Source organism: Ammodytes marinus (assembly GCF_949987685.1).
Source record: "Ammodytes marinus genome assembly, chromosome: 20".
Classification (NCBI taxonomy): domain Eukaryota; kingdom Metazoa; phylum Chordata; class Actinopteri; order Uranoscopiformes; family Ammodytidae; genus Ammodytes; species Ammodytes marinus.
In genome coordinates, this window is record NC_137224.1 from 18,649,779 (window position 1) to 18,793,957 (window position 144,179).

The window sequence follows — 144,179 nt, forward strand, 5'->3', positions numbered from 1 at the left end:
CCATTATTAACATACAGATATGTTTCTTTTCTTTTCTAAAGGCACTTATTGCAGAAAAATAACAACACTTTAAAAAAATAGCATATGTTAGCTGGTCCGGTCCTTGGGAGATCCTTTTCCCAAATTTCCCCTCTCTCCTCCATCTACCCCGGGCGGATGTAAACGCTATGAATAATGTAAGAGGGAGGGTTGGAGGCCACTGGGCGTGTGCGCTGGAAAAAAAAGAGAGTGGGTAGAGGGGTAGTTCCTCCTCCTCCTCCTCCTCCTCCTCCTTCTCTTTCCATTCTCCTCCCCTGTTCACCCAACCCCCTAGCTGCCGGTCGCACTGCAGAAGGTCAGGAGGAGGAGAGGAAAAGGAGAGAGGCAGAGAGACGCGCAGAGGCAAGAGGCTGAGAGACACAGGGGTGGGGTGCGTGGTGGATGTACACGAACATGCAAAGGAGAAGGAGATAGTGCGGACGAGCGATGACAGCCATGCTGAGCCCAAAGATCAGACAGACCAGGAGAGGTAGGACCATGGTTTATTATTATGTTTGTTTGCTCTGCCTTCCACATCTGCAGTAGCTAGTATATAGCCTATACCTGCTGCTGTAGCCGCTCATTCATCCATAACTCCATGGTGACACAGTGTGACACCTGACATCAACTGTGCTGGGAGTTCCTCAGGTTAGATGATGGATGTATGTGTGATGCAGTGGCTTTATCTGGACTTTGACCTGCACTTTTACAGATGAGGTGTTTTTTTTTCCACCTGTAATTCTGGTTTTCAATGACAATATATTTCCAGAATCACTTTTTGTATCCACTCCACCCATTTTCCTTCCACAGCCACAGTCACATAGGCTGCTGTATTTCTGAATGAAGCGGCTGGTCTGCCCACGCAAGAGAGTGTACTCCCGTACACATTAGCATTATTCTACTACAGCTGGCCGAGGCTGCCGGTGTGAATTCTATTAAGAGGGGAGCGCGCAGCATCTCTAGTTTCCTCACTGCAGCGCTCCGCACTATCAGGCTGCTGTCAGCTGCTGCCGCTGCTTGTTTGTGTGTGTGTGTGTGTGTGTGTGTGTGTGTCGTACATGTACAGTATGTGTGTGTGGCATGGAAGGATGGATTAATATGTCCGTGTGTGCCACTATGTGTGTCCTTCCTTCCTTCCTTCCCTCTTTCTTTGGCACTAATCTCCATGACGGCAATTATACAGCTGGATCTGATTAAGATGAAATGAATAGTTCCCAAGAATAGGAGAGTGATGTGCAAATCCTCATGCTGGAGCGGCATGAAATTGGTAGCAAAGTGGATTAAATGTGTGTTTGCATACATTAGGAAGGCAGAACAGATTCAACTGGCTTGATGAGTAAGCGTGTGCCACTGTGTACATTTTTGTAAATCAGCACATCATTGATTACAACATCACATTCAAGCTGCTTTCCAATGATGTTAATGACCATGCATGGTTTAGTGGCATTAAGGTCATATTGTCATTCATTAGGTGAGAAATCAGGTTCCTAGTGTATTTACACAAGGCCAAAACATACAAAACATTCATTTAAAAAAGGAAAAATGCAACAGAGATCAAAGCAACTCTGTGAATCTGCTTGAGAAGCTTTCCCTTCGTGCCTTCACTAAATTGGTGCTTCGCTGATGACGCCGTCACATTTGTTGCATGAAGCCCGTGAATAAACGGGCATGTGACAGATATAATAGTGCAGCGCAGACCCAGCTGAGGTTAACGGAGGTCAAGAGAGGGACACACAACGCTGACCAGTGATCCTTTCCTGACATTTTAGACGACTGAACCGTTTTTGGGGGATTAAGTAAAATGTCAAATAGGACACTCACAACATGAATCAATAATATAAATGTCATTGATTTAATTTGTATTGATCGTTTATGGCTGCTGCATTCATAATGCTAGAAGGTCAGTGGACAAACTAACTAGTTTACATATGCTAGATTAGGCTATACTTGGAATTTGGACAAATAGCTTGTTTTCTATCTAAGCTGCCTATTTAAAATGGCTACATTGCATTGTTTTTTTAGCTTGTAGACTGCTAAATTAGCCAAGTTTCACTAAGCTACACTTGAATATTTGGGGGAAACACTTATTCGTGTTCCTTAGCTAGAGTTAGCTGAGTAGAGGGACACTGTAATGTTTCTATGCTATAAACGTAGCAAAAGCAAACTGACGGACAGCTCAGCTTCGCATGAAGTCTGAAAGTCTGTACCACTTAAGTTATGAGTACATTGTATCTTGTTTGTTTATTCTTTACAAAAAAAATTTAATAAATATTTCTGCTAATCTTTTTCTGCCTCTAGCCTCATATTAAGCAAATACGTAGGTACGAAATCGGCATTCCTTTTTCTCATCCAACCAAGAAAGCAAATGAGCAAATACCTCAAAATGTTGTACTATGATAATTTTCCCAGTTTATTAGGCTATTTAAATCTGCCCCTGAGGTCCATTTATGCAAAGCTCTCTAGAGCAGCTCTTAATTTGCAATGCCCCTGTAGATGCAATTTGCTATCAATTCTAGGATGGCAGTAGTTATGTATATTCCTTCTTACTAGGAATCAGTATCAACATTTCATACAGAAAATCAACAACTGTGCTTCAGTAACGGCCAAAACCAGTTACATATAAGAAACTGCGAAAGGCCATTTTTCTTCTGCTGGCACCAGTAATCTGGAAGCAGCTTTAATTGCCCACATATCAGCTGCTTCATTCCCTTGCTGTCTCTTTTTGATCGTGGTTACCATGGTTTTGTGATCAAAGTCCTCCCAATGTAAGGCATATGAATACCCTCACCATGAGATACTGTGAGAGAGCATGCCGCATAGATAAAACATTCACACACTGACACTCTCAGGTAATGAGCATGTGGAGATGATAACATGCACACAAATGAACAGACATGCACACACACACACACACACACACACACACACACACACACACACACACACACACACAAACGCTGCTGCAGATCTGCTCCATTGCAGCTCTCACATATGGGCTGTATGTTACTGGCCACACCTCCGTTTTGTCAGGCAAGGCACACACCCTCACACACACACACACACACACACGCACACACACATACACATAATGGTTAACACATTAATCAACCCTGATAGGCTAACTGGAAGTTATGCTCTGATGCACCTGTAACTCTCTATGCCTTTTTTGCACAAGCCATAAATCACTGCACAACAACCAGATTAATGAAATTGAATTCCGTGTGTGTGTGTGTGTGTGTGTGTGTGTGTGTGTGTGTGTGTGTGTGTGTGTGTGTGTGTGTGTGTGTGTGTGTGTGTGTGTGTGTGTGTGTGTGTGTGTGTGTGTGTGTGTGTGTGTGTGTGTGTGTGTGTGTGTGTGTGTGTGTGTGTGTGTGTGTGTGTGTGTGTGTGTGTGTGTGTGTGTGTGTGTGTGTGTGTGTGTGTGTGTGTGTGTGTGTGTGTGTGTGTGTGTGTGTTTAAGGCATGTAGTATTTTCTTTCTATTGTGGAGTACCCGTCCGTCTTGCTAATGCTTATGGATGGGATCCTCACTGATGCGCATAAGAGCCATGCCTCCATTTCCTGCTGATGATAAATATACTGCATTGAGTGACATTACAGGCGCCGAGAGTGTCTGTGCTCAGGAATACGTGTGTGAGAATGTAATGCCCCCTCCTGTGCTACACACCACTTGGGTTTTGATTCCGGTCTGGACATATCCATTTGATCACGTTTGTAACATTACTTGCATAGACATGACACTGGACAGAGTGTAAACTTCAATACTGATTTGTCAATTCCAGTGACAGACTGAACCAGCATAAACATGGCTAACTATTGGGCCAGATTGTCGGGAAGCGAATTTCAGGTGCATTAGAACATTTTCCTTTATATAGCCATGGTGAGTGGTTTGTCTACTTAGGGGGTGGAGCAAAATTAAGCAAATTCAGCTGTTGTTGTGAATAAACATCATGATTGATCTTGACATAGGCCTAAGTGAAAACCAACTGCCTGTCTTTCCGATCTGGGCGCTCACGACTTGACTAGACAGAGACTACTTGCAGTGCTTGTTGCTGAACAACTGTAATTTGCGAGTCAACTGCTAACACTATAGCAAGCTGGAAATGTGCTAATGCCCGTCAGTCACAATCATTTCTAGAGATCCTTTCTATTTTTGTCTGTACAGTGCCATTCTGTTCACAGGATTGAAAAAAAAATGGCTCTCCCAAACTAGCTATTTTCTCTAATGGGGATATTTTATAGTTTATTAAAAAGACATATCCCTACCACACAATTCTCCCTCATAACTATCTAGAAAACGCTTTGGCAGAGGATATGAAATTAATCTGAATGGTGCAGAACAGTTTATAAGCTACGCTAGCATTCTCCATTTGGACCACAGGCTCAAGTTTTTTTTTAAATGGCATGCTTTTCATCCCCCCACCAACACACACACACACAAACGTCTGTGATGATATCATGTATGAGCTGATGACTGAATGATTTACCAGTCCATGGACGTCGATTTGGCTAAACAAGTGGGGGGGACAAACAGGCAAGCTGGAGTGCATTTTCAAAAGTGGGGGGGACAATGAGGAAACATCTTTTTTTCTCTTTAGTGCAGGTAATGAACGGTTCTGAAAGACGGCATACCCGCTCACTAATGAATAAAATGTATACAAAACACTGATGTCTGACAGGCATTTTGACCGTGCTCAAATCGAGCCGAAGCACGGCTGGACTGTCACACAACAATATTACTCCGCCTCGGTCTCCATGGCAACCTAGCTAGTAGCATACATCAGGTCGGTACTACTAGCTAGGTTGCCATGGAGACCGAGGCGGAGTAATATTGTTGTGACACATACTTTATCCCGCTTATTACATGGCTACTACAAAAAAGCAGCAATTAATTTTAGCAACATGTTGTTTTTATGGTTTTAACAGCCAAAAACAGTCCGCTACACGGTCGGAACTCACTCAGTAGCAACGGTTACTATGTCAAGCTGCGGCCAACCTAGAAGAGTTTAACAAAAAACAACTCGTTTCCCCAGCAACCCTGAGACCTTGTCTAACAACTGGAATAGTCATTGCAAACCCACTAGGTTCTTATGTAATGAAAACGTAGTTTAATACACCAGTAAATAGGAACGACCAAGGATACGACCTAGTAACGGGGGAATAGTCTGCTCGCCCCGCTAGACTGTCTGCTTCAGCTGACCGGAGGCTCCGGCTCAGCTGTTAGCTAGAGCTACTGTTTTGCTAACACAACTCAAGACTCGCACACTGTACAAATAATAATTGTAATCGGCCAATATGTTTAACAAGAGCTCCATCTAGCTAACAAGCATCATCCCCCAACATAAATAACACAATTCACGAAGAAAATGACTGCGGAACAGTTACATTGCAGGCTGCAGCCTGAAGTTACTGTCTAACTGTCAATATGCGGCCAAAGTAGCCTACTCACGTCGTGTTGACTGGAGTCCTGTCGGACATTAACCATGACTCCTGTGTTCCCTGCTCTCCTGATACATGCAAAGTCATGTTGAAAAAGTATTCCATTGTTTTCTGAACGAGTAGTAGCCCTGTTTGTGGACGTCTATCCATCAAAACTGTGACGTAGGTCCTTAGCAACGGCCCTTGACAGCGGTCTGTCTTGCTGGAAATAACAGACCTGTAGAATGCTGTGATTTACATAGGATTCTCAAAGTGCCATGTAATAATTCTTGATAAACAACATCGTCAGTATCCATGTGCCGCGACACAAGCTGCTGTTAGTGTCCGCTACATTTACAGTCATTAGTGGGCATAGAGGATGGTAATCCCTACAGTTTACACTTCACAACGGGACACTCGCCGTTGTCTCTCTGCTGCTGATTGAAATGCATCAGTCTTCTCTGGTGTGCAAACTAGCGGAGACTTCGGAGCATGTTCACTGTTTTGTCGTTGGTATCCACTGCTGTTGTGCTATTTAAAAAAAGTTTACGGTCTAAGCCTACTAGTGCCGAAACAAGGATAGGCGGCGGCCAATCACGGTCGCGCGCGCGCGCACAGAGAGAGAGAGGGAGAGAGAGAGAGAGAGAGAGACCTTGACGCTGTGTTTTAATACGGCTGGACGCACTCCATGTCCGGCTTAAAAAGTGGGGGGTACAAAATGAGTCTTGACGAAAAGTGGGGGGTACATGTACCCCCCATCCCCCCCGTAATCGACGTCTATGTACCAGTCCATCTGGTATTCCTGGATATTGAGGTCTATACCTAGAATTATTCATCCATAACCTTGAAATGGCAGGACACACAAACCAATTTACATACACTACCAGGGGGGTACGTCATGCTAAACAAATGTGGGCCTACTGTACATCTGTGCACAGATGCCAAGCCACCTATTTTTTGACTCAGCCCTGCCCTAAATACTATCTACTGTATATGAATGAGCCACAATTACGCTGTCTGTTTACTGGAATTGCAGTGATTATGCATAAAGTTCACTGTTACCGTAAAGAAGCCCCCTTTTTTAGCCATTGAAGTTAGCCATAGTTGTAGGAGTGACCACAGAGCAGCACCACCCAAGCCAAGGAAGGTCTGAATCACTCGGTGGCAGAAGGTCCAAATTGGCTCGGTGGGTAGTCGGCCTTGGCGCACTCACATTCACATTCACACACACACAATTGTTGTGAGTCAGGCGTGAATCATAGGCCAGTGTATGTTCCACTCCAGTCTGTGATCCAGACAGCTGATGTGTCAAACAGTGGTGCTCTTTTATGCTAACATTGGCAGGGTGAGGACGGATGGAAAGACAGGAGGCGACGTGATGTGGTGAGCAAAAAACAGAGGGAGGACATGGAAGGTGGAGGAGAGCCACTTTTTAGCCGGTGTTAGGATGGAAAGAAACACCCAGTTCAGGGTTTTAAGGCTCATTTCACGCAGCTGTTGATCACACGAGACACTTTGTCTCTCCATAATGTTTAAACTATACCAAATGAAATGTACCTGGGGAGAAGCAGAAAGGTTTTCAGTTTGAAGTACAATCTTTAAAGCTATAGTGCGTAACTTTTTCATGTAAATTAATGTTGGTTACATCGAAACCATAGTCAAACGAGTTGACACAAAGATGATTAAGTGTGTCAGCTTTAAAAAAAACTCTGTATTTCTCAGTATGGCAGCATTTACAGACTGTTCTCGCCCCCCTGACACTGGCACAAGAGCTTAAAAAAATCTGAAGAAGCGCCCAAGAAATGTTTCAGTTTCAGTTGATTTTACTGCTAAGAAAAAACCTGGACATCAGAAGGAATAAAATCCATGTGCGATCAAGTGTTGTTGTTGTAATGACCCTGAATTCTTCATGGGAGATACAGTATAGCTTGAAAGTAAATCGAATTTTAGGAAGGAGTATTTAAAGATGCAGGCGGTGGAAAGCCAGTAGAAACACCAACAATTGTATCATGACAGATAATTCAAACCTGACATTGAATATGCAGAGGTTTGAATTTTAGACATACTGTAGTGCAACCACTGTAATGCATTACCCAAATTTAAAATGCAATTAAGACTGCATTGCAATGTTTTAAAAAAAATATTACATTGTTCTCAAAAATGCTAGAAATAATTATATTTTAAAACTGGCTCAGGGAAATGTGCCTCTAACCCAATAACTCATTTACTAGACAAAAACTGCCTAAATGAGGGGCCAGGGATGAAAAGAAGGATCCGTGTGTGTGTGTGTGTGTGTGTGTGTGTGTGTGTGTGTGTGTGTGTGTGTGTGTGTGTGTGTGTGTGTGTGTGTGTGTGTGTGTGTGTGTGTGTGTGTGTGTGTGTGTGTGTGTGTGTGTGTGTGTGTGTGTGTGTGTGTGTGTGTGTGTGTGTGTGTGTGTGTGTGTGTGTGTGTGTGTGTGTGTGTGTGTGTGTGTGTGTGTGTGTGCTGTCAGTAATAACAGAGCATTTCATTCAGACATGCAGAGCGTGCGGAGGGACAGGAGAGGACAATCAGAGTGAGTCATAGTAAGAGAAATGGAGACTGGAATTAACAGTTTGGATTCGAGAGGAAAGCCAAGGTAGAAGAGGAGCGGGAGGAGAGAGAGAGAGAGAGAGAATGGAAAAAATGAAGATTGAACAATGTCTGGCTATAAAAACATGACCATTATCACACTCACATACACCACATGGAAGACTATTGGATATTTGAAGATTTAAGGTGACACTTAAGCTCTACTCATCAATAGCAGTTCCCCTCAGCTCTACGGATGTTTTTTAGCATCTTTAAGCTCATTGTTTGATTCAGTTTTACCGCTTCCATCAATGATAAACCCGTTTTATGCCACCCGCACAGCACACAAACAAACAGACCGCTGAATTAAGTGACTAACTGGTGATCATAGAAGAACTTTAAACAGCAAGAGAATTGGAGGAGACCAAAACCGAGATAAAAGGGAGAGATAATAATGTCCCCAAAGTGACCAAAATAAGCTTTGTTATCCTGGTCCCAAATTGTACACCTTTTTCAAAAATAATAATCAGTCCATTCTTTATCTTACACATCTCTGAGGCTCAACAGGCTCTGCAGAAAGCCTGTGTCCTTTAGGCTATAGTTTTTCGCTGTAGAGGGAGAGATGAGACAATCAAAAAGAATCAACATTGATTTTCCTCCCCCTGCCCATTCATCCATCCCCGTCTGCCCTACGCACTGTCTGAACATTGATCATGTGTGTGTGTGTGTGTGTGTGTGTGTGTGTGTGTGTGTGTGTGTGTGTGTGTGTATGTGTTTGTGTGTGGCCCAAGACGAACACCAGCAGGGAGGATGTCTGCACAATTGATTTCTATAAATTATACATGATCAAATCGCATTGCCTTGCCTATATATCTCCCTGGCTGTAGCCCTGTTGCCTTTTACCCATCTGTACGAAACCTTGAAATCTGTCTTGTAAGGGTGTAGCATAATTTATCCTCAACTGATGCTTACAAAAAAATAAACATGCTTTTTCTTTCTTGTAGCCATATCTCATATTAAAAAAACACAACACTGACAGCTAACAGTACACTTTGCGACAGTCTTCTGTATTAACACCAGTCATGTCAAAGTGACAGCTGATATATAGTATGATCAAATATGGTTGAAAATGACACGTCGCCAGTATTATCTTCCTTTTTTTCTCAAAGCAGATGTCGTACAAGGATAATAAGAAAAGCTCAGCTGGGGTCAGACCTGATGTCGCATTGAGACACGGCTGTAAAACAAGCCTTTTCAACGTGTCCTTGACTGAGCTCAGATTGCACACGTTTTGTTGAAAATGATCCAGCCAGCCAGCCAGTCACTCACTCAGTCCCATGTGGTCTTATTATCTCTGCTTAAAAGCCTCTGCTATTCTATTGGGGCCGTGGCAGCACACAATAAGTCTCTTGCAAGGACCTCGGAAAATGAAAAAGGGGGGGGCGGGGGGGTTGGTGATCCCTGTCACCTGAGGCTATGTGTAACTGTGTGTGTGTGTGTGTGTGTGTGTGTGTGTGTGTGTGTGTGTGTGTGTGATTGTGTGTGTGTATTCCCCCTTTGCGGTCTCTGTTTTATCTGCTTTCTGTTATTATTTGAGCCTGCTGCCTCTGTGCAGTGGCGCTCCCCCCTTCATCTAAAGACGATGCAGCCCGGGGCAGAAGGTTGTGTGTGTTTTTATGACTGAAGAGCCTGGATAGAGCATCAGTGTGTGTTTGTATGTGTGTGTGTGTGTGTGTGTATGCGCACACACAGCATACAGAGTGAGGGATAACACAAGCTTCTATTGGGGAGAAAATGAAAAGACACCAGCCAGAGAAATGGAGGGAATATAGTAAATCAAGCAGAAGCAACCAGAGTCTATGCCCTTTAGCCCACAAACCAATCGCCTTATACCCAGAATACAAATGCTTTATGTTTGTTTGTGTGTGTGTGTGTGTGTGTGTGTGTGTGTGTGTGTGTTTGCAGCCCGGTCCAAGAGCATGGTGATGGGTGAGGTGTCGCGGGGCCCAATCCGGCCTGCCTCCCCCAGCCTACAGGAGGGGGCGCTGAAGGCCGGCTGGCTGAAGAAGCAGCGCAGCATCATGAAGAACTGGCAGCTCCGATGGTTCGTGCTGCGCTCAGACCAGCTCTTCTTCTACAAAGACGAGGAGGAGACCAAACCACAGGTAAAAATCTGATCCCAGCGCCTCGGGTGATGTCAGTTGGTCAGTTGAGTCAGCGTTGGTTAGGTCTGAAGACTGGCCTACAAGTTTGAGAGTGAAAAAGATTTTGGGGGTCTTGAGTTAGACATAGAAGTGAGCTTACCAGACCTTTGTAGCCAGATCCTCATCCTCTGCTTGAGGCTAGCAGCCCCAAGCTAAAAGCATAACACACCCAAATGGCCAATCTACCTGGCTACAGTTGAGTTGCATTGTGGGTAATGTAGGCTTTGACAAGGAAGAAGAATGTGCAATGATATCTCTGGATATGCTGCATCGATTTTTAATTTTTCTTTAATTCACTCTCTATCATGAGTAGGGCTGTGTCAAAAAATCGAAATATCGATATATCGCGATACTTAGTTTCGCGATATCAGTATCTATTTTTATAACCAAAAATCGATTTTTTTATTATTATTTTTTTTTTTTTTTTTTTTTTGCTTTTGCTTTTGCTTTTCAAGGCTTTATTGACAGTGCAGAGATACAAATATGAAATGGGGCAGAGAGGGAATGAAATGAAGAGAACAACCACGGGTCAGATTCAAACCCATGTCTGCTGTCAGGCCTGAGCCTCTGGGACAGGGGTATTCAACTAAAATTCAAATAGGTCCAGTTAGAGAAAATGTCCTCAAGCAAAGGTCCGGAACATCATAATGTCTAACTTGCGTTATGATTCAGTGTGATATATAGTGAAGTAGCCTAATAGTTGTATCAACGTCTGCATGTAATTAACAACTGACTGTCAGATCAATATAGAAAGAACAATTCAAAAACATTTCAACAATATTTATTCTCACTTTTAAATAATTATAGATATATAATACTGAAGATATATGTATTATTTAAGTGACTCAACTGAAACTAATCTCTTCATAGAGAAGGGCTGCATTTAAAAATAAAATGGTGAAAATAAATATAATAATAATCTTAAAATAAAGATAAAATATATAATTCATTTTTGAAAAATTAAATAATTTTGAGAAATATTTTCAATGTATCATTTCTAAACTTCACTATACCTACTATGTTTGTTTAACATAGTAATCTCCCACTTTGTCTAATACTGGATTTTTATTTTGCAATTTTGAAAAGCTCTGAAAAAGTGACATGTCAGAAACTAAACCCCTGTAGGGGGGTCTGGGGGTTTCCCCCCAGTAATTTTTTTTTGTGTTTTTAGAATGTAATCGGAGCATTCTGGTGCATTCTGGGGAAAATAATAAAAGAAAAGGTCAACATTTAATATAGTTAAGATGAATAGAAAAATTAACAAAACAACATAACTTGCTAGCAGCCAGATAACTGGACTGAGGGACGGATGACCACTAGCTTTCGCTAATGTTAGTGGGGGCTACTGCCAAATATCTTGCTAAAAAATTAACCTGTATTTATAAATTCTGCCATTACTAAGAATATGTAAAACTTAAAATGTAGATAATTGAAACTACATACAAATTTTTTTTTTAAATAATGTTTTTCCTGTTGCTGTTGTGGGCAGTAGATGCAGTGCTGCTGGCGATTGGTGATTATGTCAATCTTATGTCTGTGTCATTCACACATAGGTCTACATCAGGGTAATAGAGTCCACATGATTGCACCTTGACCGGTTTTCACCAGTCTTACAAAAGGGGAAAAAACCATAGATAGTAAATAATAGGAAAAAACTCAGCTGTTGATCGCTCGTTAACTCGCTCGCGACACACGGAGCCGGTGAGCGAGCGGGCGAGCGAGAGAGAAAGCTGTCTCTCACTCTCCTCCCGCTGTCTTTCTCACTCTAATCTGATTTATTTCGCTGAAATTCTCGTAATTCTTGCACTTCTCTCTGTCATCTCTCGCATGATCGCTCACTGTCTCTGTCTGTGAGCCAGCCTGAGCCGGGAATGCACAGATTCGATTGGCTGCCTGAGTAGCAGGAGGCGGGATGGCTTAACTCGAAAGCATTTCCTGATTCGCTAAACCAGTACCGTAAAGTCTAGAAAAGCTGCGCCGGTCAAAATAGAAGCGCCCCGTCAAAATTTTAAATACTTAAATAATTGATTGACTACAGGTCCGGGTCCGTATAGGACGGCGTCTGGGTCCGGACCCGGACCGCGGTCCGCCTGTTAGTGACCCCCGCTCTAGGATACTGACTATTGAAGTTAAATCAGTTTTGTTTATAAGAACACTTAAGATTCACTGTGTCACAAAAGCACACTGATGTGTTTTCATTTTCATTGTGTCCTGTACAGTTAGTACAAGAGTGAATTGGATTTGTTATTTTGATGTTATGGCAGCTGCAGCAGTGTTTGATCATATGCCAAAACCAAAAAAAAGGAAGAAAATAGTAAAGGAAGTTGTGAATGAAATAGTTTTGACTTCATTTGTCTGTGCAATTATCAATATATTGTGCTGTTTGACAAGGCAACTTGTTTATGGACTATCGCAATATATCGTGATATATCAAGATACGCAATATATCGTGATATATCGTATCGTGACCAGTGATACGTATCGTATCGCGAAGTCCTTAACGATACCCAGCCCTAATCATGAGTCCCACAATATTATGTAATAATAGCACAATGCTTAACTGTTGGACTGCTCTTGTGAAAACGTATATAACAACCAGTATTTTAAGCCTGGCAGCAAAGTCTGTAACTTTATCTGCATTCAATTGGATAAATACAGCAGATGTGACTTTTATTTTCGTGTACTTTGTTTCTATATGTATGGCTTAATATTTGGACAATGTGATGTGTTATAAACACTGTGTAATGAATAACAGGTTAAAGTATCTTTACAAGGTAGCCCAGCTTTTGATATTTTACCCCAAAACAGTTTCATACTTTAAATGCCACAACATTGTCAGTGGCACTTTTGCTAAGACTTATTAGCCATACATTTGAGAAAGGTCAACAGGTTTCCAGCTATAGTCCATTCTGACAGCAGACACTTGGACAGCAGCAAATGCACAGGTGTTACTGAAAACATTAACGATGCCTCTGTTCTATTAAAGTATCCCAGTGAGTGGTGTGAGACAACATGCACAATACCAGGACATGCCGCCCAATGGGAGCTCAGCCATCGTTAACTTCACGATTTACACCTGTGCTTCTCCTACTGTGACAAAAATTCCCATGGCAACCACCAATAACATGAGCTTAAGTAGCCATGTTGCTAGTGCCACAGACAGCGCAATCCGGCAAAATGGCAGTTATTGTACAATTTCAATAGACTAGATATTATCCGATGTCACACTTAGCACTCGCACACACACACAAGTCAATGATGGAGCCCGTGTACAATTCTTCATTGATTCTTGTTGAGTATGAAACACATCAAGAGAGTCATTCCGAGAATCTAAATAAGCCTAAGCGTTGCATTGATGGGAATGGCCTGGAGCACATGAGGCTAACTGCAAATGGCACCAGGAAAGTTCTTTCAGGAAACTCGACCAACAATAATAATGTACGTGCTCCGTTTGTGAGAACAGATGAGCATACACAGTGGTTATGATGATGACTCACAGTGAGACGTTGCAGTGCATTAGCACAAACAGTAGAGCAAGCGGGCGATGCCTGGTTTCCTTCTGCATAAGTGCTCCATCATTAAAAAATAAAACCCGCTAATCGATCCCTTTGCTTCTTTGATGAGGAATGTCTTTTTGCAGCCAGGTGCTGAATCACTTTTTCCCATTCACGATTGTCAGTGAAGTTCTTAAGCAGTATAGCTGGCCTGGACTGACCTCTCTCACACACACACACACACGCACGCACGCACGCACACACGCACACACACACACACACACACACACACACATCATATGGTGCGGGGATGGACAGTCAATGTAGCTGACAGGCTTATTGTCGTAACATGAGGCGATGATGTAATCCAATAACAAAAGACAGCAGGGGCAGCCTGTGATACACACACACACACACACACACACACACACAACCTTTAGAACATTAGAATCATTTATTTACATTCCTTGCTGAAATCTCAACACTTTCATTGATTTTTTTATTTTTCACTCTGCGTGACTGCTGTTTAAAGTAGGCAGCAGCCAGCCGACTGCCATCACTGTCTTTAAGTCACACACAGATGCACACAGACTATATACAAACACACACACACACACACACACACACACACACACACACACACACACACAGGATGACATGTTCCCCTCCTCGCCGTCTGTCTCCGCTCTGTGAAGGAACAAATGACTGAAGGCTTTGACAGACTGTCTCTAATCACAGCCTGCCAATACTCATCCAGCCTGTATTGATTTGCAACTCCCTGTGCATTCAGGTCACACACTCGATTGAATACACACACACACACACACACACACACACACACACACACACACACACACACACACACACACACACACACACACACACAGACCAGAGCCCCCCTGCGGAGAGCAGGATGTGTGAGAAAGAGTCTCTCTTGCCTTCTTTCCTCCCTCTCATCTTCTAATCGATTGGAAATGTGAGGCCGGAAGTGCAGTGGGTTTAGTTGGGGGAGGGGATAATGTGTAGCATGTAGGCAAATTGCTGAAACCCACCAGCCCACTCTTCCTATACCAAGATGAAAAGATGTGATAATTGGTCAGAGGGAAAGCAATGCTGACGCTGGATCTATACAGGGTTTTATTTTTCCTTTTCATCATGCCGGGGATAATAAATCCACCGCAGACCAAATGAACTTCATTATCGGACAATAGATTTATCTGTTGCTCTCAGAGAAACACATGGCTGGTGGAGGTGGTGATGGAGGTGGTCATTAGTGCTCCGAATACAAAATGAGTCTCTTAAGCTGCATTTCATTACATACAATGCCTGTTTTTAAGTGGTGGGTTATGAGAAGCTTGTTTCTGCCTCCATCTGTATTGCTCGTTAATGTGACGTTTAGTAATAGAGACCACCTGTCAAGCAATCGATGTGGGCAGGACTGTGACTGTCCTTTAGCTTCAGTGTTTCTTCCTGTATACCAAGGGGAAATGTTTTTCCCATCAGCCAACATGTAGAACCATGCATGTACAGTATAAGAGATAGCTCATATTGTTAGGAATACCGCTACATTGGAAACCATAAGGTTGTAGATACTAAAATGATTGAGGCAATCAGTTGCTTTAACTTTTTTGAGTTGATAAACTAAACTAAACTAACTACTAAAAAGTCAAATGTTTTCAGAACTTAAATACTGTATTTGGATTACATGCTACATGTACTTTTTGATTAAAGTTGACTTAAATTTTCCCAATGGGATTATGTTATCATGACACAAAATAAGTAACTACACATGCAAACTCTTATGTTAGTTACACAATATTTATTAGTCTATTTTGTTAAAATGTTTACATGTATGGACCTGCAAGTTTAACACTGAAATGGGACTAAAAAACAAGAATCAAGGTAAAGGTCTAAAATAATCCTCTTTCTAATCATATTTTAATGTTTGTCCCCCAAAGGGCAGAATAACAAAACAAACTTAACATTACAGCAAACATGGTAACAATCTCAGGACATTGACAACATTTTAAAAATAAAGTTCTGTGGGATCGAACAGCTGGCGATGGGCAGCCTCGGGGAATAATGTTAGCTTTGCAGTTAGCTTTCACACAGGACGGTCCCTCCTTCCATTGACTCTGATGTGGTTGGGTTTTGTCAGTGGTTTTACTGCCGCTGCTGCTTTGACCAGGATCCAGTGTCAGAGCAGGTTTTTATACGAGGAGACAGCTGGCCAAAGGCTTCGGTCATAGTTTCTTGGCTCGTGTTAAACAAGAGGAGTCTGAGGTGTTTATTATGTGCCTCCATTTAAGGGCCTATACGCACATGGTACCAATCAATAGCGGTGTGTAATGTGCGGGCTCTGGCAGTGCCAACGCCAGATGAAAGTGAGAACGAGTCTTCGAAGGGCCCCCGGGCTGGTGTTCTGCCCTGGGATGGTGATTGGCATTTATGGGCAGAGCAGGTTAAAAGCGGGCGTGGCCACATCTGTTTGTAGCTCATGCGTGGAAGCCCAGTTTCATACGGATTGAAGCAAAACCATGAGCTCTCTCTTCAAAGTCACTGTGTCCCCAAGCTAAGACCTATACAAGGACAAACTATCTATCCTACATTCACCTCACACTGCTTGACCATGTGATTTGTTCTCCTGGCGTAAGGTGTTGGCTCTTCTTATTCATTCTACCCGTTTTATTCCGAGCACACACACACACACACACACACACACACACACACACACACACACACACACACACACACACACACACACACACACACACAGCACCCCTGGGAGCTCCCCCCTTCTCTGGGTTCCTGCCCTGCCCCTGCGCTCCCTTCCATCCGCAGCTCCCACCCTTTCCATTTGTTGCCATGGCGACTAATGTTGGCGACAGCCCGGCCCTCTCGATTTGGCAGACTCCTCTCTCTCTCTCTCTCTCCATCTCTCTCTCTCACCTCTGTCTCTCTGTGTCCCTGTCTCTCTCCCCTCTCTCTCTCTCTCTCTCTCTCCCCTCTCTGTCCCTCTCTTTCTCTCCCCCCTCTCTGTCCAAGGGAGGATATGCCAGCGTGAGGATTACCAGGGGGGCTGACCCACAGACCCTGCTGGCATCTCCTCACAGGCCACTTGGACTCAGGTCTAAATGGGTATTGATCTTGATAATGTATTCTGATAATCCATGTGGGTCCCCTGTTCAATCACCGGAGACGCTGCTTAAGAACTTTACAGGGGTTAAGTGGGGCGTTAAGGAAGGAGGGAGGGAGGGAGGGAGAGAGGGAGGGAGGGAGGGAGGACGAGATTGAGACATGCCGGATGGACATTAAGTCAGAAAATTATTATAGGGAATGATTGTCCACATTATTCTGACCGATAATAAGATTTTGATTCTGATCATGGTCCTGGACAGAGATTTTTTGACACACATTTCAGTCAAAGACCTGCTTGTAAAATGTGTTATGGATGTTTTTAACATACCGGATGGAAGGAAATCTTCTTAGTGACTGCTAGGGTTGGGGTAAAAAAAACAACATCACAATGCTGTAAGTGTAAATGAACAGAGAAAGGTCTCTCAACCTCACAATATGTAAGGTTGCAGTGATCTTTGACCTCTAAAATCTAATCAGTTTCAGCCCAATATTCCTTATTTGAATGTCTCTCTCTGTTCCAGGGCTGTATACCTCTGCAGGGATGCCAGGTCAACGAGCTCACAGCCAATCCGGACGAACCTGGACGACACCTTTTTGAGATAGTACCAGGTGAGATCTGTTCCCTTAACTCTTCCCAGTGGTTCACCTCACATCGCTCCCAAAACACTTACATGGCTACTGTGTACATCTCATTCATTTCAAGTAGTGTGACTTGATTCTACACTTCTAAAATGCAGTTGTATGGCATGTTTATGACTTTTACACTCCACTATTTGCCAGTGTATGCATTACTGCTTTTCCTCTTCATCTTGTGATTACAAATGTGGTTAAAATGTGAGTTCAATCAGAAACAGATTTGTCTAAAGGGAGGCGCCCTAGGAGATATTTTCCCAAAATTGATTTACTGCAAAAACTATAAACATTGTTATTTTACTCATATTAACTGTCAAAAACAAATCATTACATATCCTGTGCTTGTTGGGGTTCTGACTGATCTAAAATAAAGCAGCCGTTTCCATCTGCACCACCTTAAAAATCCATCAGATCCGTGTTGGAACAAGTGAGGGCATTCCCCAGTTGCTATTCTGTCTCCAGACAGCAGAGAGCACTATTAGTCAATGATTATCTAATGCAATGGTCACTCTCCTCACTTCACATAGTGTGACCTCAGAGCTGGTACAGTGGTCATGGTGCCAGTGTGACTTTACTAGCTCTGTGAAAAAGAAACCATAAAATGAAAGACAAAATGGCCTCGCCGTCATCTCAAGCTGTTCTGGGTCTGCAGATCTCAGGGCTGTGAGTGAGCCACCATGCTTGACATGTTGCCCTTATAAGTCTGCTTAGGTTGACCTTACATCGCCTGTTTCATGTTTCTCTCAATCAATACAACACTGACGTTTACGTGTCTTGAGGTAAAAATGAATTGATGGATGGTCCCATCAGTGGGAGATTTAAGGGGCCTTCACCATGACAGCACTATAAAACAACCACAAGAATACAGATTTGCCCTTAAAATCCCTGCACTGCTGAGCTCAGTGGTGACATAGGCCATCCCCCTGGCTCTCTATATATCACTGACTGTCATTCTGGGAGTGTTTGCTCAGAGGTTCCTCCCTGTGTTTAGACTGGCCCACAGCCTCTGTGTGTTTTGGTTTATGGCCGGTCAACATAGCAGAGGGGTGAGACCCCCAGGGAGCTACTACAGTACGGCTAGGCCCCTCTCCCGTGTCCCTGGATGTCCCTCAGAGGAGATCAACGGCGGGATTTGGATGTCAGCGCGCGATCCAAATCAATCCGTGGGAGTTACATTCTTCCCCTTTTGAAATGCCAGCGCCAGACTATATCGTCTGTTTACACCATATTAGATTTGTCGTGTCCCAGGGGAGTCGTTCTGCTCTTTCTCCCCTCCATTGTGTTTAAAAGTAACGCTCGGTCGAGGGCAGCGCTTCCTCCCATTTCTTTTTGAAAACAGTCATTAAGGTGTCCAGTCATGTCTGCAGCTTTTCCTCACAACGGCAGCCAATTTCTACTGAGAGAGACAGCAGCGGATTGTTTGAAATAAAAATCACCTGATGTAGTATCTACCCTATTTCTAAAGAAAAGAGTAGGGTGAGTCTTTGCTGGAATAAACAGGCCACTCATGAATCCTTAACTCCGATTGGTTTACTAAAGACATAATCTCACAAGGTTGGAAATTTGACCCCTTGTCCTTCCACTGTAATGACTGTTAAACACAGAATAATGAATTTGATGAATCATATGAAATTGTCTATGTGAATATGCATCAGAATGAGCAGTTTGGCTTTTGCTTTCACACAAATAGTAGAAAGTCATCACACATTCAAGAGGCAAGACTGATTTGAGGTCAGATCAGAGATGAGGCTGCTGGGTTTCTATCACTTTCAGCGCTCCTTTGTCCTCCGTAATAGTAGCCTCGTCCTTCACTGGAAGCTAAGGGACCTTGCCTGTTCATCTGGGTCATGTCATTGACTGATGGACTTTGTTTACGTCAGGCTGTGTGTGTGTGTGTGTGTGTGTGTGTGTGTGTGTGTGTGTGTGTGTGTGTGTGTGTGTGTGTGTGTGTGTGTGTGTGTGTGTGTGTGTGTGTGTGTGTGTGTGTGTGTGTGTGTGTGTGTGTGTGTGTGTGTGTGTGTGTGTGTGTGTGTGTGTGTGTGTGTGTGTGTGTGTGTGTGTGTGTGTGTGTGTGTGTGTGTGTGTGTGTGTGTGTGTGTGTGTGTGTGTGTGTGTGTGTGTGTGTGTGTGTGTGTGTGTGTGTGTGTGTGTGTGTGTGTGTGTGTGTGTCCAGCCGAAGGGTAAATTCATTGGTCATGTTTATCGTGTAGATAGGGAGCACCCGTTCCTGTTGCAAAAAAGGTATGTGTGCTAAATGTCTGTCTATCCATGTCTATGAATTTCCATGTAGGCCTTGTTGTTCCTAGTAGCAGTTTGAGGACACTTTCTCATAAACTAGCCCATTCTCAAAATAAACAGCAATTTAATGTTTTCAATGGCTTAAGGGCACAAAATCCGCAGGTCACATCCGGTATAATAATCTCCATGTGTACATTTATTCTCTGTCAACACGCTCAACTCAACATAGTTACCCTGGCAGTCGGTTCTGTCTTGAATACTCAGTGGAAGCTAAAGAAAAACAGAACTCAACCCGCCCCTCCTTGTAATTTCCTCTTGGCATTTGAGTGAAATAATGGCAGTAGTCTAGCATGCATGCAATTAAACATTGGACTCCCACCATGCTTTATTTATTTTTTATCTGTGTCTCTAGACAGAGAGGGCAACGCACCCAAACAAAGCCGACCCAACAGTCACAGGCTTTAGTCTGAATTGAACTTGTCTCTAAGCCTGTAGGCATGAAAGAAAATGGGCAAATAACTGGGTTTAAAAGAAAAAATATTAGTTGTGTTTAACGGCTGACTCAAGGCTATGAAGCCTCTGTTGTGGTAGTGTGAAGCAATTTAGCCATCTGGAAAACAGCAGACACACACACACACACACAAAACACACGTGCCTGTGCAAACGTGACGGCTTCTGCTAATTCCCTATTGTGGACTAGCCGTCCAGGCAGTGCACACAATTCCACCCGGTCTATGCAGGATTTTTCTAAGTCTTAGACAATTCAATTGTAGCCAAGAAGAAACATCAAAGCCACATCAGAGAGTTTAGAGTCCACATGTTACCTTTGCACTTTGACCTTTGTCAAGTTCACACAACATGCAAGTCCTCACTGGGTCTGATTTATAGCTAGGTTTGTATTCATGGTCTTTAAATGAGTATGTAATCACTTTTTTTTTATTACTTTAAAGCAGCGTTTTTTATCTACATAGGCGGCTGCCATGATGCACCGCCATGTTTCTACAGTAGCCCAGAACAGGCAAACCTTGCAGCCTTGTTTTTTAATTAACTATAGCTCCACTAACTGCGAAACAGTTTGAGCAAATGCGAAACTCAAACTATTTCTTAGACTAATTTCTGGGGACTAAATTTACCTGGTAGGAAGATCGACAGTGATGGGTTATTGTACTGGAAATGATTTAGGCTTGTATTGGTCATAATGCTTTTGCATTGGGACCAAGGCTGTATTCAGAGAAGAAGAAAAAAATATATATATATATATATTATATATATTTTGTTGCAGTCCATAGGCTACACAAACAATGACAGACATGATGTAACCACCCATAGGTACCAGCCTTTCACCCTAAATATGGGTTAGTGTGATAATAAACATACAGCACTGTAAATACAAAAGATTCACGACTGTGTAATGAGGATAGTGAAAACATCACACATGGGTATGTATGTCTAGGATTTAAAGGAGGGCTACAGTGCGCAGAAGAAAGCAAATAACTGAATAAGACATACAATACATCTAAAAATGTGAAATAAAGGCTGTAGTTGAGATTATTTTTCTGTGTTTAATTGTGTTGCTAAGAGATTGCTGCAGCTTCTTTGAGAATGGACCGGTCAATCAAAAAGGAAGGCTTGGCTTTTTTTAACCTTCCACTGAGGACAGTTTTTATGTTGGACATGGTGGCCAGAAAATAATACATGTTGTATAATAACATTTGCGAAGAAAGAATAGGACTAGTGTATATTTCCATTGTTAATGATTTACTGTAACAAGAACCAATTGCAACCTCAGACAGCTCCTGCTGGTGGTTAATATTTAGAAAGTTGTGTCTGTGCCTGTTAATCAGTTTAAATGAAGCTATGGAGCCTGCTTGTGTAAACTTGTGTTTAGTTATATTTAATGTGTAGTTATCGTGTCTCTTTTTTACTGCAGAGTTTTATTGAAGCATGCACCAACAGCATACTTTTACTCTTTTAGCTCAAGTGGCATTTTCAAGAGATAGATGGAGTCACACTCAGATTTAAATGGCTTAAGAACAGCAATTTCCCCCAAACAGTATGCAGGTTGAATCACGTTCGGGTTACAGTAGAGAGTGATACAAAGTGGCAAAACGGATTGTGCACAAAATATTGAATTGAAATGGTTCAGTGTGATCCTACAACAAATTTGAATTGAGGAAGAATCCATAGTCAGGAGGACTGCCTACGTCTCACAGAAATTGATTGGTATTATCTGCTTTCCGTGTGTGTGTGTGTGTGTGTGTGTGTGTACAAGTTTGTTTGGCAAAGATTGAGGGACCGCCCATCCCCTGCTACTGCACGCACACACACACACACACACTTACACACTTGTAGAGAGACAGACAGAGAGAGAGAGAGAGAGAGAGAGAGAGAGAGAGAGAGAGAGCCTTGTTACACTCCTCCTCTGGGATTTGCTTCTCCCCAGGGGGGCTGAGGGAACGGGGACCTGCTGCCCACACTTGCTGAATGAAGGGAACCGAGTATAGAAAAGAAAAGAGTGAATGGATGAATGGACAGCATAAATGAGAGAAGTGCAAGTAGTGGGACTCGTTTGACGGGTTTTGTTGTTTTTGGGGCTGGCATCGAGCATGCCTCACTGCTGGCAGGTTCTGGCCGCCAGTGCTATACCTGTGTTCTGATCTGCTGACGGAGAAGCCTCTCCATGCTGCAGTGTGAGGCCGGAGACAGTCCCCGCTCACTCAGACATGGGGCCGGTCTGCTGCAAGCCGGACACACTCAAGATACGACATCTCCAAGGTAACAGGGAGAAACAGATGATGGAGATTTTTTTATTTTTTTACTAAGTGTAGTGGTGCAGCTTTGAGACTTGTGGGAGTTCAGATGTACAGTAGGTTTACAACAACCTCAAAATGTAAGACTTCTTTCTATGCATAGTATGAAAAGGTACTGACTCCTGTTCCTGTCCTTTTAGTTTAAGGTGATTCGCAAGATATATTTTATGTTGAAGTTGTTACACATTTAAAGAAATCCTACTTTAGGTGAATTACCTATTTTCAGTTTTTCTTATGGATCAGCAAGAAGCTGATGGATACAATAATGGAGGATTTCGTATCTGGCAACTTTTAATTATTTTATTTTACTCGTAAATTGCAACTTAAAAACGTCCTTCACCTTGTTGCTTTGATGGTGGTATCTAATTGGCAAGGCAGGAAGCATCCTGATAGGCAAAGTCATACCATCTAGTGACTTGCACAGCTTATAACAGCTTTTTCTTGGTGTTTACTCGAGTTGCAAGATTGACTGTTCAGCTGCACACAGTTATTGCTACAGTATGGCTGTGGTGAACTGTCTACTGTACTGTGGGATCTTGTTGTGTCCACACACAGCAGTGGATGCAGGATGAAAATCATGAGGTCAGAGTTGAGAAATGGCTGTAGTATTCCTGCACTCACGGGGAGGTTACTCAAGAGTGCCTGGGCTGATAAGTATAAGTGTATTTTTCATTGTTTGTCATTGTTCATTTTTGCTTTTTATACCTTTTCTTATTGTTTTCAGCCTTTGATACTACAATCACAATTGTAGTATTGTCATATTACCTTGTCCAAATAACTGATACTTGTAAACAGACCATTGGACAAGATGGTGCATATTCAACAATCCCTGAAGGTTTAAAGGTGGAGTCAGTGATTCTAGGGAATGCTGGTTGACAAAATCACTTTGTCACAATCAGTGAATATCTCAATGATCCAGTGTGTGTGTGTGTGTGTGTGTGTGTGTGTGTGTGTGTGTGTGTGTGTGTGTGTGTGTGTGTGTGTGTGTGTGTGTGTGTGTGTGTGTGTGTGTGTGTGTGTGTGTGTGTGTGTGTGTGTGTGTGTGTGTGTGTGTGTGTGTGTGTGTGTGTGTGTGTGTGTGTGTGTGTGTGTGTGTGTGTGCGCTGAAAACATCCAGTGTTAATACACAGTCTAGACTCTATGCTCTGTAAACTGGTATGTAAACAAAGGGTATGAAAATAAATTGGCCCACAGTAGCTATAACATGCCCATTTACAGAGCCCCTAGGCTGTATATTAACACTGGATCGTGCTGAGAAATTCAATGATTTGGACAAAAAGTGTTTTTGACAACAGGCATCCTCCAGAATTGCTGACTACACCTTTAACATACTAAGCTGAAATACTCAAATGTCAATTGTCTTAACACATAGGCATATGTAGGCTATATCATGTAGTCATGAGGTCTGTCTCTCTCTTACTGTTGCCCTGTCTCACTCATTAACCTGCATGCTAACTCGCTCCGTCTTTCTGTCTGTCTGTCTGTCTCTCTATTTCTCTCTCATAAATTATACCAATAATAAGCAGCACAGAGGTCGTATAAAGTTAATCCCCAACCGATTCATAGCGTCCAATCATCAGCCACATTATTAATAGAGGACACGGCCTGCGGGACAACACGCGCCCACCACACCAAACCCTGTATAAACTGCACGACCGTTTGATAGGTCAGAGGAAAGGTTACAGACACTGTATGTTTGCTGAGCGGTCAAAGCTTTCTGCATTGGCTTTCATCAAGCTGCTACATGTAAAACATCTCTCTCTCATGTGACTTCAGCAAGTTCACTTTAAGACTCTAGATAAACTTTAAAGGAATTGTTCAGAATTGTTGGAAATATGCAGAGAGTTATATGAGATGATCAACCCGACTCGTAGCTCTGTGTGCTAAGTAGGAAACTATACACATGAGACAAATAAGCTGTTTGAGCTGTTCTCCATGTTTCCCATCTTATAATTAAGCTAAGCTAATAGCGTCCTCCTGGCTTTACATTAACATTAGAGACTGGCATTGATTTCACAACTTCCTCTCGACAAAAAAAGCAAATAAGCCTGTTCCATACTGTGTTACACTAAATCAAATTCATAAGCGTCACACGGAGAGGAAAACTCAGCCTAATGTGTGCTCTGTAAACCCTGCAGTCACTGTTATCTTAATTGGCTCCAAAAGGGATCTTTGTACTGCTCTTCCACCCTGCCTTGGATGTGTCAATGGTCTTGGTGTCTGTAGGCTAAAGTTGGATTGATTTTAAGTGGCTCTGCGTGTGTGTGTGTGTGTGTGTGTGTGTGTGTGTGTGTGTGTGTGTGTGTGTGTGTGTGTGTGTGTGTGTGTGTGTGTGTGTGTGTGTGTGTGTGTGTGTGTGTGTGTGTGTGTGTGTGTGTGTGTGTGTGTGTGTGTGTGTGTGTGTGTGTGTGTGTGTGTGTGTGTGTGTGTGTGTGTGTGTGTGTGTGTGTGTGTGTGTGTGTGTGTGTGTGTGTGTGTGTGTGTGTGTGTGTGTGAGTGATCAGGGGATGATTCCTTGAAGAGGAAGTATCCGATGTGTGGCAAGGCTCCTTAATGTCTGAGTCCCCTGTCTATATTTCCAATCACGCTTTTTAATTGGCTTCTTTTCCTGAGGGGAAACTGTAGTACTCACTTAACTGTTGTTAGTATGTTATCACTCATGAGCATTCTTACACGCACTGTACACATGCATTAATGAGGTCAAATGATCAATTGATAGTCAATTCTCGGTTCGTTTTTTTTCCCAAGACACTGGGACTGAAGACCATGCCGGTGTGTTGTTCATCGGGACAGTGTGAGTTTGCAGAGCTGGGTGACGATGGCATTAAGCTTTATGGCACCACTGTTTATATATGAATTCCCTTCTCACAGCTAAATGACTGTGACAACAATGACTGTGACTTGGGGAAAGCACACTGTCCAACACTGCAGTAAATGACATATTCTCCAGATGATATCAAAGTGAAGCAGAACAAAAAGCGAATCCTAACCAAAAGATTATAAGACACATGTGTTCGTGCCTGTGGTGTTGATGTGGTTTAAACATGTTTAACACTATTGTTGAATAAGAAGCAAAGTATGTCCAGGAACCTTACATGGCTCATCATGCATCATCATTCTAGCATCAGTTAAACACTGGGTTTCATGTGTCACTAATGTTTAAGAGGTCAACAAGAAATGCAGAAAATTAGTCTCATTCTTCTTCTTCATTCATTCAAACATGAAACGGCCATTATTACAGGTCAGGAGGAGGGTTGGAGTACAGTCACAGAGAATGCACAGCAGGACAGTGGTGCCATCTAGTGGTGCGACGCCTTCATAGAACATTGGTTTTTAAACAATGGACACAAAAACTACAGACCCCTGCGGACACAACTGATTGGTTGCAGCGGGCAATCTTGTATTTTGTGCTTGAAAGCATTTATACCCCATTCAGTAACAGCTATAGTTTCAAAAAGAAATTAGAAACGACTAAACGCAGGCATCAATTTGTGAATGAATTTAAATATCCTGATATTGGCTGCTACAGTTTGAGCTTTCAATGGCCTTTAATGTGTGTGTCTGTATTTAAAAATAGGGAACTGGGGAATTTGGGAAATAGTTGAGACTGTGGAAAAACTACAATATGCAGTATGTCAACAGATCAACTCGGGGTTAGTAAATAGTTTTGGTCTCTGGTGTACTCACCCCTTTTCTCCTATCTATTTCTACCCCCTCCTATGTGCCCCCCCAGGTGGAACAGGAGAGAAGGACCGGGCCCCTATCAGTCATGAGTCCTTCCTGCTCATGGCAAACTCCCAGACAGACATGGACGACTGGGTCAAAGCCATACGGCGGGTCATCTGGGCGCCGTTTGGAGGAGGTACGGCCTAACCTTTCAACCTTTTTGAAATATGAGAAAAAAACGTGATCACTTTTCAAAACACAGACGACACGTTTGACCCTCATAGGGATGGGAGCAATAAAAAAAAATCATGGCTATTTCTAACGCAACACTCGGGCTGCAAGAAGCTTAAATTAGCAAATATATTAAACCTAGACCTCCAGCCAAAAAGAGGACAGCATCTAGTAGTACTAATAACATAGTATTCCGATTTATTTTCTCCGTCTCCTCTCTACCGTATATAGGCTTCAGAAATCTAACAACTTCTTGACACAAGATATTGTCATCTCTGGTGTATCGACTGCATGTTATACAGTGTAGGTTACAAACTTGAGCCCACTCATAAAAAGTATCCCCTTCACCTACTGTGTCTCAAATCTCTAGCTAGAGTTAACTCTCACCCTGATGTCTCTATTCCTGGTGTCTAACTACTTTACTTGACATGGGAAATGTGATCAGAGTTTGCTGTCAATCAAGCCCAGTTGTTTTTTGTGATGTTTTTTCAAAATAGAGGTTTGGGTGTCACTGGGGTGAGCGATACACTACGGCAGAGCATACATGTACAGGATGCAATTTAAACGGTAGATTTTAATCCAGTCAAGCTGACACTCCATCTCTATATGCTTCACTCTTAACCATCTATATGCTGTGGTGAGCCTGTGGTTAGTTCTCACCCTGTCTACTCTCTGGTCTGACTATGTAACCAGTGTACTGTAGCCAGAAATATAGCCAGGCCTGTCTGGGTGAGAGCTGGGACATAGACAGCAGCTGAACAGCATGGTGTTGGGTTACAATGGAGTGGTATATTAATAGGGGGATAAATGTGGGATAACACTCCGACGATATACAAGTGTATGATGTCACAGTTCTCATTTTAAACCTAGTTATGAATCAATCAGGTGTAAGCTGTGCTGCCAGAGGTGGGAACAGGGTTACCTGCAAATAGAGCTACAACTAGTGATGATTAGCATCTCACTAGTTCATTTTGATTAATACACTTTTATTAGGCCAAAGGAATGTCTACTTGATTAATATACTGTAGATTAATAGAGAAACAGAACTCCCAAGGTGAGGGCCGATTTTAATAATTATATTTTTGGAATTAACGCTTGGCCTCCTTTAACTAAGTGGTTTGGTATTACAGCGCATTAACTGTACGTTAAGTCTTAGTTTGGGCCTCTCGATATTATCATTACATTCCCAGAGCATTACATTCTGATTTTTTAAAACCAAATAACTTGCAATCTCTTATAAATAACCTGTTAAGATCCTCCAGCAATGCTTACTGCCATTCTATAGGCATTTTCAGAATTTCTTGGCCAGGGATATTCATACATGATCTACTTAACTGCATGTCAACATAACTGTATAAGGCAACAACAATATGCCAGGAATATGTCTGTTAGCTTCTTTTCTGCCTCCGTTGGCCAAAAATTTGTAAATGCTGCTTTAATTTTTTAAATACTATAGAGTGTTCTTTCACACTATTCTGGTTTTAAAGCAGGGTTTGCTTTAATCTAAAACATTTAAAAAAGAAGTTGGCGACATAATCATAATTTCTGGTCCAGTTGAGGGGATATGGGACAAGGCCGAGTGGGGCCTTGTCCCATATATGTTCACAGGTCTTATCTGTGAAATTGGGAAGCATAGAAATCCGCTTCATTCATGGTGGTTATATGCGATCTCCTCGGTTATCTCATGGTGGCTGGTTCATATATCCCACCTCCCTCTTAGATTCACACTATAGGGGGGGTGTCTGCTTCTCAGCTCCTGGTCCAGAATAGAACTGTTGCCAACTTATAGACCCGTCGTTAACAGCAGCCCTGTGGTCACGACACACTGTCCAGACGTCAGCTGCCGCTTGTCTGAATTCCTCAGTCAGTTTCTTCAACTGCAGCTTGCATGTGCTGCTCAGAAGTTGGTTAATGCAGGATTAATCTACCATAGGAGTCAAATGCCTGAGTCGGAATGGATGAATTTGGTGAAATGTGGGTTTGGGATGTACGAGAAACGCTCTCTGCTGCTGTGTAGCTCCTGTTCTGTGATTTACTACGATTACTGCGAGCTGCCAGCCAACTGCGACTGCTGCAGCCAATCGGCAGGTAATAATAAGCAGGGCTATATTAGACAATAAGCCACTTTGTGGTGCCAGTTTGACTCTTTTCAATAGTTTTAAAAGAGTTGTGTTTTTTATATAGACCTGCTGCTTACATATTTCTGCTTCGCTCTTCTTTTTGTTTGTTGCCTCTACCAACAAGTACATTTTGGGCTGATTCAGTCACATGTTCTCATGCCCTAATAATCTCCTCGTCCACTGAGGGTTAAAGAGTCTGCACCAAGACATACATTGTACGTAATGGTGACGCTAGTGGTCTTTAATGTTAAAAACAGGCGTTAACATAGAGTACAGTATGGCCATGTTCCAGCTTTCAGACACACTTTCATCATTAAAGTTCAAGATTCCTGTTGATATAAGGTATTTAAATGATGGCATCATTGTGTGCTTGCTAAATTAGATTTGACAACTTCTATGTCTCAAAACGTGATTGTACCTGGCCAAACCCAATGCCTTCAGCAAATGCAGGAATTAATCATTTGATGGATTAAAGCACAAAGAAGTAATTGTGTTTCCTGTGTCTGTCCCCAGGGATATTTGGTCAGCGTTTAGAGGACACAGTGCAGTATGAGAAGAAGTTTGGCCCCCGGCTGGCCCCCCTGATGGTGGAGCAGTGTGTGGACTTCATCAGGGAGAGGGGTTTGGACGAGGAGGGTCTCTTCCGGATGCCAGGACAGGCCAACCTGGTCAAAGAGCTGCAGGAGGCCTTCGACTGCGGAGACAAGCCTCTGTTTGACAGGTAGACAGAGGGGAGCATCGGTGCTATTGTAAAATTAATTTGAAAGAAATTACATCCAGTAGACACCATTTTTTTCTTCACTCCCTTGCAGTAATACAGACATCCACACTGTGGCATCCTTACTAAAGCTGTATCTCCGAGAGCTGCCTGAACCTGTCATTCCCTTCTCCAAATATGAAGACTTTCTAACATGTGCACAGCTTTTGGCCAAAGATGAGGAGGAGGTATGTACTGTGTGTGTGTGTGTGTGTGTGTGTGTGTATATATGTATATATATATATATATATCTCAATAAAGCCCCAAAAAAAGGTTAAAAATAAATATTCAAATATTTGACATGACAATTATTGAGTTTAGTTGTACTGATTCTTAAATTTCTCAAAATGTATGTGGTCTTTTAGATTTTTAATTGAAATATGTATTTATTCACCAATTTGTTTGAGTCTGTGCTTAAAATTGTCATATGGTGTGACATGAAAGTTTTTGTATTTAAATTATAATGGGATATACTTGTCTTAAGTATACTGGCTTTATCACAATTCTTCATCTTATCTTCATTGAGATTCAGCATTTCTTTGTACAAAAACATTACATTTTGCATTATTTTTCTTAATCATCTCCAAATGTAAGACATTTTTCATACATTTTGGTATATTTCAGATTAATTCCAATATATCCTGTAATAAATCTAACAAAACTACTTGTCAGTATAGCTTATAGTATTTTCCATGTGTTCCAGTGAGATTTTATATTTAATCACTGAATAATTAAATTATAAAGACTTTTTATCTTCATAATTTCTCAAAGTCACACCAAATGATATAGTCACACCAAATTATATAGTCCCATCATTGGATGAACCACACCACATTTCAATAGATTTTTTATTAATAATTTGATATTTTGACACCACTCATGTTGGTAGGTATTCGGGTTGAGTGAGTATCCACTACTCAGAAGAACAACAGTAGTAATGTACAAGTAGTCGCCTTTTTTCATGTGATTATGGACCAAAAAAGTTGTAAGCTATAACATACAAGAATAAAGTGTTAACTCAGGTGAATAATCATTGAATGTGTAAGAAAATACACTTCATGTCATGTAGTGTGACAAATGGATCATATAGTGTGACAGGAAAGCCTGTCACACTATATGATTTAGTGTCACACCATATGAGGTTTCTTGCATTTTCAGACCATTTTTTGCTATGTCATTTTATGATAGCATGCTAACAGCATACCAACTGTATTCTGACAACATAGATATAAATGTAGTAATGAAAAAAAGGTATTTATCTTTGTCATTTATGTGTAAAAAGTGCCACACTAAAAGACACTGAGAATTGGTACGGAATTGGGATTCCATAAAAGATTTGATTTATGCAAGAAATTACAACATGCCTTGGTCCTTCTGAGATGTTTTCTGTACTTCCTGATCAAACAGAGAACTATCCACCCAAAGGTGTCCAAGAAATTACACATTTAAATATCACAATTTGGTGTCACACCAAATGACATTGATTTCTCAGACAAAATCTATTTAATCATAGCTAATTCAAAATATTGTACCTAGACTTTGAAAAGAACTAACTCCCAAATAGACATCTGTAAGATCATTCTGTACTTTTTTGAGAAGATTTGCATTTGTTTTTCTTAGTTTTATTCAAGTTTAAAATGTGTGAAATGTGGTTGGGACAGTCACAACATATGAGCTTCTTCTAGTTTGGTTGAAAACTGTGAAAATGTGAGTGATGTGTAACATTCATGTTCAGTGTGTCTACGTAAAGCAGCATGGTCTAAACCACATTAGACATTTTTTTGACAAATAATATTTTTTTAAATATGTGTTTGACGCTTGGACACAAAAAAAGCCATGTCACGTTATCCACCCATATATACAGTATTTGTATAGTGTGTCTATAAATGCTTCAATCTCTTTTTTTATCAGGGGGTCCAGGAGCTTGGAAAGCAAGTTGACACTCTACCTGTACCCAACTTCAATCTCCTCAAGTACATATGCAAGTAAGTCCACGGCCATTTGTTTCCTCATGATATCAGATGTCAAAATGTCATCAGTTTTTTCAAGAATGATGTCTGTTTCTACTAAAAGGTGCAGTCAGCTATTATGGGGAAAGCTTGTCTTAAGCAATTGTTTTGGTCAAAATCAGTCAATTACTCCTCACGATCCGCTTCCTAATAATCTGGTGTTAATACACAGCCTAGGCTCTGTAAACAGATATGTAAACAAAGGGTATGTAAACAAAGGGACCCATTGTAGCTAGCAACATGCCTGTTAAGCCCAGGCTGTGTTTTAACACTGGACCTTTTTTCAGCGCACACAGTACAAATAGGTAATGGATTGTGGGGAGATATTCACTGATTTTGACAACGTGATTTCAACAAGCATTCTACAGAATCGCTGATTCCCCCTCTATCGTTGCCATTTCTCCTTAGATTCCTTGATGAGGTCCAGTCCCACTGTTTGGAGAACAAAATGAGTGTCCAGAACCTCGCAACAGTATTTGGACCAAACATCCTTCGACCCAAGATGGAGGACCCCCTCACTATAATGGAAGGTACAAACAGTGTGTCTGAATTCATGGCAAAAGTTCCTGAAAAGTAACTGGAAAGTCTACACATTACACATTTTTAAGATACCCTTTCTGACTGTAATCCACAGGCACCTCTCTGGTCCAGCACCTGATGACAATCCTTATCAGGGAACACATGCGTTTGTATCCATGCAAGGACCAAGATGGACCAACCCTTCCCATTACAGAGCTGCCTGTCGACGGGCATCAACTCCAGCATCGCAGCCTGGGAGCCTGGATCTCAGAGGAAGACCTCCAAAGCTGCCCGGTCTCAAACCCAGACCAAGAAATGCACAGCAGCGCCTCATCGCTTGACGCCAAACTGTGTGGTGCGATCACTCCCACCCAGACCCCTAATCTGAACCCTGGACCAAAACTGGGCTCTTCATCAGGGAAAGGAGAGACTGTGGTCAGCCCGAGCAAACAAGCCAAGGCCATGCCTTCTTGGAAATACACGTTCAAAAGCTCCTCTGCGCCTCGTTCCCAGCCGCAAGCTAAGCAGAGCAGCAGTGGAGGCTCGGTGGCTGAAGTCACTAGTGTGTCTTCTGCTGGAGGTGGAAGTGGAGGTAACTGGCTCATGAATGGTTTGTCCTCCTTGAGGGGACACCGGCGTACCTCGTCAGGCGAGCGGTCTGCCCGTGATCGTGACTCCACTGGCTCCTCGCAGAGACTGTCTACCTATGACAATGTGACCTCGTCCTCCAGCATGGGGAGTGTTCCTAGTGTAGCCAGCACACCCTGGTCCAATTCCTCCTGTGAAATCTCCGTCCCAGACTCAGGGAGTGAGCCCTCGGCCAACCAGAACTGCGGGGTAGGGGGTGTCGTTGGGGAGAAAGGGGAGTGGATGGAGAGCCAGAGAGAGATGGAAAGGGGAGTGGACGGAGGCATGACGACAGAGCAGAGCTCGGAGCAGGACAGTTGCGAGGCCATGGAGTTGTGCAGTAGCAGCGCAGCCTGCAGCGAGAACGGAAACGTTGCCACGGCAGCCGGCGTGCCGTCCATCATCATGTCCGAGGATGGAGACGAGACAATGACGCTGAGCAGTCTGGTGGAAGGACTGAAAGATGAGTTGAGGAAACAGAAAACTTCATACGAGTCCAGGATCCAAAAGTAAGTATATGTCCAGGGGTTTTCAACCTTAATCATAGTATGTGTGAATATTTTATTATGGGGCTCGTTGTCCAGTGTACAATTAAACTTTTCACAAAGAAGGTTGCATTATTATGTGAAAAAAACTTGCCTAGTGCAGCTTTAATTTGTGTCCTAATACCACCAAAGCACTGTGTTGTGCAGCCAAAGAGCAAAGGGAAATTTAAATGGCCTGCTTTTCTGTCTCCCTTCAGACTGGAGGAGTCCAGCACTGCTCTGTGTACGCAGATGGAGCGATTGGAACAAGAGATGGAGCAGGAGAAGAAGAAGCAACGTATGCTGGAGATCAAACTAAGAAACTCAGAGCGTGCGCGGGAGGATGCAGAGAACCGCAACCGGCTACTGGAGAAGGAGATGGAGGATTTCTTTTCCACACTTGGAGATCTGGCACTGGGTGCAAGGACTAGTGACATTTGATACGCCAAGGGCACTTGTCTTTCTGTGGCCAAAACTGTCAGGGTTTATATTTCGGGGGAGGGGGGGCTTGGGTGTCTTTCAAGGGCTCACTTCCTCCTCGGCGCATCAGGGCGTTCCATCAAAAGATTAAAACCAGTAAATGAAGGAAGAGGCCATCTTTGTGTAAATTCAGGAAAAACTCCAAATTAACTGATTTATGAAATGTCTGAAGGATGCAAATATCCAATGGGGACTGGCTATGTGGTACCCGTCAGAATAATCTCCACTGAGCACCGTGTGATTTTGACTTTCTTACGCATGCTTGAAATGGAACGCTTCGATAAGACTGCTGCGTTCTTGCGATTACACTCCCTGATGAGTCCTCCTTGAGTGAGGTTTGTATTGTGAAGGAAGAATTTTAACAGTTCAGGTGTCTGTATGCGACTGGTAAAACACATTGTAAATTCTTTGACATTCTCTATACTGGAGAGCACTGACTTCTTTAACCACTACTTCACAACAACATTACATGAATGGATTTCTTGCTGCAATCTGCAAGACTTAGAGATGTAGAATGCAGACAGCTGACTGATATTTATCTTTTTCTGATATTTGTCTGAAAGGGACAGTGCAACATTTTTGGAAATACACTAATTTGTCTTTGGGTGTTTTTTTTGTTGCAATTTAAGAATTAGGCTGCAGGTTTGATATCCCTTTCATGTAGGACCGGCAACGGCCAGTTAGCCTAGCTTTATATAAATCATGGAGAAAAAAGCTAGCCTAGCACACTCTCACGTTAAAATGAAATTAGTTCAACAATATCTTTGTTTTTTGTTTAATTCTTACAAAAGATAAAGTGTAAACCTACAAGCTTTGGTTTTACATGAATTCAAGCTAATCAACTTGCCAACAGCTAGCTGTAGCTTCATGTTTATCCTACAGGCATGAGAGTGATATCAATCTTGTCATCTAACTCTTAACAAGAAAGGCAAATGAATGTGTTTCCCAAAATGTCTAATTTTACCTTATAGATGTAGGGTCAGTTCAGCCAAATAAAAAAAACATAATTTCTCACTTGCCCGTTGTTGTAGCTAGCTATCCACATTTTAATGCCACAAGCACCATAAATAAATAAAATCACCTCCATTTTGTTGCAGGTTTGAGGCCAATATCTCAAAATATACGCAAATAAAAACTAAATTATTCACAGCTAGACACCACAAGGGGTAATTTAAAAAATATATGTTTTATCCGAGTAAACTGACTATCAACCTGTATAGCGGTAGCTTTAGCAGAAGTTTCTTCACCTGTATTTTTCTTACGTCTTGTATTTCAACTGCAGATGGATGTTTTACTGTAGAATCACATTTGCATATCACAACACAAAAGGAGGTTTAGTAAAGATTTCCCAAGCGATTCCTTTATAGCAAACTTGAAGCAGTAATAGGTTGTACCTCTGCAATGGCTGCCTCTGTACTTACTTTGTATTCAGGCCCAGGCATGGTGCCTCTCTCGTCACCATCTACATGGTTTCCACATCTATTTGATGGAAAAGCCTCAGTCTTCGGTTCACTCCGATCCTCACACATATGTCAATATATCTTTAATGTACAGTTAATACAACAGGGATTATTCAAGCATTTACAACTTAGCACATGCTGGCTAGGAAACAGGACACATGGCTCAGTAGGTGAAGGCCATTTACAGTACACAGTAAATACCAAAGCTGGACCGCCTCAGCTGTTAGCTCACTAAAGATCAGAATGGCCTGCCTGGAAGCCATGTTGATTTTGGCACATGAAGCTTAACACTGCCCTCAATGAAACAATGGACTTTCCTGGTTGTGCCTTCAGGGAAGTGTTTTTGAATAGGAACAATTTAGTGTTGCTTGCTTGTCCAGAGATGTAGTGCAAATATTCGTGCAAAGTACACACAGTGGCTGCATTATTTTGTTTCATTTTTTTTTTAATATGGCAACAAACTGCAAATAACGTGATCTCCCTAGTAGGTGCCAATTTTTGTGAAAGTGAATTGTGAATTGAATGGAAGTTTTGAATTAAGAATGTATACTTGTAGTGAATGTAATGTGTTGTCGATGAAACCAGCCCAATGAAAAAAAAATATATATACGACTGCCAGAGAGGGAAAAAATGATAACCACTGATGGTGTTCAGTTCATCCAGTTCTGCAACCCATTATCCTTGCTTTGACTACAACTTGCAGTCATGCTTGACCTGTGCTGCACATCAGGTAGTTGTGATGGTTATAACTGATCTGGACTGTTGAATTGTAACAACTTAATTTAAAATTTCCAATATGAAAAGTCACAGATATGTCTTTTGTGCAATTTGCATGTGGTTGAATTGTTGAAAATTAAGGTTTTTTTTGGCATCGTATCACCAATCAGAAGAATGTCCAGAAGTGGTTTAAGTGACACATATTTCTTAAAGGGCCAGACAAACGGTGTAATTATAAGTGAAAGAATGATTTTGGTTAGACCATGTGACTGTATTTTTCCCTTTTTATATTTTATAATGAAACATGAAGCCTATGGCATTGCATTACTCTCTTTAACTGCACAGGTTTACAAGGTGATTGTCCTAAGAACTACCACCACAAGTCACAGTATAAATCTGAGGCAAGTTCTTTGATTCCAACAGAGAAACGTATATCCCTTCATGTGTGTATCATGACTAAGGCTAAATGTTCCTTATTGCTCTGCTCTGGTGCTTATTTATTATGGATGTCCACTATTGTAATGAATGGACATGTATGAATAAAGGTGATGAAGAATTTGTTTTTTGTTTTAAATAGATATCAATTAATAATGACATGACAATAAAAAGGACAAAGGGTTAGCTTATTTTCTCAAAGATGTGGATTAAAAGGGAGCCTAAACTCTAGAAAACATCAAATCGAAGCTCTGCATTTGTAAACTGCAATTGAAATTGACAAAGACTACTCTTTTGCCCATCTTGGAATTTTTTTTAAATATTTGGATATACCAGCTAACGGTATCCCTACCCTGTCTGTGGTTGTCAGCCTCAACCCCATCAGTTCTGAATAATTACATAAAGCATCAACACCTGTAATAATGATATATATAATATTATTACATTTTGAAAAACTATTTACTGTACTGGATTATGCTGTATGCTTGGAAACAAAAGGTTAGTGACTACGGGAATGAAGAACAACAAACCACAATAACTCAAAGTGTATTTCTTTTATTTGCAGTACATGTTTTTTAACTTTTTTTTTAGAGGTGGCATCATCAGATCCCAGTGCATGTATTCTAGTAGTGCACTTTTCGTTGGTTGCGGGTTTTTTGGGACGCGCATATCCAGGAATTCTTAAAACTACTCGCATGGCTGGATTCACTAGCAAACATTAAAAACCAGCACCATACATATATTGATTTATTTTAGGTATTTACTCATCTTTTTCGTGTTCATTAACATTATTGTCCTTACCACGATCCAAATCGGAATCTGTTGGCCATTTATGGACTCAACGGACAACCTGTCTCTGCACCAAACCCTGGCTGACAGATATGTTTGGTGGGTAAGACTGATTACGTAACATCATGACTATAAACAAGTCACAGAAATGAAAATGTTTCTTATTCATTAAAAAGAAAAGGAAAACATGGATTGACAGTACCAAACATTTTCTTTACCTTCAGGAGACAGCTAACAAAGGCTAGGCCCATCACATACTACTAGCACAGTTTGCTGAAGGTATTGCACATTTAGTTCAAAAACAAACGAACAAAATATAGGAACAAAAAATCCATATAACAATTTTCTCACTTCTAGGTGAAGTATACATAATGTACAAAACTAGAAGTCTGTTGAAACCAACAAATAGTACACTTTCAAATAAATAAATAATGGAATCTGTTATTCACACATCTTCGATAGCTAATTCTGCAGGCGACTAAGTATATGCAAGAACTGGCAGAAATTCAGCGTGAGGTAGTTCATCAAAGCGGACTTAGATCAGAATGACATTGTTTGAAAAGATGCAGTAATTATAATAATATTTTTTTTAAAAGCAACAACAACCTAAAAAGAAGAAAGAAAAAAAATAGGAATTCTCCAATTAAAGTTCCTAAAGTTGGGCTAAGAAACTTAAGAGCACTTCAGAGAACAAATAGCCTACTTTTATCTGATAGATTATTTTAGCTAATAAAACAAATGGGCTAATATGACGAATGGATACATATCACGGATTTTCTCCCTTCTTACTGATGTGACACTGCTCAAATCCAAGTTTGACTACTTGTTTACTGAAATACTCCTGGACATTTAAAATGTTTTGCTGTTGGAATTTAAAATAACTGATAGTAGATTGAATTTAGTTTTGTACTGAACTAATCTGGCTCTGCAGTTGCTGCCACCGCACTTTACTAGCAGACTCTGGCTAATAAATAAGCAAACCTTCCTCTTCTTAAAAGAAGCAGTAGGCAGTGGCACCAGCTTTTAGTAACATTAAACTTAACCCAGCTTTTACGAAAATGTTAAAAAAGGAGAACATTTACGCATCGCAAAATTAAAATGGGTTGCACCTCATAAAGTAGTTATCACAAAGAAAAGATTAGTTGTTACAAAATATTAACACCAGGTAACCGCCAGTTTAAATGTTGCCTAGCAAACTCACAATGCTAACACTAGAGTGATAATATATCAAATGTTAACCGTTGCCTAGCTCTGCAACAAAAAGCTAATGTTTGCTTTCTAATTTATTAAATGTTGTTTGGCTAACTGACAAAGCTAACACTAGTGTGATAGTATATATTAAATGTTAACAGTTTTTTGGCTCACCCATAAAGCTAACATAATCTTGATATTATATCAAATGTTAACTGTGGCGTTACTTGGTAACAAAGCTAATATTTGCTTTCTAATTTATTAAATGTTAACAGTTGAGTTGCTCACTGACAAAGCTAATGTTTGCTTGCAAACCTATTACCTGTTTAGATTGATTTAATATTTAAAATGGTTGACCATATACTCAGTGTAATAATGACGTAAACCATAATGTTCTAAATTAATTTCACAAAAAAAAAATGCAAAATACCTAAAATTACAAACATTATGCCATTACTGACTAAATAAAATTGAACGCAATACTGAAATGAGATATTTCTTACTTACTCTAAACAGTATGGATACTGACAATTCTGAAACACACATCTGTATCTTAACCTCCACACTATAGGAGTGGAGGTTAAGATACAGCTTGCAAAGCTACAGTATCCATCATTTTACAAAGTTGATAATAACAACCAATTTGTCCATTGCTAAGTTTTTTACTGGCTAAGTTATAATGGTGCAACCGATTTACAAAAATTATTAGTTTGAAACTGGATAGTTTTTACTAAAAACGGCATGTTTTATTTTACAGTCAAACCTTCTTCCAACTTTGCTTTGAGCCTCCTAGAATACATCGTCTTTATCAAAGACTGAGACAGGATCTAGACGGTCAGCGCCTTGTCAAACGTTCAGACAATCCTAGCATCGTAATGGTTATGCCTATGCAGTTAACATCCACAAACCAGCTCATTATCCATGGCAGTGCAATACAGCCTAACTCTGCTTCTTGCAGATAACAAGTTTAGTTATGCAAACATTTCAACCTAAAACGTTTTTTTTTTTAAAGTGGCATCGACACCTTTGTTTTATCGATTTATAATCTTCAAAAGTCAGCAAACCATTACACAATTTGCCTGAATATCTTAAAGCTAATATGGCTCATTTTAAATTGAGTAACTGGTTAGATCAGTTTTTCAATTAGACAGAAATCCTGGTTGTTTGGCCCTGCCTCAGATACATATTCACAAACTAGAGCATTAGTCTGCCTTCCGATACAATAATGCGGTCGCAGAGTTCACTCATTTAGTTAATTAAGTTCTAAGAACATGTTTGTCCTTTTCAGTCTTCTCTTTTACAGTCGTCACATTAAATTAGTACTTAAAGAAACGCCCAATAACTGACATAAGCCTATGTTTCGGTTGTTGTCACTGCAAAGAAAAACTTATTTTTACTTTGATGAAAGACCCTTGATAAAACTGCCTTTTCTTCTGAAATAACTCAAACGCACGCTCAAGCCTCTCGGGCGTATATACGTCATCAGGTTCTCACCCTGCAAGACACTGCAGTCTCCCGCTCAAGGGTAAAAATCAAAACAAGTAGAAAAATATACAATACATTTGTGAGAACTACAACCCCATCAGACGTTATCAGTTTGATACAGTGGCCACTGTTGTTATCCAGACGCCATGAAAACCTACACGTGAATGAATACACTTCAACCGGGGTACTCAGGAATGGATGACAAACAGGCACTTTTCCTTTCAAATTTAAAATCAAAAGAAACACTCAAAAAGGGCACTATTATTGCATACAGTAAGAATATTTAGTTTGTTTGTGCTGCTGTTTAACAATTAAATGTTTTCTTTTATTACTATTCACAATTGCAGGCAAGTCTGGTACACAAAGTTTTTGGCCAACTTCAAAAAATTTCCTTTCAAATTTCCATTATCACTATAAAGTACTTTAGGCGGACATATGTTCACGCTGTTCCATCAGGCTGCAGAATCACTATCCCTCACAATATCCCAAAACCCAATATCACCACGTTCACTTGCATTTCCAACATCACAATTCCCTACTTGACCGAAGCAAATTCTACTTTCACCGCCACCAATCTTACAACCTCACACACCTTTATCTACATCTCGCAAAACCTCACAAAGAACAAGCACAACGAACCCCAAGAAAAACATTCTCAAGTCCTGAACTAGCGAGCCGGTGGAGAACGCAACCCAAAGCAATGCCACCACTCCATTTCCAAAATGCCACAGAGCCTGTTGCAGACAAGACGAGGGGATTCTTTAAAGCACTTAAAAATACATGGGAGAGTCACCAAACAGCCCAGAGTTATCTAGCAAGACTTAACTGTGCCATTAGCCTAAATGTAAAAGGTCAAATGAATCATATGATGTGTGAATATCAATCTGAAATCCTATAATATCTGAACAGGAGTGAAGAACGAGAAAATAATAAAGCTTTCATTAAATTGAAATTTTACAATGAAGGAAGTAGTAGTGACTCACGAGAAAAAAAATCTAAGTATATTTACATGATCTCAGTTCAAATAAATGGACATGTCATATCCATATTATGTGAGATAAAAACACATAAGGGGAGTACTAAGACCGTACGTTTGTCAATTCAATTATGTTTCAATGGCTCACTGCAAACTTGCATCGAAGATAAAACTACAACTACCATAAAATCTGTACAAACTCAATCTACATTTATATGGCAAGTTGTAAAAGCAGTAGCTTACCAGTGAAATAAATGACTTTCAACAGAAAAATAGATCACATTAAAACCTTTTTACAGATATTTCTTTCTCACAGTCGGTTGATACAAACCGGAACATAGTGAAATAATAAAAATTCTCTTATCCTCTTAGGTTTCAGACACAAAAAAATAAGAAATGCCACAATAAATTACAGCTAGAACTCAAATGAAAAGAAATCCTTATTTAAAGAAAAATATTAAAACTGAAATTTAAAAAAAAGATCTGTCCTTTCAGTAATCAAAACATTTCTCAAACAGCTATAGCTGGCTAATCGCTACACTACTGAAGACGAGCACAGAGAGGGGGTGGGAGGAGGCAAACGCAGGTGGCGGGGGCCAGGAACCAGTGTCAGGCTAATGGTCTTGGATGCAGCCAGGCCCAGCCCAGGACCAGGAAGGAGGTGTAGATGATAGTCATCTGCAGCAGCCCACGGGGGCGGCCGCTGTAGCGTCAGGGCCGGCCGTGTCCAGGCTGCCGTCGGTCGGGTTGGGGTCTGTGGACATGGAGGAGACGTCGTTGGCGGGGGGGTGGTGCTGCTGGGGGCTGCTGCTCACTGTTGCACCTGTGCTATGAGGAACAGGAAAGGGTCTGTGGTCAGCCGTCGAGATCAGATAGATTAAAAAACATAAGTATAATAAGTATAAATCGCACTTTTAATACCTTTTTTTTTTTCACCTGAAAAGTGGGATGCATACGTATCAGTGAGACCAATATAGCAGTATAACATGTGGAGAGGAGAGTTATGATAGACCCATTGTACCAGCAGTATACAGTAACAATTATTAGCTGGAATTGAAATCTGCATAGTACTTTCTTATTCATTTATGTACCGGTAGTTTGCCTGTTATTAGATGATTACATAGATGACATGATACTCATGACATTGAAAAATAGAGCAGCACTGATTCTACATCACGTGCTGGATAAATGAATTGCAGTGGACCTCTATAACAGTCACTACTTTACCGTGGAACAATTCTTATCCTAATCCTTACAGTTTTATGCCAAACCTAATCTGGGTCATAACAGAAAATTAATCATGTATCCAACTAGACATATCAGTGTGCTAATTTTATCACTTCTCTGCCAACATGGGGTATGATTCCATTAAAAAGGAATTACCCAAATTAAGCAAGTACTTTGATGGGCTCAAGAGTGTAAAACAAAGTAAGTAATCCACTAACCTATGGACGCTGGCTGTCCCCTGATGACACCGTTCTTTGTCCTTTCTTCACAGTCAAACACTTCTTTGTATATCAACTCTGAAACAAACAAGATACATTTAATACCAAGAAGAAAAAAAAAAAGCGAGACAGAAGCAACAAACAGTAAACCAAAAGGCTTAGCGAGAAATGTTTACTTTCTACTCGTCACCAAATGGTTCTTCATTTGTTTTCATAGTGTGCGATCTAGTGTTCGTTAAATACTTATCCGTTTTTCTCTCACCTTTTGAGAAAAATAAAAATCAATTGCAATTTGTACATGATGATCTATTTCTAAGGATAGAAAGGTGATGTGTGTGTTGGAATCATTATCACATGGTGAGCATGGAGGAGTAAGATGTTTAAACAGATCTACGTCAAGTAGGCCCCTCTTCTTCTCTGCCATCTCAATTTTCTCTGGTGTTCCCCGGGGATCAATCATAGGGTCTGCTGTTATTTTCCATTTACGTGTTGCATTTAAATAAATCATTGTAATCACACAAATTGGATTTTAAAACAAGGACAAACATGTGTATGCAGATCATCTGTTATCTAATGTACACTTTCAGGGCAGTGAAAGTAGGAAGCCAAGTGGACATGTATGCAGCATGTGCGTCACTTATTTCTAGGGTAAAATTAGGATTGTGCATCAGACTTTATATGAATGTGGGGGGAAACGTGCACATTAACTGGAGTATAAAGATGAAATGCCCTACAGGCTGCAAAGAACTAACACAGCCCAACCTTATGCAATCCACTGCAAAAAGCTAAGTACTTCCGACAGCTTATCAAAGAGGAGAGAGGACAGGGCTGAAACAGAAACAAAATGTTCCTACCTTTCCACTCATCCACTGTGTGCTCTCTCTCATCCAGCTGCTTGTCTGTGATCGCGGGCGGCGGCTGGAGAACGACACATAGACAGATGCACATCGTTTTAGTTATTTCAGTCCTCTTCTTTTTAAAAAAAAAACATCACACTCAGGTAAACGGTTTTCAGGCTCAAACAAAGCACAGTAAAAATTCTCAAAACACTGCATTCTTTCAGGGAATATTACCTCGCTTTGACTTGCATGTTCCAAGCTGACCTTTAGTCTTAAGACAGTTGATGGACCCACACTGGCTTTTAATGGGGATCAAACTCATGTGATTCGAGTCAAAAGACAGTCGAAACCACTAGGCCACCTTACTGTCACAAATAGTTACTGATATTTACAGAACATGAAGCCTTTCGGTTAGATTTCTAAGTCGGTCCAACTACTAGACCTGATGTTTTTTAGTAATTCGCCATGTGAACGTAATGCATGTTTTAATTCCATCTAAACACTACAGCAGGGAAATGATGAGCAACAGTACAGAGAGGAAAACCTACATAGTCAGGTAAATTATGGCAACAGATAGAAAACCGTCTCCATCATCACATTAAACCCACTTAATGCTGAACTTTTCTGCTTTGGTGTGCACTATACCTTTCCAAGTTATTAGCACAAACTTGAATCAAATTTAATTTTGTAGCACACGCTGAGCAGTAATAAAACACCTCAAAGCCAGCCGTGGGATAGAGTTATCCATCCTCCTCCCCAGGGTCAAATGGAGATTTGAAGCAGTAATGCAGTGTCAGAGCAACTTTTCAAGGCTGTGCTGTCAGTTCTGAAGGGTCCTTTCATGCCAGAGAGTAGAGCGGAGGGAGGAGAGCAGCAAATCACCTCATCTCCCAATTTGCCCAATAGCAAGCTAAATCAATTTGCACTGGCTGAGTCACTGTGTTCCCAAGGAGAGTGTGGTGGATTGTCCACAAGCGCGTACAGACAACACGGTTTGCCTAGATGGGAGCTTTTATTTCTAAGATATGGATACTTTTAATACGTTCACGGGCTGGAACAAATTATTTTAGAAAGTAAAAGATGTGAGTTTTTTTTCCTTGATTTACCCAAAAACCAACCAAATGCTCTTTTCTATCGCACAGCCAAACCTAAAATAGTTTTTCTCAATTAGCTTTGCTTTGAAAGTGATGGGCCCCTGCATCAACACAAAATGTCCAGCTACAGTTTTGCTTTTGGTTATTACATCTGAGAGATTCCTGTATTTTTTATTTTGGATTTGAAGTTGGCAGCTGGAAAAGGGTCATCTAACATATGCTTGTGGACTCATCGGAATTCAACATTGGAATCAAACGCTTATGTCCGTTGTTCGCTTATGGTGAAGGTCACTGTCAATAAAATGTTATCCAACAACACCCACAAAGCCCTGCCAGAGAAAGTCAGTGCAGTTTTTGAGAGTTAAATAGGTACTTACTGCCTCCACTTCAGTCGGGTCGTACCACACGTTGATATAAGGGTGCTTCAGAGCCTCGTCCACAGAGATCCGCTTTGACGCGTCTATTACCAGCATTTTGGCAAGTAGGTCTCGGGCTTGGCTAGCTGCAAAGAAACAGAGTACGGTTATTATTTTGGGTTAACAAACAGACATTATGATTGGTTTTATTGTACCAGCTGGTACAGGATGATGTCCCTAAAACAGATGCCGTTTTCCAGAAGGTAAGAGGAGCTTATTTAAAAAAGGTACTCTTTGGAATTTTCTAGCAAACAAACAATGCAGTTTAACACAGGAACTTCAGGGGAATTAACTGCTGTCACACATTTCTGCCTCTGTAAATTAATGAGAAGAGAATAAGATGAGTGTCATCTTGCAACAGCTCCACGATGCGCACTGTGAATGTTCCTGTCATATTCACTCCATGTACACATGAACCCACTAGAGGTTCATTCCTTTTCACAGTAAACACCTTGCTTGTGAACTGTCAGCTTCTGTAATAAGTGGTTAATCTGAAGCAGACACTGAAAAATGATTTGTCACCTGAGCTTTGCTGTGAGCAGAGGTTTACAAGGCTGCAAACACAGAATGCGACACTAACTGGGGAGAGCCACCATGGACCCATTGTATTCAATCCTTCAATTAGTATAAAACAGCCATTTAAATATACATAGATAAATATACTATAATGCCAAATAGTTGAAGGCAATACATTTATAAATTCACACTTTTTTGTACTTCAATAAACCTTTACAAGATGATTTTCACAACCGGACAACAGGATATTCACCTTTCAGTTTGTTGTGTTCAGAGTCTGCGGGAAACAGGACATCGGGGAAGAGCTTCTCGAAGGTGTAGCCAGCATACCGTGGCCTGTTCTCCACGTAGGTCCTCACCGACTGGTTGAGCTTCATCAGGAACTCCTGAGTCGGAGTCCCCAGCTGCTCGATCACCTTGTTCCACTGGTCGATATCTTAAGGTTACAGTATTAAGAAAAGCACTGGGCAGGGTTTGGACAAAACTAGCGGCCATTGCAGATGAGAGCCATCTGGAGTTGCCCTGTCTTGTAAGCACATTGTTCTGGCTTGGACGTGCTACTACAAAGCATGTGTAACTGCAACTGTGTTGAAACAGAACATGGCAGTGTTGTTGATGATTTCAATAATCTGGAATCCGCAAACAGTGAATTTGAGGGGAGACAGGTGGTGCTCACCTCCAGTTGTCCAGCTGCTGGAAATACATAGGCTATGTTCTTCTTTTTTTTAGTACAAATAAACATGCATACATACAGATGTAACATGTACAGGTGTACCACAAAGACACATGTTTTTGTTCACATCTTGGCTCATCCTTGATTATTGATCTACAAATCAATAATACCAATAATAGTCAGCTCAACAAAATTGGAAATCTCAGATCATTTTACACTACAGTGATCCACCAGCCATGGCTGCCCGATGAGCTCCCTTTTTAATTCTGGACTTCTAAATGTTATCATACGGAATTATTTTTAAGAGTTAATATATTAATATGAATGCATTACCAAAGTTCTATGCTATTTTTTGTCAATACCTATAGAAACAGTAGATCAAGGTTTTCTGGAATAAGAAAAATCATTAGTCACATACATTTTTCTATCTGATACTCTATTTATAAAAGGCCACCCATTTAAAAGATTGGTTTACACCTAACTATAAAGCTGAATAGGAAGAAACATCAATGCTGCTATAACAGTGATGACTCACTCAATTCTGGCTCCGGTAAAATAATGTGTCTTCCTTAACAGAAAATGGCTACAATGGAAACAATGGAGAAATGTCCTTATAAAAATGACAGTCAAATAAATAAATAAGACTATGCTTAAGTCCATAAGCCAAGTCAGTGAGTCAATCTTAGCCTTTTTAGAGCTCTTAAGCCCTGCCACCATTTCAAGCTAGTCTGTGTTTCATGAGCTCCGGTCCGAATTAAGTGTTTTCCCACTGAGTTATGTGAATTAAGCTTTCTTAAAACCTTTAAAACGACTTGTTCTGTCATATCAGTCGGTCAAATTAGGTTACAGCACCTAATAGTTATAAACCAAGGAAGTACTGCCATGGCTTAATAGACTGATTAACCCTTTCCTTTCTTACGTCTGCTATGTTTGTCAATGTCCTCTAAATATAACTTTGCTTTGCCTGTTGTGAGTAGTCAAACGGCCATGATAAAACATTTATTCCTTTTCAATTCAGTCACTGAAGGAAATTAATGCCAACGCCTAACACAATGAAGTCGTCTTATTCAAACAGACACAGTAGATTGGCAGCTTCTCCCCCCCTCACTGTGTACAAAGATATGAACAAGATGTCAAGACAAGAGGATGGGACAACAGTTGGCATTTTTTTGAGGGGGGTGGGAAGGCTTCAGATGGAGGATCAACTTAAGGATACGATCAGTGCCTGGAAACAACACACTACCCCGGACCATTTCGGCCATGATGCAGCCAACAGACCAGACATCAACTGAAAATGAAATGACAACCACCAAATTAGCATGCAGGACGGAAAAAACAAACGAAACAAACAAAAAACAGAACATAAATAGAACCAAAAGGGAAAAAAAAATGAAAAACAACATGACGTGGTGCCAGGTGATGTGTGTGATACATGACAGAAATGATATGCATGCAGTTGAGTGCACTGAGACCTGGGTCAGCATCCCACAGGGCTAAGGAAATGGATTATTATTCTTTATAGAAACCTTAATAGGATATACTGCACGTCTCTTAAAGAACACCAGTGTTCAATTAGAGAAAACATTTTCAGGATAGTTTCTGCTTAAGGAAGACTGAATAGTGAGTCATAAGCACTACAATGTGAGACACTGACTTTCAAGGTCTTCTGAATTTGTTTTTTTGTTTGGGGCAGAAATGCACTTGAACACCCTCGACATCCTCACTGCAGTTCATGTTGTGTGTGTTGAACAGGAAGATTCTGATCTGCAAGCCTGAACAAATGATGATTTCTGAGTTTTTCCTGTCACACCCACATGCATAACATCATAGATTCAGATCCTTATGAATATTTCTGAAACATAGCACCAATTTATGCAGTATTATAATGTGAATCCAATTGATCTTTTTTTGTTTGGCTGCTGCATCTAGAAAGATGTAAGAAAAGCATTTGGAGGAAAGTCGAGGGTATTTTTTAACAGTTTAATTCCCCGCTATGGAGAGGCAAACTATTAAATTCTATTTTGGGTTTTCGTGTGATTGTCATTGTGCTGGAAGCAACAGTGCTGCTGCTTAGGTGAGTCGTGTGAGTTGGTGTATCTGGAGAAACAGCAGGTGGGGGGTGTGAGGTGTCGGGCAAATCAGAGAAATAGAATTTCCATAGTTGCTCACAGAATGTATGATCTGTTGGATGGTAAACAATTCAGTGTTCTTTTTTAAAGAGACGAAAGACGGGTTTTTTTGTGCTGCGTTTTTTTTTTTCACAATAAATGCCAGAAACTGCTGCAAGCAGCTCAAGGATACAATCCCTTCCTGGAAAAAGGATTTTGTGGCGAACCATTTCTGCCATAATGCAGCCAACAGCCCAAATATCCACTACATATGCGCAGCGTAAAAGGAGGGAGAAGAGAATAAGCAAATAAATGCAACAAGTCAGCAGGAACAAAATAGGGTCAGTGTTTTTGGTTGAAGAGCCTAAAAGATGAAGAGTTTTAGTATTAACAAGATTTTCCTGAGTGTGGCTGTAACTGGAGCATTATTGCAAAGGGGAAATTCAATTGTCTACTTAAAATCCAAAAATCGGAATTAGCCTAACTGGCTTTTATTTATCTGACTATGTAGCCTAGTGGAGCAAAAGTGTTTAACGTTTTGGAAAAATGTGCTTGTTAACTGTCAATAATGTGATGCAGGATTGATACCACTCTCCTTTCTGTACACTACAACCAGGAGACGGATAGTCAAGCTAACCATAAAGACTGAGAACACAGGGAAACTGCTAGCATCACTCCGTCATTAGTTATTGTGAAGCCTCAGAGGTGCTGCCAAGTGGATTCTGTTACCTTTTTGACTGGTCTGGGCTAGCCGTTTCCTTTTGCTAGCAGTCTTTATGCTTAAGTGAGCTAACGTACTCCACCGGCACTATTTGCATATATTGTGGACAGATATGAGAGTTGTATCAATCAAACTCATGGCAAATAAGCACATTTCCCAAAACATTGAACTATTCCTTTAGGACCGTATTGCAGAAACTGCGATATGTTCAGAACAGGAGCACTATAGGTGAAACTGCTGAAGCATGCACAAGAGCCTGTAATTCGTACTGGCCTTTTAAGCCAGGCTGTATGGAGCTCAGGACAGGCAACCTCTTAATAAAACATCAAACACATGCTAAAGCACTGCTGGGAACCAGAGGCCCCAGACAGGAAGTTTCCCACAAAGCATCGATGCCCAACATGCCAACTTGCCCCCCTGAGTGTGACCTTTACAGGAACAGAGAGTGTGAGAGTGGGAGTGTGCGTGTGTGTGTGAGTGATTGGGAGGTGTTGTCGAAAACATCCCAGGAGGGGGTGGGAGGGGCCATGCAGCAGCAGGCCAGGCAGCAGCGTAGGAGCTCCTCATTGGCCAGGAGCTGCAAAGAAGCTGCTTTTCCTCCACTCACCGTTGGCCTGGTAGCCCATGCCCAGGATGACTTCAGGGGCGCGGTAGTAGCGTGTGACCACGTAGGGCGTCATGAGGAGGCCGGTGGCGGCTGTTCTGGCCAGACCAAAGTCCAGGATCTTCAGTGTGCAGTCAGACTTCACCACAATGTTGCTGGGCTTCAGGTCCTGTGAGGAAAACACAACGCCTGGAGAGTTAGAAGCCTGATTTAGACTGGTGTGCTTCAACGCTGATTTTCTACGCTGAGGGGTGAAAGGAATAAATTACAAATACAACATACAAATAATAAGTGTGTATGCATGTCGAAAACCTGCTACTGGTTCCACAATGGTCGGTACCAAAATAGCTCCTGCTTCCACACCGCAGGCACCTCCGAAACTTGGGGGGGGGGGGAGGGAATCGCTGTTGGGGGGACACTTTCCAGTGAGACATACAGTAGGCCTACATATCAGTGAGTCAATCACCTACAGGAAGGAACTCCAGTAAGAAATAAGACATTCATTGAGCTTTTGAAATGGACTTGCCGATAATGTTTTTCCTCCGCGGTAATTACTCCTTACAAATTAAACTGACATTATATTTCCTTTCATATTTCCATCCAGTGAGGTGTCACGTCATAAACAAAACTCAGTGCCTGTGGGCTATAATCCACTGATGGCCACCTGCCAATTGATTTATTACAACCACTAATTTGCCAGCCCTGACAGATCTAGGTTGACTAATTGCTGTTAAGTATAATTAGATTAATTACACAGCAACAAATAGGATATTTCATCCCAGTCACATCTGTCACAAGATCTCACAACTGCCAAAAAATGTCTAAGGTGCCGCTCACAAGCAAACAATACAACGCTTTCAGGAACATTTAGATGCAATACAGACACAAGCCCCTCATGATCGTACTCGCCATCATCATTACTTCTTGACAATGAGACCATCAAAGTCAATTGTACTCTACTGCCTTAAATTAGTAGGAGAATGTATTGTGGAGGAAGTGCTTAGCAACTCTGAGCATATTTAAAAAGAGAGGATTAGAGGGCTCTTGTCGCACAGAAAACCCACCATAACGAGAGCGCGGAATCTTTGCCTATCCATGACTCACATTGCATCTGTTCACCTTGTGAGAGCTCTGCGTGCCGAGGCGAGTGGGGCCGGTTAGCTCCGCCTGTGGCTCAATTAGTTCTGGCTGGCAGAGCAGGAAGCAGCTAATCTACTGCTGCGTCTTCCACTGAGGGTGATCGAAACAGTGACGCCGATGTGTATGAGTGTGTGTGTGTGTGTGTGTACAAGAGGGATCCTTTGTATACTCCATCTAGTGCTTCAGGGAGTGTGTGTGTGTTTGTAATCCCATGTCTGTTGTTTCAAAGTGAACAATCACCTGAGTGTATAAACGTGTGTGCGTGCAACCTGTACATCCTCTCCGCTGGAATACGACCAATCAATGTTTGTCTGTGTTACCCTGGGACTCCAATTATTTCTTAAGTGTCATTTAATGGAAATAAAATTAGATTCTGCCAACTTCCAAACATGAGAGGAATGATTTGTATGCTGTGTATGGCTATGGATATAAAATGTTGCACCTGCTACCTGGAGCAGGTGCATGCAAACGGTTGCGTGTGTGTGTGTGTGTGTGCCTCTGTCAGCGCGCCTCACCCTGTGTATTATGCCGGCAGCGTGCAGGTGTTTGATTCCACACAGCATCTGGTAGAGCAGGTAGGACAGCCGCTCGTGGTCCAGCTCCATCTGAATCACCTGGCAGAGGTTGGCATCCATCAGCTCCATCACTATATACCTGGCAGGGGCACAGCACAGAGGGGAATGTTATCACACAAGGACACACACAGGCAGGCTGACATACGTGCCAAGATGAAAGTAAAAAGAGCTTCTGTATGCTGCTACTCCCCTTTAGTCTCTGGTCTTAAATGCCACTTTACTGTGGATATACTTAAATGACTCGCCGATTTCAATAAAGTAAACCATATTTATCAAGCCATAACTGATTTATGTAATGGCAACAAACAAAAAAATACATTTAAAAACTACATATTAATGTCTTATATCCTCGCAGCACTAGTTTATCATGGCATTTAGGAAGTTTAAGAATCCTCCTTCTCAACACCATGTTGATGTTATGCTATCAGGCAGCTGTTACATCATCAGCCCCTACAATCTTCCTACATGGAGGAAGGACATCCGGACAGATTTTTTCATATGAAAAGAAACATCTTGGTGACTAAGACGTAGGATTTCTGCATGGATGGATGATATTAGTATATAATTATTATATCATACATTGAGTTAATACACTGTCAAATATGGTTGTTGTGCACGACTGAGTCTAAGCACACATGTTTATATGCTGTAGTCCAATTGGCTAAATACCCCATCATGTACTCTGCAATACAAGTAGGCATTCAGGTACAAAAACACACAGGCAAATGGGAGTGTTCATCCTCCGTCCTCTAACTGTGCCTCGCAACCCTCTGGCTAGGATTTGTCCAGTTTCCTTTTTAGCTCCAATCAGGCAGACACAGCACTGCACACACAGACTCACTGGCACACGGACACACACACAGAGAGAGCTTCCAGAGGATGGCATTAATCATGTTTGTTCCTGTCATACTCTGTGAAACCATCACTTCCCCCCACATCTCAGTTTTAAGAAATCCCCTCTCTATCTGTGTTTCCATAGCCAGTTTCCCCTCACATGGACTTCTTGTCCACTTTCAAACACACACGTAGGACACTGCAACATTTTACCCGAGTGTTCATCTTATTAAAAGGCAGTGTATACAAAATAAATAATTAATGAGGACAGACTGCAGAAGCTGCAATCCGCCAGAACTCGCAGAGGGTAATATTGTAGTTTGTATGCTGAAGATGTGTCTCATCTCAGGATAACACACTTATCAGAGATCAAGTCCCTAAAAGTCAGAAAAGATGGCCCAAGCCCTCGGCAACCTACGTTCTGTATTGATTTTTTAAACAGGCAGCGAGCAGATGCTAGTCGGCCCAGTGATACTCACACGTCTTGGAATTCTTCCAGTGTCTTCTGTGGTGTGAAAACATTTAATAGGCCAATTATCTGCAGAAATAAAAAATAAAAAGCACAGTTAATACTTTGTGAGTCTAGAGGGGAAGACGAAAGGGTCTTAATGAATGAGCAGCACCAACTGTTCATCTGAAAAGCATCAATAAAGAACAACAACCGGAAATTCCCCTCGCTTAAAAAAACGCCACAGAAAAACATGTTGCCGCGTCAATCAATGTGATTTAAGATCTGCCACTCAAATGAGGTGGGCAGCGATTTTCATCATTACGATACTACAGGACAGAGTCGCACCATGAAAATGTGTTAATATGAAAATATCACACATTACAGTGTTTTGATTAACATATTACCACATATGAATTTGTGTTTTCTTTTTGTTCTGAACACACGACATCTGCATGTATGTTCATCCTGGTACTTTTTCCACATTAAAAAGGTTGGGATGATTTGGTGGGAGTCTTTCCTTATTGTTAATTGTGATATTGAGCTATATGAATAAAATGGACTTGACCTAATTATTGACTTATTCCAACACTAAAACAACCATAAGCATTTAAAGTGGAAATGAAACACATACTTTAGCACTGGCAGTACACACACATGAATAAGGCAAATCACTTTGCCAAAAAAAAACATTTAAAAAGTTTTTTAAATCACAGATATTACAATTTATTATCTTGATTTTAACGTAGCGAACTGACTAGGTGGCCGCCATGTTGGAATGACGTAGAAGCCTACGTCACGAGGTTGGTTGTGTCTGGTGCGGTCTGGTGCCCCGTAACCGAACACTGGCTTGTTTGAGCATGGAGGAAAACAAAGTCGACAGATCTTTTGCTCTAGTGATTAATCCGATCGCCTTAAGTGTTTGAGCCAACTAGAGAAGGGAGACCTGAAGTGATACGAATGGAGGAAGAGGTGGACCCGGTGATTTGGGGCTAGGAGCGGGTCCTAACACTACGTGATGTTCGTCTTGACCGCTGCACACAGTGACCGAGTCCATCTGCTGTCACGACGCTAGCTTGGACCACATGCGGTCACTCCTGCATCAAACATGTGCGCTCATTTAGCTATGCCGGGAGGTGGACGTGTTGGAGGCATGGTTAGAGCTGGCTATGCTCTCCCCTGAAGAAGGACGTCCAAGCCGAAACAATGGAGCGTCCTGTCAATAGCAGGTAAGCTAAACTGGCTAAACTAGCGGGGATAACACTTTGGATAACAAAAACTATAAGGTCATATCGACCAGACGATGTGATGACAATGTTACTCACGTGCCGAGAGTTCACATTTAGTGTCTCTTTACTGACACGTTTGTGCATTTATATCGATTTCACGACATTGAATAAGGCCTGCCTGCTAACCCCTTCGTTAGCCATTACATGCTAACGGTTGTTAGATTGCCTATCAAATACGAGCTACCGGTGTTACTCGGTGATGAGGCTCACACCGATTTACATCGATTGCCAACTGACAACACAGAGTAGGCCTATTTTAAATTTTTTGTATTGGACATGCCAATTGACAACACAGAGTAAGCCTATTTTCAATGTTTTTATTGGACATGAAAACCATTTGGTTAATTGTTGCTTGGCAGTGGTGGGTGCGTGTTCATTACATAAAAAAAAGTAGTTGGGCCTACTAGACTTTAATTCTAAGACTACATAGAAAACATTTACAAATAATAAACACATTGTAAAGTGTGTGTGTGTGGGGGGGGGGGGGAGACATGTCCATAGTGGAAATTACGCCCCAAATATATCCGTAGCTTCACTCATAACGTTCGGAGCTGAAGCCCAGGCACACCTCATAGTGTAGCCTACGACAAAAGTAAATGACAAACGATAAGCATTTGTTCAAAATGCAATCAGAGGATCCAAAGATCTAACATTTAAGATCAAAGTAAGCGCTCTACAGAGCCGACACATGCCTTCTCTTGAAATTTGCACCAAGACTATTTTTATTTTAATTGTCTATGTCCAGTCGGTGTTACAGTAACACTGGTGTTATCACAAGTGTATTACCCGATGGGAACATTTCCACACCGAGGCATTCCTACTGTGCTAATGTATTTCTTTTCCCTCTCTCCCTCTTCTCTAGATCCTCTTGTGGATCAGGAGAAACAGCGAGATCCTCCCAGTGGCATCGGCAGGTCTGTGGCAGTTCAGAAACACCTCCCTTGACTCGCTGCCAATAAGTGCGGGGACACATTTCCTGGGAAAACCCACTGGTCCGTGTTTGTTGTTACAACAGTCACTCTGCTTTCAGGTGATTGTTTAGCAGTATGTTCTACTTTTTAGTGCTATTTCTATTGACTTAACCACTTCCGCCATGGAGTCATGATGAACAAAGATATAAGGGAAAAAGCAGCTACTTGTTTACACATTTTAATGTACAAAGTGGGAGGGGGGACTCTGACTGCGTTGCCTAGGTGACTGTCTTAACTAGATAGCGCTGTGGTAAATAAAAGTATTAATGTAAGGCCTACACATATGAACAACCAGGAAATGTGTCCACGCCCTTATTGGCAGCGAGTCAAGGGAGGCGTTTCTGAACTGCCACGGAGTTGCCAGAGACCTGCAGATGCCACTGGGATCCCGGCCCTGCTGACCAGGCTGGGTGCTGCCGCTGCCTTTTCTGGAGGGGACGCTGCCATCTCCTGCTCTCGCTCCTCAGTCTGCTGATCTCCAGATGCATACATCTACCTCTACCTAATAACCTGTTAACACAAGTTTAGAGCAAGCCACATCACAGAACTAGTACACATGTTGATTTAAATAACATTAAAAGCTTTCATACCTAACCCATATTCAGTGTGTTTATATTTGATGCTGTGTTGATAAGGGGTAATTATTTTTTTTAGATTTTATTTCATGTCAATACCGTTTCTGGCTGCAGTGCTGCTAAATTACTTTTATTGGTTCGGTTGGTATCATAATTTATTTCTAAATAACATATTTTCAAACTAGTGTGTATTTATTAATCTAGTTCAATTCTACTAGTTATATTATTCTGTGACATAAAAACTCTACTGGTCAGACAGCAGTGTTTTCAGTGAGGCTCCTTCAGATCTGCTGTTGTAAGCACCAGTACAGGAGACCTTTCCTGCCCACAGCAATAACATCTACAACTGCCCCCTTCCATGCCTGGAGAGGAGACTCCTACAATCTGGAGAAATGGATTTTGCACATGAACGATTGATTTGTAATGAACGATTGATTTTTTTTTATGTTTTCCAACTGAAACAATAGTTTCTCTTTTGGGGTGATTTCCCCATCTCTTCAAAGGTGTTAATGTAAACTTTATATTTATTGTAAACCTGGACAAATTGTATAGAATGTAGGCTAGTTTATCAACGGTTTTATATCTCCCCTCCATTGTTTTCATAATTGTGTATACATTTCTATTGGATTATCAAGTGGCATCTTTACCACTTTCCCCTGCGCCTCTAGGTGGCGTGCGTGTATTGGCCAGTACATAAGTAAATAAAAAGTATTGGCGGAATTTTTTACAGTGTATTGATGGAATGCTATTTTGCCTCGCATGGGTTCATCAGATATATTTATATTTTTGAATTTGACATTTGTCATCGGACGTGTCTTTGAACAGCTGCACCGTGTTGAATGCACATTAAAAGTATCGCGCTTTGCAAGAATCAACACGATAACGTGAGGAAGACAGCTGGGAGATCTGTCCGTGTGAGCGTGATTGATTGCTACGGAAAATAAATCACGGTAAGAAATAGTGAAAGTGTAGGTTTAGATAAGCTGTGACGACGTCAAAAGCTGTTAATAGACGGCTGGTTTCTTGTTTAATAACGTGTTTGTGTTAGGCTAATTAAATCGTTTGTGCTTATGATGGTTGTAATTATTTGTGACGGATAAATGAGGCGCTGTTGAAATAGGACTTTTGTTAGAAAGGGGAACAGGTGTTTATCAGTGCTGCTACTTGGAATGAGATCTTGATCGGTTTTGGTATTGGTACAGTTGATGTCTTATGGGCTAAATGCCATATGTCTTTCCCCTGCCTGGCTTGCGTGTTATAGGCGCTCTTCCCCTACTACGGCGGACTGATGCCTCTACGCTGTCTGTTTGCCGATCAGTAGCGCACATTGTATTCGGTGAAGTTGAACATGGAAGGATGATCGTCAGTGTTTAGTCTGTTGGTCCGGCGATCTACAAGCTGTCCTGACTGGAAGGTTTTCTCCTCTAATCTTCCTCCAAACAGTGTTTAACCATATGCTACATGGGGTCAGTGGCACTTTCAAGAGAAAGAGTCCGCCGATGCGGACTCTTTCTCTTCTGGGCCGTCAGCCACCGCAGCGCTAGCAGGTTACGTCTCTCCTCTTTACTGGCAGTTTGTGAAAGTGAACTTTTAGGCTACATTTTTAGCTTTATAAAATTATTTTTTACACCCAGGAGACAGCCTCGTAGTGGCTTCCCTTTGTCTTTTTTCTCCTGATGCTCTGCATCCCTCACCGTTCCTGTCCTCTGTCCTCGGCCAGTGAGAGGGAAGGAGAGGGAGAGACAGGGAGACTGTCTCTCCCTCTCTCCTTCCCTCTCACTACCTCTCACTTAGGCTACTGTAGGCCGTCTTCCCTTTCTCTGTCTCTTTCTGTGTCCTTCTCTCTCTTTATCTCTATCTATGTCACTGTCTGTCTTTCACTATCTGCGCCTCTCGCTGTCTCCTGCCGTACTAATGTATGGAGCGTTTGGACCAACCAACCTCGTGACGTCAGCAGCTGCGGGCTGGCAACATGGCGCCGCCCTTGTGGTGAAACGTAAAATAAAAAATGAATTTTCTTTAAAAATTTGATATTTTTCGTTTTCGTTGTGTGTTTGTTGATTAGAGTCAAAATACATTAATCAAATGACCCTCAGTTGTTTGAATGTTTCATGTCCACTTTAAGCCTGGCATTCTTAAAGGAAACACACCTACACACATGAGAAATTAAAAAAGGTGTCACGGCTCAAAATCTACCATCGCCAAAGGTGCAATCTATACATGCTACAAAACAAACAAGCATCGGACTGGAGTACTTACGTTCTTGTGGTTGACACATTTCATGAGCACCAGTTCTCTGTAGGCCCGCTTTGCGTGAGTCTGATTCTGAAACGGCCGACTCAGCTTCTTGATGGCGACGTTCCTCTCAAAGTTGTGGTCATAGGCTGAACTGGGGTTTGGAGAACAACAACACATAATCATATATCATCATATTTTACTGTATATGTCAACAAATGTGGACAAACAAGTTCCTTTTCGTAGCACTTACAAATGAGGACCATGAAAATGTTTTTGTTCACAAACTCACAGTACTCTTTTCCGGTGGTTGAACGAAATTTGGATTTACAGGAATATTGCATCAACTGAATGAAATAAATTGATTTTCAAATCATTAAATTAGCCTAAAACATTACCCCTCAAACTATTTTGTCTCGAAAATGTCTTTAGAATTTCTGTTCCTTTTAAAATCACTGTTACAATACACTGCTCTCTTACGTGATGGAACTGTGACAAAGTGGCGGTTTGAATTTGAAGAATCCTTTGACAGAAAACCTTGAGGAGCCAGCTGATTTAAAGTGGATGGAAGAGAAGGCAGGTGTCGGCAGTTCTTAATATAACAAGATGAAGTCATGGCAGATGATTCATCAGTTTCTTGCTATTCCTACCTGGTATGAGGACCAGAGAAGGTTAATGACGGTGGTGAACTTATACGAGTACCTCATGTTTAGAATATGATACAAAAAATGCAATTGGATTAGGTTAGATTTTTAAAAATGTTGGTCATTAATTAAAAATGTGACAGCTCCAATCAATCAATCGATCGAGCTGTAATGATGGATACGACACATGATAGAATATCCATCGGGGACCTGAGGGATTCTGGGCTTCAGATTCCAATTTGTTTGGATGTCAACCCTTGAGCAAACCCTCTCACGTCCACAGAAATCCTCTGGGAACACGACACCATACTGTACTGTCAACAAACACTACATTGTGCGTCAATTTCTGTGTTGTATGCTACTTCTGCTGATGTTAAAACATCTGATCTCATCGGCTTTCGGTTTTCCGACAGCTGACAAGAGTCTGCATCGACAGGCTCCCATCAAATGTTTTCTCACTTGACAGTTTCTGTGTGGACACTTCCACCCTGCAGTTTCTACCCTTTCCGACTGATGGATAGATTTATAATGTTTTAGCTCCTAAAATGTGACATGTGATGTGATGGGGGGGAAAAAAAGTTAAGTGTAGTTCAAAGGGAGGACAGAATTGGAGGTTTGAAATTAGATTGTGAAAAGATCAACTGGTTAAATCAAGATGACCCACTTTAAGATGTATTTGTGATATTACACCAATATGAGAAATAATGGCATTTTAACCGATATCAAAAAATTTTTTTTTATATATGGCCAGTTCTTCAAAATCAGAAAGAAATGAATAATCAAAAACTAAAATATGTTGGGTTTATTTTGTCCATATATAAAGGACCCTTTGGACTCACCAGACGATCCCCTGCGCTCCAGATCCGATGGGTCTGAGGTTCTGGTAGCGTTTTAAAACCATGAAGGTGGAGTCTCCCACATCTATACTGTAGTACTCCTTCTCACGCTTGTTCCGGTTCATGGTGAAGCCGTGGACAGACGCTGGGTCTGGGGCATCCAAGTGGAGCTCTCTCTCCTCTCAAGGCCTGTAAAGAGAGAGAAGAGAGGGATTGTCATTTTCTATGCTGTTTCCAACCTTTGATTTTTTTGCTGTCTCTCTCAACATTTACCCATAAGATATGGGGATTTACAAATCACATGCTTTAGAAATGCTTTTCTCAATTCAACCCACTATTGTTGTCATCGAGGTGATATAAGTATTTTACTACATTATCAGATCTAGTTATTACATTTTTTAAAACCCAGTTAAAAATGTACTAACTTACTACAGTTATTAAGTTATAGGCCATTCTTAAATTTTTGGCTGCTAAAAACATATAAAAAAATAAATTGTGCTTGACACCTTAATATATCCATTTCATTAAATGCACGCAATCTATCCCTTGAAAGAATTGTCGAGTCACAAGCAGTGATCAGCGCTGCCAACCAGCCATGCTTTCAATCCTGAAGCGATCCTGCCTGCTTTCATGTGAGAGCCAACGGTCCAGGCGATGGACGGATGATCGGGGCTGAGAGACGGAGAGGAAGCAGGAAACTGGGTTTTTGATGCCTGCTCTGAAGACGACCAGTCATTAGTTGAATTTGGAACATTGTGCTGAGGAGGCTGGCTTTGTGGTGATAGCTGTATGTACTGTGGACCGTGACCTGACCTCTTGATTTCTCCAGCTACCGCCAACCACCTCCCACCCCCTTCCTTTCAGTATCCGTCGGCCAACAAGCCTTTTCCTCCACCCTTGCTATGCAAAGCCGATATATTCTATTCTTCAAAACGGTCGCCAGCTACTTCCATCTTGCTTCCTCTTCTGCTTAATCCAACTCAAAACCCGCAGACCAATATCAGTCGGGTTTAGCCGATTGAGCACATCAAATGCTTGATCTGTAATGAGATATACTCATCGGTGAGAAGACATATCTTTGATGTGTTTTTGGATACATGGGAAGTCGAACTGAATTCCAAAAGGGGAGGCCAAACCCCCAGAAGACTGATCTTTTGATTGAACTCTGCTGTACTCGTGTTTCATCCTTCTGCTCTCCTGTCTTCTTCTCTTTGAATCTTACTTCAATCTCCCACTGAAGAACGCTATCTGCTGCAGTCTGCAGCTGAGCAACATGCTGCATACAGCCAAATGTTTGGCAAAGGGAGTGGATTGCTTCACCTGTCCCCAAACTAACATTAATCCCAACCAGTTATCTCTACTAAGCCAAACCTGAACCAGTTTGTAGCATCTGGGCGTGTTTTGTTTTTACTATGTTTGACCTAGGCACATTAAAAACGGCCCACGCAACTCGTGACAACCTGAACTGGCGGCTCTGCGCAGCAAGTAAACAAATTGCCACATGCCAGTCACAGCTGGTTTCAAATAGAAGCCGTTCTTCTGTTGCGTCTTTGCAGTGAGTGACAAGCTGTTAAAAGATTAAATGGAAGTGGTGAGTGTCTCTGCCACCTGGGAGAGAATCAGACTCCACACTGGACCAAGAAGTGTTCAGGGTTCGACATAACCAATGGCCCGCTGGCCCGGGGCCAGTAAAATCATATGCAGGGCAAGTTGATTGGCCAGTCACTGTCCCGCCCGGGCCAGTAACGGCCAATCACAGTTCAGTAGGTTATCTTTTTGTAGACTACATCATGGTTCATTGAAATGCGCTTTCAGTCGTAATGAAAGGAGTGTTTATTTAAGACTCAATATAATAAACCTAATATAAAATATATTTTTTAATGAAAGGCCAGTGGACAAACGATGCGTGGGCGTTTTGACAGGCGGAGCAACAAGCGGGCGCACTCTTGCTACGTTGGCAGAGCTGCCTACCGTCCGCCTGCGAGTCGACAAAATCAATCGACTTACTCTGCCCCCTTTCTTTCTTCCCACAGCAGAGGTTGAGGTGCAGAAAATGAAGTGAAAACTGCGCTTTTCCTTTAGCTGCCGCCGTAATGTTACAGTATTTGCATCAAAACCGTAATGGTAATACAAATGAGAGGCTTTTTTTAACCGCTGTGAATGTGTCTCCAGTGATTGTGTCGGTTGTAGACAGAAACTAACGGAGGGACTCGGACCACGGACAATTCCTTAGTCGCGCAGTTTGTCTGCCGACATCAGGGTTCAACATAACTTTTTTTTCCTACTGGCCCCTTGTATATTTTCACTGGCCCTGCACACACTTTTTTTTTCTTCATAATTTAGTGTCAATAATTATAATACCTGTATTAGAAAAATAAAGAAAGATAACCAGATCTAAGGGGAATATCTATTCTGTAACAGTATAGATATTCCCTTTAGATTTGGTTATTTTTCTTTTAGTTAATTATATGAAATGTTGATATTGCTCATACACATAATATAAAACCAGGCAAACATATTGAATTAGAAGCCTACAACTGAAAGTATGTTGAAAGAGTCGGCCAGTATTTTAAAGTCCAGTAGTTTGAAGGTTGTTTTTATTCTTGAATTTGGGCAGTTTAATGAATAGTTCACCTGCAGAAGTCATGTTCAAACATAAAAAATAAATAAGAGATGAAGGTCTGATCATTCTTTGTGGTGTGGTAGGCTGTTTTTATTACTTTCTCTATATGCATTAGGGATGTGAATGTGTCGACCGAATGACCGGTTTTCCACTTTCGCTCAAGTTGACTTTAAAAATAGAATAGAAATCCGAAAATCAGTGGGTTATGCCGTTTTTTTAATGGGAGATTTCACCGTGTATGTGAGTTCACGTCTGGTCGTGAGCGCGCTGCAGGAGTGTCACTTCTCCATGAAGTGTCAGCTTCACATAAGAGTCCGGTGTGGGACCATTTTTTCAAACTATTGATAAAAAACAATGCAGTGCAAAATATGCAGCATAAGTTAAACGCTCGTCTAAGACTATGACGTTAAATCACCTTAGAAACACACAATGCCTTCGTCCGATCACAGCAGCGTTTCACCGTGTGATCTCGCCAGCGAGTGAGCCGCCGCGCAGATGAACTGTGGTTTGTGGCTAAAATAATAACCGGGGATAATCTCCACGTTAGCGATTTCAATGGGAAAGACTTCCGCGATCTGATTGAATGTCTCGAGCCTGAAAACACAGTGCCAAACTGCGCGACTATAGGAACTGTACAGTGAGCGGAGTCCCTCCGTTCGTTTCTGTCTACAACCGACACAATCACCGGAGACGCATTCACAGCGTTTAAATAACGCCTCTCATTTGTATTACCATTGGGGCTTGGATGCAAATATTGCAGTGTTTCCCCTACCATTGTACAGGCCTGGCGGGGCCGCCAGGCCAACGGGACCCCCCGCCAGGCCAACAGCAGCCTAACTTAAAAAAAAAAAAAAAAAAAAAAAAAAAAAAAATTATTATCAATTTTTCATTGATTCCGTAATAATAATATGCAAGTGTCTGCCCGGCACTGTCGGTCTACCCCTCGTGTGCGCCTGTCTTTACAACCTCTCGTTTGATCATCCCATCAGCTGATCTGTGTGTCTGCGTGTGTGTATGTGTGTCTGCGCGCGGCGCGATGCGCGTGTGTATTCGGTGCGGGTGCGCACTTGTTAAAACACGGAAGCCAATGAGCAGGAGCATGACTAGCAAGCAAACGTTGATCTAGTGGCGAAAATAAAACCAGCGCCTGCTCTATGGAGATACTAAGGACTCAGTAACAGGGACGTTGAACAGGAAAAAGTGCTGCGCAAAGTTTAGAAAGTTAAAATCGCTACGTCGCCGTGGCAACACAACTAATCTGTATCAACAGCTGAGACAGCGCTGAAAAAACGGCATGCACTCGTTTCAGTAAGTTTACAGAAGTGCCACACTGCTACTGCCTTTGACATTCTTCTCAGAAAAGCATTAATTTATTTTCAAGGGACATATTAATTTATTTATTGTTTTAACTGTCAAGTTATCTTGAAAACAGCAGGCTATTGTAGGCCTACAAGCTTTATGTTTTTGTATTTTCAATGCTACTTTATTTGTATGTTTTAAATTGAGAAATAGGCTAGATGAAATATAATGGTCGGAATAGGGAATTTGCCTTATGTAGCACACATGTTGATAGGCTAATCATGATGTGTAGCCTATGTTAATTCATTTATTTTCAACAAGGCTATTTGCATTAAAAAAAAATAAAGAAAATTTTTCAATAGGCTAGCTTCAAGGTGAGGTGATTCAGATTATTCCAGAAATGAGTCTAAACAGGACCTGTCTATATTAGATCTTAGTGTTTATTGTTTTTTTATTGAAATCCATGTGTTTTTCTTAAATAGTTTACGTGGCTTGTGTCTCCAAATTATTACAGAAAATAGTTATAGGCAGGGCATATGTTGTTTACAGAGCACAGAATTAATCAGATTTCGCCTCTCAAAGTGCACCAGATTGATGCATTTAACTTTAAAAAGGATAAGGTTTCTTCTGCAGGGGCATGCCCCCAGACCCCCCTAGAAGGTCCATTCTCACCCAGCAGGATCTAAAAATCCTGTGAGAAACACCACATGTACAAATGTACTGAATGTGAAAGCATAACCCTATGCCCTCATTTTTAACAGGCTGTCAAAAGAGGCTCATCCCAAATGGGGTTCGTTTTGGTCAATTTCTTCTAGAAATTTGGTACGCACGCGGCACGCATACTCTTTATCAGCTCTTACCACCGGGCCTAAAAAAAATTCTAGGGGAAACACTGTATTGTAACATTACGGCGGCAGATAAAGGAAAAGCGCAGTTATCATTTTCTGCGCCTCAACCTCTGCTGTGGGAAGAAAGAAAGGGGGCAGAGTAAGTCGATTGATTTGTCGACTCGCAGGCGGACGGTAGGCAGCTCTGCCAACGGTGCCTGTCAAAACGCCCACGCATCGGTTGTCCACTGGCCTTTCATTAAAAAATATATTTTATATTAGGTTTATTATATTGAGTCTTAAATAAACACTGCTTTCATTACGACTCAGAACACGCATTTCAATGAACCATGATGTAGTCTACAAAAAGATACTGAACTGTGATTGGCCAGTCACTGGCCCGGGCGGGACAGTGACTGGCCAATCAACTTGCCCTGCATATGATTTTACTGGCCCCGGGCCATCGGGCTATACGTTATGTCGAACCCTGGACATGGCTGTGTTTTCAGGCTCGAGACATACAATTAGATCGCGGAAGTCTTTCCCATTGAAATCGCTAACGGGGGAATATCCCCGGTTATTATTTTAGCCACAAACCACAGTTCTTCTGCGCGGCGGCTCACTCACTCACTGGCGAAATCTCACGGTGAAACGCTGCTATGCTCGGACGAAGGCATTGTGCGTTTCTAAGGTGATTTAACATCATAGTCTTAGACGAGCGTTTAACTAATGCTGCATATTTTGCACTGCATTGTTTTGTATCAATAGTTTGAAAAGATGGTCCCACACCGGACTCTTAAGTGAAGCTGACACTTCATGCTGAAGTGACGCTCCTGCAGCACGAGCATACGTGAACTCGCATACACGGTGAAATCTCCCATTAAAAAAACGGCATAACCCCCTGATTTTCGGATTTCTATTCTATTTTTAAAGTCAACTTGAGCGTAAGTGGAAAACCGGTCATTCGGTCGACACATTCACATCCCTGATGCATATAAAAAAGTAATAAAAACAGCCTACCACACCACCAAGACTGATCAGACCTTCATCTCTTATTTTTCCCTATGTTTGATCATGACTTCTGCAGGTGAACTATTCATTAAACTGCCCAAATTCAAGAATAAAAACAATCATCAAACTACTGGACCACCCCTTCCACATACTTTCAGTCGTAGGCTTCAAATTCAATGTTTGCCTGGTTTTATATTACTAGTGCAGTGCCCGTAGTTAGCAGGTAAACAAAGAAAGATATTAGACAGTACATTTGGCTGCTATCATTGATGGCTAATTTTACACTGTTGAAGGTTATTATCAGTAACTTACTTTGTGGAAGTTGGCTATAGAGTAGGGCAACATTCCTTAGTGTATTGTGTAAAGATAACCACAAACTAATTCCATGTGATTTGTTAAGTGAAATGAAACACAAAATGTGGTAATTAATTAAGTGTTGAAGCCTAAAGAAGAATCGAGCTGTACAGGTGTTACCTATACAATCTGATATTATGGTACCCTGCAAGCTGCCATCCATACTGCAAAATGCACTCAAACTTCAAACAGTTGCCTATGTAGTAGCCTAAATGGCTGCACTGTGTATAAAAGGAGTCTATGCTGCACGCCTTGACAACATGGTCAACCCCATTACCATTAGGTATTTGAAAGATAAGACAGAGTTTGGATAACTGTCAATTAACGTTAACGTATCAGTAGTCAGCTGTGTGTGTGTGTGTGGGGGGAGACCTGTGTGCGCGCTCGGGCTTTCGGTTTAACTTTTAAATGGATATAAAACATTTTGTGGAAGCATCCGAGACCGTTCTGTTAATTAACGTTAACGTGTCAGTAGCAGTCAGCTGTGTGTGTGCGGGCTTTCGGTTTAGCTTTTTTAACGTTAATGTGTCAGTAGCAGTCAGCTGTGTGTGTGTGTGTGTGTGTGTGTGTTGGGGGGGAGACTTGCGCTCCGGCTTTCGGTTTAGTTAACGTGTCAGTAGCAGTCAGCTGTGTGTGTGGGACTTGGGCGGATATAAAACATTTTGTGGAAGCATCCGAGACTGTGCTGTATTATTACAGTGAAAATAGCGTAAAGTGCAGACTTTACCACTAAAACGGACAGGTGGAGCAGGTGAGGAGTTGTTGAGGAAGTAAGAGTAGGCTGTGTGCGGACTCCTGTGTGTGTTCCGCTCTTCAGTGTGCGCACGTACTTCTAAAAACTTCACAATGAAGGCTGTACACCTTTGTACTTCTAAACACTTCACAATGAAGGATGCACACCTTCGTGCTGTGCGCAAGCAATATCCAGAAGCTCATGTCGATCTGACTAAAACTCTGAGAGATATGCGAGCCACAGACACACAGACAGACAGACACACAGACAGACGTTTCTTACTTTATAGATAGAAGATAGATAGATGTGTATGAGCAATCTCAACATTTCATATAATTAACTAAAAGAAAAATAACCAAATCTAAAAGGGAATATCTATACTGTTCAGGGTTCGACATAACGTATAGCCCGATGGCCCGGGGCCAGTAAAATCATATGCAGGGCAAGTTGATTGGCCAGTCACTGTCCCGCCCGGGCCAGTGACTGGCCAATCACAGTTCAGTATCTTTTTGTAGACTACATCATGGTTCATTGAAATGCGCGTTGAGAGTCGGAATGAAAGCAGTGTTTATTTAAGACTCAATATAATAAACCTAATATAAAATATATTTTTTAATGAAAGGCCAGTGGACAACCGATGCGTGGGCGTTTTGACAGGAGGAGCAACAAGCGGGTGCACTCTCGCTCCGTTGGCAGAGCTGCCTACCGTCCGCCTGCGAGTCGACTTGCTTTGCCCCCTTTCTTCCCATAGCAGAGGTGTGCAGAAAATGATAACTGCGCTTTTCCTTTATCTGCCGCCGTAATGTTACAGTATTTGCATCCAAGCTCCAATGGTAATACAAATGAGAGGCGTTATTTAAACGCTGTGAATGCGTCTCCGGTGATTGTGTCGGTTGTAGACAGAAACGAACGGAGGGACTCCGCTCACTGTACAGTTCCTATAGTCGCGCAGTTTGGCACTGTGTTTTCAGGCTCGAGACATTCAATCAGATCGCGGAAGTCTTTCCCATTGAAATCGCTAACGGGGAGAATATCCCCGGTTATTATTTTAGCCACAAACCACAGTTCATCTGTGCAGCGGCTCACTCGCTGCCGAGATCACACGGTGAAACGCTGCTGTGATCGGACGAAGGCATTGTGTGTTTCTAAGGTGATTTAACGTCATAGTCTTAGACGAGCGTTTAACTTATGCTGCATATTTTGCACTGCATTGTTTTTTATCAATAGTTTGAAAAAATGGTCCCACACCGGACTCTTATGTGAAGCTGCCACTTCATGGAGAAGTGACACTCCTGCAGCGCGCTCACGACCAGACGTGAACTCACATACACGGTGAAATCTCCCATTTAAAAAAACGGCATAACCCACTGATTTTCGGATTTCTATTCTATTTTTAAAGTCAACTTGAGCGCAAGTGGAAAACCGGTCATTCGGTCGACACATTCACATCCCTAATGCGAAATGAGAAAGTAATAAAAACAGCCTACCACACTACAAAGAATGATCAGACCTTCATATCTTATTTTTTTTTTTATGTTTGAACATGACTTCTGCAGGTGAACTATTCATTAAACTGCCCAAATTCAAGAATAAAAACAACCATCAAACTACTGGACTTTAAAATACTGGCCGACTCTTTCAACATACTTTCAGTTGTAGGCTTCTAATTCAATATGTTTGCCTGGTTTTTATATTATGTGTATGAGCAATATCAACATTTCATATAATTAACTATAAGAAAAATAACCAAATCTAAAGGGAATATATATACTGTTACAGTATAGATATTCCCTTTAGATCTGGTTATCTTTCTTTATTTTTCTAATACAGGTATTATAATTATTGACACTAAATTATGAAGAAAAAAAAAGTGTGTGCAGGGCCAGTGAAAATATACAAGGGGCCAGTAAAACTCGGATCCACTGGCCCGGCGGGCCAGTAGGAAAAAAAAGTTATGTTGAACCCTGCTGTTACAGTGTAGATATTTCCTTTAGATTTGGTTATTTTTCTAATACAGGTATTATAATTATGGACACTAAGTTATGAAAAAAAAAGGTGTGTGCAGGGCCAGTGAAAATATACAAAAGGCCAGTACAACTCGGATCCAATGGCCCGGCGGGCCAATGGGAAAAAAAAGTTGTGTAACCCTGGTGTCATCGCAATTAATCGATCAGTTTGGCATGTGTGGTCACACGGGCGTATAGAGAGGAATTACAAAATAAATAGTATTGAAGTCCCCTCTAGCAATACTTTACAGAAGCAACACCAGAAAATGCCAAGTGCAATAGACAATGCATATGTTCTATATTCAAATATGTTTCTGTCTACTTTTATTTAATAAATGTTCATTTAAGTTCAATCTTGTTCTCATTTGTTATTGTTATTTTTCCAATTTAATCAAATGCAAAAACAAAACAAAAACAATGGGATATCGCAATTATATATTGGTCACCAGCCGACCTGCTGCTTTCTCCGCATCGGCCATTGAAAAACCCATATCAGTCTACGACTATCTAGGAGTACCGTATGTCAGGAATTGTCTTCTCTATAGGATAAATGCTGAGTGGGACCTCTTTCTGCAGGAAATTGCAAGAATTTAGTGGTACATTTATAATTGATACGTCATAATTTAGATATATAATCTTCTCAAATGTCTATGTCTCCATGTGGTTGTTGCCCTGTCTCTTATGGGGGTGTTCTGCCTGACAGTCTCCCCCTGCAGGCATGATCCAGAGGATAAGTGTATTTGCTGGTGTTTGAGGCTGTCCATATGCACTTGGCATGCTTTATAAGATAATGATGATTTAGGTTGTATGTCTTTGATGGCATCGCCAATGAGAGTTGTGTCCACTGGATGGCCAAATGGTGCTTTAAAAAGCAGCTACGAGAAGCGTTTAAATATTTCTGAAACAGTCTAATCTTGGTTCAGGTACTGATGCTTTGCACAGAAATGTGCCTGTGTGGACTCTTATCAGTACTGTGGCTAAATGTAAGCAGTTCATGGATTAAATCTCCTGACATTATAGTCAGTGGAAATTAGGGGTGGGAATCTCTTGGCACCTCACGATTCAATTCGATTCCGAGGTCAACGATTCGATTCAAAATCGATTCTCACTGCATCTCGATGCAATTTTCTTTTTTTACGTACATACCCGTGTGATTTTCAAAAATATATTTATATACACATCTGAGTTTGCTACTCAGAGTTTGCTAATCACTTCCTACTTTTGTGATGATCATTAAATACAATCAACAGATGAATTACATTCTCTAATATTGTATTAGAGAAAAAGCTTTTCTTGTCACAAATTTGACTTTCTATGACCAGTGCAATAATCAATGCAGCTTGCATTTCAACACAATATGGAAGTATGTAAAAACTAAACTGATTCAGTTTAATTTTCTTTCTACTCTTGTGAATCATGTTTCTATAGGATTTCTATTCTATTAGTTTCTATGTCATTTCAACACATTGTGCAAAAAGTATGGCTTGGAATTCAGCTCTCATACAAACACGTAAACAGAAACAAAGCCAGTGAAAGTCATATGGGTTTGCTGCTCTCTGCCCTTTTGTCGCCACTTTTAACAACTCGCACTTGTGTGGCGTTTTTTTTTTTAAATAAATCGATTATTAAATTTTATGAATCGATTCGGAATCGTTCGAGAGAGAATCGCGATTAATCGGAAAATCGATTATTTTTCCCACCCCTAGTGGAAATCCGTGGAAATCTGGCCAAGACTGCAGAGGTTACTTTGTTTTCACCTGTCCTGTACGAAAGCCATATCTGACACTTCTTGATAGGCTTATCTGTTCTTATAATGTCAGGTTGTCAGAGATATTATTATTTCAGCCAGTGATTTCCAATGGATGTCAACACCTGGTTGTGTGTCTGTGTTGCATTATTGAAGGATTACCAAAAGTGACCCTTGGAGATGCCATGTGTGAACAGACAGATCAAATGAAGTTGAAAGCCTGTTTTTAGTTTTTATTTGTATCTATGTTTAAACATACTGCACCCAATTGATTTCAAAAGGAAGAACTTTCACTCGTTGATTAATTGTATTTGCATGCAACCCTGTCTGTGTTTACATTGTGCGATTCCCAACGGTTGCATTGGGTTGACAGCTCGACGCACACTGTCACATCGCATGGTTCCATTTTCACACGCAGCCACAGATCCTCCACTCTCACAGTAACAGTGAAATGTGCCCGGGAGGGAAATCATGTCATGCAGTGCTGAAGCCTAACATCAGCTATGACATATTCTGTGTGTTGATATAGGCCTACCTGTGTAGAATATGGTGTGTATAGACTCTCTCTCTCTCCATCTTTGCCTATATCTAATTGTTCATTTACATATTATTTCTGGTACCTTTGCCGCTGGCAAATTAAGTTGACATTTTTGCTGCTGTGTGAATCAGGCTTAAATTTATGATTAGGGGGTTTAAGTCATGTTCTGTAGCGTGTGAGGGCCTGTCAGGAGTTGAGTAAATTGGATATAGACATGACCTAACCTTTTCTTTTAAAGAGCACAATACATGGTGCAAAGACAATGAGACTGAGGGATTTATGATTGTGAAGCTGTAAATCCAAACTTTTGTTCTGACTGAATTTCTGCATTATTAATGAATTGCTATACCCAACTGCACCACTTAATATAGTTAATAACGTTGTACATAAAGTGCATTAATAGATTGGGCTTGAGGAGCTTTTCCACATGTCAGCTACGTGAGGTGTATGCACATACAACATATTTACACAAAAGGCAGAAAAATAATTAAATATACTCCATTCTTCATAGGAAATATGACATGACATGACACACACAGACATGAGAGAGCAGAGATTACTTCTCAAGGAAACCATCTTTGCCCTCACACGTTTGACATGTGCCGGTTCTGGTTGCCAGGTTAGAGCCCACACATGCCACAGTGCGGCCCATGCCATGGTTTGGACCTGTGGTGCAGTGTGCGTAAAGGGAATTTATATTTTTCAGAACAGACTGGGTAGAAATGGAATATAATATTGCTAAGTATGTTATTAATGATTGTATAATGGCTTGAAAATAAAAGTTGTTGTTTCTTTTATGACCTTACAATCTACATACGAGTGGGGCACACCACCATATTGCACTGCCGTGTAATGCCATTTTATATATAATGGGATACCCACCAAAAAATGCCCCTGTTGGAAGACGAAGAAGTACTATAGAATACATAACTGAATACATCTTTACCTCAACACTTAATATAGTGGAAAGACTTGAGACAGTGGTGGATGATGCCATCTTTAGTAACTAGCTTCATGTCCTTCAAAGCCACTTTAACTTATGTAAATTCTCCAAACAGAAGGAGCAGACACAGCATTGCAATCTAGAACTTGACGCCAAAATACACGTTATTATTACACACTGCACCTTTAATGGAGTTCGAATACAAAGAGTCACACGTACCATTCAAGTTTAACACGGAGGAGTTATCTAATCAACAGCCAATGAACATGATCTCAAATTCCCAAGTCAAAAGGCCAAAAATCTGCTGGTATCGACCAAAAAGACCTCCAGGTATGAACGTGGGCTCGTGGTGCGTCATGACCCTGTCTCTGCAGGCCAACTTATGCTTTTGGTGCAGGAGTCAGATTTCTCTGTGCCTTTGGACGACCACTGCTGTTCTCTTGGCAAGTTGTAGGAGCAATGTGCAGTGCAGTCTGGGAGCTGCATCACCCGAATATAACAACAGGAACATGTTAGATAACTGGACACACACACACAAAACACGCTGCAACCTGCCACGGCCTCAGCCTTTACCTACACCTCGGATCAGACAAGTCCAGTAAAGTTACCAATATCACTGAAAATTTGATGCCTTCAAAAACGTGTCATTGTATCCCCTAGCCTGGTGTGCTATCGTGCTTTATTGAAAAGACAAGTGTTGATACTATGTTCCACATTGGAATGCTTCGACAAAAGATATCCAAACTGCAACATTATGCAACTGCCAAAGAAGAATCTACACATTCATCTTTAAATGTGCAGGACAGTGAGGTCATGAACGCAACACATGAAACCACATAAACAGACACACTGCAGCCCCGCATGATATCCCGTCTTCACAATGTTGTCACTGAATTGACAAAGATACCGTTACAGTGTATTAAACCACACATTTTCTGTTTACAGTGCAGGAATTGAGTTTCTCCCGCGTATCAGGTCTCACGCCAATACAAATACGTATGGGATCATGTAAGCAGTGGATTTCAGCACACTCGTGTTAGCTAATAAACGGGGTGTATTCAAAGGCGTCACTAATTGATTTCTGTTTACCGTTAAGGTGTTATCGAGTTTAGGTGTGCACGCACTGGAGGTCACACAGCGTTTTAGTTGAACCTTTCCCCCACTTCCATGACCGGTAGCACCAGCAGCCGGGTCCACAGTTTATAGTGTGAGCCGTGCTAATGTGTGTTAGCGCGGCCATGGTGGAGAGGTTACAGTAGTGTAGCAGCCACAGAGTCTGGCTGCCTCTTCCCAGTTAGGCCGGGCCGGACCTGTCCTGCCTACTGCTGCTGTGTTGGTTGGTCACCATGTAGCCTATGATGTGTTAACACCTATTTACGGTAACGAGTGGGACCTACATTTGACCTGTTCCCATCCACCAACGGTGATCGATAACACGCCAAAACACGTCTCAAAGTAGGAAGGGAAAGAAAAACCATATGTGGAGCTCACCCTTCTCCGGTTGATTCCAACAGTGCCGATCCGCAGTCGCCGTTCGCTGCCTTCTGGAGACACAACCCGGACGTTTTTTTTTCTTCCTTTGGTGTAGAAAAAAACCGCTCTTTAATGCCCTCTTATTCCTCCAAGTAACACTACCGTTTTCCCCCTCACGCTAGCAGGACGGTGTCATCGCAAAATTCATGTGTTGCTTCTACGTAACCTAATCTTTGTGCTTCCGTGACACAAACAGTTTCTGCCATTTCATTTACCAGCGTCGTCGAAGCCCTGCGATGTTTCCTCGGCTGCACAATGAGCGTCCGGGCTGCGTTCAAGACCGCCTGCGCGTTCCCCAGGAAGCCGCTCCGGGAAAGCGGAAGTGGCGTTTTGGCAACACTTCGAAATAGGCCTACAGCATGCAACTGCACCATACTGATATTTTATATTTATCTCTTGTGAAAAGTCCATGTGATATCTGATATAAATACGTGTAGTTGTTTAACTTTTAAATACATAGGACACACGTTTTATAAACAACTTGCAACTCAGAGCATTTAGGCCATGGGTGTCCAAACTTTTTTCACTGAGGGCCACATACAGAAACATCTACGAAGGGCCGGGCCACTTTGCAAAAATAACACATTTATCAGGACATGTAGCTGCTCTGATGTTTAGTTTCATAGTGTCTTCGTAAATTGTAATCCTTCTTCACGGCAACACTTTCCTTGCAAATTAAACAGACACATTTCCCCTCAGAGCCGGCCCAAGCCTCCATGGGGCCCTAAGCAGGATTTGATTAGGGGGGGCCCCTCTCCAATGTCAGCGCTGCCCAAATTATTGACTATTGTTAAATGCCATTCAGACACCCAGTGTATTCTGCTATTGCCTCCAATGTCCAGCTGGGTGAAAATAGTAGCCAGCCGAGATCCTGACCCTCCTAGGGGGATCCGGGGGTATACCCCCCCGTGAGATTTTTTTAACTTTTTAAAGTGAAATGCATGAATCTGGTGCACTTTGAGAGGAACATTAAGAGGCTTAATCTGAAGAATTTTGTATGAAAAATAATATGGAAATATTCTGTTTGCTGTTAGGGTTAGGTTCAAGCATATTAGGTACCCAATTAAAGTAAACACTGCACATACATTTAAACTTGTGTCACGGATACATTCTTCACAATAAAACTTAAATTTAATATTCTACTAATTTTTGTAACAAACATAATTGCTAAAAAAAAATTCAGACATAATTGCTAAAAAAGGTTCACACTTTCATCAAGTAACATTTTCATTTTTCAAATAGGCTACTCCTTCAAGAACCAGGCCAAGTAGAAGGATAGGCAGGAAGCCTATACAGTATGCCTGTAGCATATTCCATGACATCAGGTGGCAATGTGTTTTGGCCAGTCAGCTGGGCATGTATATCGATGTAAAGGACTCATAGAAAGTGGGACAATGAACGTGTTAATTGTGGTGGAAACATCAGATTAACACAGTGCCGCCTTTCAATCCAATGGGTTGGTCCTTTGCTGCCCCATCTGCCGTTAGCCTGCTCTGCAAATCCAATTATGTTCTTATGTTCCCCGGTCTAAAAATAGGTGAAAACGAGGAAATTCACTGAATAGCACGTCACCAGTTGTGAGCGCAGGGTAAATTATGCTATGGAGCTGATATGTCTGTGGAGACAATTGTTATGTCATTAAGGACATGACGGTGCTGCCATAACATGAGCACTCGGACGAGGGAGAGGTGGGCGGAATGGCAGCAGGGGGATGCATAAGAGGAAGAAGGATTAGGGTCTGAAGGAACTCAAGACGAATATCTTCACACACCAGATGAAATAAGGTAGGCTATACATTGTGTCAGGTTATAATGTATAACATAGCTTGAACATTACCTATTAAACTGCCTGCACGATGAACCAAACTTTATATAGATGCTGCAGTACTACTGTAACAGGACAACAATACAATTTCAGTCTGGTATCAAGGATGTAGAACATTTGATGGAACTAAACGAGGCTAGGATTGCCTCTGTGCAAAGCATCAACCCATTTACTTAAACTCACACACAGAGTTGGAGGCAGGAATCTACTGGAAGAAGAGCTTGTGTGGTCAAGAGGATTTCTCAGGATACGTGACAGCACAAACTAACACTAGACTTGGTCAATAACACACAAAATAAATAAAGCTTGATATACAAATACTTTTTATTATCTAGTTAGGAAAAATATATTTTCTGGTTTTAAAGATACAATCAGTTTTTATCATTTGGTAAGTCAAAGGTTTTTCTATAGGCGAGTTCCTTTTTGACAAATTAGGTGTATAGCCTACTTTGGCATTATTACTTGTATATCTCAGTAATTTCATTAGCTATATTTGTGATAAAAAACATATTTAACGAAAAAGACATTTGTACTGTGACATTTTGACATGTCACTGTACAAAAAGTGTAAACCACAAAGTGAATGATGGCTGAATTCCATTTAGCTGCTTCAGTATCTGGGTTCTGGTATCGTACATGCAGACTGTCACATTAGTTGTCGTCATGACTTCATGGGACACTTGAAATCAATGGCAGTATTACTCTTATTAGAAACTCCTTTGCTCTTCCTGCTATAGCTATGATGATTGTTGCCTCCACAATGTCATCTAAGTTGCATCAAGTCACAATGTCATAGGCTTCTTAACATGTATGTGTGTAATGTCAACTGACATTACAAACTTTGCATGTCTGCTTTTCGTCAGTCTTTTAAACTCTGACTGTTTGTTTTATGGTTCCCCAAACAGCAGCAGCTTAAGTAGTTAATAATTCTTCAGTTTTTATCCTCTCGTTCTCTAATATGAGAAGGAACTAGATTTATATCATTCAATGCTTCCTTGAGGCTACCACACCAACATCCGATCGGACATTAATGGGATTGCCAATCAAATAATGAAAACTCAAGCTAAGGTTACTGAGAGCCTCTTAGGTTTTTCACAGAAGCCATTATCTCACGTCATTGGTTTAGATCAGGGGTGTCCAAACTACAGCCCGCAGGGGTGTCCAAACTACAGCCCGCCGCCGCTTTTAATTTTATTGGCTTTTTAATTGTTTTGTGTGCTTCTTCAATAGCTTCTAATTCATCTGACACAGTGTCTCCAAATTATTTCCAAAATTCCTCTGATTAAGCCTCTCAAAGTGCACCAGATTCATGCATTTCACTTTATAAAGGTAAATAATTCTCACAGGGGGGCATACCCACGGACCCCCCTAGGAGGGTCGGATCTCGGCTGGCTACTATTTTCCCCCAGCTGGACATTGGAGGCAATAGCAGAAAACACTGGGTGTCTGAATGGCATTTAACAATAGTTAATGATTTGGTCAGCCCTAACATTGGAGAGGGGCCCCCCTAATCAAATTTTGCTTAGGGCCCCATGAAGGCTTGGGCCAGCTCTGAGGAGAAATGTGTCTGTTTAATTTACAAGGAAAGTGTTGCCGTGAAGAAGGATTTAAATTTACGAAGACACTAAGAAACTAAACATCAGAGCAGTTACATGTCCTGATAAATGTGTTATTTTTCGCAAAGTGGCCCGGCCCTTGGTAGATTTTTCTGTATGTGGCCCTCAGTGAAAAAAGTTTGGACACCCCTGGTTTAGATGGTTGTAATAAGTTAATAGGACAAACCTCAAATAAACATATGGAGAGGATCAATGTTTTGCTAGTAATCAGCCTGCAGTTTGTGCACCATCTTCCCTCTAATGTCAGATACGGGTTACCTCGGTTTACTCTTCTTTCTGCTTCACGGCCCTGCAGAATTCCTCTCTAATCTCCTGGCATGCATGCAGTGTACATTCCTGCCAACAATGTAGTGCAAAGTCATGATGGTGCATCATGACGCTGCTGCATTTCTGTATGGCAGTTATACTCATTAGACTGGTTTCCTGCCAGGAGTATATCAAACTCCAGACCTCCTTTGGATATAACATCAGATTATTTCATATGTTGAAAAATTATGATGATAAAAGACCGTCCACTCATTCAAAAGACAAATTGTGCTATACTGCATGTGGCGAACAGTAATCTCTTTTCCCATAGTACCTTTAGAATGTGTCATTGTGCTGCTTACTTTACAGAATAGATTGTGCAGCCACATTTGGGCCAAAGCCTACTGACTATGCTTGACTTATTCCGAAATAAGCTGCAGCCCAACCAATAATAATATATTTTTTGTAGAGGTAGAGACCTGATTAAGATCTGATGGAAATGCCTCAATGGCATTCCCATGCAACATTCAGTAACTTTCAAGTACCCCTACCCATGTCAATTCAAATTAGGATCAGGATCAGGATTAAGCTGTAATGGATATGGCAGTATGCTCATGAGAGTAAGTGGAGGATACTTGTCACAATAAGAAAAGAGGTGATAAGACTAATAACAGATGTGAGTGCTGCCTTTGAGGTCAGCATATAAAACCTTTACCTGTATGATTTTAGAATGGTATGTTTCAAAACTGTCTCTCCTATTGTGTGTGTGACATCCTCAAAACAGTCATTGCCAAGACAAACGCTCCTCATATTATTTCCTGGATATTTAAGCTTTTGATTCTTCCTTTTGTACATTTAAAAAAAAGAAGAAAAAACGTTTCAAGGTATATGAAAGGAACTTTACTTAAAATGGATGGATTACACAGAGACACTGGTGTTGTTGCTTTGGTAAATGTTCTGTATTTGGTAGTGACCGATCTTGCAGTGATTCCCTAAAAGTTTATCTTTTTATTTTTTAATGGTATTAAATGCCCAATGCAAATGAATCAAAGCATTTGCTTTCACCTGACCTAATAATGTGTTGACATTAGTTCACCAGAAGCTTCTCAGGGTATTTTACCATTTCCATAATCCCTTGACGTAAACACCTAATTGCTTTAAACCTGCTCAGTACCGGGCGTAACCGAACAGAGTTTCAATTTCAAGAAAGTAAATCAGATTAACAAACGACACACAATTGAGAAACGTATTGTACAAATGTATTGTGTTGTTTTCTTTCTTTAAAACTAAACTTTGTAGCTTACTTGGAATCTTAGTAATTTAAACAAAAAATGAAGTAGAGACCACTATATTTTGAGGGACGTATATAATCAATTGACAGGAGTGTTGGATTTGTTTCAAACTAATTCAAATTTGATTGAACCCTAACCCTATCCATCTGAAAGTCTGATCTCTAAACGTTCATTATGGCTCGCATACTTCTCAGTCGGACTATCGACCTGCAGCTTTTAGTGTGTGTATGTGTGTGTCTCCCACCAGGATGGGTACATTTGTGACCCTAGCAGAAGTGTTGGAGGCCCGGGGTTCACCGCTGGACGAAGATGAAGTCTGGTGTCTGCTTCTTGTCACAACTGAGACCTTACTGGACATTTCTAAAAAAGGTGACCACTTTTCTGTTTCCTAATTCCCCCCAGTTCTGCCTGTTATCTGGGTACAGAGCTCTTTTTGAACGGCATCATTCAAGAGCATCCAAACATGCAAAGGTTCAATGAATGTGCTGTACTAGAGTATAGTGCCAGTGAAACATTTTCAGATCCTTGAAGTTGGTGAATGTAAGTAGTTTCTGTTCTGATTGTGGTTTAGGTTCAGGAAACATGTGCAATGTGCTGAGCCCAGGCTCGGTGCTACTGTCTGCCAGTGGGGGTCTGGCCTTCAAGAGCTGTGCCCGATACGAAGACGTGGCCACCTTCACAGCTCCTGAGCTAAAGCAGGGTCATGCTCCCTCCACCAGGACTGCAGCAGAGAAGGTTTGAAAGCTTGGAGACACTTGACATCTAGCCTTCAAAATGTTATGTTGTAGATAAGCGGTTCTTAACCTGGGCATTGGGACCAACAAATCTGAATCATTCCCTTGTTCTGCTGTCCTCAGATGGTTGTGTACTCACTGGGGATGACTCTTTATTGGTGTGTCGATTATCATCTACCTCAAAACCAGGTACTTTTCTCCCTCTTCAATCTCTTTCTTAACTCATTGCTTGCAAATCCTTAATTTTACTGACCCTGTCTCCTTTCAGCCAGTCCAGCTGAGTGCAGAGCTGGAGGGTTTGCTGCTGAGCATGTGCGAAGACATCGTGGTCAGGCGGAACGATCTCCTGACGGTGCTTGAGACCTGCGAGCTTCATCACAGGGCATCGATGCTGCCCCCTGCAGAAAGGCTGGTCAGGCAGTTGGTAGAGGACGTCTACAGAAACTCAGTGAGTGTTTAGCTGGTTTTGGTTCGGTGAGGTCAGATTTGGCTTGGCGTAGTTTTGTTGAGCTTTTCTTTGCTTTTTTGTGTAGTTGATTTGTAGCATCAACTCTCTGCTGCTTCCTTGAACTGGACAGATGTCTTTGCAGGTTGATCATGTGTCCATGGCTGAAAATGGATCCCCGCTTACCGACCGCAGTCAAATGGTCAGGGACAGATTACACAGTAAGAAACTGATCCCTTTAATCAGATTTAAAAGCCAACTGAAATCAAATGTATGGCCGCTACAGTTTAGTCACTGCATTTGCTCTGTAAAACGCATTCTCCTAAAAATCAGAAACCAACAGGGAGAATTTAATAATAATACTTTGTTTTGTTTCATGAAACTAAAAAAAATTGTCTTGCAGTATATGGCAGAATAATGTTAATTACATTTAAAATCCTGTTATTTTTTACTACAAAAAGGGAAGGCTAATTGTGATTTCAGTTGGGCTATACAACAATAAATTTAAATTTTAGGAAACACGCTTTATTGCTTTTATTGCTGAGTGCTAGATGAGAAGATTGATACCGCAACAGATTTACACTCAATTCACCGCAAAAATGAGATATACAGGTTCTGGTACAGGTAGATGTGTTTTACTTATGGAGAGAGGCAAGACTGGAAGCTGCTAGCCTTGCCCAGACAGAGAGTAAATACATTTGTCTACCAGCACCTCTTTAGCTAACCAGTTGAAGGTGGAGGCAGCCTTTCTAATCCAAAACACTTTTTTCAAAATCAGCAAATCTACTCACCATCTGCTACTAGTTCATACCGCATGTGCGCTGAAAAAAAGTCTGGTGATTATACACAGCCAAGGCTGCATAAGAAAGTCAGTTCTGAAAAAAAAGAAAACACATTTTTAGTTAATTGTTTTAGTTTATTTAATTTTATTTATTTAATTAAATGTGTGTGAATGAGCCAGGATAGCTGTTTCCCACCACAACAATACCTTTCTGCCGCGCTAAGCTGACGATTGCTAGTTGTAGCTTTATGTTTAGCGTGCAGACATTCGAGTCGTATCAATCTTCTTACCTAACACAAAACAAAACAGAGAAAGCTGTTTCTGATTAGAAACTTATTTGTCTTTCTGAAGGTTCTTGTAGTAACTCAACATGGGCGGTGCAGAAGAAGATTTCCAGGACATTCTCCCGAGGATTTTATTCATGCGAGCCCACAGGGTATGAAGCCTTTGTCCACACGTCCACACCTTATAACAAAAGCTAGTTTTTATGGCACATTAAACATTTTCATAAACCCATTAAAGACTGAAGACCAATCCCCCAGAGGCTTCTGCCATGAAATATGTCTTTTTGTCTGAGCCACGAGTGACAGATCTCACAGGCCTCCCATCAGACTGAGAATGGAAAACTAATTTTTTCCCAGGAGTCCCTCTGGGAGTCGACACGACAGCTGGCTGCCGCTGAATCGCTCCCCCTGCAGTCCATACATGGATGGCAATCGAAATGCCGCCTCTAGATCCCTTGCACAGTTCGCGTCCACAATGAGTCTGAATGACAAGAAACCAAAAGTAAGCGAAATTGTTTCAGCTACATCATTTACAAGAAATATAACATAAGCATAACATGATATCTTATTGGGAGTTGACAGCATAATTTATTTTGCTTGCTCCTCTGTTGCAGGGTATGGGTCCTGAGTTTATTAGGACGTTAGACGAGCCACTTGTTGTCCTGGAGCTGCCTGGATCCATCTTGGTGAGTTGTGGAAAAAGTAAATGCCATCTCAAGAGAAAGATATTAATTAATAATATATGAACTTTGAGAGATTCAGTGTCATTTGCATGCCTCATACGTTTTTGGTTATTAATCCATACATACTTCAGTTAACCAAGCAACAACTTTCCACCAATAGCTGAAAAGGTCACTCTGATCATGTTCTTTTTTTATCATCATTTTATCATATGTTTTTCTCCCTTTCACAGTCGAAGAAAGGGAAATCTCCAACCACCCAAAGGGAGCTGAGTGTGCTGATGCCAAATGGTCAGAGCATCCTGGTCAAGTGTGAGGTGAAATCCAGAGCAGGAGATGTCTTTGACATGATTGTGGCTCACTCGAACCTTATGGAACATTTCTACTTTGGCCTTGCTTATGTTGACGGTAAGGAGGTTCAGGAAAAAAAGTCCCACCTGCTGCATGGGACTATGTTTGGTCTAGATTAGACATCATCAAATCTATTAATAATTTGATTTTTTTTATCTGTCTTTCTCTGTTCTCTGGGCAGATACTGAGTTTTTCTTTTTGGACAATGAAACCCAGATTTCCAAAGTTGCTCCAGATAGCTGGAAGAAAGTGCCTACAGCCACCTTTGTCCTTTACTTCAGGGTCAAATTCTTTGTCAATGACATGTCCCTTCTTTTGTAAGTATTTTCTCTTTCTTGTGTTATTGGCCGAAAAAGCTGAAAATGGATTCTCGTAAAGGATGTTTGAAATGTGTGCTCTCTTCTCTATCAGACACAAGCAGACTCGCCACCAGTATTACCTCCAGCTCAGGAGAGACCTTCTGGAGGACAGGCTGTCTTGCCATGAGGAGACGGCTCTGTACCTGGGAGCTCTGGCCCTGCAAACGGAGTATGGAGATTGTTTGCCTGAGGTGATGAATTTAAAGCAGCCCTCTGAAAAATGACTTGTTATCATTAGTTTTCTCCCTTTTAGACTGAAATTGTAGTTCTCACCTTTTCAACAATTACACAAGTTTCGGTGCATAAATGAAGCTTCTCTAAACACGATGTTTTGATGGGATGTGTTTAGGTGTATGGTAGAAACTACTACCGCCCTGACAGGTACGTCTCCAAGAGCATCATGGAAAAACGTGCCTTGCCTTGCATACAGGCGGAGCTGCTACGGCTTCACACCAACAACGCTCAAATGCTCTCGGACGAATCAGAGCTGGAGTTCCTCAAGGTGCTCTTGATAATAACATTTGATCATGAATATAACATCCAGTAGTGTGCCCTGTAAAGCTGCCATCAGTGTCACATGATGAGGTGCAGTAACCGCTCCCTATTGGTCACTTTAGGTATGCCAGCAGTTGCCTGAATACGGCGTGTTGTTCCACCGTGTAACAAATGAAAAAAAACCAGAAGGAGAGATTATCCTTGGGGTTTGGGCCAAAGGAATCATCATCTACGAGGTTAAAGGTGGCTCCCGATCTACCAGTCAGAACTTCTACTGGAGGGAGACCGCAACAATCTCCTCCAACGTGAGCGCAGTGGTGCTTTTATCATTTAATTCCTTTGACTGTGTGAAATATACAAATCGAATGGCTGCAAACAAAAATAAATGTGGTTGGTCGTAATATTTGTTTGCTCTTAAAGATTTTCCTTTGTGTCCCTGCAGAGGCGTAAATTTGTAGTAGAGATCCGCGGCAGCAAGAAGAAGTACACCTTCATCACAGAGAGGTCGAGGGTAGCCCAATACCTGTGTAACCTCTGTTCTGCACAACACAAGTTCAACAATGAGATGAGCTCTCGCCAGCTCAGCCAAAATATGGTCTCAGGTCAGTTACCGTTGCCAGAAAGGTGCAGAACACCCCAACCTCAGAGACATTGGGGCAAAGACAAAGCTATGCCATTTCCTGACCTTGCTTGCTTATTTTCCAGAGGAGAGCATTGCGCAGTACGCGGCGATGTGTCGAACTCAGAGCAACCACTTCAAGTCCATCTCCTGTTCAGAGATACAGGACAACAATGGCCTTACCGTGCCTCGGAACGAATCTCTCAACAAGCTGTGCGATGATGTCACTGCCAGGATTGAGAGACGCATCAAGCAGCAGAGCCAGAGCCCCAATGAGCAGAGGTACTATTAATGATTCTCATAATACACCTATATACCCGCTTCAAACATTCAGCATGAAACCTGTAACTTTCTACAAATTCAAACGATAGCAATGAGGAAGGAGCATCAGGTGTTGAAGTTGTTCTGTTTGTGATTAGTTAAGAAACAAAGTGGCCCAGAGCTAAGTTAAAGGGTGATTCTTCTTGTGTTTAACCAACTCTTCTGCCTATCCCAAACCCACCACTTAGCAGGAAAGGCTCTCCCTGCTCAGATAGGACAGCATTGCATTATAATATCAGTACATTGCTTTCAATCTGACACCATGATCATATTGGTTTTTTAATATTTGTCCCGCAGCACCTGTTCCAGCAGTCAGCTCAGCACCCCAAGTCTTCGTTCCCCAGTCTGCTCACAGAAAAGCGGATCTGAAGCGCCTTCCATCTCTCCAGCACCGCGAGGTATGAGTTTCCAACTGCTGAATTTTTTAAGTGGTCATCAAAATGTCCTAATTTCCTTACAGATGTCATTTTGTTTCATAAATAAATACATTTTGACTACACTTTGAAAGCATTATTGATACGCCATATTATTATTTAGATTAAATATGGATGAATGGTGTAGTTTAGCCTGGCACCGCCCGCCTACCTACTTCCGCTCAATTTTAATTTCCCTTCAGTAGTCAGTCTGGGTCCGCGGTATATTCTCAGGTTTTCTCAGGATAGATTTTTACATGACCAATCAGCGAACAGAGGGAGTGGCTGAGAACAATGATGTTGAAGTCGTGCGCCAGTTTCAGTTGTAGTCAGAAGCCTGCGCATGGTTGGCAGATCCAGAGTAGCACTGGGCAGATCCAATAGTTTTAAACTTCAACAGACACCTGCCTTCAAGTGAGTTTAGGTTTGTCAATTGGGCAAGTCCAGACCTTGCATAGAAATGAAATGAAGTATGATGGTCTGGTAGGACCAGGCTAGCTGTAGCCTTTCTTCTTATTGATTGCTGTCTACATCCTTATTTCAGGAAAGCAAGTTAAGTTTGAAGAGGTTTATGTGTTATTCTTAATTTTTTTCTTACAGACACCCCAACAAGGTCAGACAGAGAGGTCATTTGTGTTTCTCTGAAGAAAGACCCAAATCTTGGGTTGGGTAAGCCCATCACACATTAACACACACAGTATTGATGGAAACATTGTTTTAAATTATTTTCAAATGTATTTTTTCAACCCCAGAAAAAAATCGTTAATATTAGAGTTAATTTATTTAAAATTCCCAGAAGACATGCACTGATCTACCACAACAGCATGCAAAGGATGCCTTGTAACTATTACTGTTACTGTATGTGTCCGAGTATAAATTTGACATTAGTTACAGTATATAAAGTGATTAATTAATCTTTGGTGTTTGGTGCTCATTCAGGAATAGTGATCGTGGGAGAGGACACTGTGGGGCATTATGACTTGGGCATCTTTGTTGCTTCCATTGTGATTGGTGGACCCGCTCATAGGGACGGACGCATCCATATAGGTAAGAGATCCATGTGGACATTTTTAATCCAACCTTGCAACACTGTGCAGTGTAATGCTAAAGATCAACTTTTGACTCACTGATTTGAAAGGTGTCCATTCGAATCAGTGATTGAACACACTTTAACACACTCTCATGGTTGTCCAATGATGCTGTGGTAGGTGTTTTGATTTGGTTTCAACCAGCGTTTTGAATGGATGTAGAGAATGTGTAGCGGGGACAGTGCAAAAGAGGACTTGTCGCAGGCCTCTGTCGTTGCACATGGGTTCAGAGGTGACTGCCGAGGTCTCTACACTCCACTGTTACTGGACACCTGAAACAATCCACTTTGACCTTTGCCTTCAGGTGGTCGTCTTATCTCTCTGAATAACATCAGCCTGGAGGGCGTCACCTTCAGCGAGGCGGCAGAGGTCATGCAGAACAGCCCTGAGGAGGTGCAGCTCATTATCTCACAGCCAAAAGGTGCTTTGTGTGTGTTCATTTGTGGTGGCTGTATGTGTGTAAAGATAATTTGGCTATGGCCCATTACCCTCCTTTGTTTTTTAGCGTAATGTTGGAGTAGTAGTAAGCCTATTCTATTGATGGATTTGTTCTAAATAACCCACTGCACATGTAAAAACCTACCTGGGCCTTTCCTTTCTTTTCTTTGTACCTTCATAGTGCCTTTTCTTTGTCTTTTTCCGCACGTCACATTTTTGCACTTTTTCATTTTTATTACACATCATGTCAGTTGATGTTGACTCACCTTGCTCTCAAGGATACAAAGAAATCCCATCTTCCATCTCTTATCATACAGTAGAAACCTTCAAACCGATAGATTCACACTATTGTCCAACTGAGACACAATTCAAGTCTTATTTAAAGGAACATCTCCATCGGCCTCTTTATAATTTCTACAGTTCTTATAATATAGCTAAAATAATGTTTGTATTATTCAGGTTTTTCAGATTAATGTACATTTGAATGGACTTTGTGGACTCGCAATCCTGCAGAGAGTTAAATGAGAAGATTAAAACCATTCTTATTTCTGTGCATTGAATATGATCGCTACAGCCAGGTGTTAGCTTAGCGATGCAAGGACTGGAAACAGGGGGGAATGGATAGCATGTCTCTTTCCAAAGTTGAAGAAATTAACAAGACTCACTAATAAACATGTTAATCTTATTTTTAAAATGAGTTCAAATAATTAAATGTGTTAATCACCACGCTTTAAAGGTGCTCATCATTTTTGTTATAAATGAACAGAGCCAGGCTAGCAACCCTAGCCTTGCAATTTTTTGACTGGGAGCTGTTTCATGTGACATCTATTTTAATTAAGCTGACATGGCAAAAAAGTGCACATCCCAAAATATGTAACTTAGACAGACAGAAGAAACAAAATAAAAAGAGTTGGTAGCTTTGTATGCTGTATATGTAGGCCTACATTAAAAACATTTCTACTTCAGTGTTCTGAGTAACAACATTAACGGACTCTGTCGTGTTTATCCACAGTCCACAATAGTCCCATCAGTGCGCTCCCTGCCGTGTTGAGGAATCACGAGTCCCAGACCACGCTGGCAACAGACGGCCGATCAGGAGACGACAGCTCGGATGAGATTGTTGTCACGATGACGCCGAAGACCGCCAACAGGCTTCACGTGCCCCGAGAAGTACGAGCCCACGGTGCACAGGTACAGTCAGGGTGACGGTTAAGGTGCTTGTGGCACCATCTCAATTTATAATAATTTCGATGGACATTAAAGGTGGAGTCAGCAATTCAGCAAAACGCTTGTTGTCAAAATCCCTTTTTGTCAGCGAAATCTCCTCGCGGTCCGCTACCTGTCTGTACTGTGTTTGGATTGAAAAGAATCCAGTGTTAATACACAGCCAGAGGCTCTCCAAATGGGCATGATGCTAGCTACTGTGGCCCCCTGTTTGTTTGCGTACCATTTCTTTACATACCAGTTTACAGTGCCTAGGCTGTGTATTCAGACCAGGAAGAAGAGAAGATATTCACTGATTTTGATAAAAAGTGATGTTGACAAGCATTCCCCAGAATCGCTGACTCCACTTTAGGTGATCTACGGTAGGCCTGTAACCTAATTTATAGGTGACTAGAAATAATATCAGCAATCCAAGAACTGAACGGTTACTCCTTTGTGATAGTATTTTGTCTGTTTTGCTTTCAGGACTGCTGCTCTCCATCTCCACCTCTCAACTGTGCTAGGCCAGAGGAGATCACTGTTGAGCTCCGAAAAATATCAGGGAGTCTGGGCATCAGCATCTCTGTGAGTTTAAGAAATATTAAGTAAAACATGTTCTTCTAAATGATAGAGCTAAATGGTAGATCTTTTTAAGTGTTGTTTCAGACACTTAATACGATTGTAATAAAACATTGAGTGGTGCGTTTGTGTGTGTGTGTGTGTGTGTGTGTGCAAAGCGTGCATGTGTGTGTGGGTTGGCTGTTGATGTGCTCATGGTTTGCTTCCATAGAATTTGCCTTCAAAAGCCAGTACCTGTCTAATGCAATGTGTTTACAGCGTACGAGTTAGGTCAGGAATGAGCAGTGAGGGAGAGTAATTAGTGCACTTACTCATCTCCAGCAGTAGGTCATGAAGTCTGCTCTAACCAATTGGATTAACATCTGACAAGGTTACAGTGAGAGTGAGAGAGAGAGAGAGAGAGAGAAATACAGAGAGAGAGAGAGAGAGAGAGAGAGAGAGAGAGAGAGAAGGGGGTTGGTCCATACTACCTCACCCACTGCACTATAAGCTGCACTGCTTAGTGAAGCAGTTTCTCTGCCAGAAGTTTCTTCGCCCGCTGTTTTCCCTCTGACCCATCCTTGAATGTTCTGACTGAAAAGTTGTTGTCATTAATCGTTCAGATGGGTGCCAACACAAACGCTCCTGGTGGAGGAATCTACATAAGAAACCTTGTTCCAGGAGGGGCTGCTGAGAAAGATGGGCGCATACTTGCAGGTATTACAGCTAAATATCAAATTCAAATGATAAGGTTCTGTGGAGAATAATCATTCAAGAATGGTTTGATAATGGCTTGTTTGATCTGTTTATAAGTCATACAAGCCTCCCTAGTGTGGTCATTAATTGATTTCTCACCACAATGCATTGTGTTATTGCTGCAGACTCACCAGAGCTCTACATAAAGCACAAGTTCCCATCAGAGTCTGATAGTGAGCAATAGCAAAGGATTATTGGACTGTAGCATCACTGAATACACCATCTTAACATTAAAAGTCTATATGTGTTGTCTGAAGAGAAACTATGTGTTGGGAGAAAATGTAAGGGAGTGATAAAGAAATGTGTTTGTACCAAATGTCTCCATTACAGGCGACAGACTGCTGGAGGTGGATGGGATTAGCTTCCGGGACTTCACGTACCATCAGGCTGTGGGGTGTCTGAGTAAAACTGGGGAGGTAAAGGACGACATGTGACTGATGTTGTATTATGTCAGTGTGACAAGACGATTAGAGACCAACTGGTTACCTATCTACGCTGATGATAATGAGCTATTTTAGCCATGCTATTGGCCTCGTTGTTAGGATTGCCATAAATGGTGTGGAAAATGGGGACATTCATGGTTCCCTGAGGACACGTCCTTGTCTCTTTGATGATGCCCTGAATGTACCTTAAGCTAAGATAGTTGACATGCTTAACATTCTACCAACCAAATATGTTAGCATTGTCATTTGGAGGTTGTTAGCATGCTGATGATGCTAGCAATCTAGTTTTCCTTTACTGCACTAAATGATCTCGTCCAATTATCAGTTGCAGCTATTTATTTCCTTTTTTCCTTTATCTCAACATTAAATCCCATGTAATTATTCTCTGCCCCTCCTTCCAAAAAACCTGCGTTGTCAAATTGGTCATTTGTATCCCTCCCAATCACTTCCTTTCCTTGCTTCCTCTAGGCGGTAACCTTGGTAGTAGAGAGGGAGGTGATGAACCTACCCAGGGTCTCTTTCAGTCCTGACACCATCAGCTGTGTCTCCAGTGAGAGCATGAGTCCATCCACCAGGAAGCTAAAGTTCAACAGCTGCTCTTCCAACAGTTCTCCTTCAAAAGCCCGGAACAGGGACTACAGCTTTGTCACTGAAGGTAGGACACCTCTGTTTAAGTTTGGACCTCAACCTAAGTGCGCAACATAGAGAACATATACAGTAAGTGCCCCAGACAAACTGAGAAAGCCCAGGATCTCTTTCTGGGAACTGCTAAGCAGTATTGGCAGAGAGCAGGGGTACTCTTGCAAACTTCCAAGTAAAAAAGAAAAGAGACAGTAGGTTACGACACAACACTTCACACAACTGAGAAAGAACCTGGGTGAGAAAACCTGTCAACTCTAAACGTTTTTATTTTTATTTGTATCTGTGCTTTAACAGCCAAAAGCGCTAGTCTGTCGTTGTCAAGGTTAACTTTCACACACTTACACTCGTCTTGATCCTGATCTTCCCGATTGCCCCCGACCTACAGCCTTCTTATCTTCTCACACAGGCATGCAGATCACATGTTACAGAGTCAATTTCATACCTAGAGGTTGTCGTCTTGGAAATCATTAACTTGAGACCAAATAGGCTAGCATCTTCAAATATTTCCCTAAACCCATTTCTTTACAGACCTGTACCTTTATGTATGTATCTGTCCTTGAATAATGTAACTGAACTGGATTTGTATACAAATGTGGTGTAATAATTGATTTCACTCTTGCCTTTATCATGTCAGCAAACGCTGAAGAGGCCATGCAAAGAATGATTTCCTTATCTTGAATATGAAAAATATTATCTTGACATAGCAAGCATTGATTTCCTGTGATGAAAAAAAAAAATCACAACCAGCAGTTGGTTCGCTTAACTTACCTTAGATTTACGAATGGAAACAGCTGGGTCCATCCAACAGTAACAGAATCCGAAGCTCACCTAATATTTACTTTTTTTAATCGATCCCAAAAAATGACTAGTTGCAGTTTTGCAGGTTTAAAAGAAAGCAGCATTATCACACATGTTCTTCTCATTGAAACATTGTTGCACATCCAACCACACCCATATTAGCCATCTTATCAGGGTTTCCAGATGCTTTGCTGGATTGCTCACCTGAAGTCGAGGCTGTAAATGCTGAAGTTATTTGGGTCCGCTGCTGCTGTTCATAAGTCTAATTTTCTCTGATGATCCCACTTTTGCTGACCTTGTTGTGTCCTTGTTGAAGAGTGACAAAGTCCGTGACTCTACACCAAAATTTGGTGTTTCATGTTTGGTTTACATGTCAACAGGGCTCAACTAATTAAATGAATCATCAGCTAATGAGTTTTCTACTGTTAATCAGCTTTATCCTCTCCGGTCCAATTCCTTTTTTAATTGTCTTCAACTCCTTACATGCAACCATCTACATGGGGTTTCACCTTCACATTATCCCATTATTGCCTCCGTCCTCCAAACCCTCAGACAACACACAGGAAGTGACTCTAACCAAGGGCGACAACGGCCTGGGCTTCAGCTTCCTAATGTTCGAACTGGATCCGCCCACCCGTGACTTTGGCAGCCTGGTCAGGATAAAGGAGCTTTTCCCCGATCAGCCAGCCGAGCAGAGCGGATCCATCCAGGAGGGAGACATCCTGTTGGCCATCAATGGCGAGGCCCTCAAGGAGCTGTCTTATCCAGTACGTGTAGACTACAAATTTCATCTCATTATTATTCCTTGGTTTGCTTATATGCAATTTTTTATTACTTAAATTATGATTTATCGGTTTGACACATGGCCTGTCGTTATTGCGCTCCATCTTAAACATGACATACAGTACAGTATATGAAACAGTTGATTGACTTTATGTAATTATTGCAGCATAGATCAGCACTGGACTGATTTTCTGTGGCAGGACTTTAACCTGGACTGGTCCGATATTCTGACCATATTACACATGCAGTTTATATGCATGGAAAAACACTATATATTATTTTATTTTATCTACTGTGGGTTGTTTTGTCTCTCATGCGATGGACTAAATGTTGTTTCACTGACAGAAAGTCTGATTACATAATCAGATTCATCTAAGTAAATGTACTCTCAAGTAAAGTACTTACAGTGTAAAAACACAAGATGTTTCCATTTTTATGCAAATGTACAGTATATACTTCTACACCATTACATTTGTTACAACAATGTGATCTTGAGAAAAATATGATGCTGTTGACTAAACTGCTCAAAAGCATATAAATTAGTTAAAATGAGCTTAAAGTAAAACATCTACAGCAGTATTATGCCACATACATCATGGCTATTAATCCAGAAACATCATATACAGTATGACTGTAAAACATTTTACTGCATAGTAAGTACTTTTCATACTTCAAGTACTTTAAGCCGAACATATTTTAATTAAGTGAGATTTTGATTGCTGGGATTTTGCTTGTAGTGTAGTGTTTTCACAGTGGTATTTGTACTATAACTTAATTTAGGAACCCTTAATACTTCTTCCATCGAGGACATCAGCTACCTGCAGCTTCATTATCTGTTTACAGCCCTAATTAAAGCACTAAATTATTTCTGCAGAAGGTGCTGAAGCTATTCAAGTATTCCCCACCTGAGGTTCGACTGACTCTTTGCCGGCCTGCACCAGGTACATGCATACATTCTAACATACGAACACACTAACAAACCTGGGCACGTATCACCTAACCTCCTCATCTGTTTGTCTGTTTTGCTGTAGGTGTCCTTCCTTCCACTGATCAGCTCACTGGCACGTGAGTGATGTCATCGTGTTATAGAGCGGCAGCAACAATGGATGTTCAGAAGCGACACAGTGCTTCCTGATCAATCGGTAAAGTGGCGATGGAGGCCAAGGAAAGAACGAATGATAGGGGGTGTCCTGATTGATTCAATTACACGATCTTATCAAGATGCAGAAAGGTAAGTGATGTACCACAGTGTGTGACATGACGTGATGTGAATTGACATGAAGATGGTGTGACCTTCTTGTTCACCAGCCGCCGGTGGGCATTCACTGACCAAGTGTTGTCATATTAAAATTGTGGTTTTGTTCAGTGGACATCCGTTAGTCCAGAGGGATACACTGATCTCGGGCAACTTAAACACTGCAACCAGGCACTAGAATGATATAATAAATAATAAAAGTGGGTGTGATGTAACCATAGATAGTAAATAATATGGATGTAGCATCCGGGCTGACCTCAGTTATTCACACGGCATCCAATAATCCTGGTTTGTGCGCGTCGCCATTTTGTGAGGGGGAGGGAGATAGCTGAAGTATACCTCCGAGGCAAAGTGAGGGACAACGGGCGGAGAGCTGTCACTCAAGCGATCGCGCCAATACATTTTAACCTCCAAAAGAATAAAAACTAGCGTGGGCCAAAACAATTCACCCCCCTCAGTGTTGTCATGGAGATATGACCTAAACATACAGACTAAAATGGTTTCGTGGCCCAGGCTGTAAATAGGTTTAATAATGCTGTGAAAACTGCATGTTTAACATTGGACTAAATGAGAGATGGCTCTCTTCTGCTACCAGCCCCCAGTGGCACTTCCTGGTTACTACAGTTGTGGTCACTTCCTTATTGGATGCTGGTAAAAATCGCTGAGGTTGGGGCTTGGATGTAACACACATATCTTTCACAACATGACAGAACACACTACTCCACCAACAAAATATCCCTCATGTATTCTCAATTATACTCAGAAACACTGTCCTTAGCGTGGACCACCAGAACATACTTGTCTTTTGGATCCGAATCAGCGCTTGCTGTTTGCTTTGTCTTGAGTTGTACCATAGCTCTTCGAGTCACGTACGCTGCTTCTAACTAAAAGTAAAGTTTTGTCCTGTTTATTTTCCAGCCCTGCTGAAGAAACAGTAAAGGACCAGCAGGGCAAAGATGCGTGAGTTTGAACATTGATGCATGGTGAGTAACTGGATAATGAGGTGTCAGGTGGGTGTCTAGGAGGCAGCAGGGGAAATGAGCCAGATGTAGACAACCGGCCAGACAGGACCAAATCAGTTATTTCTCGGTAAAATTATGAAACAAAAGTTCACAAGCAAAGGCAGCAAGTCTGAGCAGCAGTCGCCGAGAATCCACAGGTAAACAGGAAAGAGGGTGCAGGCAGGTACAGATTCAGGTGTAGGTTAATTGGAAAGCATGATACAACATTGACAATCTGCTCTGGACAAGGTATAGCTAGGCTGGAATAAAGTCTATACGGGGTCGTTAAAGTTAAGGGAATGAGGAACATCTGAGCAGATGGATTTAGGGGTCAGGTTATTAGGGCCAGTGAGAAACTCACAGAAAAATGTGTAGTCCCTGGGCAGGTCAGTCTAGTGGATGGATAAAGGATAGCAAGGCAGATGTGTCAAGATACGTATGGGTCTGGGGGAAGTAAGGAATTCAACACTGTGGCATCCATCTTATTAAAATGAGTTGACATAATGGCATTACACAGGTTATAATACTGTACATATAAAGGTATATACATGTTTTCTTAGGATTTGAGCTTGTTCATACAATTGATTCCACACAGAATGTATATCGAAAAGTAAGCTATGATCTGAGGAATTGATTAGATATTTCCTTGCAAATGTGATGCCTGAACAAAGATTGTACATTCACTCTTGTGGATATTAAGTGTAGCTGTCCTAGACTAAATGTGCCGTTTGAAATAATTGCCTTGCAGGTTTTCAAATAAACCAGCAAAAAGCGGTGGTTGATTTTGCTGATATTGGCTTATTAAAATGAAAATTGATAAGATTAGCTACATTTGTGGCTGTGTACGCCTTGTTTCTTCATGGCAATGCATCACATGCTGTAGGGGCAGTGCAGAGGCAAAGCAATACGCTGACATTGTAACTTACCAAAGTTCTACATGTTCTCCACGATTTCTCATCTAAAACCTAACCAATTTCTTAATTAGGTTTAACCATCTCAAGGCTCATATCCAGTCATGAGCCTATGCAGCAATTCAGGTTAAAAAACATCTAATTGTAACTTTGGGTTGATCCACAATTCCACATATACTGCTGGTCTGAAAGCAACCTTCATTTACATGTATAACCTGTTCATCTCTTAAACCACAAGGTGGCAGCACAGTGCTACATTTGACGACACTTGTCTGCTCTGTATTGTCAGTGCTGCTGCACCCCTCTTCTTATGGAAACACGAATGGAGCTAATAGTGTGATTTCTTTCTTCCTTTCCAGGAAATCCAAAAGAAGACGATGACTGAACTGAAACTGTAAAATAATTATTGCAGTGATTTAAGTTGTGGATTTAAAAAAAACACACATATGTCCAGAATATGACGCATCTTAATATGACTAAGCAATGTGTGACTTTTCTCTATCATTAAAAGCAAGTTAAACGTCATCCAACCTTTCAGTGTGTTGGCAACTTGTTCTCCCCACTGACTCACTTTTAGCCCACATCACGTGTTCAGAAATATAATACAAACCCTTGTTTTCTTACAAAAACAAAAGCCATTAAACATTAGACTGACCTGAATATGGATGATCCACCCGCAAAACACTCATTTAGTATCTTGACAAACCGGGCAGTACATGCACACACTCTCACACACACCTCCCTGGGTGAGGAGCCAGTAATGGCCCCTCATAAATAAGGGTTCCTGTATTTTGGTGAAACCCAGTAGTGCATCTGGATCCCATCAGGGCTCGTGTTCCCTTTGCAAATGATCCCAAATGTTTCTAATTATGCCAGTGGAGTCGGCACGAGGCTGTGTGTAAGCGCTTGTGTGTGTGTGTGTGTGTGGGCGTGTTTGCGTGTGTGTGTGTTTGCGTGCGTGTAATCGCCCTGACGGACACGCACACCCACACACTGGCCTCTGTTTATTCATGAACAGAATAAGAGAAATGGACAACGTGGTCTTGACCTCTGTGGCCTCCGCTGAGGTCACTGCACATGGTGATGACTGAGTGAAAGATGGGGTGGAGATGGATTTTCTCAACCGGTCTTGTCTGCTGACATCGCTGTCTTCCTGCTGTTCCCAATTGATTTCCAACCTGGAGGCAGGGTGGTGGGGTGAGATTGTAAGGGTGGCTGAGGTTGCAGGAGGTGCAAAAAAAAAGTTTTGTTGTAGTCATAGCCTACAACCATATGTGAAGTATGTACTGTACATTAAGAGAGTTACTGCTGAGAAAAAGGTTTTAAAGGTGCTACGAGGAACTTTTTAAACATTTCTGAAACACCACTTTTTCCTCTGATGAACATAAATTACATGTAACAGCAAACAAGACCATCAGTGCATGAATTCTATTTTTAATATAGTTTATCATAATGCCTTTGGCATGGGTACGCTCACCCAGGAACTACAGCTGCAGTAGTAAAGACAGTACAGCTTTTTCCAAAGGGGGTGCAATAATTAACATAAATTAGAAGTTCCTTGGAGCAGTGATTTTCAACCAGTGTGCCGTGAGAGATCGCCAGGTGTGCCGTGGGAAATTATCTAATATCACCTAATTAACCATTGTCGGGTGTCTTTGTGTGAGGAAATGGGAGCGCAACATAAAGTCTTATTGCTCCACACGGAGGTCCGGTGGCTGTCGCGCGGCAAAGTGCTGGCCCGTGTGTTGCTGCTTGCAAGTGATGAGTGGTGTGCAAAGCTGCAGGGCTCCAGACTTCGACCAAATGCTCGCGTTTTGCGACCATTTTTTGAGACAGTGCGAGTACTTCTTTCAACAAGGGGCACGCGCGACTGGGAAATTCACAGAAATATTTTTTCATTATTATTATTACATCCATTATTAGTGCTTTGTGTTTGAGAGAGAGAGAGAGAGTCTGCGGTCCAGGTGACGTTTGTAAACACGTAAATAGTTGTATAGGTCCACATTCAATTGGCGATTCAATATAAAAAAGCTAACCTTGTAGTTATGGCAACTAACAAAGTTTTTAAAGTTAGTTTGTAAATATGTAAAGAGGCCTAGGTCATTTGTATAGGCCTACTACCTGGTCAGTATTTTCTATTCATTATAATAATAATAATAATATATATATATTATGCAAATTAGTTGATCATGTCATCTAGCTACTACTAGTTAATTTTGGGCCAATAACTATTTTTCTTATAGAGGAGTCAGCAGAGATAGAGAAGGAAAAATCACAGGGCTCAGGTGTAGAAGGGGTTGTGGTCAAAATCCCAGTTTTTCTACCATTCCTGCCAGGATATCCATTTTGTGTTCATCGAAACAGGCCCAGGTTTCACACTAAGTGAGTATAAATACATTTAGAAACTATATTATTAACTATATGTATTATATATGTACTGTGTTAGAGTGTCATTTTGTGTCATTTTGGTTGGTGGTGTGCCCCAGGATTTTGTAAATGTAAAAAATGTGCCGTGGCTCAAAAAATGTTGAAAATCACTGCCTTGGAGCACCTTTAATCAAATCCTTAGATTCATGTATTTTATATTTTGGAAGGCTAGTATTCATTATGCAAGACCTGCATTGTGTTTAAATATACAGTATGATAATTGTTTGAATCCAATCTGATTAAGCATACAAATGTGATTGTTTGTGCTTGTGCTTGTACTCTGTTGTTATAACCTCTTCTTAGGTGCGTGACTGCACGCACCAGGGAACATTTCATTAAGTGCTAACAGCGTGTTATGGCGGAGCTTTACCAAAGATGAATATCCTGGAAATGAGCCACTGTTAACCATGCCAAAAGTTATGAGACTTGTAATGGAGTGCAGCAAAAAAGCATGATTTCAAAAAAAGGAAAAAAGACAAGATCACTATCCATTTACGCCATGACTTTTGCTGTAATTTTTGTGAAAACATGACGAGGGCTGGTGTTTCTGAAGGCAAGCTTCCACGTTAAATCCAGTGACTCCTTTAACATTTGTATTTCATAATTAACCATCGTATCACTGTTTCCTGCGACGATTTCTCAGAATTTTTAATGAATGTAATGAAACAGAGCTCTGCCTACCTGAGAGTATTTCACTGCTTCAGACACCATGCTGTTCTAGCACATTTGAGCTCATTGTTTAGGGTTGTTATGGCCCCAACAGCTTTACTGTTTTGGTACAGTTTCACAGTGCTGGTTCCCTGTAGCTGCAGGCGGCAGCTGTTTTTGCCCAAAAAGGCTCTGATAAATCAATCACACCAAATAACACAACAGAGAAACAACATCAGCTGGTGATGATACTGTAAAACAAAATTTGTATGTAAAGGTTATTAAATATATAAAAGCTTTCAAAGAAAGGGGAATCGGAAGGTTGGTAAAAACAGATTAACATTAATCATAGAAAATTGCAGGTTTTGATCAAACTGTCAGGTAGATAAGGGTATCTGGGGATGTGGCTTATCACAAGTGGAGGTAGTGCTAAGTTAGGTAAGGAGGCATGGCTTGTCCCCTTAGGAAGTCATACGGGGAGAGAAATCTGACTGGGGTTTTTGAACACAGGTTTTCAGAAAGGTGGAGGTGGAGCAAAAGAGAGGGTTTGTTTTCTATAATACCTCACCTGGGACACATATAAATATTTTAAAACATGAAAACTTGCATTTAACTTAATAGGTGACCTTTAACTACTGTATATAAAGGTGATAATGTGCCAGATGTGGCCTAACAAATCTATTAATACTGCTTTAAGTTTGAAGCTAACTGGTTATTTATTCCACTACATCAGCCCAGCTTTTAGAAAATAGCTGCACTCAAACGTACAACTGTTAAACTCTTACTTGCACATGCTTGGTGTGACGATTTCCCACCCACATACTGCGTTGCAACACGCGTGTGTGTGTGTGTGTGTTGTGTGTTCATGTGGAGGGGCGGGGGGTGTACACATTTTTTAAAGTACAGCAACTGGAACTCAAACAAATATTCTAGGCTGACCTTGTCCTTACCTTGAAGTAAGCAAGGAGAACGTGACATGTAAGAATCTGGCTCCAAAACCATAGAAGTGGCTGACTGTTTGATATGGTCTATCCAACACATGGATAAAGATAAATATCTCTACCCCCAATGTGACGTCACATGCTGGAGCTCCAAGACCCCCAAAGTAACATGAAAAAAACACTACCAGACAAATGGGCATGTTGATGCAGTCTGGCAGGCCTTGAAGACTGCTCTCTGTGTTGCAATTCACATTTTCCACTGCCGCCGCTGTGACGCACTGCCCCGTCCAGAGGCAGCAATGTATGCTGGGGGATTGCATGCGTCTTTGATGTCAGCTCTCGCTCAGCTATTTCCCCAATTAAATTGATTGTGCTAATGTGTAAAGTGGGACGCCACGATTAAAGGTAAGTTGTGTTGTTTTTTGAGAAAGGCCTCAAATCCATCATCACGGCCGCGGCGCCAAGCACCCAGTGACATGGACTCTGGGCTCGGAAAAGGCCTCCAGTACTATACCTAGCATAAAGGGGAAATCATCAAATGTGACTTATTATTGGAGAGTGGAAAAGGATATCCAAATTATAATTATATCCTGAGCAAGATTGTCGATATTTGAAAATGAAAACAATGGTAATTGCAAATTTTTGAGGGTGAAGTCGGCCAAAGAATTCCACTTTTCTGAGGGAGTCCAAAAGGCAGAGAAGATTGAAAAGGTAATTGAGGTAGATGTCAGTGAAAAGGAAGCAGCCAAAAGGGAATAAAAGTTCAATACGATGAATAGATGAATAGGAGGTGAAGGAGTGAGTGAAAGTGTGAGAATCAAAGGAAATGTGAGTTATCCACTCGTTCATAATATGTCAACATTGTTCATCGTGGGAGGTCGCCCTGCGGGAATGCTGCCTTGCACACAAGGGAGAAAGTCAACAGCTCTCTCTCTCTCTCTGCGGAAATCCTCATCATACATCTCCTCTGCTTCAGGAAAGCAAAACAACCTGATGAGAGGACCATGGAGCCCTAAGCTGGAGCCCAGGCTGTGGCCGTCTCAGTCCACGAGGTACAAAGGAATCGTGAAAGATTTACTCCCTTTGACGACAGATATCCAATACTTCATGTGTCAAAACTTCCCCACAGAACCACATCAACACAATGTCTGCCTGGGGGTTGATAAGGTTTGTGATAGATGCCAAAGGTCCAGCAAGAACTTCATTAGATGAGATTTACAGTTTTTTCCTGGTCTCTTCAAAACAAACACTCAGCTCCACCAGGCAAAGCATTAAGACATATCAACAGGATCCACCTATTGTAGGAAAGGTGACTGTTATGCGTCTCATGCATATGCTCCTTCTCCGAACACCCTTTTTCACACTTGGTTACACCCATTTACATCTGGGAGCCACACACTACATCAACAGTCCTCTACTGCCGGCAGGCTGCTGAGCTCTTCCAATTAAAGCTTATGTGGCTGATTGAGGGCATGTTGTGGTTTGCGAGACATTGGAAAGGCAGCATCCGCCAACAAATCCCTGCCTCGGGACATTCTCTGGCAGTGGACAAGCCTATCACATGCAAAAGTTCAAATCTGTGTTTCAAATAAAAATAAATGTAACGCTTAATTCCTTTGTCACACAATTATTCATCCCCATGTGTTCTTTTTATTAAAATCCCTTGACCTATTTTGCCAATTTTCCTATAGTGAGCAATCTTATTTCCTGATCTCCTCTGGAAACATGTTCCTCCACTGCAGTTCAAGAATTCTTGACGCATTACAGCACATGATTTTACCATAGCTTGGAGGCAGACAGGTGCCTCTCCCTTCTCTTCTTGATAAGCTAGCATCAGCGTCGTATGCAAGCTTCTGCACAGGGAATGCAAAGAGCTTGGACAGTTTAAGTTTGGCCGACTGCCTGCATAACAGCGGAGGCCAGCAGGGAAGTGCAGTCATTTGATGAGGAGATGCCCGCCCCGTGCACTAGCATCTGGGCTGCATCTTGGGTGCGTACGGTTGATTGAGCTTACATCTGATCTGATGGTGTCAAGTGATTGTTCTCAATCACACCAACACTTGGTGCAGTTCAGGAGGATGACACCATGACGTCCTCCACTGGAATAGAGAGCTCAGCTAAGTGTGAAGTCGTTTTAATAATAGTGTTAAGAGCATTTCTCTATTAGATTGAGCTCCAAGTGCTGAGCTGTCGTTGCCAGGCATGCAGTCCAGATGTGAGTTTTTGGAGGGAGGTACAGAATAGTTGAGTGTCATCGAAATATGAGTGCTATGGCTTCTTTCCACACATCACTTGCTATATGTGAATGACTGCTGAGGTTGGGATCAAAGCCATTTCCACAGAAAACTGGCGTTTCATCCAATGTAAATTGCAAATTAAATTTTTCAATGTGTCAAATACAGCAAGGGGATCAAGATGTATTGCTACCAATGAAAGTGCTCTGCGACTTAAAGACCATCCTGTAGTGTTTTGTCATAAGTGCTGTTTGGTTTGGCTCGTCCTGACAGTGCTAACTTTCCAAATTCAAGCCCAGAGTCAGCTTGTCTGTTGAGGATCATGAATATCACATTCAGATATGAGATATGAAAAGAATTGAGCAAACTTTCACTCCAACAACCGACGATGTCTGACTCCTCTCACATGTGTTTATTAAACCAATGAGATTATTTCAGTTTCAAAATAAAAGTAGACAAACTGCATAGCTAAAGTTTTTAAGAACAAAACAAATGTGAATATGAAACACACAAAATTAGTTTTTGGATGGAATTATGACTTATATTAAACTTCATTCGAAGCCTTCCAGTTTGCTCATTCCCATTAGCCAAAGCTGTGCTTGGTTTGATAGCATGTCCGGTCAGTATCCTTGGGTTCTTTTGATACCATAAACCTGGTTTTTCACTTCTCACTCATCACACTTTTCTGAGGGAAACCATCTGTGCAAAGGATCAAACAGCGAAGGGAAGGAGGCTCAGTTTCCCTGCAGTCAACGTTACACCAGAGCCTGATGTTCTGTATAGTTCAAGGCCAAGAATTCTGGTTATGGACTTACAATGAGGTAGCAATGGTGCTTGTAATAGACAGAGGAGTGATGGGACTAATTTCCCTGAATCCCTTTACAGTGATGATAACAGCAGAAGGATGAGGCATCATTTGACAAATTAGCTAATTTTTCCAGTCTTAATGAGGCTTATATAAGGGGAAGGAGGGTAACATTGCCAAACACAAGTGCCACTCAGGAACTTGCCACTTTTTTAGATATTGGAAGAAATAATAGGCCTTCATACAAACATTTGAGTTAATTTGTAAGGAAAGGATTAAGCAGTTTGTATCCTAAAATACAAATGTTAGCATATACGGCTAACTAACTTAGTGTTACCTATTCTTAAATGGGCAGAAGAATACTACGTTATTTAATGGTTAGAATTTAAGAAACATTCTCAACTAGCACATCCACCATGTCGTTTCCCGCTGTGTAGGAGGTAGTTCTATATGAAGCTATAGCACAATGTAAGCTAACACGCTTTGGATTTGGGCAAGTTTAGACTTTAGCATACCGGGACAAACTTGTTATCCGAGAAAGCATCAAGTTTGCCACACAATGGTTGATCCTCATCATAAATAACCTTAACAAATCATTAAAGGTTAAACATAGGATACTGTTTTTATGAACCATTAGGCGTCTTTTTTTTAGTGGTAGCTTTTTTTAATCATCAGGATAAACTACCTCTACACCACAATATGTCTACATGAATAATGCTCTCTATCTATTTCCACAGCACATGGTCACTTGTTTCATAAGTAAAAGTCTTGAGATGACTCCTTACTTTGCTTCACACCTACAATTTGCTTAAGTTTTCCGCTAACTAACAATGGCTTTAAATAGTAAGTGGTTAAAGTGGCAATCCGAATTTATTCCAAAGCAAGGCACTAATCTCCCTGGCCTATTAATGGAGATATGAATCTAGTTGTGCACATCTATTATGAGTAATGAGTCAAATTACTGTTGAAAATTATGTTAATAAAACACACACAATCAAACAATCTCTCAGCCTCCAATAGGCTTAGGCAACTTTAAGCTTTTTAAGACTCTTTGTCAATCGAGATATGAATGAGCTGATTCTCCACAGGAAAGCAGGAACTTCGGTCTTGTTAACGGTCCAAATGTTCTGTGCTGTCGAATGAAACACGCTCCATTGCAGCTTTATGGTTCGAATCCTGATGTGCTAGTGCACCGCCCAGATATGCATGTGAAAATTAGTGAGGGAAATAAATCAAGGTGAGGGTTGTTGTTTTACAGTAGGAGGGGCATACAATATGTACTATGCATATCCTGCATTGTGAATTCATACAGAGAGCCTCCACTCACGTTGTATTTGGAAAAATCTGCATCCAGCTGAGATGGAAGAGGTAAATCTATTTATGTGCAATGCAAAAGCCATTGTAAATTATGGATTTTATAGTGCAGGAGTGGAGTTACATCCTATGCAAGGGTCCCTTATGTGCAAGTGCATTGTGAAGCCCATAATCATTCTCTCAGTTGGGCATGAGCATCCGCCACATTAACACATGCGGTCAAACCCGTGCAGTATGGCTCTCACATGCGCTGTAAAGCCCACCCGTCTGTAGTCAGAGCTTGGATTATCCAGAGTAATCTCTTTCTCTGTGCACCCTGCTACCTTCCTGTCCAGGATAAACAGACTGGGCTCGGACCCTCCACCTCGCTGCAGCAGTTAACATCAGCCTCCGTGAAACACGGAGAGACCCCATCATCCCCAGACAAGTTTTACAAGCTCTATACTCTCCGTCCTGCCATGGATCAGCCCACCCCTTGCCCCCCCCCCCCTCCTCCCAACGGCCCCGTTCACCATCCAGGACCGCTCCCCTAGGCCCCATTAGCACTCTTAAGGTTGAGGTTCTACTTTAAGAAAATGTTCTTCTAGGCACAGCTGCTCCAGAGACAGAAATCATTTTAATGGGAGGGAGCCAAAGATCAGAAGTATTTTGAAGTTAGCAAACCTGAAAACTTAACCGACAAAGAAGCAGCTCCGGTCAAGTGGCGACCACATCATTGTTTTGTTCTGATTTATACTCTCTAAAATATTCAAGCTGAATAATAATTCTGCTGTGTTCTTTTTTGTGCTACCCAAGTCAAACATACATACTGTATATGAGAGGGATAGAAACCAATTTCAGCATGTGTAAACGGGTTGTAAAGATCCCATCCTAACCTACCTTGGAGGTTGCGATGTAGCATGTGTATTCGCTGGTCTTTCAACCTCCTCTTTAGCCTGGCACCGCCCGCCTACCTACTTTCGCTCATTTTAATTTCCCTTCAGTAGTCATCCTGGGTGTGCGTTATATTAGTGGGTTTTCTCCAGCCAGATTTCTACCAGTCCAATCAGCGAACAGAAGGAGTGGCTAAGAAGCCGGCGCATGTCACGACCAAACGTTATGCAATTGGTTGGCAGATCCAGAATGACACTGGGCAGATCCAATAGTTTTAAACTTCAACAGACACCCGTCTTCAAGTGAGTTAACGTTTGTCAATTGAGCGATTCCAGACCTTCTGTACAAATGAAATGAAGTACGATGGTCTGGTAGGACCAGGCTACCTCCTCTCAGCCATTCCGCTGAAATGAATTGTTCGCCAACTGAGGTTTTTCTAGAAAGGAAAATAACATATGCCTCAGAGCAGGCTCTTCTTCCCAGAAATGTATATTCCCCACTATCAACCACTGAGATGTGGTGATAGGGAATAAGAACAGCAGGCCCAATCATTTCAAATGAGAGAATGTAGAAATGTAATATGTTAGGTGTGTTTCTACATAATTTTGATCTAATAGCAGTGTAAGAATCAAGTCTTCAATGGTGAATTAAAGAGACTCAAACGTGTCAGAGCAATTTTCTGTGGATGAAAACCATTCAAATATCCCCACAGTTCTCTCTTTCACATTTGTCTCTCTTCTTTTCCCTCCATTTTATTTCCATTTTTTGCACTACTCCCCCTCTTTCTACCCTCCACCTCCTTGTCTATGTCTCCCACCCATCTTTTCTTTAATGCGTCCCTGTGGACGAGCAGACCACGCCAAAGCTATAAATCTCAGCTCTGTATCTGTCCATCACATCTCATAAAAGTCTTATTCGTCCCAGTAAAAACTCTAGCTTCTCTCCCTGTAAATGTGTTTTTGGGTGGCAGGGATCCCTGTTAATAATTTGTTGCCATGTATTTTACAAATCATCCTCCCAAAGCAATGCCCATGCTGTTTCAATCAGCGCTCGGAATAGATGATTTGATGCACAGCATGCACAGATTGCAACAAGGTGGACTGGAGCCCGAATCAAGGATGGATGCACGCATTTAAGAACAGAAGACGACTGTGTGTGCATAATGTATCTTGACCTCTGGGTCAAATTGTCTCCACCTGTTATATTGCCTCCTAAAGCTTTTGCTTTTTGGCACAAAGAATCTTTTCAGCATGATGTGAATCATTTATGAATCTTGACCTCAGCCCCCAATAAATACAACCATGGATGGGAAGCCGGATAAAAGAGTATGAAATTTGCTGTAAAAAGAAGAAATGCTGAAACACCAGTTAAGCGGCATGTCTGTAGTGAAAGTTGGCCATCATGTGGGTCAAATCTTTCCATGAGTTAAACCAGAATAATTTTTTCAAACCATCAGAATGAGGACATGCAGACTACCTCCATGACATCTATGGTCAAGATGCCCAAGTGCTTTGACTATTCACTGTTGCCTCGATTCTCTCCTCTCTCAAAGAGTTGTTGTCAGTCAAAGCAGGCAGCTTGCATTCATCAAAACAAGTCTCTATACTAGGTTCTATAGTCTACCTGCTCAGCACCAAAAAGCAGAAAGAGTAAGAAGATAAGCTGGTGAAGAGAGTTCAGCATTTAACAGCTTAAGAGCCAGATCTTTCCCTCAGAAGTTGGTAGAGACCAAAAACAGGGTATAAAGTAAATAAAGCCCTGTGAGGTAACAATATTAATATTAAAGGTGACAATATGTTGATTTTGCTACTTGTTTCCACGGCCCATAAGTGAAAAGGAAAATGGATTGTGGGAGTCTCTACAACGTTCTCTTTTACTTGAAGTCCCAGTGGCGGACTCGGGGGGGGCAGGGGGGGCAACCGCCCCCCCTCTTGGCTCAATGGTTGAAAAAGCGCGCTAAAGTGCCCTCAAGAGTGGTGAAAACAAGAGGAAATGCCTTATTTGCTGCCCTTTTCAAGTGCAAAACATGATTGGGTGCCCTCTAGGATGCTCCTTCATATAATAAATGATGATGATGTGCCCTCTAGAACAAGAAAATTCGATGACGTGCCCTTATAGTCCCCTTCTGCCCGTCTGGTGCCCTTCTAGTACCCTGATAGTGCCCTTCTGCCCGTTCTAGTGCCCTTCTGCCCGTCTGGTCGTTCTAGTGCCCTTCTGCCCGTCTGGTCCTTCTAGTGCCCTGATAGTGCCCTTCTGGTCCTTCTAGTGCCCTGATAGTGCCCTTCTAGTGCCCTTCTGCCCGTCTGGTCCTTCTAGTGCCCTGTTAGTGCCTTTCTGGTCCTTCTAGTGCCCTTCTCCCCATCTGGTGCCCCCATGGTTGAAAAAGTGTTGCTAAAGTGCCCTCTATGGTGGTGAAAATGAGAGAAAGTGCCTTATTGGCTGCCCTTTACATGTGAACAAAAATTATTGAGTGCCCTAGGTTGCGCCTCCATACAATAGGCCTAAATGATGATGATTAGCCCTCTGGAGCAAGAATACGGCAAACCGAAAAGATATGTTGCGGTACTCTATTGAGGTGCAGACGTTCCTCTCTTTGGTAGCCGACGAACGGGGAATGCGAAAGAGGCGTTGCTTTCATGTGGCGTCGCTATGACAAACAGCTACATCGAGTGGTATTTAAATCTCTACTGGATAACAAAGCAAAAAGCGGATCAAGAGTATGTCCGTCCGTACCCATAGTGGAAAAGCGCAATTAGATGCCAAGTTAGAAAAACTTAATATTTTCAGTTTGCATAATCCATTTAAAATGTATATACATTTTTTGAATGTCAAGATCCGGTCCTCATTCAAGTGTAGGTCATTTCATGCAAGAGAGACGATAATAGTCAGCTATCACCTCAAAATGAAGGAAAACTTCCTTCAATATTTCCGTAGCTGGCTGTCAGCGGTCAAATACTGTATGGTAGCGGCACATTGATTTTTCTCCAGTTTAATTTACTTAAATGTTAGTAAAGATGAAAGCAGCAAGGCATCCTCCCTACTTAGGCTAAAATGTGAAAGTGCACAATGATGTGAACAACTCATTTTAGTGTTTATAAAGTCGCTAGAATTAGGGGAAACAGTGTCTTTGAAGCAAATTTTTTTCTGGGGGGAGCCACAGACCCCCCGTTTAATTGTATGAGCCCAAGAGTTTTTTTTTAACATCTACAAACACAGTGTTTGGTGTTTCGTTACATTACATTCTATTTAGGTGATGCTTTTATCCAAAGCAACTTCCATTAAGTGCATTCAACAATGAGGGTACAAACTCAGAACAACAAGAATCACGTCAGTAGGGGAGAACGGGGTAAATTGTCACACGGGTTGGTTGTCACAATCATTATATCTCGGAACCATTAGGCGCTGTCTGTGAAATGTTGGTATGTAAATATCCAGAATTGGGGTCAGAGGTCACCTACATAGTCTTCCTTGGAGTTAGACTGCTGAATTTGAGGTGAGAGGACTGTTTGTGTTTTTCATGTCAAATTGAAAATATTTAGCTCCTCAGTATTTTTCTTCTAGGCTTTTACACAATGGGTTTATAACAAAACACTTGTTACCCATAAAAAGTGTGAAGGGTAAGCTATAGTTTAGATTGTGGTTAGCAAGCTAATTAGTTGTCAGATGGTTGTTGGCCTTGATGCTAGCAAGAAATTCAAGTTGGGGTTGGACGTCAAATTTTTTGGGGGGTTGGTTGTCACATGTTATCCAAAGGCTGCAGCCAGAAAAGGAACACAATAACGAAAGAAATTGTCAAGCTGTGTCCTCACTGACACCCCAGAGAAGGAGAGAATAGAGCAGGAAAAGGCAGCTAGCATGCAAAAGAAAAAAGGGCAACAAAATCAAAACAACCCAGTGTATCCCAAACTAGACCAGCTGCCAAGGCTACAGTAAGTTATGTAGGCCTATTTGTCAACTTGACAATGCAATTACACGTTCAAATTTAGTTCTGCTTTCTCGTCTTCTTTTTAAGATTATTCCCATTAAGATAACATTGTGACAAACAACCCCATAGTGTGTGACAACCGACCCCTTGATGGGGTTGGTTGTCACAATGTGTAAGGGTGTCTTTGACGATTAATTTCTTCTTTTTTACAATAAGATAGAAAAAGTGAGGGGTACACATTTCAAGCCAACACCTTAAGCTTCAATTTAATGTAGGAATGACTATTGAAAGATGTTTAGGTGATGAGCAATTCTCGCTAGAGTAAAAAGTGTGCCTACTTACCCCGTTCTCCCCTACTATAGCTGCAAATAAACCAAACTACAAAGTGCCACAAGTACAGTATCTCACAAAAGTGAGTACACCCCTCACATTTCTTCACATTTTTCTTTATATCTTTCCATGGGACAACACTGAATAAATGACACTTTGATACAATATAAAGTAGTCAGTGTACAGCTTGTATAACAGTGTAAATTTACTGTCCCCTCAAAATAACTCGACACACAGCCATTAATGTCTAAACTGCTGGCAACAAAAGTGAGTACACCCCTTAGAAAAAAAATACAAATTGAGCCCAAAGTGTAAATATTTTGTGTGGCCACCATTATTTTCCAGCACTGCCTTAACCCTCTTGGGCATGTAGTTCACTAGAGCTTCACAGGTTGCAACTGGAACCCTCTTCCACCCATTTATGACAGCATCACAGAGCTGGTGGATATTAAAGACCTTGCGCTCCTCCACCTTCCGTTTGAGGATGCCCCAAAGATGCTCAATAGGGTTTAGGTCTGGAGACATGCTTGGCCAGGCCATAACCTTTACCCTCAGCTTTTTTAGCAAGCCACTGGTCGTCTTGGAGGTGTGTTTGGGGTCGTTATCATGTTGCAATACCACCCTGCGGCCCAGTTTACGAAGGTTGAGTGCACATGGTCAGCGTCGTACACAGAGGTTGGCTTTGGAAAATAGACGTATGAGTGCTGCCAGCATTGCTGAAGGGCTTGAAGGGGTGGGGGGTCAACCTGTCAGTGCTCAGACCATACGCCGCACTCTGCATCATACTGGTCTGCATGGCTGTCATCCCAGAAGGAAGCCTATTCTAAAGATGATGCACAAGAAACCCCACAAAAAGTTTGCTGAAGACAAACAGACTACGGACATGGATTACTGCAACCATGTCCTGTGGTCTGATGAGACCAAAATACATTTATTTGGTTCAGATGGTGTTAAGAGTGTGGAGCGGCAACCAGGTGAGGAGTACAAAGACAAGTGTGTCTTGCCTAGAGTCAAGCATGGTGGTTGGAGTGTCATGGTCTGGGGCTGCATGAGTGCTGCCAGCACTGGGGATCTACAGTTCATTGAATTCTAACATGTACTGTGACATACTGAAGCAGAGCATGATCCCCTCCCTTCATAAACTGGGCCGCAGGGCAGTACTGCAACATGATAACGACCCCAAACACCCCTCCGAACGACCACTGGCTTGCTAAAGAAGCTGAGGGTAAAGGTTATGGACTGGCCAAGCATGTCTCCAGTCTTAAACCCTATTGAGCATCTTTGGGGCATCCTAAAACGGGAGATGGAGGAGCGCAAGGACTCTAATATCCACCAGCTCCTTGATGTCGTCATGAATGGGTAGAAGAGGGTTCCAGTTGCAACCTGTGAAGCTCTAGTGAACTACATGCCCAAGAGGGTTAAGGTAGTGCTAGAAAATAATGATGGCAAAACAAAATATTGACACTTTGGGCCCAATTTGGAAATTTTTTCTTAGGGGTGTACTCACTTTTGTTGCCAGCAGTTTAGACATTAATGGCTGTGTGTCGAGTTATTTTGAGGGGACAGTAAATTTACACTGTTATACAAGCTGTACACTGACTACTTGACATTGTATCAAAGTGTCATTTATTCAGTGTTGTCGCATGGAAAGATATAATGAAATATTTGAAGAAATGTTAGGGGTGTACTCACTTTTGTGAGATACTGTAAGTGCTACATGGCGATATAACAGGTGCCCCGAAAGGGGCCTTCCAGGCAGCGCTGCCTTTAAGGCTCCGCTGGGGGAACAAAACACCATCGAGTTACAAACGCCACTGTGTGTCCACATGGTGCCCTTTTTATTGTTTCGCCCCTGCCCTTCAAACAGTCTGAGTCCGCCACTGAAGTGCTATAAGTAAAACATGTGTACGTTTATAATAAAAGTTTGTAACTTTTACATATTTCCCTACAGACTGGAATTAAGCTTGAAGTAGGCCTATAAAGGAATGTCTACATTCTGCATGCTTCAGAATACACTTAGGCGATTGAGCTTCAATCATTAATGGTGCATGATGATGTTTCTCTGAATCATATAACTTATAACATAAAACTTGTGGATCTATGCTATCGCTGCAACTTCTTGTAAAACATTTGAATGTTCTACGATACGCTTAAACTCTCCCAAATTTTACTAATTGTCAATTGTAATTCCACTGATGATATCAGGCAAACTCATTATATGATCTAAATTATCACAGGGTGTGCAAAGCCAGAAGATGGCAGTGCAGAGCTTTGGGTGGTGTCAGTATTTCAGCCTGTCATTCTGCCACATGTCCCACAGCTTAAAGTGTGGATCTGTACTTTTCAGCCTGCAGGGTCAGAACCAACCCTAGGTCATGAGATAGATATTATGAAAAAATGTATGTACAAATTATACATGTAGGCCTATGTACAGTATGTAGGCTCTGCAGTAGGGAAGGGAATATGTGGTTGCCTGTTCAGTAATGGTTTTTTTCAATGTATTATCTTTTCTTTAAGCTCTGCACATTGTATGCGTCTTATTGTGTGTATGTGTGTGTGTGTGTGTGTGTGTGTCAGTGAAGATGAATGCACAAACTATCAGTCTGGTTATGTGTGTGTTTTCTTGGCTATTACCAGAGCAGACAGACCATCAGATTGCTTAAGTGCATCCTGCTAGTGTGTGTGTGTGTGTGTGTGTGTGTGTGTGTGTGTGTGTGTGTGTGTTCCTGTCTGTAAGAGTGCATGTAAAGGTATTGATGTGAATGTGTACTTAATTGCATATGTCTGTCCTCTGCTGTAATTGTGTATCCACAGACTGAAAGGGGATTCAAATCGCTTGTTGTGGTTCACTGACGAGGTCCGACACGACCTCAATTCACAGTAAAGTATATACAGTATGCTGTGAAAGACGATGCATTTAAAGTGATCACATGGCTGCATTATACAGTATGCCTGCTGGAGTGTGGTCAGTGGCTGATCAAGACTACTCCACTCTATTTACTATAGTCAGTTCTCCACCTCGTCAGCCTATGTATGCAACATGTGCAGGCTGAGTTTCTACTGCTCCACCCCACTGAGGTTTAGCTCCACCAATGTGATTATCTGAGCTTTTTTTTTTACTTTTAAATCCATCCAGCATCAACACTAATAATGTCTGGAGTGGTGAGAGGAACTCAACATCTGTCACATTTACACTCCACTCCGCATCCTGGATGGGGAGCACAGCACCCTTCCTCCAAAAGCTGAGCGCGCTCAGTTGGTAGCTGCACTGCACTACAAAAATGTGACTGGCAGTAAGAAGTTATATTTCCATTACAGCCCCTGTGTGTGTGTTTGTGTGTGTGTGTGTGTGTGGTGGTGGGGGGGGGGGGGGTATAGACATGTGTGCAGGTGAATCCATGTGAACAGATGTACAGTATATGTATAGTGGTTTAGTGTGTGTGTGTGTGTGTGTGTGTGTGTGTGTGTGTGTGTGTGTGTGTGTGTGTGTATGACAGTGGCTCCTCCATCTGCCATTACCTCACTGTAATAATAACACCATTATTCTTACCAACTAAGATACAGTTGAAGCTTGTCCAGCTCCGGTGTGTGTGTGCGTGTGTGTGCGTGTGTGTGTCTGTGTGTGTGTGTGTGTGTGTGTGTTTCCCTGCCAAAGACAAAAATGCCCCAGGACACACAGCTGAGCCGGCTGGTAAGGGCTAATGTTTCACTGCAGCGAATGTGTCATCTTTTTCTCACTGTGATGGATATTATATGTCCAAGCCTCCTCCAGGTGCCCAGGCTCTGTTGGACTGCATGTTCCTGCCTTACTGTAGGCCTTCCCTTGCCATCCCTTTTCATTAATCATAACTCTTAGACATTCCTTCTCGTCAGGACAGAAAAAGACGGGAGACAGATGATCTTTGTTTCAAAAAAGACACTTCTTTGATTTACGCCAGTGTCCTTCCTCCCCCAAACCGCTAAATGGGATACAAAACATGATCTCTTTTGACTGCCACTCAAAAGCCCTAGTCGGTAGGCTGTATTGTCTTAAGATATGGGCTAGATCATATATAGAGCGTGCATGTGGTTTTCCTGTCTCAGTTTTAAAAAATGCAGGAGGGAGAGGAAGAGAAATGTTGAATAGACATTAGCAGAGCCATTTATTTTACACTGCAGAAGGGTATCGGTGTCACGGAGGGATACAGCCCATTTGCTGAACTTCTGCTTTTCTGAGTTAGATTATCCTATTCTGTAATGCACACACAGACTGTTGGTCATTCAATTACTTTTTTTTGTATCATTCTGAAATCTGAACTGTACAGACTTTGGATTTGATTTCTATCCAGGGACAGGAAGTGTCTGTAAAATAAAGTAAATAAATAAAAGGTATGAATGAAAAAACATAACGGTGGATCGAACCTCACAATTGTTCTGAATAGATTTATGAACTGTTTATAGCGCTAACTTTCAGTAATAATAGTCTTTCAACTTACTCATTTTGCTTTGTCAGTCGGCAGCAGCATTTCTCTAAAATGAGACATTGCCAGTCATCGACCATTTATTTTAGGTCAGAGTGAAATTTCTCAACAACAATTGGACAGATTGCCATTACATTTGGTACCGATATTAATTACCCTCTTATGATGAATTGTAGGAATTTTGGCAATCCCTTGACTTTTTGTTGAGCACAGTCATCAGGTCAAAAATTCAATTTGTGCAACACTTTGTTTTTTACCAAATAGCAAAACTAATGACATTCCCATGGGGACTGTTGCACTTTGTTTTTGGTGCCAATTGGCAAATGTTAGCATGCCAACACGCTAAACCAAGACTCGCAGAACTGTGCAGAATTAAATGCTATTGCGTTCTGCTGTTATAATGACAATAGATTTACTTGAATCTTCAACTTTATTAAAATTATTTCTTGTAAGTCTTTGGGAAGCAAACATTAACTGCAAAATAATTGCATCCAAAGGCACACCATAGGTTGGCTACACCTTGGTTGAAGTTCTCAACACCACAGTGGCTGAAAGAACATGAACATGGCGGATGCTAGGCAGTCATTTATTATTATGTGATGGAACAAAGGGACATAAAAGTTCCAGATCTATAAGGTGCATAGCACACTGTTGCTCCATATTACAAACATACAAGCATTCAAAAGTGGTTTACGTGGGGCATATATTTAAAGCATGAGTGATGGTGTGCTGATATGAATGGCTGAAAATACTATGAGAACTATCATGCACACGGACTTCTGCTAAGCGCTCGCGTCAAGCATAAAACCAGCTTTGTCTTTCTGTCCAGTCATCAGGAAGAATATCTTCCATGGGCTATTTCATCTCCACAGGATCCGTGCCAATGCCCATTTCGGAATGATAACATCTGCAGGCTTACTCTATGGGAGAAAAAAAATCTCACTTTAGGATCCTTGATGTGCCAAAATCCACAAAGTTACAGGTTTTCTGAAATGGATAATTTTCACACAGAGCTTCTGTTTTCTTTCTAGTGGCATCAAGTGGTTGGCAGGAAGCAGAGCTCAACGTCATGCGACGCTGATGTGAAAACACAACTCAGCACAATGAAGTGAGCACAAACAAGCTCTCTTTATGGTTATTATGATGGATTATTTCACCCTCAAGTTAGTTTCTGTGGGGGACACGACTGGATGGCTTTTTCTGACGGGGGAAAACAAGCAAATGTATCTGACTACACTTTAATGGCACAAAATATAAAGGAATATTTAAGTTGAGTATGAATGTATTATTCCTCTTTTTCACAAAGCTAAACGGCTACACTCACAAACACAGCAAATTCCAAGCGATTTTGGGTGTTTCTTCATCTCAATATTTATGGTCAGTGTTGTTGTGTGCCTGGCTGATCTCCCGAGGTTTTCAGAATCGTGCTTTTCACCTCGAACCATGGGATTGGACACACATTAACATATTTATGTATGTGTGATTATTGGTCACACAAAATTAAGGAGAACACTCACACACAAAGTGCTCAATCAGAGGTTACTCGGGTCCATTGGGAAAAGAAAATTAGCATTCCTGTAAAAACATTTGAATTTATTGGCTGGGAAAATACATTTTCCGATAGGCGGCTATTTGTTTCACCGCTTCGGAAACATTGTGGCGGTCAGTGAGAGGATGATGTTACGCTGGAAGTCAGTTTTTGGCCAGAATCAGGCCTTATCAGGGTGTAGGAAAACCTCAATCGGTGCAGTTTATGGTTTAGACAACACAACAGCGGGCGCAGCCAAGCAATATCCACATCCTGGGTTGGTGCATCTAACCATTCTAAATACTGTTTATATGTTCAGTGTGGAGCTGATTTAAATGCATATTTTCTCTGAGTCCCGGGCCACACTACTGCTAGACACTGTTGAAATGCTGGTTGGAAGTTTATTTATTTCTTCAGGCTGTCATCACAAGCCTGTCTCAAATCAAACTAATCAACGATCAATTACGGAACAAAATGCAGCTATGCAATATGAAAAAAACATGTCAGTATGGAAGATATAACAAGCCTTCTTAATCTAGAGAAGCCAGCCCAGGATACCTGGCACCACCGACCTCAGACCCATAAAAGTGTTTAAGGAAAATCTGCCATGAAAACCGTCGCACATTTATTTATCCTACATCTTTCATAAGCACTGGAACAAAAAAATACAGTCTATTGCAAATATCTCTGCCAAAAGCTCTGCTCTTATGTAGGTAATTGCAGTGGTCGAGTATGACTTTAATCCGGTGCAAATCTGCCTTATTTATTATTTGTCCAGTACAAAATTGGAGCGCAAATGGCCCTCCACATGTTGTTAAAGACACATGTCCCTTGTTAATAGTAACCCCTCGCAAATCAAAAACATGATTTCTTTTTCAGCTCTCTCATTTTTAGAGTTTCTATTTCTATTTAACTACATGACGGGACAGGTTTAGAATGCATTAAAAGTGCACATTTGCTAAATATGAATCTAAGTGATGAAGAGTCAATTTTATTAACTTCTGCAAATGCATTTACTAAAATCCAAGGGTTGGATAGGGAGAGAAGCAGCTATACCGAATACATACAGTTTAGCTGTATGTGGATTTCATTATGTTTTTTTGCCGTTTCTGTTGAAGCCCTGTATCTCGAGGAATTCAGTTCCAACATTCACAGACAATCCAGGAGGTAGAGTACCTTGTAGTGGTTTCCCATTTGCAAACCAGCTGGTTCAATTGCAGCAGGAGGTTGAAAACAAATCGTTACAATGTCGTGAAAGCTTAACAATTTTCAGGATTTAGAAAAGGTTAGGTTACTTGCTGTAAACCAATAAAAATACTGTGTCATGGTACATTTGTACATGTACCACATACAGTGAAGACCCACTGGAAGCAAACAAATTGCACAACGTTGTTGCAGTCACGACTACCCTTCCTGACCAACAGCTGCATTACCTTTCTGCTGTTTTATAGCAAAATACTTTCTAGCCAAGAGGCAAATTTTGCTCCAATTTCTGATCCGTCATGTGTCTCATGGATGCCCACGATACCTTGGCGATTTGTTTGTGTCACATAAAATTATTGCGGCAACTAGCTATCTGCCTTAAGCGGGTCCTCACCGTTAACTCTGGCTGATCATTGAAATAAATGTTCTTATTGCTCTCCGGAAAACCTGGTGGTTCTGGGAAAGTATATCACTCACCCCCACAGAGAACATTTAAAGCAAGCCTTTTCATGCATACGTTCTCGTATTAATAACATTCTTCTGAATTGAAGACATAAGTGACGTAGCAGGGTAGATGGGAGACCGACACAATGGTTGCTACTGTCTGTTGAGCCGTGTGTTTGTGTGTTGTTTTCGGGTCAGGAACATTAACCGGCCCCTTACAGAGAAACTCAGCAGGGTTCAAATGTGTTTTGTCTTGCTGTTGATTCAAGCTGTGTAACTCTGAGGCACCACAATCATCCTGGGTGGCCAGAGTGGGATCTTGGCAAAGCACACACACACATAAATGCTAAACCACCCTATACTATACAGTATGACCTCTCATTCTCTCTCTAATGCACACACATGCTAACACACAAGGAGAAAAAAGTGTCTCCATGTATAATCGCTCTCATGCAAGTCTATACAAACACACAAACAGACACACACACACACACACACACACACACTGTTACAACAAACTTCACAAACATACATGAGCAGTAAAGCAACAAAAAAACAAGAGAAAACTTAGCTTAATTCATGTTTATATAACCTCAACGCAAATTAAAAAGGGACACACACACACTCACACCCCCCTGCTGCGCCGTAAAAACAAACTGCTCAAAATATGGCATTAGTCTTCTGATTAAACACTCACATTCCAGTGAACTGTGTTTGGCCTGCCGGGCAACAGCCGTCATATTGACGGTCGGACGTGCAGTTTGTTTCGGGTGATCTCTCATGAAGGGAAGCTTTATGGCACAGCCAGCTCCATATAATCAGCTTGAAATGGCTCAAATGCTAACGAGAACGGCAGCACCCTCCCTCCCTTCATACCAGCCGGCCAGCCCCCGGGAGTCAGGAAAGACTGAGACAACAGCCACAGAGGCCATGAAGAAATGAGGAATGTTAGGGGGTTCAAAGATCCCCCAAAAGTCACACAACTGTGATAAAGTTTTTGTCAAACCGTAACCATCTGTCTGGAAATTGTTAAGCAGGAATGATGATCGCTGTACAGCTATGCATATGGGATGGGCAGTGAAATGTTCAGCCAAAAATATTTGAGGTTACTTGGTGTTAGCTTTACCAGAAAAAAAGTCAACCAACTTAATTTATAGGCTGACAGTGAAGGGTCATGTATTTCAGTAAATGTTTATACTTCCGTAATAAATCTGTTCCATATTTTCATACAAGTATAACCAAGAAGAATAATGTATTGACCCAAAAGATTTTGGGGTTGTAAATGTGCCTTATTAAAGATTGTATCTCGTATTGTTTTGCCTCAATTGCATCATCGCCCATCCACGCACAAAGTCATTTGTTTATTAAGACAAGTGTAGACAAACTGCTTGCTAATCTACTTTGAAAGACAAAAGGCTTTATATAAAGTATTTTAAATATGTTTATTGCTATAATGTGAATAATTGAGGAAGCACATTTATGAACATACACTAAACAATATATAATATATGGCACTTTCCTCTATGTGGCATTTATGTGTAACACATATGTGCAACATGTATAAATCTTGTATTTGAGACTTTATGTCAACAATATACAGTATGTCATATATATGAAATATATGGCACAATCCCACTGTGCAAGTAAAGTTATTTTTTCAGTGTTGGGTTACAGCATCTTTTGCTGTAAGATGTGTCATAGCCTACATTATTACATAACTAAATGGAGAATCCACTGTCTGACTTAGACCCACACATTTTATCTCTTTTGTCATAGCCCCTTTAATTTTCTTCAAGTAATCACAATTTTAATCTGTTGAGGCCAAGCCCCAAACCTCAGATTTTTACCAGCATCCAATAAGGAAGTGACCAAAATTGTAGTACCTTCCGGTGGCCACTGGGGGTGGTACCAAGACTGAGCAATTTTTCTTTGACTCACTTGTTAGACAGGCCGTTTTCAAAGTCATATTAAACCTATTTACAGCCTGGTCCACAAAACCATTCTAGTCTGTATGTTTAGTTCATATCTCCATGACAACACTGAGGGGGGTGAATCTTTTTTTAGCAGGCTAGTTTTTATTATTTTGGAGGTTAAAATGTATTGGTGCGATCTCGAGTGACAGCTCTCCGCCCGTTGTCCCTCACTTTGCCTCGGAGGTATACGTCAGCTAGATGGGCGTATCTCCCTCCACCCGACGTGAGGCAGAGTAAAAATCTCACAAGATGGCGACGCGCATAAACCAGGATTATTGGATGCTGTGTGAATAACTGAGGTCAGCACGGATACTACATCCATATTATATACTATCTATGGTTGAGGCTACCATACACTAGAAGAGTGTGAGCTAGTTAGGTAAGCTTACTAACGTTAGTACCATAAGGTTAGTATTGACACTGTCAATGCAAATACGTAATTAAAACTTTAAATTTCCTTTTTTTCATAACTAAACTTGTATACAAAGCCCAGTTCTCACATTCTTTTACAGAGGCTTCATTTCAAAATGTGGAAAAGTAAACAGTTTAATTTTTTTTAACCGAACAGGAACATTTTCAGTCTGTGTAGGGGAGGAAGAAGCATAGATGTGGGTAGCGTCTTGAATTGTTAAATACATGTTCAGCCATCCGAATCTTATTAAATGAGCTGAGCCTCAATGGGACAAATGGGCTGAAGTTAACAAGGCGGGAGCATCTGGTAAAAGTAAATCTTTACAAGGCCCGGACACACAGACAGAGGAACACGGTGAAAAAAGACGCATTGCGCTGAGATGGGAAGAGGGTGGCTTTACGGGACAGCTGTGTAACCCAGGAGAGCAAGAGGAAGTGTTGCAGGAAGCTACTGAGCCGTGTTGACATCGACCGTCCTGCCTGCCTTTATGTAACATTTTGTAGGAGTAGTAGGTGGCTTGTTAACTCTCAGAAATTGTTCTCTGAGTTTAGCTTCACAGATTTAGAGTCACACAAATACTACATGTATTGATAGGTAACGAGGACTTCAATTCATGACTCACTTTACTTAGCTGGTGTGTTGCCAAAGTGTGTATCAAGCAAAGTTGTTGCATACATTGCTGCATGTGCAACTGTGATCAACAAAGTTTCATCACAGTGAAGAAAAATAACTAAGTCGGTCAGTCAGTCAGTAGTGTTGAAGGTATTTAGATATGTTAGCTAAATTAGAGTTCTAATACCACACTGTGAAAACACTTATTTGGAAGTCCTGCATTGAAAAAGGTTTTATCAGGAAAATGTAGTTCAAATATAAAAAGTTCTAGTAAAATGTCCCCTGTGACTGCTCTATTATATATTCTATCATGAGATGAGTGTTGTTGCATACATTGCTGCATGTGCAACTGTGATCAACAAAGTTTCATCACAGTGAAGAAAAATAACTAAGTCGGTCAGTCAGTCAGTAGTGTTTAAGGTATTTAGATATGTTAGCTAAATTAGAGTTCTAATACCACACTGTGAAAACACTTATTTGGAAGTCCTGCATTGAAAAAGGTTTTATCAGGAAAATGTAGTTCAAGTATAAAAAGTTCTAGTAAAATGTCCCCTGTGACTGCTCTATTATATATTCTATCATGAGATGAGTGTTCTTCATCATTAATGTAAGAACAGGATTTTACTGTTTGAGTCGTTTGAGGTGGAGCTCATTTTAAACTAGTGCAACTAATGATTCTTTTTTCATTCATTCTAGATTAAGCTGCTGATTATTTTTCTCCATTATTCGATTGATTTGCTGTGTAAAAAGTTGACCTGGAGCCCGAAATGCTTGTTTTTGTCTAACAAAATAGTACCAAATTCAGTACCAAAGCAGATATTCACAAAGTTGGAACCATGAAATGTTTTTGCATAAAAAATGTTATATGGTTGTCAAAGTAGTTAACATTTTATTTTCGGTCAATAAGCTAATCAAGGAACCATGAAGAAAAATTTGAATATTTCACATCATCAAGTTTATAACCAGACAAAATCTAATGTCCGGAACAACTATGGATATTTATTGGGGAAGATCTGTGGTAATCAAAAGATGAAGCGTTTTTTTTTCTGAATCAAACGTTGCTTTCTCATTTGCTATATGTGTCATCATTGCTCAACACAAGTAAATTATCTAAAGCAATCATTTCTCCCTGTGTGTGCAGCTTGCAAAAATATCACTGCAGCTTTGTGACTGTTGAGTCAAATGGCTGTAAAAGGAAGAGGGAAACAAGCTTGGTGTGAATGTACTTGTGTGAGGCAGCATGGGTTGAAGCCTGCCTGCATGAGCACTTAAACTCAAAAATAAATGCTAGAAATCTACAGGATACCTATCTGCATAGCAGACATAATTGAAACCATAAAAATAATTGTCATTCTCAAGGAGGGAAAGTCACTCATTTGAAGTATTCTAATTACTGTAATTATAGGGAGCCGTTTCATGCATGAGAACATAAGTTATGAAAAATGTGGATACATATCATGTCTGTATGTTTACTTGAGCTGTTTGCCACCCAAATCTTACTTGTACTTGTATTTGAGTTGTATTTAAAGAACCATACCTCTGCTTTGCATGTTTTAAATCAACTATGCTTAACATTACTGCTAAACTAAGATAAGAAGCCATTCTATTTTCATTTAGTTACACAATAAAAGTCAAGTTGCTTCAAACTGACATTATGCCATGGGATTGTGTGAATGCAGTTCAGACTTTTCAAATCAATCCTCACTGCCCAACTGCATGACCAAAATAATAAAAACTAAACTGATATCTATAAATAAATGGAAACTGGAAAGAGGTAGAGACTGTGTTAAAAAATCCAAACCACTACAGGATGCAAGAATGGTGGTCTGCATCGACCATTGAGGAGACTGACGTCAAGTCATAATTTTGTGGGATTTGAGATTTAAGCATTTTGGGCCTGGGAATACTTTATATTCTACTATTGAAAGACTTCCACAGCAGATTCCAGTATTTCTAGTCTTATCCTATTCAAAATTGACCTGAACATTGGGACACTTTAAACCCACAAAACAAACAAGCCTGGGACTTGAGGATTTCATTGCCAATGATTGCTGCTGTAGTTGTTGTGCATATCACAAATAAACCATCCTGAATCTCTTGAAAAACTTAAAACACATACAGTGTACCAAGCAACGAAGTGCCTGCTAGCTTCTAGGGTTAAGTAACAGGGTGCATAACAACAACATAGCTTTAACTAACATAGCTTTACAATGCCTGCATAACAATGCTGGTTTAATGCTGGTAATATATTTGTACATGTGTTATGTATTCACAACAAGATTTGGTAAAAAGAAGCATAGTTGTGTTTGTTTACAAAAGACAACCTAACAATGCACCTTTAAGTTGTCTGTTTCTAATGTAGTCAGGAGGTGAGTGCTTGGGTTTTAGGACTTTCCTGCGGTATTTCTATAAATCCTATAGCCCCTTACTCAGTATTATAAAATTGTGCGTAATTTGTTGATAATGGGCTAACAAACAAAAGAAAATAACCCCGGGGAGACACTCTAAGGATGAGACCCGATTTTAACCCAGAATTTTTTAAACTAGGCAAATTTCTGCTTGATCAGTTGTTGTTTGACATGCACTGTGAGTGGGGTAACAGCCAAGATTAATTTTCTGACCAAGCAACGATCTGGCTCTCAGAAGACGGATTGGCAACCCAACCCCCAAATGGCTTCTGTCAAAAGATCTTTTATAAAAATGTGTTGAGCTCGTTTTAATGTTATTGGATAAGTATTTGACACATTGCAGCTAAAACAGTTGTGAGACTGTTGGTATATAAAAAGAACAGCCAGGCATAGGGTCTGCCATATATATACACTGCCAGCTCCATATTTTTTTTTTCTACTTACTTTACATTCGTAAAATAATTACTCAAAGGGATGCTGCCTTTCTCTCATTTTGTCAACATCCTTCAAGATATGGTTATCTTGTTAATTAACTTTTTCTGGTCCTCTGTGCTTAATTTCAGGTTATTATCACGTCATGATGGGTCAATTGATCCGTGTGAGCATTCTACCCATGCCCGATTAACATTTTTAGACTCAACACAATGTCAAATAAAGACTAATAAAATTGCATAGTTGTATTTCTTACAGGTTGGGTCCTATTGCCGAACCTTTAACTTTCCAGCCCCTTGAATTTATATGGACAGTCTTTTCGGGCACGGCTGGTCTCTAAACCAGAATGATAGTGTGTTGATGCTTTATGACTATCTGGCGACTTCTGTCAACTTTTTGAGCAGCCAATAATTTGTTGGCGCAATTCTAAATTCAATTCTAATGTGTCCAATGTTCCCCTGTATTCAGTTGAGCGCCATGGAAAAATCTGCAGATCTTAGACGCTGTAGGGTTTGGTTGGAAGAAAGCCTGAAGGACTGAACAGCACTGGCTTGCAGAGAACACTGGGTGGTACTTACCTCGGCGAGTGTTTTCTCTACTGGGCTCCAGTATGGGAGACTCAGCACTAAAGCACTAACCCAGATGTATACTATGCATCAAGCGTTTTGATTGCTATCCAAAAGGACGTGGATCCGATGGCTTTCCAGTGGCTTTATGACTTGAGATCTTAATAAAGTGTCTGAATGACTTTCCAGTGCTTTCATTCCCCCTTATTCTTTTTACTTTGGGGAAAGTGAGTACTGTGAGGATCTGCCTTGAAGAGCTTTGCAGGTTTTTGCCTTTGAAGGATCTGTACAGCAGGGATTTTCCCACTACAATTCATCACTGTCTGTCTTTTCTATCTGTGTGTGTGTGTGTGTGTCTGTCTGCCACAGGCCCTTACCGCTATTAGTGGGGATTTTGCCCTTTCTTTGAGGTGGTGATCTGTTTTGTTTAAATAGGTAAGAAATTGGATTAGTGCTGAATAGCCTCCACACATTGTAGGATTCACTTTCCCACAGGGCGCTGCAGTTCATCATGCAGTGGACCACCATTTCCCTGGATGTGTGGTTGGTCCGCCTGTGTGCTTTTAAAGATCCCCAGAGATGAGATCAGGCTGGGAACGTGGACAGCGCGGTGACCAAGAAGTTACACAGACTGTTGAATAAACGGAAAGGTCAGAGTTTGATTAGCTGCTGAATGTAGTGGAAGATTTAGCAGCTAAAGAGCCAGATATTTCCCTTTGGAGTCGGTGGAGACCAAAAAGGAGCTAAAATGAGATTGAACATAGACAAAAAATTGCTGAGAGGTGTGAAACAAAGGTGTAAAAGTAATTGTTAGGCTGCCCCCTAGAGGCAATAAATAAATTGATGCTGTGTCGAGCATAGTGTCGAGCAGTCATGGCACACTTATTTTAAGGTAAGCTCTAATTGATTATTCATTCATTTTTTCACACGTTTACATGTTTTGAGGCAGAGGATCCGACGCACTCTGCCCGGCTCAGCTGACAGCTCTCAGCTGTCAGTTGATCCGGACGAGCTGCGGTGTGTGGAACAGTGCGAAGGTTCTAGTGTTAACCATGGTCGAACATACTACCATAGCCTATACTGATTTTAAAAAAGATATAGAAAATATAGAAACAGCGTAGGAGATTCAGATTAACATTGTTTCCAGCAATTATTTTCTTCATGAATGACTTTAAACCATTGGTGAATCACAACACTGGCAATGTGGCAATTCCATGCGCAACAGGGATGACACTCGTGTCCGTTTTACGCATGGTGCTTTAACGGAAGGATATGTGGAGGTCTGTATCTCTGGCGATGCCACAGCGATCGCAGGGACTCTCTCTGTCATTAAACTAATAAATCTGACTGTATTTCATTTTGAAGGGACACAGCGATGACTGTATTTAATATCAAACTGATAAAAACGATCCGACTGTAGAGTGTATCACGTATAAAGTATTTTCATATTGACAGACATCGCATCCAGTCAGTTAATGCTGATTGTCAAGTCAGTTAGAGGACAAGTACTTGTTCATATAGTTTGAACACTTTGTGAATCAGAGTGAATGGTATTCTGCTAAAATATCAAATAGCATACTTAAAATATACAAGTTGGATCGATTTTAAGAGTTTATTTAATACAGTCATCGCTGTGTCCGTTTGATATGAAATACAGATTTATTAGTTTAATGACACAAGTGAGAGCTGAAACATCACTACGGTAGAGCTAAGAAGGCTCTGAGGGCGCTCCAGAACAACCTTACCAACGTATGACATATGAAAGAGATTTTTAGCAAAAAATACGTTTCGGGAAACAGGCGAAATGTTAAGTATAACTCTAGGGGCTATGAATGACGTAGCATTAAGAAGGCTCTAAGAAGGCTTCAGGAAACCGGCCCCTGGTCTAGATGGTGACCAGAAGCCTTTGAGGTTAAACAAAAAAATTGCATTACTATGTCAGTTTGATGACTGTGTTACTGTGTTAAGTCTTCTTGTGCATTTAGCATTACTCCATAATTGCTAACCAGCCCTAGAAAAAGTGAAAAACTATTTTGAATACATCGGTTTTTAAGAACACCGTAAGAAAAAGAAAAACAATCATATATAGTTGGTTTGATCCCTCAGGTTCAACACTTTATTGCCCCTGATTGCTTTTGGCCAGGCGCAAAGAACAAAAAGAAAGTAAAGAGGTTGACAGTACATTCCACAATATTTCAAAAGGGAGGCTTTTCTACAGACATAGTTGACCATTTACAACCTTGGGGATTGCTTCAGGTCCTGTTTGTCCCATGTTCACACATACCTATATGGAGCACCTCTCCACCGAAGTGTTTTGCCAGGGAACCTGAGACGCTTTTATGTGCTTAAGTCACGTCTATCACATTAACCTTAATTGGTGTGTGTGTGTGTGCAAGCTCAAGAAACAACAAACACATCATGAGTGCTGCAGAGACAGCTCTAGCCCAGGGGGATGACACTACACATCAAATACCTGTGACAAGACAAGAAGTGAACGGAGGCCTCGGGACAGATGTACAACAGTGTATTGTCCACAAAGCTCAGAGCTGCTACTATGTTGAAGGTCAGAGGAATACAGGCAGAGCCAGTGAGGTGCATTCAGGGATTAAACAAATACAAGTTTTCTACATTGCCTTTAGACTGCTAGTGCGCAACATAAGTTCTGTGAACACATATTAAAAAGGGGGGACTTCAGGGGCTCCCCACTTCCACAAGATATTCTTAAAAGCATCCTCTTACTGCTTTGTGATTGTCATAAATATCCTTCAAATTCCATCACAATGGATTGCAGAGCAGAGGCTTATTCTAAATTCATTACAGTATTAAGACACTATGAGTGTTTCATTATGTGCTGATAGTCGCAATTGTAAATACAATGTCAGGGCTGGCCCGAATGCCATTTTTCAGGTTTAGAATATTCGTTGGTTTTTCCGAGCGAATATTCGAATATTCGTTCCAGAAAAACACACGATCAAAAACAACATAAAAAAAATAATAAATTAAAACGTTAATAATCCCTATATACTCCCTGGAACCGATTTTGACAGTATCTGCATATTTTGTTGAAGATTTACGTGCTCGGAGGTGAAGTAATGGATGCGCTATGACACTTAGTGATGTAATATCCTCCTAAATGAGCAATACTACTACTACTACTACAATATTACTAACTTTTATATCCAAATATAAAATTATTTGATGACATTATATTGCAGTACTAGCTTCTTGCAAAAAAAAAATAGAAAAAAAGAAAAGAAAAAAAAAAGAATAATAATAAAAAAAAAAACAAAGCTCCGAATACTAATTTAAGCTCCGAATACTAATTTTCCGAGTATTCGAAAATTCGAATAATTCGGGCCAGCCCTAGTCACAAGTCACTTAACAAAACAGGCAAACATCCTTCTATAATATAAAATAAAGTTGTATCTCTGTAGACAATAGCCCTGGAAATAAGTAGGAAGTCCTACAGCTGCTGCTACATCTGTAGTAGATCTCTATAATCTACAACAGATCACATCTAATAGCCTGGAGACAAGTTAGTTGATTATAAATCGAGTGATTTTCTTTTGATTTTTTTTTTTATAGAAATATATTTTAGTCCTGCTCACATCTATTACAGCCTAGTCAATATGGATGCAATGAAATACTAACAGGCAGCTTAATGTGTTTTTATAAGTCTTGGGAAAGCAGGAGTGCAGCAACTTAGTTAAGTGTTTTATTCACACCTTTAAACACCTCTACCATACTGTATACACACACATAGTATACATACTCATACTTAAGCACACCTTTCCCCCTCCCACCATTCCTGGCGTTAGTTGAAGCACTACAGTACATGTGAGACACCCCTCATTAAGTTTGTGTGTGTGTGTGTGTGTGTGTGTGTGTGTGTGTGTGTGTGTGTGAATTTTGACAGGCCCCTCACCGTGCCTATTAAACATTCATAGGAGCGCGACCACTCTGATGTATACGTAAGTTCCCTTAGCTTGTGTGTGTGTGTGTGTGTGTGTGTGTGTGTGTGTGTGTGTGTGTGTGTTAACGCACAGTGAGAGTGATTCGGTCTACTAACAAAGAACCACTGTTCAACACGTTACCACACTGTGAAAGAAGTTGTCTCTATGGAACACGGATTTCCTTGAGTATTTCATTCTGCAGAGTATGACTTAGAAAATATTTTTACCATCTTCTAAAGGATGCTCTTCACAAAACTGCTTTGTATGAGATAAGTTACAAGCAATATATTAATATATTAAATGCTACTATGGGCAATCGTGAGACCATTTTGTCAGTGCCGTATACAATACTTTTTCAGCATTTATCACCTCCCAAATGTTGTGACACTGAATAGACAGTACAGAATATGTATTTAGAATGTGTTTAATGTAACATTATTTTTGGGTTGAATTATTCTTTTTCTCAACTTTGCAGACACTAGCAGTTTACTGCATTGTTTTCTGAAATTTGTCCCAAAGATTTTTTCTGTTAGAAAGTGGAAAACTCTTTAATTGTTGGCGCACATACCTGCTGCTTGTTTACCCCTTTCATTAATTTATTTATCCCAATTAGAGAAAAAAAAATTATAAATCCAGAGAAAGAGCCTTTTCTTACATCTTGTCTGCCTCAGCAGACGTCCTTAAGCCAGCAGGGTTAGAGAGGTTGGATCTTTTAAATGCTCTCTCCGGGGAGCTAATCTCCCATTCCATGCTTTCGGCCCAAAAAACATTTTAGGCAATGTAATTATTCAGCTTTCACAATGCCTGCAGCCTCGCCTGCCCATACCTGGCTGGATCCCCGTGCAGGGTTATTTTCTCAGCAACCAATTGCTTGTAAAAATAAAAATAAAAAAACAGCTTCTGAAACAGAACAACTCATTACTTCTCGTAACCAGGTTCAGATTTGGTTTATTCATCGACTGCTGCTGTTTTTCTTAGCGTTAGTTTCAGTTTCGGCTGATTTAGATGCTGATGGTGCTGACTGTCTGAATCACTACAGTGTGATTAAAAGTGCAGGGATGAATGTTTATTTAATGACTGACGATAAAACATAACCTAATGACGTAGCAGCACAGAAATCAGAGCAAATTTCAGATGCTTACAAAACAAGGAACAAAACTGCAAAACATAAGCATGATCAGTTACTGCCTACACATAGCCTATAATTAATTACCAATAAGTTCAAATGCCTACACCTGTAAGCAATTGAACACAGGTGAATTTGCAAGTACACTTACGCATGCATGCACACACACACACACACACACACACACACACACACACACACACACACACACACACACACACACCTCACACTGGTTCTTCTGTGTTCCATCTATGTTAATGGCTGAGCGACACAGCCAATTATTTCATTACTATGTCTAGAGAATTGTGTCACAGAGTCTATGTGAACTTATAAAACAGATCTCTGAGACTCTAAATTCCTATGCTGAATGGGGTGGACGGCTTTCATTTCTGAAAACAAAACATTGCTTTAATAGAATAATAATGTAGTTTTTTATATAAATAACAAGGTTGAAGGTTAAACTTTAATCTTCTTGGAGTGGGAACAAAAAGTTAGCGGTTGGTTCGGTTGTTTGAGTAAGATCCTCATTTCAGTTTTTTGTACACAAGGGCCCTCATTTATCAAACTTGCGTGGAAACTGGTGCAGATTCTGGCGCAAATACCTCCCTACGCCAGGTATCGCGTGGGATTTATCAAACAGTCGTATCTCGCCAATCTCGGCGTACGCCACGCAATTATTGATAAATGCAGCGGCTGAAAACAATCGTACCACGCCCCTATATTTTCTCAGTTTAGAGGCCTCGCCCAAAGGTTTTACGACATGGATATGCGCAATACGGCACTTCCCTGAAGTAGAAATTGACAGAATAACAGCGAAAGTAGAAAAAAAAGAGTTTCATTTCGGAGCATTAGCCTACAAGCAGCATCAAATAACGACAGAAGGCAGCAGTTAGGAAGGAAATAACTGCTGCGGTCAACAGCGTTGGTGTTGACTCAAAATCGCCACTAAAAAAAGCGTGTTGCTGTTCTGAAATGCAACCAACTGGGGGTGCGGGGCTGCGGGCATAATATAAGTGGTGGAGGAGAAAAAGACGCACCAACTGTCCGATAATGGTCCCCATAAAATAAATAGAGGTCTGCAGAGATTTGAATGATTAGAATGTATTGGCCCTTTTAGATAGCACTACTCAAAAGGGTTTTAAAAACTAAAAATAACACATTTAGCGTTTTACTGTATGACAGCATGCGCTTGGCACGAGTGGTCAGCCCGGCCGTCAGCTGCACAAGCCGACCCGGCAGCGATCAGCTGTGAGAGCGCCCACTGTCCTGCTGAGCTGCTCCACCAGCAGATCGGAAAAACGTGCCGGTTAAGGTGGAAATAAATCGCTCGCTTTAGCATCAATGACACATTAAAAGAGGAACTAACATCTACAAAGTGCGTCAAATAAATAAAATGTTAAGCTGATTGTTGTGCCGTGTATTTTTTTGTATCATAAAGAGCAGTGTAGGCCTACTACATATTTAATACTTAGGCTAACATTTTGAATGAATGCAGCCCCCGTGCCTCAGTGTCCCCCCAGCTGCTCCAAAACGGAGACAACTGCCCTTACGTGTGCGCACTATTGAATCAGCTCTCCTACTCAGTTGCACACCATAAGCTGCTCATTTTTAAGTGATTAATATCTTTATTTCGGTCTTATTTGCACTGCATTTGTATTATCTTCTAATAATTGTCCAACAAAGTCATCGGCTACCCGGCACAGCCTGCACTGCGAGTCTAAGCTGTTTTCAAATTTGCGTACACGAGCTGAGAGCTGGCGTGGGATTTGAGCGTACCCTACGCTCACGTCCATATTGATAAATGCCGAGATTTGCGTGGAGATGTACGTACACCCATTTTTCTGGTCTACGCAAGATTGATAAATGAGGGCCAAGATGAACAAGGTTTACACATTTTTCAACTTCCCAGCAAACATTTTGATTTGGAGAGAATTCCATTTAAACTATTAAACCCATGTGAACTGCCATTACCAGAAAGGAATAGAAACAAAAAATAATAATCTTTAGGTTTTTGCCTTACTCTCCGGCACAATAAAATACGACAGAAACCGTTCCTGTAACTGTGCGTGCATTTTTGATTTATGAATGGGCAATGGTCGTTCATCCAGGTTAGCTCAGCTCAAACACCGGTAGTCAAGGGGAGCAAGTCAAAAGATACTTTTTTTTTTTTTTTGGCATTTTCATGCTTTAATGATAGTTTTTTGAAGAGACAGAGGTGAAATGGGGCAGAGAGGGGAGTGACATGCAGAGAACGACCGCAGGCGGGAATCTGCTGCTGGGCCCGGCCCGGGGGGGGGGGGGGGGGGGGCGCCCTACCAACTGAGCTAAGGGCGCCCCATGTCAAAAGATACTTTACACTAATCAAATCACAAGCTTGTTTATTTACCACGTTATGTTGCGCACTATATTTTTAAAGGTGAAGTGAGCGGTTCATTTGTGTTAATATATGTGTTATATCACTCCATATTCCTACAGCAATCACTTCAACAGAGTGCGGATGTCATATCACAGGTCTCCAAGTCATTCTGATTTGCAGTAATAGCCCAATTAAAATGTTGTAGTATCCCAATCTTTTATCCAATCAGGAGAGAGAATGCTACAAACCGTCACTCGTCTCACTCATATATACTATATACACTCCATGGTCTCACTGCCGGTGCACGCCAGAGCAACAGATGAGTGAATGTGTATGCGCCTACAATGGCGGAGCAGGTAAAAATCCTTCCCAATGTCTGTTTTGATGGTTTTTATCATGTTTTATCCGGTTTTATCACACTTATGGATCCGAGATTATGCTAGATAACTTGCTGCTTGAAGACCGCAATGCATTAATGTGGTGACGTAGGGACGAGCGAGGGGACTGCTAACTGCAGTAACTGACAGGAAGTTAAAAGAACCATTCCGCTTACAGCTCCTTTAAGTTATGTAATTTTAAAATCAAATACATACTGGAAGGAAACTAGCCTTCACGAGCAGTTCCTGGTTTCTAGTATGAATAAGATTCTCAAATGACATAACGAGTAAAACATATATAGCGCAACATTAAGTGTTAAATGAACAAGTCTCAACAAGCTTTAAGGAGTGTTTACTGATTTTGTAAAGTTTATCTTTTGACTTGCTCCCCTTGACTATACAGTTACAGGAATAGTTTCTGTCCAATTGTGTTGATCCAGAGAGTAAGTCAAAATATTCAACTATTCCTTTAAGTTAAACCTCCATTTATAGACACAATCACATTATGAAGTTGTTGTTAACGCAAACATGTTAGCGAACGCTTAGTCCAGTAGACAAATAGAAACATTTGCTTTTATTCTGAATAGTTTCTAGCCACCTTTGTAAATATAAATCATTTATCCATTTCCGTTTTAGCTCTGTTATTGTCTCTCTGCCAATTCCAAATGAAAACATCTATCCTTTTAACTAGTCGAGTAAGCCAGCTCAACAGTCACTAAGCTATTGCTTTGTTCCATTCACCAGTAAGTGGCTTACTTAATCTGTCTGTTGTTTGGTAGGTCCACTCTCTCTTTAATTCTGTTTCAGTTTACCATCTTCTGAAGAAAACATTTTACCCTAAAGCGAGTCCAGCTAACCTAGAACCAACATTTACTCAGCTAGTAGCCTAAATAATTCACTATGTTCATCAGTTAATCCCTCACTTTTTGAATATAGCACAGTGGGTAGCCTTTATCAGAGCTGTTTCACTGAGAACAGTGCTGGTAATGAGAGCCCTGAGAGTCAATAAGAACTTTAGGGTGTATTCACACATGGAAAGTCCGTTAGTTCACTTGCTTTGGTCCAGACCAAATAGAATTTGGATTTTTTTGTTTGGTGTGGTCCACTTTCATATTGCCCCTTTTGCAAGTGAACCAGCATTACGAAGCAAAACCACACGTGATCTAAGGTCATTCATTCATTGGACAGACATTCTGGGGTGGAGAGAAGCAGGAAGAACGAAGTAAAAACTGCGAATTTATCATTGATATAATATGGAGTTAAAAATAATAAAAATGCCTACATCTAGCCTATAAATAAAGAAGAAAAAAATCTAATTATTGTTGTTTCATATGTTTATAATATGTAGCCCTATGACAATGCCACGTTATGTGGCTTCTGACGCGCGACTCGCGTGAAGAATAGGCTCAAACTGAAACACAGCTGATTAAGCTGTGTATCAGCTGGGTGTCAGTTCGGCGCAGTTCAGCACCAAACTGACACGGGGACAGTATTGACGGTCCCGTTGGGAAGAACAATAAAAACACACACTTCATGCAAAGCGCAGCGTGAACCTGTTGGCACTGTAGGCTACGGGAGACGCTCCTCTCCATCTGATCGCTGATCCGCACGCATCATTATCAAATGTAATATTTTCGCTCGGGGCTCCCGGTCAAACCACAACTAATCTTCCTAACAATGGCGACAACAACACTTTCCCATAATGTGAAGCTGATGGCGATTTATTAAAAAAGAAAAGAAAGAAAAGGCGCAGTGCTTCCTGCAATTGGGTCGGATCGAGTCCGGCCAAATTCACACCACAAACGAACTGCAGCAGAGTGTGTTTTGAAGCGCATCGAGACTACCTCTTCAGCTGGGTCTCGGAGCGTTTGTTTGGTCCGCCCCCGAGTGCGATTGCTGTATTCACACCTGTCTGAAAGATGCGCACCGAAGGTGGAAGTGTACCTGAGTTCGTTTCAACCGAACTAAACACAGCATGTGTGAATACACCCTTAGAGTTACGGACCATAAAACCAAAACAATAGATAGAAAACCTATTTCACAGCAGTGCAAAGATGAGATGAGTAAATGTATCTGTTTCAATGTCTATTTCACAAATCAGTTATTTAACACCCACAGGACTCATTTATACAGGTCTTAAATGTCTAGATAGCAATCGTGGTTTTCATCACAAGTTTTCTCAATATCAAAATCTTCAAATTAAATCAACACATGAAGGTCTGGTAAAGTTCGGAATTTGAACATTTCACCCAGAAAGCCCTGCTTTTCTCTTTAACATCCCCTGTTCTCTCACCGTTGTCATTTTTCTCTTTCCCCCCTCGTCCTAACACACGGTCGCACACACACAGTTTTGTTATCGGTTCAAAGCACAAAGAGAGGTCAGCGAGGGAGCATGTCAGTCAGACAAGTTGTCACCCAAACGATGACAAATTGGCCGCCTCTCCGCTCGCCTCCCAATCAAGTCCAGACCTGGCTGTAATGCACGCAAACTTCCTGTAAATGGAGATCGATGGCATTCAGGTGAAGCTCACGGTCCCTTAGATCAGTCACACGCAGTCAGCACTCCGTCCGTGCTGTGTAGACTTAGGAGCTTCTTAGAGCCAAATAATTATATTTTTTTCTGGTTAACAGTGCAGAGTTTGAGTGTCCTATGATGGTGCTTTCACACAAAGAATACCCACTGAACACTGGGTTTGAAAGGTAAATTGTCATAGTTCACCATAAGGAGCCCAAATGCTGTTTAATCAGACTTCTTCCAACCTTGTGTATTGTATAATACAGAGACACTATGATGGAGAGAGAGCCTTCACCTGTTTCTGATCTGGACTCGACTACCAACCGGACGCCTCCTCAATGGGCTTGTTTCCAAGGAGACAAACATTGTGCAACCCAACACTGTGAGCCTTACAATAACATTGTCTTTATCGTCGGCGAAGGATGGAATTTTCTCATTTCACGTCTTGATGCCGAGAGAATATGCAGGAATTCTTTTCTTCCTGGTGAATACAAAGCAGCACACAGAGCAACATATTTTCTCTCTCTCTCTCATGCTATTTTCTCTTCACTTTCCGGGACCACTTATTGTGTTTTTATCTTCTTTTCTATCTTTGGCTTCTTCATTTATACAGGCTGTTTTTGGTATGCAACTTTCACATGGAGGTGGAGCTGCTTATGTTTCATATTTAGTCCATATGTTTTATAATTATAATTGAGTAAATTCATATTTTTGTGAGTACAATTTGCCCAAATATAAAACTATATTTATAATTTGTTATAACAAGAAGGTCGGGGTGTTATATCATATTATATATACAGTAGGGGAGAACGGGGTAAGTAGGCACACTTTTTACTCTAGTGAGAATTGCTCATCACCAAAACATCTGTCAATAGCCATTCCTACATTAAATTGAAGCTTAAGGTGTTGGCTATAAATGTGTGTCTCTCTTTTTTTCCAACTTATTGTAATGAAGAAGTAATTTACCATCAAAGACACTTTGACACATTGTGACAACCAACCCCATCAAGGGGTCGGTTGTCACACACTATGGGGTTGTTTGTCACAATGTTATCTTAATGGGAAAAATCTTAAAAAGAAGGCAAGGAGGCAGAACCAAATTTGAATGTTTAATTGCATTGTCAAGTTGACAAATAGGCCTACATAACGTTCTGTAGCCTTGGCAGCTGGTCTAGTTTGGGATGCACTGGGTTGTTTTGATTTTGTTGCCCTTTTTTCTTTTGCTTGCTAGCTGCCTTTTCCTGCTCTATTCTTTCCTTCTCTGGGGTGTCAGTGAGGATACAGCTTGACAATTTCTTTCGTTATTGGGTTCCTTTTCTGGCTGCAGCCTTGAGATAACATGTGACAACCAACCCCCCAAAAAATTTGACGACCAACCCCAACTTGAATTTCTTGCTAGCATCAAGGCCAACAACCATCTGACAACTAATTAGCTTGCTAACCACAATCTAAACTATAGTTTACCATTCACACTTTCTGAGGGTAACAAGTGTTTTGTTATAAACCCATTGTGTAAAAGCCTAGAAGAAAAATACTGAGAAGCAAAATATTTTGAATTTGACATGAAAAACACAAAACATCCTCTCACCTGAAATGCAGCTGTCTTCCTCCAAGGAAGTCTATGTATGTGACCTCTGATCCCAATTCTGGACCTTTTTTATATCAACATTTCAGAGCTAGCGCGGTCTGGTGGCGAGATATAACGTATGTGACATCCAACCCATGTGACAAATTACCCCGTTCTCCCCTAGTATAGATTATATATATATATTTCCAAGAGCAGATGTTGACGATGAAGATCTTGAACATGGCCAGTACCGACCCGTCTTACACAGAAAGCCTGAGGGTTGTTTTAGCATTAATGTGGCTAAGCTAGCAAGCTTTTTCATGCCAACGTTTAGCCTTGCTAGTGCTCCACTGGTGACAATATTGGACAGTTGGTCCATTGCTTTGGTCCAGAGTTAAATACACTAATCATTCTATAGCTACATTAACAAGGGGATTAATCCTACTGACATGTGTTGAGGTAGATACGTGGCTTTGATTTAAATATCTTAACAACATGGCCTAATTACAACATATTCTGAAATAGAAATTGATCCCCTCAAGATAAATTGTAAAACTGTGTAATAAAAAACTACTTTGTGAGCAGTGCTAATTCTTAAGTGCTACTGTATATCATTTAGAGAATTGATTTCTCAGAGCTTTCGACAGAATTTCATGGAGCCCGTTCAAATCTTCTGAAAATGCTAGTTAGGAGCTTGAATCAAGTTGTTTTTTGTCAAACATTTGGGATATTTCTTTCTTTTCAAGCATAAAAATATCAAAATTGTTTTCATAGTTACTGTAATGAAGGAAAGTTTGACATTGTCTATGGTTTGCTGATTACTCAAACTTAACAAACAAGATGGAGATGAGGAGAAGAACAGTATGAAAAGGGATCAGGGGTGTGTTCGTGCACATTTCAATAGTTCTTTCTGCTTCTTCAGCTTCTCTTTGTCATTGTTGTTTCCGTGAAACCCACAGGGATACGTCAAGTTTAATGTTCTGTCTCTGTATAAATCCTTCCTCTAACTTTCCCTTTGCACTTTTGCTCTGGCGACCACGTTGATCAGTGGGATGTACTAAGCATTTAGAGACAGCAAGAGTTTGAAGTTGATATACAAAGACTTTATTCTATTGTGAGGCACTAAAGAACAAATTATTCAGGGGACAAATGCTGGACAGAAGCAGCTGCGAGTTCTTCTGCTATGATGTGGATAAATCCCAGGACATGGAATTTTTCTCTAATTCTTACTTGGTCAGAATTTAACTTTCTGTGGGACAGACGGGTGTTGGTGGGGGCAGAGGTGAAATCAAAACATAAACCACAAGGTTTGCATTAAAAACCAACCCTGGACCTAAGATGGCAAAATGCGAATGAAATGGCCTGACTCATTTTCTTTACTTTACCGCAAGCTTCCTCCAGGCGGGGGTCCGCCAAGTCGCAAATGAACGTTGATTTAGAAACAACAGAAGCCTTTTGTCTCAGAGGGCTCAGGTTTTTACTTTTTTTTTTTTTTTACTCTTGACTTGGCTCTGCGTCTTGTTATTTTTCCACGCATAAAACTTTCATGATGAAATAAAGCAGAGGGCGCACGGCGGCGGGGACGGGCCTGCTTGCTAGGCCTTTGGCTGCTATCACTCATGAACCTGTGTGACTGATGAGAAGAGGCAGAACTGGCTGCCCCTCTTTTCCTCGCTCATTTTGTTAATTTCAGTTTGTCTTTTCTCTGCGTCTCTTTCCGTTACAGCGGCTTTTTTACTTTTTGCCTCTTCCATTGTTTTCCCAAGTGTCTCCACTCTCCACTCTATTTCTGTCTCTTCTCTCTGTTTATCTATTCTCAATCTCCAGTAAGTTTCTTCCTGCCCTGCCCGTTTCCTCGTGTCTCTGTCTATAAGTCTGTTAAAGGTGGAGTCGGCGATTCTGGAGAATGCTTGTTGTCAAAATAACTTTTTGTGAAATCAGATCTACTATCTGTCTGTACTAGCCTGGCTCCGCCCGCCCGCCCGCCTACTTCCGGCCAAATTTCATTTTCCCTTCAGTAGTCAGTCTGGGTGTACATTGCATTTCCCAGTTTTACCGGAGAATCTACAATCGTCCAATCAGCGAACAGAGCAAGTGGCTGAGAACGATGACGTCAAAGTCGCGCTCCAGTTTCAGTTGAATGCTGCGTTCCTTTATACTCGGAAGAAGGAGATTTCCGACTTGGTAGTTCCGAGTTCCGACCTGTCTATGTTCCAGTGCATCTGCTCGCGAAAGTATGGACGCCTAAAACCTTTCTCATCCAAATAACTAAACGTTAGGCTCTAACAAGTTACTGTTGCCAGGTACCGGTAGATTCATAGACTACAATATGTAGTGAAGTCGGAAATTTCCGAGTTCCCTGTCCAACTGGAACGCACCGCCAGAAGCCGGCTCATGACACACGTGACGACCAAACGTGATGCGATTGGTTGGCTAATCCAGAGTGGCACTGGGCAGATCCAATAGTTTTAAACTTCGACAGACACCCGCCTCCAAGTGAATGAACGTTTGCCAATTACAGCACTTCCAGACCTTCTGTACAAATGAAATGAAGTACGATGGTCTGGTTGGACCAGGCTATGTCTGTACTGTGATTGCGCTGAAAAAAAATCCACTGTTAATAAACAGCGTCGTAAAAGGTAAATGGGTATAAAGAAGGGATATGTTAACAAAGGGGGCCACCGTAACAACATGCCTGTTTAAGTTGTGTTTTCACACTGGATACTTTTTTTAGCACACACACAGTACGGACAGGTAGGACAAGATATTCATGATTTTGACAAAAAGCGATTTCGACAACAACCACTCTCCAGAATCTCTGACTCCTCCGTTAAAATACAATTACTAAACCTTTGTATTGGCTTGCGAGCCTGAAAATCAATCTTGCTGACAAATCAGAAATACTCTTGTTATCTGTATCATCCTGTCTCTCCTCGTCCCCCTCCTTGCCGACACACACACACACACACACACAAGCTCAGGTTCCCTCAGATGTCTCAGAAGTGAACTAGTACGTCTGGGTCATTTCCACGCGGATGTTGGTTTTGCACCGCACGGCGTCACTTTTAACGTCGATATCTGATGTTCATATTCAGTCTTCTATGATCCTATAAGCCTCTCATACCTGTCCTCGTAAATAAGGATACACCGTGGAATTAACAGGGCAGCACCAGACACTCCCTGACACCACGTCTATCTCAAATATCTTTAGTTTTGTGACTAAGTTTCAGGTTTTATGACACGTAACTGAACCTGTGTCTCCTGGACACAAAAACAAGCTTTTTATAACCAGAGAAAGGGATGTTTTATTTTTTAGAGGCTCTCAACTATAGAGGAAAACGAACTAAGACTGATTTAAGCACTGCCACCACGTGCAAATATGTCTCCTATAAAGAGTTAAAAGGTGCTTCACAAAATATAAAACCATATGAGCAGAAAATCATAGATCCATAACAAAACTGTGTGGCAAAATATATTAGAGGAAGCAGTAGCAACTTTCGCCAAAATATCCCGTGGAGATAGTTTACTTGGAGCCTACTGCTTCTTAATCAGGCGTTCTTAAGAGCGACCTTATGAATTGCAATTAATTTCTTTATAATAGGTTGTTAATTGAAGAATTGTGACCACCCAGCTGTTTTTCATCAATTCTAAAAATATTTTTTGTAAATTATATAATAATAACTATTTGATACCATTTATAAATGCTTTACAAAAAGCACTTTTTTATTTTGAGTGAGAAGGCTTAGTTGAGGCTTTTCCCATTCACTTCAATAAAGTCGAGGTTTTCATTAAAATGGCTAAAAGGATCTTTTGGTAATTGTTGATTCTAGCTTCACTTTTGGACAAGAGGTATTGTTTTACGACACTAGCGCCGAAACGTGAAAGTGAGTGAAAGAGCGACCGTAGGATGCATTGCAATGAGGTTATACATCTATTCTAGTGACATTTTCAGATATATCTTGGTAATATGATGAAGGTTAAGCTTGTTTTAGTACTATTCAGGAAAATGTTCCTGTCTGCCTTTCGTACATTGTTCCGGGAGATCGTACCTGAGCAAAGGCTTGGCTGATGTACTCATTTGCTGTTACAGGTCATTTCTAATCATCAGAGGAAAAATGTTACGGTTAATAGTTTAAGCTACAGCATCTAGCGGCCGCAAGAGGAAGAGCTTTTTCAGTGTTTTTTGGTTTCACATCAGGAGAAGTCTACAATGATATGACTTATAACAAGCCTTTTAAGATTGTAGACATTTCTAAAGCATTTCAACTCAACTGAATACCACACAATCAATCAAAATTAAAAAATAGTATCAGCTCAGCGGTATCAGTTTCAAATTGAGTATGTGACAGAACAGACATTAGGGTTAACTGTGATATGACACTTAAAGCTGCGTCCCTTTTGCCTCTCCCGCAGAACTAAGTAGTAGCGGGATCAAATATCTCACTGAGAGGTATTTGGCAGAAAGCAGCAGCCTGACTTCACTCCTGAACACATGTCTGATGCACAGAAAAACAGACTGAGTGACAGGACGCATGAAAGGAAAGAAAGTGAGCTGTGAGCTTAGGGTTCCTGTTGTTATTTGATGAAGAGGGAGAGGTAGAGTTCAATGTGCTTTTGATAACCGCACTGAGTCGAAGCTTTTACTATCACTTCGCACTGCATTAGGAGTATTTGATGTCAAAGGTTCAGGACTGGGTCATGAGATCATTAACGGCAATCTGAGAGGCCCTGTAGCAGCGTGGTGTGCGGTGAAAGAGTGTGATTACAGGAATAATTCACTCGGAACCAGAAATTAGCTCCACTCTTGCCAGTGCTGACTTACTGAAAAGGTTATACAGTGTGAGCATGCATGCTATTTCGTCTATTGCAATAGAAATATCATATGGTTTCATTTTATTTAGTGTGGAGACAACACAAATTTTATATAAAATCCAAAGATACAGCGGGGTTGACATAACACCGCTAAATGGTTCTGTCAGTATGCACACATTAAAGAGTGACTGCACACTTACACTTGTTTTTTGAGTTATAATCTGGATAAAATGACTATATCATAAAGAAACACATATATGCTGGTGTTAATATTGACATTTCTTCAACATTTAAAAAAATCTGCATTTTATGTGTTTGAAATTACTCTAGTGCACCACCCACGATTTCAAATCAGTCTTGACCATTGCAGCCAAATGGTGACATAGAGTCGACCGTTTGGGGCGACTCTACGTCACAACGTCTGATAGCCGCCAGCCAATCAGAGGTGGGCGCACAACACTTCACACCTGCGCCTGACAGGTTCTAGGCAAACGCTGCAAAGCTGAACTCTTTTTAAAAGACACTACAATCGAGACACATCATCTAGATCCGAGTTGCTCTCGAGTGTCACTCTCCATTTCTCAAGGAAGTCATGTCATTCAGATCTTCCTGACAGCTAGCCAACCCTGCCTATCATTTTACCAACAGCAGCACAGCCAGGTCAGGTTCATTAAGTTTAAGTTTCACTTTGGTTTCATCTAGGTGTCAAACAGCTGATCCGTTCGATCTGCTGATCTGACAGCAGAAGTCAGAAAGTCTGATGACCACTCTCAAGTCAAAAAGCAAAATTATAAAATAAAACTCTCTCTGCCTCTCTCTATCAGTCTGCCTGTCTTTCTCTCATTCTCTCTCCACTGCACACTCAATCACTTCGACAGCATCGGCAACAGCAAAAAAAAGCCCCCGATGGCATAGGCTTGAAAAAAACTAATGCCGATCGTGCCATCAACCGCTGATTGATAATTCCATCGGCATTTGGCACAACCAGTTCCATTGTTATTATTATTGCAGCGCCTTGGCCAGTGGCGGATCCACACGACTTAACACTCGGCAATGCACTCCCTCAGCAACACACTATCGCATTGTCTGAGCTATAGAAAGACTACAAGAAAAATATTACAAGAAAAATATTTGCACTGGGGCTAATCAAAGTTCTATAAGTTAGTCCACTCTTTCGCTTTGAGGCCTGGTTTTGCAGGTTTCTAGAGAACTGCTGATCCAAAAGACTTGTCAGACACACACACACACACACACACACACACACACCGCTGCACTCCCTTGTGTCCTCAGAAACAAGCGTAAAGTGTAAAGGCGATCAAAAGAAAAGTTGGTAAGATATTTGAAGGACAGAGTCAGACAGACTGCCATACCAAGATGTCTCTGCTTATAACTAAAGCTAAGCTATAATGATACAATCCATTTGACTAAACAATAGAATGCTGTCCTTTAATGTAAAACATGAGACGGTGTAAATAAAATAAATCACATCCATGGGTTGAAAACAGGAAATCATTTGCTTGAAATGTAAATATTCCCATGCAAAATAAATGACTTTAGGCTTTTATTAAGGTAAATAAGGAAAAAGACTTAAACACAGGCAGATAATTGTTTACACTGACAATGCTTTAAGGCAGTTTACAATTTTAGCAATTACTAAACAGGAGACACATTTCTGTAAAGACAGGTCTTCTGTCTCATCTTATCCTAATCAGAGAAATTATTTGTCTAGACTGATTTGAAAAATAGACTTTTACAAGACCATAACAGAACTCTGGTGGTATAGACCTTGTGAGTACCTCAACAAAGCAAAACAATAAAAACATATATCCAACACTCGAAACAACAGTGAAACAAGTGGCTGATAGAATGTATCTAAATGAACAACAAGCTAAGGAAGGAATATACTGTATATACACACATAGTCACACACACACCTATCTCCAACCTTCTAACCAAATCAAGGCCAGAAATGTAGCACAAGATTGCTGCGCATCAATTGTGCATCAATTATTCTGCAAACATTTCTGATTGCAGAAATTATCTGACTGGTGAAGTTTAAATGCCTGCGGGTCAAGCTCAAGAGAGAGAGGCTGGGTAACATAATATCACCTCAGACTTTTTGCTCTATGGTTCAAGAAAAAAAATAACTCAAACCACCCACACTCATAAAGCTGCTCAACTTACCATTAAACAACCTTAATATAACATCACTTTAGTCGATGTTTGTATTGAGAGCTTCAGTTCCATGAGAACGGACATTTTTAGTTTGAGCACTCCCAGCACTGCAGGTTCAGACCGTTTGGAATACTGAATACATTTTTTTACAGGAGAGAAGCCGCAGCCTACAGTGGAAGATTAAGCTTGGAGCCTGAAACTAATATGGAACTGACACTCAAGAAGATGTGCAATATATATTACACGCTATCAGTATTAGCGACTTTGCGTGTTTAACTTTCAAAACTAAATATATTTAGAAATGCTTATCTTTCTTTCTGATTTGAATGGTAGAATCAATTCTAATGTATTAATTGTACATTAATGTGAAGCTACTATCAGCCGCCAGTTATCTTAGATTAGAACAGCAGAAATAATTGAAATAGGGGGATACAGCTAGCATGGCTCTATCCAATTAATTTGTTTACTTCCTAGTTGCTCTTTTTAATAGCAAGAGCGCTAGCTGTTATCCCCTCCAGTATTTTTAGTCTTTATGCTAAGCTAAGCTAACTAGCTGCAGCTACATAATAAGCATACAGCCCTGAAAGTAGATTTGATCTTTTCTAACTCTAATCAATATTGCAAATTATTTAGCAGATGTCATTTCAAGATATTGGTCAAGTGCAGAAAATGTTATGCTTACAGTAAAACAACTAAAGCCTTTTCTTTCTGTTTTATTCCATCGCTCGTTTACATCGCTCGAAGCGCCTCCTTCTCTTGCTCACTCATCAGTTCTCAGAGACAGGAAACAATTCACTAACCCCTCTCATCACCACTCCAGTTGTTGCCGTCTCCAGCACTTTGGCAAGCCACCCTGATAAATACCATGACAATTCATATACAGCAGGCCCAGCCATACCATATTAGCCTCAATATGATGGAGTGTGTGACTGTGGAGCACAAATCTTGGGGCCCCTGACCGAGAACAGTACAGTATCCTCTAAAATCCCTTCAAAAAGCAAGCATTCCCTCATGGATTCATGAAAAGGGCCCATTTATAGACAGGAAAAAAGGGCCCGTTTCAACAGACTTTAAGTGCGGCGGCCAAGGAAAACAATGTGCCTGGCCAGAAAAGCTGAAGTCTGTAATGCACCGACTTAATTCCATTCTCTCGCATGAAAAGAGAATAAAAAGTTCAGGGCTGGTTGGAAAAACTTGCTGTGTCCGAATTGTGCACGACTGACAGACGCAATGACATACAAAGTTTTACTCTGCACGAAAATCAACCGGAGGCTAAATCACACCACAGGCTGCCTCAGCAGGGCCGGGTACGTCACAGTGATATGACAAGTGATTTGCAGATGGCTGCGCCAAAATGCTGAAAAACAGGATTGAGAGAAAACGTGAGAGGGGAGTAGAGAGAGAGAGAAAAAGGCAGACTGAAAGGGAGAGAAAGTTTACAAAGAGAGTAATAAAGTGAGGGGGAGAGAGAAAGTGGGAGCACTCTGTGCCAGTCGTCAGTCCATTTGGTCCATTAATGTACAGAGTAACGGCCTCGCTGACTGAGGGATGATGGGAAAATGACCCTTCCTCTAGGTCAGCCCCTTGAAGTGATGTATAGTTGTGAGGACAGAGCGTGGCACTTGATGGCCGATTCCTCCTTCCTCAGCTCATCGCAGGCATAAACAACAGGGGGCCTTCCTGTACAGACAGGCCACTTTCGCAATACGCCGCCAAACCAAACTAGGAACTCTGTGGCTTTGGCCTGATAACTTTAAATATGCTCTTCTCCAACTTTAAATGTTGCTAATGTCTTTGTCAAACCTAATAAGAAAATGACAGCACTAACACACAGTGTACACAGTAAAGTACTAACAATTAACTGAATACCATATAAATTATGCGACAGACACCTCAAAAATGTAGAACTTTGATAAACCAGTTGCTTTACACTAACAACCAATGGCTCTCATGTCTTGACCTTTTAAGTCACTGCGGAAGCTAAGTGACTATTCGTCAAGCTGGTTACATGACATTCTAAAGCTGCACTTGTCCATTTTTGGATACAAACCATGAATCACATGACTGTGTGTGATATGAAAGGGGTCACTCTTACCCTGCGTTCCAAATTGCATACTCTTTCTTTTTTTCTATTCTACATACTACATCTGACAATAAAAATAAGTAAGGATGCAGTAGGCACACAATTGGGACATATTTTTTCTTTTTTTTCATAACATTTCGCCTTGATCTTGCCTCTTGCTTTTATATCCGTCGCATCCCCGTTTATGTTTATTTGTGGACTCACTTCCGCACTAGATTGTGGATCAGAATCACCCAAATAGGATGCTGTTATCAACACTAAAAATCATACCAGGATGTAGTAGACATCCGGGTATTTCTAACCATACTAAATCTGGCCACAAGAATCAGGACATCCTAAATCTTTTTTCTACCATACTAAATAGTAAATAGTATGGGTATTGGAACGCAGGGTTAGTGTCAATTTATCAACCGACTCAGAAGTTTTCCATAGCTCCAATAAGCATTTAACGTTTAAATAGTTTTGGCCTGAGACGTCACTGTTTCGGTTCACCTTCAAATTCTCCTCTCATTGGTCTGATTTCTGGCGACTGAATTCAGAGAATAGTCTTTGAAACACCCACTGTGCACTACCTGGCAAAACAGATAGGCTACTAGCTGGTTGCTAACACATTGGAGGATTAAGCAGCCAAAGTCCCTCAGGAGGTGGTTGAGACCAAATCAGACCTGAAAGGAAAATTAATATTGGGACTTCATTTGGCCAGAAACGTCATTTCAAATAAATGCTTATGATAATGTGAGCTGATAATGTCACTGTTGCTGCAGTTTGTTGCGCTGAGCTCAAGTGACCCAAAAATCCATCAATGCTGGTTTTAAAAAATGACAATGACGTAAACACAGCCTCCCTTTATTTCCTTTGTTAAGTGACCGGTATACAGTGTCTGATAAAACATGATGAGCTGTCCAAATCTAAGGACAATGTTATCATGCTGGACTGGAGCAACTTATTTATCAGTACGTGATCATGTTCCTGTTTTTCTTAATCCCTAGAAATGTATTTTTTATGACGTCTGGGCACCAGGGTGTTGTCCTTGCTTATGTCACGGGCATGTCGGGATTAGAGGGAACCGCAGAGCAGGTCATCACAGCAAAATCAACAAGGGTGGAAAACTGATACACATAGGATTGTTAAATAATATGAACGTTATTGTTGCTTACATTTCAACATTAAGATAGAATATAATCCATCATACTACAGCTACATGAATTTAGCTGGTTTGGGAATACAACCTGCACACTAAAGGTACGAACACACTACACGCGTTACCCGCGTAAAATTTACGTGCGTAACGCAGCTAAAATGTTGCTTGATCATTTTGTGTCAAAAATGGTTCTACGCGCGTAGTCTCCCTCCCGATATTGTATTTCCCCTAATTAACCATGGCTGCGATCAGACCCGACCCAACAGCGTGCATGTCCGCACAAAATCAACAACAACACGGCCAACAACTGTGCCAAAAGACAAACTGAACAGCACAAATAGCCTAGCATTAAAACAGCATTGCATATTCACGGCAGCTACATAACAAACACAGTTACAGCAGCATCGGTGCACGGCGGCACAACATAAAGCCAAGTAGCCAACATTACCCTACCTGGCTGTGACAGGGGACCGTGGCTGGCGTAGATCAACACCGGTGCTTCGCTGTACTTGTTGTGAAAGTCCCACGGACATAGCCGTCATGTTTGGGTTCATAATATGAGGCGCTAGCCGCCCGCACACAACCGGGTGAGTTAACTAATGCTATACGGCGCTAACTTGTTTTATCGGCTAAAGCACAGCCGCACATATTCACTGAATTAACCAGGAAGTCCATTCTCCTGGTTTACTCTCCCTACGTCTTCTATTCCCGAGCTGCTGTCATACAGCACCGGCTCGGCTGCCTGCAATACATTTTCCTCCTCGGTGTCTCTCATCAGCCTCTGTGTACAGTACACTGTTCTCCGACCGTGCCAATGTATGTGACGTCGGGTCAAGCCCAACGCTGATTGGCTAACGCGGCTAATCGTCATGCGTAGGAGCGTAAAAAGTTAAATTTTTTGAACTCCGCGCGTAGCTGCGTAGGTGCGTATATACGCGGCTCATACGCAGCTAACGCGGCTAAAATGTTGCTTTAGCGCGAGTGACGCATCTACGCGCCATGTACGCGCGTAAACCAATGGTTCCCTATGGAAAAATTGCCCGATTTTATACGCGTCTGTACGCGTGTAACATGTGTAGTGTGTTCGCACCTTAACAATATACATTTAATTATATAAATCAAACACTGCATTCTCTTTGACTAAACTAGGCTTATTTTGGTGCAAGTCATACACCTAAAATTATAATTAATTTATTCTATTTTCCCGTTCTCAGTTAAACAACATCAATTGTGTAGTAAAAATTGAAGACAAAGTCAGGTATTGTTGTACAAGTGAACAGAAACTAAATGTGTAGCTTATGGGCTTTATAGCGTCTGACAAAACAACAGCATAGTCTGGAGGTAGTTAACCAGGAGAGAGTTAACAAGGTGAAGCCAAGTAGAAGCGCAGCTCTGCTTCTGCGAGTGTGAAATCGACTGGAGCGTCTGGTGCTGCAAACCATTCCCACTGGCAAAGAAAGATATGCAATCATGGCTGGCTTCTAAAATACAGCTGTTCCAGAAGCCTGAGATGTGAATAATAGTCGCAATTGGAGATCGTTGTCAATTTTTCAAATAACTGACAAACACATTGTGGATGATTGTTCTCAGACGTGGGGCCTCCGAGGAGGAATTGCCAAAACAACCCGCTTTGAGAAACTAGCGGTCCTGAAAACACATGAGGAGAGGGATCGCCATTTAGTAACAAAAGCTCTCCTCACGGGAGACATTCAGACTCATCCGTCACAAACAGACTAATAGACTGAGTTTGTAAGGTATGGGCCGCAGCTATCAAGACTCCATATAAAAGATGTCTTATGATTAGTGAGAGTAAGTGCTCAAATGGGAGTCCCATTAAACTCTGCAGTGGAGATCTGCTGTTGGATGGCACCGCAAATTAGTTTTTCAAAAGTGCATGTTAGTCTGTGTGCAAGCTTTCGAGCCTTTGGCTTCTGAGTTTAGCTTCTCTCTTAAGATCTGGTTTCTCACTTAGTACTTGTGCAAAGTGATTTCCCAAACTCTTTATTTCTAACCATAATGAAACTAAATTTCCTTTTTAAAGTCAATCCATCTTCTGGCCTCCGGTGCAACACGTCAACCTCTGGATCAGACAGTAAAGACACAATGAGAACTTATCTTTGTCTGAAAAAAAATTGCCC

General features: G+C 41.3%; 3 protein-coding genes across 4 annotated transcripts; 2 read left to right on the forward strand and 1 right to left on the reverse strand.

Annotated features, from left to right (window-relative positions):
- Nucleotides 1–415: 415 nt before the first annotated feature.
- On the forward strand, nucleotides 416–33,397 carry arhgap22b (Rho GTPase activating protein 22b; the record flags this gene model as incomplete). Its single annotated transcript, XM_080049258.1, has 10 exons — nucleotides 416–508; nucleotides 9,952–10,151; nucleotides 17,344–17,431; nucleotides 26,237–26,365; nucleotides 29,034–29,241; nucleotides 29,333–29,465; nucleotides 31,189–31,262; nucleotides 31,695–31,816; nucleotides 31,921–32,941; nucleotides 33,175–33,397. The coding sequence occupies exons 1-10, from the start codon at nucleotides 466–468 to the stop codon at nucleotides 33,395–33,397; spliced, it is 2,241 nt and encodes a 746-aa protein (XP_079905384.1). The 5' UTR covers nucleotides 416–465.
- Nucleotides 33,398–36,604: 3,207 nt separating this feature from the next.
- Nucleotides 36,605–72,303, reverse strand: mapk8b (mitogen-activated protein kinase 8b). 2 transcript variants are annotated; one of them, XM_080048633.1, is made up of 12 exons: nucleotides 72,025–72,303; nucleotides 58,456–58,641; nucleotides 56,997–57,126; nucleotides 51,934–51,992; nucleotides 50,561–50,699; nucleotides 48,909–49,074; nucleotides 46,689–46,760; nucleotides 45,053–45,235; nucleotides 44,245–44,369; nucleotides 42,789–42,852; nucleotides 41,935–42,012; nucleotides 36,605–41,312 (listed from the first exon to the last, which is right to left on the reverse strand). In XM_080048633.1, exons 2-12 carry the CDS (start codon nucleotides 58,575–58,577, stop codon nucleotides 41,164–41,166), a joined length of 1,287 nt encoding a protein of 428 aa, XP_079904759.1. In that variant the 5' UTR covers nucleotides 58,578–58,641; nucleotides 72,025–72,303; the 3' UTR covers nucleotides 36,605–41,163. The 2 variants fall into 2 exon arrangements, with proteins under 2 accessions (XP_079904759.1, XP_079904760.1); XM_080048634.1 differs by having other exon boundaries at nucleotides 41,161–41,317.
- A 4,988-nt stretch (nucleotides 72,304–77,291) lies between these two features.
- frmpd2 (FERM and PDZ domain containing 2) lies at nucleotides 77,292–101,303 on the forward strand (the record flags this gene model as incomplete). The annotated part of the gene is made up of 28 exons (XM_080048646.1): nucleotides 77,292–77,412; nucleotides 77,615–77,778; nucleotides 77,901–77,966; nucleotides 78,046–78,225; nucleotides 78,368–78,443; nucleotides 79,355–79,439; nucleotides 79,645–79,789; nucleotides 79,902–79,973; nucleotides 80,201–80,375; nucleotides 80,500–80,635; nucleotides 80,730–80,868; nucleotides 81,027–81,179; nucleotides 81,295–81,477; nucleotides 81,615–81,774; nucleotides 81,878–82,073; nucleotides 82,410–82,510; nucleotides 83,126–83,194; nucleotides 83,465–83,572; nucleotides 83,918–84,034; nucleotides 85,064–85,242; nucleotides 85,741–85,839; nucleotides 86,436–86,529; nucleotides 86,899–86,984; nucleotides 87,480–87,666; nucleotides 89,004–89,218; nucleotides 90,109–90,175; nucleotides 97,394–97,584; nucleotides 101,106–101,303. 28 exons carry the CDS (start codon nucleotides 77,292–77,294, stop codon nucleotides 101,301–101,303), a joined length of 3,762 nt encoding a protein of 1,253 aa, XP_079904772.1.
- Nucleotides 101,304–144,179: the final 42,876 nt, after the last annotated feature.

Coding starts and splice junctions, on each gene's coding strand:
- mapk8b (XM_080048633.1), bottom strand. CDS start 58,577: ATGAACCGGAACAAGCGTGAGAAGGAGTACTACAGTATAGATGTGGGA. Junction 49,075..50,560: donor CTGCCGGCATAATACACAGG/GTGAGGCGCGCT, acceptor TTTTCCTCACAG/GACCTGAAGCCCAGCAACAT. Junction 44,370..45,052: donor TGAACACAACAAACTGAAAG/GTGAATATCCTG, acceptor GTTTCTTTGCAG/CTAGCCAAGCCCGAGACCTA.